The following is a 144,179-nucleotide window of genomic DNA, read 5'->3' on the forward strand; positions in this document are numbered from 1 at the left end:
TCAGCGCACACTCCGCTGCAGAGTGAAAATCTCATTCCAGTTTACTTACATTTTTTCCACAGTCTCGTTTTCGTTTGACTGGCAACAGACACACAGGGTATTTTAAAGTCTTCGCATAAAACGTATAGGGGTGACATTATGTCATGGAAGAAAAGTTTTGTTAGAGACAAAATGTTCATGGACGCTTCCGATCGACACTAGACGTGCTTTTGTATCAGTTAGGCCCCTGAGACACGGCAGAATGTAGACACTCTCTGGCGTGCATATGCCGTATGTGTTGTTTCCTGTAATCCAGACAGTGGCGTTTGGTAAGTATACATTCTGAGTGTTTACATATTTTTCTATTCAGGTAACTATGAGAGTGTGAAATTAGTTATGCTTAACAACGTGTTTATACAGCTTCAGCCGCGGTCAGTAATAATAATAATAATAATAATAATAATAATAAAATAATAATAATAATAATATACGTAACTTTTCAGAAAAAGAAAGTATTGTGTTTATGGAAATTTGTTATTTTGTACCTAATTAAGTATAGGTCTGGCAAGAACGAAATAATAGTTAAGCTTTCAGTGCACTCCGTTTCGCATTTTTGTGTAAGTGGGAGTTTTCGTGCTTTTTAATTTTTTTTTTGGGCAAATATCACGACAATTTACGCTTGTTAAATGTTCGCTTGTAGTCACACTTATTTGATTTCGTCACTTTCTCAGACCTCGGATCTGGTCTGGGAGGCCCTATTTCTTTTGTTGATAACTTTTCCTGGAAATTTTCTTTTCAGGCAACCCTTACAACTACGGCTAGCTGAAAAAAAGAGCGTTAGAGAGAAGTGATATAAACGTGTTTATGATAAATCTCTTCCCTCAAAAATATTTGTCTTCTTCATACCACCTGTGTGTTATCACAGATGACGTGTTACTTATATCATTTGTTCTAAGATTTCAGTGCACGCGAGGTGCCTTTGTACTTTCGCCGCCCTGAGCGGAATGGATTAGTTCTAATGAATGTTCACCAACCTGCAGTCGTGCCGTTAATCCGTGATCTTGATGCTGTAAGAAAATCTTAACGAGAAACTGTTATTTTAGAAATAATTCAATTTCCAATCAATTTGTTTGTATGGGATGCCACTCGCTTTTTATTAGCATAACACGAGAAACAGCACAGTTACAATCCACTTCAGAGACACAAATAATTTATATTCTTCAACGCATTAATGAACAGCGTATCTGCATAATTACTGTCACACTGTTCTCAATTATATGTACCAAATAACCATACATTGCTAATAAAGTCTTAACTAACACTGACCGCGGCAGACAACATGTCCGTCCTCCAACACTGCCGAACCAGCTCTAACCTTACAGCTGAACCACTTCGACCGCCATCCAAGTTAGTCGCGATCCGAAAATCACCGAAGTGCTTTGTCTGCCTTTTCGTTTAGCAGTTGTCTATTAACGATAATGACTGAAGCAGAAGAAATGGATTAAAATCTGTGTTGCGGCCGGGACATTTTTTGTATTGTTCTCATTTTGTTCTTTTTTGTTCGGTGCATTTGTTCGGTGCGGATGTCCCATGACAGTCGCTCAAGTTCAGTGTTGATCCGTTGACAGTTTTTTATTATAGACGGTAGCTAACCCTCTTACCGAACACGTTGAGCTACCGTGCCGGCAGGACTCTAAACCGGGTCTTCTTGCTTGCTAGGCAGAAATGCTAACCATTACACCACCACAGAACTGTGGCTGGTTATTAATACTTGTGAAATATCGTAGTGATAGCACGCTATTGAGAGATGCTTTAAATTGAAATGTAAGTAAATACGCTATTTAGTTCGTCTAATATTAATAATAGAAGACTGTCATTTTGGCGCGCAACTTCTGAATGCAGCAGCCAATCGCGCAGAACGACCACAATTTAGGCGGTCTTTCTGACGATACCCACACCTAACAAACCATCTTTCATCGGTACCTTATACCACATTACGTCATCTTGCCACTTCTGCCTTCTCAACTGCTCTAAGAAGAGCTTCTTGTAGCTGAATGTGATGGCTGCAAAGCCAGAAATATTACACAACAAATTCAACAGATCTCATGTTGACGCTGGAGTGCTGGACAGGGAATTCGATTTCTCCATAGTAAAAAACCAACTCCAAACACAAACTGCCGTTTACGGAAATGGTTAAATTAAGGTAGTACAATCTACCAACAATGTCATTAGCTAGAATACATAAGGGCCAAAAGAACGCTGTCTTCGAACCGCCATTTAAGTTAAAATCAGAGAAATGAGTGAGACAGCTTTTCGTGAATGTTCGTATATACGTACTGTGCGGGCGTACAATAAAATAGATTTTTCTGTCAGTATAACTGTAACATGTACTGATTTCCGATCTATTTTTACTATATAGAGAGTGAACTGACATATCTGCGGAGTGTGAGGGATTTATGCCTCGCGAACGGGGATAAAAGTCTGCTACAGCGTGCTGTCACCTGGTCGCATTGATATGAACTTGAAGATGAGTAGTAAGGGCTAACTCTGCTCGCCGTGAACCGTGCACTTTGTTTATAAAATCCATGTGTATTTCGCCTGTAAGGTAAATACGTTACGCCACAGTTACGCATGCACTTAAGTTCCTTGAAACGCGCGCAACTGAAACTGGGTTCGCTACCCTTAAGACAAGTTTCACCGAGACTTGAGAAGCAATGTAGCTTAGCGCGCTAGATGTAGTGCCGTATATTTCACATTACCGCAGTTACATTACGTTAAACAGCATTCAAAGAAAAAATAACCAATAAATCCACAAGGGTTGTAAGTAGGCTGTTTAGGTTTTTTTTATTGGTAACGCCGCCGCCACGTAGCGCTCTGTATGAAAATCACTGGTTGTGCCGTGTGCAGTCTGTGGCTGGTTGGTATTGTTGTAATACTCGCCATTGTAGTGTTGGGCAGCGGCAGCTGGATGCTAACAGCGCGTAGCGTTGCGCAGTTGGAGGTGAGCCGCCAGCAGTGGTGGACGTGGGGAGAGAGATGGCGAAGTTTTGTAATTTGTAAGACTGGATGTCATGAACTGCTATATATATTATGACTATTAAGGTAAATACATTGTTTGTTCTCTATCAAAATCTTTCATTCGCTAACTATGCCTGTCAGTAGTTAGTGCCTTCAGTAGTTTGAATCTTTTATTTAGCTGGCAGTAGTGGCGCTCGCTGCATTGCAGTAGTTCGAGTAACCAAGATTTTTGTGAGGTAAGCGAGTTGTGAAACGTATAAGTTAATGTTAGTCAGGGCCATTTTTTTGTAGAGATTTTTGAAAGTCAGATTACGTTGCGCTAAAAAAAATATTGTGTGTCAGTTTAAGCACAGTCTTGTATAATTTTTGTAAGGGGACGTTTCATATGTCGACCCTTAGCCGAGGATACCTCACTGGAATCTTCTGATTTTTTCCTTGTAGTTTATGTAATCAGTGTAGACTTCTTTTATTGCTAGCGCGTAATTGTAGAGAGAATCTCCTTTGTAGTTATAGTCTTTCATTGTTGTACAGTAAAACAGTTGTGGCATGGATGTGGATTTGCAGCAAATATTTCGCAGCTGCGCTTGCAATTAACTAGATATTATTTACAGTGCTATGTTTATGTGTTCTCTTATTGTTGCTCTTCAAATTGTGCTTTTATGTGTTATCGTGTGAAATATTGTGACAATAATGGCGTGTGAAAAACGTAATACTAGGCTCCAAAGTAAACTGAGAAATGACAGTGAAGACGAAAGCAGTGTGTTAGCGCCACCATGTAATGAATTAACTAATGTTCAAAGTAGTAATTTGGTAATTTTACATAGGGAAATGGAGCGGGCTGCAAATAATGGTGTAGGCAGTGAAACAATTAGTGAACAGGGAAGCATTATCGATCGATCGGTCGGCAACAGCTCGCCTCAGGATTCCGAAATGACAGGACACATTCTTGCAAATACTGTAGATTCAGGTTTTGCGTCCTCACTGTTTTCTCAAATAAGTCAAGACACATTTTCCGTTTTTCAAACTGCGAATATTGCCGGTTCAAATGCATTGCCGAATAGCACTAAGGAACATGTTTCAGACACCAGTGCATTGTTATTACAATTAATGCAACAAATGGGACAAAAGCTTCAAAGGTTAGACACAATAGAACAAAATCAGAGACAAACACAGCAAAAGCTTCAAAAGTTAGACACAATGGAACAACACCAGAGACAAACACAGCAACAGTTGGACACAATGGAACAAAATCTTCAAAAGTTAGACACAATGGAACAAAATCTTCGGAAGTTAGACACCACACTTGAACAAACACGTGAAGATTTAACTACTGAGTTACATAACATTGAATTGAAATGTCAAAAAATCTGTAATGACGTAAAAACACAAATTTGTGAGCATTTTCAACCTATTTTTTCGCGGCATGAAAACGGATTACAGAATCATGAAGCAGCCATAAAAGAATTGCAAACTATTGTTCGTGAAAATCACGACACCTTGCAAGCTAAAATTGATTCAGTTGCATCCACCGATTCGGTTACGCAACTTGCAAGAACTAAGGAAAACTTAAAGGACACAGTAGATTCGATTTCAACACAAATGGACACTCTGAAACTTGGTTCAGAAAAACCACTGAGGAAATGTGTTCACTATCGGAGAAAGTAGCCGAACTTTCGGATCAGTTCACTAATTTATCTGCAAAGGTAGATGATGATCTGAATGACACAAGACCTGTAGCCATCACTGACACAGAAGAGTATGAACAAATTAAGAAATTCAAACAAAATCAGAATCAAATTAATACGCAATACAAAAGAGAAATCCGGGAAGTAAAAGATCAGTTGAAGCAGGTAATACAAAAATTACATATTTCAGAGGACACTCGCGCTCCAACACGGGAAGAGGAACTTAGAAATACGGAAAAGCCACAAAATAATAACCCAGGACACTTTGGAAATCATGAAAGAAATTGGCCAAGGTGCACCGAATTTTGAGATGGAACCGCTGACACGACGTAACAATGACCGATATGCTACTCGCGGACACGATGATTTTGACTATAAGCTGTTCATTACTGCATGTAAATTCAAAACATTTAAGAATTCTGGCAACGACATTCATCCACAAGCATGGCTCCATCAATTCTCTCATTGTTTTCCTCCCAACTGGTCATTAGAGCACAGATTAGAATTTATTTGTTGCTACTTGGAGAATGAACCAGCTGTAAGAATGCGATCGGTCATTCACGATTGTCACAGTGAAGGAGAATTTTATCATGCCTTCCTCGCAGCATATTGGTCTCAAGCTACACAAGACCGAGTAAAACATAGCATCATGATGATGAAACACTTTGAACAATCTGAATTTTCCAGTCTCGTCAAATATTTTGAAGACATGTTACATAAGAATCAATATCTTTCAAACCCATATAGCCCTTCAGAACTCATCCGCATTTGCATAATGAAATTGCCTGAACATTTAAGGAATATTGTTTTGGCAGGGCGTTGCAAAGACGACATTAAAGCTTTTCAGGGACTCTTACAAGAATTAGAAATTGACACAGACAGTCGCGGGATGTGAAAACAGGAAAACAATCACTACAGTTCACATCCTTCACAATTCCGTGACGACAGAAACAATAACTGTACACGACAAGTCTATTCTTACAACGCAAATCGTGACCAAAACAGACACCACCCATATGACAACCACTGGCGGAGTAATAATAGTTACAGAGAAAGACGCATTTCCGTAGTAATGACTATCACAGAGACAATCAGAGAAACAGACAATATGGGAACCAAAATAATTATTATCAAGGGAGACAGAATAACTTTAGACGCAATGGTCCAGCGCGCAGTTACGATTCAGGGAGAAATTCTCCACCACGTGACCGACAAGAAAGAAACTTTGTAAACTACCGACATAACGACAGACCTGAATTGCATCAGAACTGGTGGGATTCAAACAGGGCAGGGCCTTTTCGTCAAGGTGAATTTGTAGAAGTTAGGTCTCCTAATACCAATAACGGCGCGCGCCAACAAAGAAACAGACAATGACTCGCACCGCAGGCAGCCGCGTGCGCCGGCTGGCTCACAGAAAAATAAGTTAGACGCTAACCTTGAGAAAAATTCCAGTATTCTTTACTGACGTACACCACATGATAATTGCGTTGAAGTTGAAACTCTGCGTACTAGGAAGAGTAAAGGTTTACACCACATTTCATATGTAAAACCGTTTATCGAAATATAATCTGCTTTTTAACTTTGTCTTTGTCATAAAACATTTCACTTTACATTAGTAGTATGCTTTGTCAGACTTAAGAAATTCTTAACATGCAACAATGTTTGAAGTTAAATATCCAGTCAAGAACCAAGTGAACTTATTTAAACAGAAATTACGAATGCATTGTTATAGTGAACAGGTGACACAGTGTTGTATTTGTACATTCTTGCTTGTTAGTTGCACGATTACGTAACGACTATCAGGCTTACATACTTAGGACATATACTGGTACTGCTAATGAGATTTTAATGCAACATTTTGGTTTACTTGAAGATACATTCTGGATTTGAAGTACTTTCTGTGAGATACCAGATGACACAGTGGTTAGTTTATGTGACAACTACACGCTTTTATCACGACGCTTTAATTTGGTACTTAAACCATTTATTTATCAAGATTGTTGAATTACAAAGAAAGTTTTTCGTGATTCATTTCATTCCATTGCTGTAATCTGTAACACCTGAGGGTATAATTACATTAATCCTCAGGGGGGTACACGCTTACTTTGTGTACCATGTGTCTGGCAAGCACAAGTAGCCCTAGCTAATATGATATTTGCTTATACAATTTTACACATCGGTACCATATTTCTCTAACACAGAATTACACAGCTATCTGATTATTTGACAGAGAAACAAACATCTTTTTACTACGTCAGTGAGACATGTTTACACAATTATGCAGGTGGATATCTTCACACTTACGAAATTGTATTTTGTCTATACTTTGTGAACTGTTCATATTTTTTGGAACCATTGTGATTCTATGAGAGCTTTGAATGACATATTTGGTATGAGATCATGATTTTTAAAGTACATTTGAGGTATATGACACTTTTGACATGAGCAGAGAATTTTCTTTAGGTTTTGAAATTATTGTAGAGAGCTATGACGTTTTTTAGATTTGACTGAGGTGTTATGATATTATGACGACGACGATGTGAATTATACTGCTGAGGTATGTTTAAGCTGATGCTGTATGAGTTATTTGGTTATGCTACGTATCTGTTATGATGAAATATTGAAGAAGTGTCGACGAATATGTATGTGTGCAATAAGGTAAGGAATAATGAGTAGTGGTTAGGGACTCTGGTTTGTGAAAAAGGATGTTGGAAACCGAGAATCGTACTTTAAGATTTATGAAATGTATGTAAATGCGTGAATGTATTACAATGCCGACGAAATTTTTTTGGACACTATTATATTTATAAGATTTTATTTTCTACATATTTGTAACACAAATTCTCAACCTGTGAAAATATTTTTATATAAGACTGTCACTGTAGCGAAAACTGCTGTCGTAAATATTTCGGTATGAAAGGTAAGTGACCGTGACGTAATGCGTTGTGTGCGTCCAGATGTGCCAGCCGCCTTGAGAAAAGTCATTAGTGTGTGTCTTTCAGAGGCACAGGTGGAGAAAAAAGGAGGCCATTAACCTCGTTGTTGACATTCCTTTGTAGAAAGCATCGCAAATACGACACGCCCAAACTTAAAAACATATGATTACACTGTGAAACTCTTAATTTATGGTATTTACTGGAATGAAATGATGAGAAACATTTTATATCTATTGTCTTTCTAGCTGGGAGATTGTGCTCATTTTGTTTAATATCCAGTTTTTATCTGCACTGCAGCATTGGTTAAAATAAAATTTAATAGATGTACTAATATCACTATTTTCTGTCTACAGACCCAGTAAAGAATCATTTTATGATGTACTTTCTTGGAAAAGAGAGCACAAATAGACATTTCCCTTCACAGGAATTGCAAAAATAATTTTTTTACGATTTGGTAACTCATCTGCTAGCGTATGTTCTTGTGATGCATCACTCTAGTGTTAAGATGTGACATAGGTATTAAACATTTTTACTGTAATATTTTTTCTGCTTCAGCTTTATCATGTTTAGATGTAAGTTATTACATTTACTGCTGCTTGATTTGCCAATTTCCATTTTTTTGTTATTGCTGTTTGTATTAATTGTTTTGTGCTGCTGCATTGCCTCGTCCCTTAGTTTAGCATTTGAGCTCAGTAGGTTTCAGTTAGCTTAAGAGGGTGAAGCAAAGCAAGCGCTGTATCATGTATAAGATACAGAGGCGAGCGAGTGCACGGGACTTACCCTAGTTCACTGCTAGTAGCGTCACGTCATCGTAACGCGCCTGCATATAGTATTGCACCACATTTAACATAAAAGTAAAAATTAAGATTTGTGTGTAAAACTTTGTTAAAGTATAGTTCTATGTAATAATGTTTCAGGTAACAAATCTTAATGTTATAAAATTAGTAGTTTACGTAAAATTCACGTTTTGAAAGAAAAATAGGAGGCGCTAAATAATGACGCTAGGAAGCCAAAATTTGGTGAGAAGGTGCAGTAAGAAGTCATTAATGAGTGGTGCTGGTTTCCAAAACCATAAAACTAAAATTGACTCCAGAATCCGCGTTTTTCGGAAAAATCAGAGGCGCGAAATAATAGAGCTACAATATTGAAAATTGGTAGGCTGCTTCAGTTCACCCTAATAATAATAATGGAAATACCACAATCAGTTACCTCTTCTAGTTTTTTAGTAATTTAGTAAAAACTACTTTTGTGAGTAAAATGTACATAAGCATTATAGATTAAGTACTTTAAATTTTAATGATAAAACAAATTCTTTAAGACCAATGATCAGATAGGACAATTAACAAAGCTACACCAAGTTTTAGTCTTGTAGCATAATTAACAGCTGATACAAGTCTTGATAAAGCTATGGTTCAGAGGTAACAATCTACCGTTAGTTCCATTGTAAAAATTCTAGAGAGTAAAGTTTTAATTTTAGCGGGCTGAGATTTTCTACGTGCTTCTGTACTGCTCAGATGTATGTATACAAAAATTGAGAAGTTTGTAAAGCTATTATTAAATGTGATATTTAAGATTATGTGCCTGAGATAGCGATCATTTGGAGGCTGCAGGGATCTGCATAGGAACGGAAAGAACAGATGCTCTCTTGGCGGTACGCGCCGGAGCTATATAAAAAGAGCGGCAGAGGCAGTAGTAAGCTCACTCCGCATTAGACCAACGCCTAGTCCACGCGAGCTTAACGTCCGATCGCGCCTCGCCTCGGGTGACGTCATAGCGGGCTGTGACATGCGCGTACTTAGCAATGTAAACGGACATTGAAAATCGCGAGGACTGTACACCGTCCTGGATCGTTTAGACTTCGGTAACAAACTGTTATTGTGCCATCCGTGTGAAGTATAATTCCGCGTGGCAAGTGGTGACTAACTCCACTTTTAAGGCGAGCATTAATTTTTTTTTTTAACATTATTGCGAACTATTAATAGAGCACCGTTAGTTAGAGTAATGAACTATTCGGGAGGAACTTGCTGTAGAAGTCGCCTCTGAACTATTAAACGATTGGCTGAATTAACAATATTTAATGTCTTTAGCATTTTCAGAAGTTTCGAGTAATTTGTGTGAGCCTTTAAGATAATAAAATCTTGTTTGGAACTTTAAATTTTATTGAAGCAGCCCTAATCCCGTGAAGAACTATGGATATTTTTCGTTTAGCTGGGCTGTACAGGAATGTGGCCGTGCAGACTGGGAACTAAGGTCAGTAAGTTTCCCTTCGCTTTCTGACTGGCCACCAAATTAGTTGCCAGGCTCGCGTGATTTAAGGTGGCAATGTTCAACTTTCATTCAACATTAAACAACGACTTCTTCGCCGTCCCACATATGTTGCATCGGCAATAGTCTGTTACGTGAAATGAACATTCAAACAACTCATTCGACAACTTCTTCGCCGCCCCACAAGGGGGTAGACTATATAAGAAACTAACTACGATCAATTGGAAGAAAAGCATTGAGAAGCTATAAGAAAATGGTTTGGCCAAAAAAGTAGTGTACAGTGGATAAAAACTATTTTTGAAATAGGATGTGAACAAAATACAGAAAGCATGCTTGGATAGGATATTTTTGGCGGAAACAAATGTTGAAATAAGACGAAAGATCTATGGACTGAAGTTTTGGGTTGGACTGCAGTACCAAATGTTACAGTGAAAACAAACCTTTCCTTGTGTTATCCCACTATGTGTTTGTGTATTTATGTTCTACCAGTCTTTATATGTTTATCTGATAAGACTTACGTTGCAGAATTTTTGTAATACTAAGCTACATTCACTCTGATGAGGAATACTGTTATCCTCAAATATAATTTGCATTAATAACATGTTATTTACTTTGTAAAGATGATTACACATTATTTATTCTGTTTTGTTCTAATGCTCATGTGTGAAGTTGATGTTTCAATAATTATTCTGATCTTTTATGTATTTACTTATGTCATAATTCCTGTAACACTGATGTGCATGTTTATTTCTATTCTTTTGTAAAACCTGTACTACTACAAATTTATCTGTATTGTTATGTTCTTTAAAGATGTATTTTGTACCTTTGTTATGGTATTCTTATGTTATAAAATTGTAATTGACACCAGTTCATCAAATTAAGTAACTTGTAAATTACATTTCACTGAACATGTTTTCTGTTGGTCATAGTATATGGACAATATGTGAGAAGTAGGGACTGATAGTGTTTGTACGTGTGTTAATAATTTAGTAAGGGACTGGATAACAGCATTGCTGGTTCTAAGGACATTTCAAAAACAATTTTTGTGAGTACATAAGTGGTGGTTATGGACTTGCTATATTATCCGCAAGACTTTTCAATGGTGATTGTGCGCCTGCACAGTCAAACAGATGGCTGCTGGCCATCTCTACAAGGACTACAGTGGGTCTATACCTTTGATGACCCACCAGTACCATTATTTCTACAAGGACTGCACTGGGTCTGCACCTCTGGTGGCCCACCAATACCGTAGTCTCTAGCAGGACTACAGTTGGTCTGCTCTGTGATGACCTACCTACCAATATTCTTCAAAACTTCGACTGACTCTGCTGTGGGTTTGCTCTGTTGTGGCCCATTACCTGTCAGCATGTCAAGAGTCAGCACTGTCTTTCCGTTGGTAGGACAACACTACTTCTTCAAGACTGCATGGAAATCCACTACTTCCATGTGCATTTTCTTTTACTACTCAGACTTTGAGAAAAACACTGCAATTTTACTTTGATGAATGATCAGGACTGTCTTTATGGAGTGTGAGAAAATTTTAGCTTTTGACCAACGTTGTATCAATAAGTGTGTGCATTTCATTTCTTTGTTATTGTAATTATGAAAAATTTTTTTCAAATCTGTATTGGCCACTGCCCAAAACAATTTGTAAATTTTTTTGTGGGGAGCATGGGGGCTATGTAAGTAGGCTGTTTAGGTTTTTTTATTGGTAACGCAGCCGCCACGTAGCGCTCTGTATGAAAATCACTGGCTATGCCATGTGCAGTCTGTGGCTGGTTGCTATTGTTGTAATACTCGCCATTGTAGTGTTGGGCAGCGGCAGCTGGATGCTAACAGCGCGTAGCGTCGCGCACTTGGAGGTGAGCCGCCAGCAGTGGTGGACGTGGGGAGAGAGTTAGCGGAATTTTGTAATTTGTAAGACTGGATGTCATGAACTGCTATATATATTATGACTATTAAGGTAAATAAATTGTTTGTTCTCTATCAAAATCTTTCATTTGCTAACTATGCCTGTCAGTAGTTAGTGCCTTCAGTAGTTTGAATCTTTTATTTAGCTGGCAGAAGTGGCGCTCGCTGTATTGCAGTAGTTCGAGTAACCAAGATTTTTGTGAGGTAAGCGATTTGTGAAACGTATAGGTTAATGTTAATCAGGGCCATTTTTTGTAGAGATTTTTGAAAGTCAGATTACGTTGCGCTAAAAAAATATTGTGTGTCAGTTTAACCACAGTCTTGTACAATTTTTCTAAGGGGCGTTTCAGGGTGTTCGTGTGCTCTTGTGCTCTTAGGCACTGGCACTCCTCAACGGGACCATCAGAATTAAAGTTCCTGGTTCGCTTCAAAAACATATTTCTCTGCTTATAGACACTAATTTTTAGCTTTTGTCGCAGAAAATTACCTACCGGTTTACTCGTTTAAGTTTCACACCTGGTTAGTAGGTGTTGCCAATACGATGAAATCTCGTCGTCCCAGGGCCGACGAGTACCAAAGGACGCTTAACGCCGCCGGGAAGCTTGAACGAACATTTCCTCTCTAACCAAAGTTATCTCTCCTGACGTGATCTATTACCTCTAGACGTTTAGTGCTCAGAGCCATTTAAACCATTTCAACCCAGATTTGGTTGAAATTTCCGACAGGCCTTGGCCAGAGTGCACCCTCTCATTGACACAGTTCAGAGTTCCGGTATCAAACACTTACTGACACCATGACCGGTACGGTTACGCTGCCGTATGTAGTGAAGCCGTTGGCGCGTCCATGAGGGGAGGTAGGCGCGCTGGCCCTCTATCGAATCCGCCTGATGGACTAGCAAGGTGCGCCAGTGGGTCGGTCAGCTGGTTGTGGGTTTTAGACGGTTTCCCCACATCCTACTATGTGAATACCGGCCTGATAACTGTGTCGCGCCTCAGTTCCACGATTCGAAAATGTTTCGGAGAACGTTCACACAGTATTTCACAGGATAGCATTAGACGCAGACAGATGGGATACACATATTTCCGTCTAGATTGGTATACGGACCTTCTGAAGGTATGGGATAAGGCCCGGTAGATGTAGGAGTGCTTAAGACGGAAACTGAGACAAACCTTCACCTGTGCCTTGCTTTCGCTCCGTCTCTGCCTGTAGTTCCAGGGCGGCGACACAGGAGTGGGTAAACGCGGCACGCGCGAGTAACTCCGAAGACCAGTGTCCGTCACAATTACTTTGCTCAGAAGCGAACAGTGGCCTTGTGGGTCGGCACTTCGGGCCGCATTTGTACCAGTCTTATTATTAGGTGGCAATTTATGTAGATGGCAGTGTTTGATTCCCCAGTAGACTAGCTATAGTGGGGCACGATATGTTGATCGCTGACTCCTAAGTACTGACCGTTAAAAGTCGGTACCATTCTGAACACTCCGTGTTGACTGTGGTCTGTTTCACATTGTGGCCAACTTTGAAACCTAACAATTGTAACGCTACAGTTGGGTGGCGAAATTATTTTGTTTTTACAATGTTTGCGAATGACTGATTAATAATAGCATCTTTACTTATAGTGAAATGGGGTATTGAATCTGAGACAATAGCACACAACTGCGATAAGTGATTTAAATGCCAGTTTCTTCTACTCACTGCAATGCATTAGAAAGGCCTTAGTTAATTTAATGATCCTAACTGTATAACGGCCCCCTGCCTTAATATGACGAAAATTCAGTTTTATGTTAGTAAATAAAATGTCACAGACTTTAGAAGAATATAACTTCTCATCAAAACCTTTCAAAGATGTTCGCAGGGTAGTCGTCACAATGCTGAATAATACTGTTTCAAAGATAAAATTTACGGGTCTTCACTTTTGTTGTCTAAGTATTATATATTTATAAGAGGTCCAGATGTAAAAAAAAAGGTAGGGCTGGAGATATCTAGTAGTTTTATAAAAGTCATCACTCGTTTTTATTCCTCTTTAAAAAACACGTGAAGTTTCCAAGGCGTCTCTGACAAAACAGTTACATCTTGTGCATTAACCTCTTTGGTTCTGCGATCCACACATATTTACATACAATGGAATTGGCCGGCACTAAAAACACTGACCGACGTGACTTTCACAACTACACTGAGCCAACTACCTGCTGGTCTTTGACAATGCTCGTATTTATAACCTTTCAAAGAGATCAACAAATTGTCTCTTGTTTTTAGAGTCAATTAAATTGTTATTAAATGAATTATTTACATGAAATAGTTACGAAACGGTTCTGGTGCTCAGGTGTTTAAATTAAAAATATAAATGGTGCATTTTACAAATAATTACAAGTGTCAACCAAGTGAAATAGCTGGATTACAAAGTGTTGAATATGACCTTTCTCATTCGCATAATATTGGGATTAAAAAGTGCAAATCTGTAAATTACGTGAGTATACAGTACAAAAGTATTACTAAACTTATTTGTTTTTCATACTAAGTGTAGTGAATAATGAGGTTTTCCTGGCTAAATTTTACAACGAGAAATTTCGTAGTCACATACGTTGACACTTTGAATTAGCCTATGTGAGCAAAACATAACAGTTACTAATGAAATATTCGTGTTAAAACAGTTTAAATAAATGTAAATTGCTTTTGCAATCTCTTTTGGATCGAAATATTATATATTAATGACATTGAAAAACATTGCATCATAATGGCACTCATACGAAATTTAACTATTCTGAGTTTACTTTACTGAAAAATCGTAATTTATCCTCAGTATCGTATACTTCCATACTTCTTTTCCCTCCTATCGGGATCATTACAACTGCAAATAAGTCCAACTTTTCAAGATGATCGCTTCTGTATTGCGCATTCACGAATGCCTGTTACTTCTGTGTCAAAACTTTTACCGTAGCAGTGTATCGCTTCGAGTCGCGCACCATCGTTAGTTGTCAGTACAATAAAACATTCCCCTTCTCACATTGTATAACGCCGTAGTGGCCGATCTACTTACCCCGTTGCCCCTGAGATAAGCGGGCAACTTTACTTAGCACACTGCTGAATTCATCAGTGTCAATTAACGTTAATCACAACCTAAAATGTTACTACCTTCAGAAGTATTTTTGTTTGTAACTGAGCAAGAAAACTATCGTCTTAGGAAGCTCTTAACATTAGTTGACGGTTTCTGCATTCGGCTGTAAGTCGCTAGATGCATATTATTATAACACAGGGTTGAGAACCGCAGGCCGCAAGAGTACTTGATTCAAGTCGCATCTGGCCAGCACTCCGCAGTTAGACGAACACTTGCCGTAGACCAGCAGCTTCTTTCTCTGCGCCGGTTAGTGTGCGAGTGGGGCCTTACACAAGGTGTTTAAAAACTGTCACACATTCCTATAAGGGGATAGAATAAGACAAAACAAAAGGAAAGTTGCTCTAATGACTAGTCCGGAAGCCAATACATGTTGAGAGGTGGGCCGTTGAAGATCCACAACTCACAGCCTGCATTTTATTTACAGGTGAGGTGAGATTCACGAGAGGTGTCGTAGTAAATTACCACAGTCCGTACGCGTGGGCAGATGAAGATCCTCGACCAGTCATGGAGGTGAGGCATTGGGATCGCTTCAGTATCAGAGTATGGCAGGAACAAAGTCATACCGCCATACACTTCACCAAATAGATTAACAGGCGCGTGCACCACCGATTTCCGCGCGATGAATTATCAGCGCTGGTGGAGAATGTTAACCTTACAGAAAGATATCGAATGTAGTTTATGCACGACAAAGCACCACCCCCTTTTCAGCGGACTGTGTGACAATTCATCAACGCAACATTTCATGATGGAGCGATTGATCGAGAACACCTAGTAACATGGCGTACCAGTTCATCGGACCTGTATCCGTGAGATTAACAGCTGTGAGGGCTTGAGGACAGGGAGGTATGCCTGATCCATCGAAAATATGTAGACTTTATAGGAAGGTGTGACCAATGCTTATGACCCAATTCGAATGGACCGGAGGTATTTGAAAGAGTGCATGTTTCAGAACGAAGAAGGGCTGAAGCATATGTTAGACTGTGCAGTAGGCACGTGAAGTACTGCCTGTAGTGTCTACATCTACATGACAGACAGTTGAGAATGTGAGGATAGGTTGGTCCCTTATATCAACAGCTATTGGTTTCCGGATTTTTCCTCCAGTTTTGATCAATACTACATTTACATTTTTTTATATACACCCTGTATAGCCCCATACCTGTTGGTCATGTTTACATTTCTTTCTACTTTTTTAACTTTTAATGGTAGGTCCAAACTGTGCTCCCAATATTTTGTTTAAATTGACTGTTATATACACTCCTGGAAATTGGAATAAGAACACCGTGAATTCATTGTCCCAGGAAGAGGAAACTTTATTGACACATTCCTGGGGTCAGATACATCACATGATCACACTGACAGAACCACAGGCACATAGACACAGGCAACAGAGCATGCACAATGTCGGCACTAGTACAGTGTATATCCACCTTTCGCAGCAATGCAGGCTGCTATTCTCCCATGGAGACGATCGTAGAGAGGCTGGATGTAGTCCTGTGGAACGGCTTGCCATGCCATTTCCACCTGGCCACTCAGTTGGACCAGCGTTCGTGCTGGACGTGCTGACCGCGTGAGACGACACTTCATCCAGTCCCAAACATGCTCAATGGGGGACAGATCTGGAGATCTTGCTGGCCAGGGTAGTTGACTTACACCTTCTAGAGCACGTTGGGTGGCACAGGATACATGCGGACGTGCATTGTCATGTTGGAACAGCAAGTTCCCTTGCCGGTCTAGGAATGGTAGAACGATGGGTTCGATGACGGTTTGGATGTACCGTGCACTATTCAGTGTCCCCTCGACGATCACCAGAGGTGTACGGCCAGTGTAGGAGCTCGCTCCCCACACCATGATGCCGGGTGTTGGCCCTGTGTGCCTCGGTCGTATGCAGTCCTGATTGTGACGCTCACCTGCACGGCGCCAAACACGCATACGACCATCATTGGCACCAAGGCAGAAGCGACTCTCATCGCTGAAGACGACACGTCTCCATTCGTCCCTCCATTCACGCCTGTCGCGACACCACTGGAGGCGGGCTGCACGATGTTGGGGCGTGAGCGGAAGACGGCCTAACGGTGTGCGGGACCGTAGCCCAGCTTCATGGTGACGGTTGCGAATGGTCCTCGCCGATACCCCAGGAGCAACAGTGTCCCTAATTTGCTGGGAAGTGGCGGTGCAGTCCCCTACGGCACTGCGTAGGATCCTACGGTCTTGGCGTGCATCCGTGCGTCGCTGGGGTTCGGTCCCAGGTCGACGGGCACGTGCACCTTCCGCCGACCACTGGCGACAACATCGATGTACTGTGGAGACCTCACGCCCCACGTGCTGAGCAATTCGGCGGTACGTCCACCCGGCCTCCCGCATGCCCACTATACGCCCTCGCTCAAAGTCCGTCAACTGCACATACGGTTCACGTCCACGCTGTCGCGGCATGCTACCAGTGTTAAAGACTGCGATGGAGCTCCGTATGCCACGGCAAACTGGCTGACATTGACGGCGGCGGTGCAGAAATGCTGCGCAGCTAGCGCCATTCGACGGCCAACACCGCGGTTCCTGGTGTGTCCACTGTGCCGTGATCATTGCTTGTACAACCCTCTCGCAGTGTCCGGAGCAAGTATGGTGGGTCTGACACACCCGTGTCAATGTGTTCTTTTTTCCATTTCCAGGAGTGTAGTTAACAAAGAACTGTTTCCGGACACAGTGTGGCTACATTCTTACCGCTGTGCTTTCTGTCAGAGTAGTTACCAGTTACTTTGTCGCCGAGTGTCCTACTTGGCGGCTCCATACAAACTTTCCGCTGCGCTAAACGCATTTTCAGTTGGCCATTTTCACCGTTTTGATTCGGCTTGTTTTGCCATATTACAAATGGTTCAAGTGGCTCTGAGCACTATGGGACATAACTTCTGACGTCATCAGTCCCCTAGAACATAGAACTACTTAAACCTAACTAACCTAAGGACTTCATACACATCCATGCCTGAGGCAGGATTCGAACCTGCGGCAGTAGTGGTCGCGCGGTCCCAGACTGTAGCGCCATATTACAAAATGAAACGCATAGCGCTCCATTTGACGCAATAAAATTGTTCTTTTCACAATGACAATAACTAAAATTTTTATAGGTCACATATTTTATTAACTACTCGGTCCAGACACATTAATGGGACCACTTTAACAATGTTACCAGTGGAGGGTATACAAAACGTTTCCAGGGGGGGGGGGGGGAGGAGCGGGGAGGAAAACTTGTACGTTTTTGTAGTAATGTGGGAACGGAGCGAGTTACCTGAAGTCCAAAGGGCATGATCATAGGCTATTGAACCAAGGGTGGAAGCATTTCGAAACGGCTAAGATTATAAATTTCTCGCATGCCACTGTGGTTAAAGTATGCCGTGCATGGCAATATGGCGCTATCCAAAACCGGCGTCGAGGCAACAATATAAAAAAATGGTTCAAATGGCTCTGAGCACTATGGGACTTAACATCTGAGGTTGTCAGTCCCCTAGACTCAGAACTACTTAAACCTAACTAACCTAAAGGCATCACACACACACATCCATGCTCGAGGCAGAGTTCGAACCTGCCACCGCTGCAGCAGCGCGGTTCCGGACTGAAACGCGTAGAACCGCTCGGCCGCAGCAACTGTGGTGGAGCACATGCCATAGATGAGAGGGGTGATCGACAGCTATGGACATGTGTATGAGCTTACAGACGTGCAGTTGTTGACCAACTGTCCGTCCAGATAAACCAAGGGACTGCCAACAGCGTCTAGTCAACGAGCGTTCAGCGAGCGTCCATTGCAGGCGCCTGGTTCATGCTCCATGATGACTGTTGTTCGTCGGCAACGGCGGTTGGAATTTGGTGCCGTTACCATAACTGGACGTCCACTGATTGGCCACAGGTGGCCTTTTTCGGTGAGTCACGTTGTAAGTATTGTGATACTATGAGAGGTTTGAATGATGTATTTGGTATGGGATCATGATTTTTAAAGTACGTTTGGGGCAGATGACACTTTTGACATGAGCAGAGAATTTTTTTTGAGGTTTTGAAATTATTGGAGGAAGCTACGACGATTTTGAGATTTGGCTGAGGTTTATGATGTTATGATGACGATGTGTATTACGCTGTTGCGGTACGTTTATGATCAATAAGCTGATGCTATATGAGGAATTTGATTATGCTACGTATTTATTATGATGAAATGTTGAAGAAGTGTCTACGAATATGTATATGTGTAATAAAGCAAGGAATAATGAGTAGTGGTTAGGGACTCTGGTTTGTGAAAAAGGTTGTTGTAAACCTAGAATCGTACTTTAAGAGTTATGAAATGTATGTAAATGCGTGAATGTATTACAATGCCGACGAAAATTTTTTGGACACTCTTATTTCAATAGGATTTTGTTTCTACAGATGAATAACGCAAATTCTTGACCTGTGAAATTTTTATATGACACTGGCACTATCGCGGAAACAGGTGTCGTGAATATTTGGGTAAGAAAGTTAAGTGACTACGTGCAGGTAATGCGTCGTGGGCACCCAGCTGCGCGACAGCCACCTGGAAACAAGCCATTAGTGTGTGCCTTTCAGAGGGACAAGAAAAAAAAAAGAGGCCATTATCCTCGCTATTGACATTCCTTTGTAGAAAGCATAGAAAAACCGACACGCTCATTACTTGGAAAAGATACTTATTTACATCTGCACAACTGATAATGACAAGCGTCTTTCTACGAGAGTTGAGAGAATTTGTACTAACTTATGAAATGTCACATGACTATTGAATGATATTTTTATGCTTTTCCTTTCATAGTTGCTTATTTCATTTGATATGAGGTTTCAGCTGTGTTACAGCATTGGTTTTATAAAATAAAATTAAATGCATTTGCTAATGTGAACACTTTCTATCAACAGATCTATTAAATAATCATTTTGTGATCCACGTTCTTCGAAAAAGGAGCACTTCGAAAGGAAAGAACAATAAGAAGGGATTAATAACGGTCACTGCGTACTTAATTTTCTTTTCAACTACTTGGTAATATCTTTTGTAGAATTAGTTTTGTGGTGCACCACTTTAATGACATATATATTAATATGTGAATAGACATTTCCCTTTTCTGCATTGTTGTCTTTACTGTAATATTTTTTCTGCTTGAGCTTTGTCATGTTTAGATATAAGTTATTGCATTTGCTGCTGCTGTTTGCCAGGCATAGCGCTACTAAATTTCACTATGTATTTCTCTGTTAAGCTAGTTTTACGACTGATTTATTTTTCTTGTTTGCTGCTCATTGCCTTATATTAGTTGTAATATTGCTGCTTGCTTTGACAACTTCCCTTTTTTTGATTGCCTTATATTAGTTGTAATATTGCTGCCTGCTTTGACAACTTCCATTTTTTTCATTGCTATTTGTATTAATTGTTTCCTGCTACTGCATTGCCTTGTCCCTTAGTTTAGCATCTGAGCTCAGTAGGTTTAAGTTAGCTTAAGAGGGGGTAGACTATATAAGAAACTAACTATGATCAATTGGAAGAAATGCATTGAGAAGTTATAAGAAAATGATTTGGCCAAAAAAGTAGTGTACAGTGGAGAAAAACTATTTTTGAAAGAGGATGTGAACAAAATACAGAAAGCATGCTTGGATAGGATATTTTTGGTGGAAACAAATGTTGAGATACGACGAAAGATCTACAGAATGAAGTTTTGGGTTGGTCTGCAGTACCAAATATCACACTGGAAACAAACCCTGTGCCGTATTTTGTGTTATTACGCTATGTGAATTTGTATTTTTTCCTGTCTTTGTGTGTTTAGCTGATACGAGTTACGTTGTAGAATTTTTCTGATAATATGTTATTTACTTTGTAAACACGTTTAGACATTATTTATCTGTTCTGTTTTATTTATTTATGCATTTATTTTACCTGGCAAGATTAGGGCCTTCAGGCCCTCTCTTACACCTAACCAGGCATACTCAGATTGAACGAGTTACCGTTTCTACATAACATTAAGGATATATAACGTATTATGCAGTACTGATGTTAAAGAAAAATAACAGAGATTATAAAAGCATGATAATTATAACAATAAAAATAATTATAACAATCAAGAATAATAATAATAATAATAATAATAATAATAATAATAATAATAATAATAATAATGACTATGTATGTGAAAGTAAACATACTTTTCTTTTGTGAACGTCAGTTCCATTGTTAGTTGGGAATTTTCTCGTTATATTCTTGCATCTTGTGAGTTATTCTCATCGAGCAGAGACATAAGACGATAGAATGGGGTGAAAGAGATATATAAGAGGTAGATAGGTTAGAGGAAGAGAAATAGAATAGTAAAATTCGAAGCTGTGATGGAGAGGAGAGAGAAAGAGATGGGAGGGGCACAACAATGGTGGCTATACCGTCCCTAATATGTAAGTTTGAGTTCCCTCTTGAATGTTGAGTAGTTCTGGATAAGATGCAGATCACATGGGAGTGAGTTCCATAGTCGTATGGCTGAGATGGAGAATGACAAGGAGAAAGATTTTGTGTTATGTAAAGGTACAGCCAAGGTGCTAGACGTATCCGATCTGGTATTGCGATTGTGGAATGATGATAGGTGTTTAATGTGAGAAGATAAGTATTGAGGGCACCAGTGGCTAAGAAATCGATGAAGTAAGCACATTGTGTGGAGATCGCGTGCCTTATGTGGGCGTATCCAACCTAGCTGGGAGTATGAAGGACTGATATGATCTTACAACCGAATATTGCACACTTATCTAACGCAAGCATTCATCACTATCTCGAGGCATCTAGAATTTTCACTATTTGTGCCATGTTGAACTACATCGCAGTAGTAAAGATTAGGCAAGACTAGTGATTGGACTAATTTTTGTTTAACATGGGTTGGAAATATTTTTCTAAATTTTTGAATTGCATGTAGGCAGGAGAGCGATTTCCGGCAAGCTGTGACTGTTTGTTCTTCCCAGTTTAGGTGTTCATCCAAGATTATTCCAAGGTCTTTTACTGTTTTTTGGTATGGTAGTTGGGTACCATTGAGGAGTATTGTAGGGACTGTTTCGCGAAAGTACCGGCTGATTAACTTTGGATGAGATATAAGTCTGACCTGGGAGAGAAACAGAGCAAAGATCTGCGTTCATACTCGCTACTGCGCCAGCAATGTTTTTGGGGCTTGCACTTATGTACAGTTGGATGTCGTCGGCATATAGATGGTAGGTGCAGGAGTGAATCACTGAAGAAATATCATTAATGTACAGTGAGAAGAGTAGTGGACCAAGGACGGAGCCTTAGGGAGCTCTAGAGAGCACACTTTTCCATGATGACTTGTTGACTTCTGTTTTTGAGGTAGCTGTCGAACCAGTGTATTGCGCTATTTGAGAAATTCAGCTGTTTCATTTTAATTAGTAATATATCGAAGTCAACTGTGTCAAAAGCCTTGCTAAAGTCAAGCAGTATTAGGATAGTAGCTTCACGTCTGTCCATAGCATGTTTAATGTCATCAGTTACTTTGATTAATGCAGTTGCTGTACTATGGTGCTTTCGAAAGCCTGACTGATATTCGTCATGGATGTTATGAGTTTTGAGGTAATCCGTCAGCTGTTCATGGACGATGTATTCTAGGGCTTTGGATATTGCAGGTAGTATGCTGATCGGCCTGTAGTCACCTGGCGACTTAGGGTTGTCAGTCTTGGGTATAGGCTGAATTAAACTTTGCTTCCACTCAGTAGGATATGTACTACTGACAAGAGACAGGTTGAAGATGTCTGTGATAACCGGAATAATAGTGTCTACGACGTTCTTAATCATGCCAATGCTCACTCCATCATTTCCTACTGCCTCGGAAGAGATTCTCATAATTGCCTTGTGTACTGTGCCGGTAGTGACATGTTTTAGGGAAAACTTGTCTCTCGAGAGATTGATATCTTGGGGCTGGTAATTTGTCGCTGGGTGGCAGTTTACAGCTGTTGAGAACAAATCGTTTAATTCTTCTGCAGATGCTTGATAAACAGCGTCAGATCTTCACTTCCCTATACCGGAACTGCGCAGCTTTTTCCACAGTGCAGCAGGTTTTGATATGCAGCATATGACAGAGCGGGCATGTCTGATTTTGGCATTCCTCACGCTTTGCTTGGTTCTGTTTCGGAGTTTCCTATAAGCTTCGTATGCCTCGGGAGTTGGGTTACGCTTGAAGGCCCTATGTGCAGCATCACGTTTATTCATTAACTAGCGTAATGCTGTGGTGAGCCACGGAGCGGGAGCTCTCTTTGCTTTGACAGTGCGTTGAGGAGCATGTTTATCATACAGTGCAATAATTTTGCGACATAATTGCCGAATTTTTCCGTCTAAAGTCGGTTCATTGCTTATATCATGCCAAGGGATGTCTGAGCAATCCTTTTGAAGAGCGTCATGGTTAACATTTTTTAAGTTTCTGTAGGTTACCAGGTGAGACTTTTATTTGGTAGTATGCATTGAGTAATTTAAGAATATCACGTCATGAGCAGAGAGTGCCGGAGCGGATGTGTTATTGGCGCGGATTATTTTATCTGGTCGCTTTGTTGCTATTATATCTATGAGTATGTGGCTGTGTGGCGTGCGATGAGTTGGTCCAGCGGTGTTAATCTCATATCACTGGAGTGGAACAGTCGCCTTAGTTTTTCGGCAGAGGGAGATTTTAACTGTAAGTCGATGTTTGTGTCGCCCATAATGATTATGTGTTCATACTGTGTCACGAATGAGGACAGGGCAGACTGAAAGGAGGACATGGCACCGACGTTTGGAGGTTTATAGATTACTCCAATTAGCAGCTTCTGATTTGATGTATTTATTTCGAAGAACAAGAACTCTGCTTCTCCTTCGCCCTTTGCATCCGATGTGTATAGTACAGTAGGTGTCAGATCAGACCGAACATAGGCACCCACACCACCCCCGCGTCGTGTTTCACGATCTGCCCTTAGGAGATCTGCCTTGTTGCTCATATGTGAAGTTGATGTTTCAAAAGTTATTCTGATCTTTATGTATGTACTTATGTCATAATTTTTGTAACACTGATGTGCATGTTTATTTCTATTCTTTTGTAAAGCCTGTTTTACTACAAATGTTATCTGTATTATTATGTTTTTAATGATGTATTTTGCACCTTTGTTATTGTATTCTTATGTTATAAAATTGTAATTGACACCAGTTCATCAAATTAAGTTACATTTCACTGCACACGTTTCTGTTGGCCGTAGTATATGGACAATATGCGAGAAGCAGGGACTGATAGTGTTTGCACGTGTGTTAATAATTCAGCAAGGGACTGGTTAACAGCATTGCTGGTTCTAAGGACATTTCAAACAAATTCAATGTGAGTGGACAAGTGGTGGTTTATGGACTTGCTATATTCTCCGCAAGACTCTTCGATGGTGATTGTGCTCCTGCACAGTCGCAACAGTTGGTTGCTGGCCCTTCTTTACATGGACTACAGTGGGTCTGCATCTTTGATGACCCACCAGTACCATTATTTCTACAAGGACTCCAGTGGATCTGCACCTCTGGTGGCCCACCAATACCACAATCTCTACCAGGACTCAATGGGTTTGCTCTGTGATGACCTACCTACCAATACTCTTCAAAACTTCGACTGACTCTGCGGTGGGTTTGCTCTGTTGTGGCCCATTACCTGTCAGCATGTCAAGAGTCAGCACTGTCTTTCCGTTGGTAGGACAACACTACCCCTTCAAGACTGCATGGAAATCCACTACTTCCGTGTGCATTTCCTTTTACTGCTCAGACATTGAGCAAAAACACTGCTATTTTACTGTGATGAATGATCAGGACTGTCTTTATGAACTGTGAGAAAATTTTAGCTTTTGACCAACATTGTACCGATAAGTGTGTGCATTTTATTTCTTTGTTATTGTAGTTATGAAAAATTTTTTCTAATCTGTATTGGCCACTGCCCAAAACAATTTGTAAAATTTTTTGTGGGGAGCATGGGGGCTATGTAAGTAGGCTGTTTAGGTTTTTTATATTGGTAACGCTACTTAGCGCACTGAAAATCACTGGCTGTGCTGTGTGCAGTCTGTGGCTGGTTTGCATTGTTGTCTGCCATTGTAGTGTTGGGCAGCGGCAGCTGCATGTTAACAGCGCGTAGCGTTGCGCAGTTGGAGGTGAGCCGCCAGCAGTGGGGAGAGAGATGGCGGAGTTTTGTAAATTGAAAGACTGGATGTCATGAACTGCTATATATGTTATGACTATTAAGGTAAATACATTGTTTGTTCTCTATCAAAATCTTTCATTTGCTATCTATGCCTATCAGTAGTTAGTGCCTTCAGTAGTTTGAATCTTTTAGTTAGCTGGCAGTAGTGGCGCTCGCTGTATTGCAGTAGCTTGAGTAACGGAGATTTTTGCGAGGTAAGTGATTTGTGATAAGTATAGGTTAATGTTAGTCAGGGCCATTCTTTCGTAGGGATTTTTGGAAGTCAGATTGCGTTGCGCTAAAAATATTGTGTGTCAGTTTAAGCACAGTCTTTTATAATTGTTCTAAGAGGACGTTTCAACGTCTTATGCTCCATCAGACGGATGGCCGTTGGCATGTATTGTGTGAAACGTCTGAAGGTAAACACCATGCAACAATAATCGGAACTGTACAGGCCGGAGGGCATTCCCTGAGTTACCTCGTCATTTTGGAAGTCACACTGGTTCAACACTAATATGGCTCTGTCCTTCGGGACCATATCTAACTCTACATGCAGTTTGAGTTTCCTCGGCACGATGGCATCCATCGGCAGGACAATGCAAGCTCGCAGTTTGAAGAGTACCAGAATGAGGTTTTCCGTACTCCCCCTGGCTATCAAACATCCAGGATTTAAATCCAAACGAGAATCTTTGGAATCACGTCGATCGGGCTGTTCGCGCCATGGATTCTCAACCGAAAAACGTAGCGCAACTGGTGACGGCATTGGAGTCTGCATGTCAGTACCTTCCAGAACATCTTTGACTCTGTTCCGGCACGTCTCGCGCAGCAAAAGGAGATTGTTCAGGCTTTTCACTGGTGGTCACATGAATGTAGTAGTTCCATTCGTTAAATATCAGAATTTTAATTGAACATGCTGGTGTTATATTAAAGTACAACAAGACAAATATAAGTAATTATGGCACTATTTCTTTGCGGCATAAGTCGATGATGCCACTATTTTGTGAATTCTGAATCCTTTTTTCTTCTGCAATTCGAAAATTACTTGCACTCTTCGTTAAGTGGAGGTTTACTATCTTTGGCCCGAAAAAAGCATGTTCTTTGATAATTTTTTTTCTCGGGATGTGTTATAGATGTCAATATCACATTTGGTCAAAATGTTTATTGATATTTCCTCTACAAACTGAAAGTTTTTCGACCGGAAATGCCGAAGAGCAAAGGCGGCAGTGCCGTCGGAACGAAACAAAGTTTTGGTGTAGACCTCCACACGCTGTATGTCACAGGTCAGCCGGCTCGTCTAAAATCAAAATTGAGTTGACGTTAGCGAAGTATATAAGATTCTTTAGAAGTTGTATCTCGCTTAAGTTATTAGAACCATAGGAAACAAAATGGTGGCCATTTGAAAAGAAATAGGTTTTTTCATCAATTTTTTAAATTCGTCGGCCAAGTAAAAATATTTATAGTTGGTGGATGGGAATAAAAGTGGAACAATTTAGTTAGCTTCGTCGCAAACAAAGAATCATGCCAATCGGTTCAGTATATTTGAAGTTACCATGGTGCGCGATAAAAAAAGTCATTTCGACAAAATCGCGTTTGAAGATTTGACTACATATAAATGCCATATTATGCAACTCATTTCAGTCTGTTATTCCGGATCCATACACTAGTCCTTCCTCTTCCTCATAGAGAGCGTTCTGCTCGACCTGAGCCATCCTGCGCTGCTCCAGAGCCACTCGTACGACAGGTGACAAGCGGTTTTCGCCCGCATGAATCCAGTGGTCGTCCGAATGCTTGGCGAAGTGCGTTGAACAGAGTCCCAGGGTGATGTCCATCGCTATCATGGTCTTCAGAATTGCTGGATACCCTTCGTTGAAGCTGCTCACTGCCAGGAAAGTCGTAAACTCCATAGTCTTTGCACCAGAATGCAAATGTTTGGGGGCTAACTTCCAAACAAACGCGTTCAAACTTTCATTTGAATTTTGTATGTTTCCTCCCAAGCACCGGTACAATAACTCGTCCTCCCAAAGAAAGAAGACTGGTGCGTGAAAAAGGCCGATTTCAGGCAGGTGTATTTTTTTGTTCAACCGCGAATAACAAACATTTCCGTTCCGTTTCTTAAAAACCGGTTCAGAGGTGGATTCTAAACACTTTTATGGATCCAAAAATGCAATTTTAAAAAAAATCGATTTTTTAACCCAAAGGATAGTTGTTGTTGTGGTCTTCAGTCCAGAGACTGGTTTGATGCAGCTCTCCATGCTACTCTATCCTGTGCAAGCTTCTTCATCTCCCAGTACCTACTGCAACCTACATCCTTCTGAATCTGCTTAGTATATTCATCTCTTGGTCTCCCTCTACGATTTTTGCCCTCCACACTGCCCTCCAATACTAAATTGGTGATACCTTGATGCCTCAGAACATGTCCTACCAACCGATCCCTTCTTCTGGTCAAGTTGTGCCACAAACTTCTCTTCTCCCCAACCCTGTTCAACACTTCCTCATTAGTTATGTGATCTATCCATCTAATCTTCAGCATTCTTCTGTAGCACCACATTTCGAAAGCTTCTATTCTCTTCTTGTCCAAACTATTTATCGTCCACGTTTCACTTCCATACATGGCTACACTCCATACAAATATTTTCAGAAATGACTTCCTGACACTTAAATCTATACTCGATGTTAACAAATTTCTCTTCTTCAGAAACTCTTTCCTTGCCACTACCAGTCTACATTTTATATCCTCCCTACTTCGACCATCATCAGTTATTTTGCTCCCCAAATAGCAAAACTCCTTTACGACTTTAAGTGTCTCATTTCCTAATCTAACTCCCTCAACATCACCCGACTTAATTCGACTACATTCCATTATCCTCGTTTTGCTTGTGTTGATGTTCGTGTTATATCCTCCTTTCAAGACACTGTCCATTCCATTCAACTGCTCTTCCAAGTCCTTTGCTGTCTCTGACAGAATTACAATGTCATCGGCGAACCTCAAAGTTTTTATTTCTTCTCCATGGATTTTAATACCTACTGCGAATTTTTCTTTTGTTTCCTTTACCGCTTGCTCAATATACAGATTGAATAACATCGGGGAGAGGCTACAACCCTGTCTCACTCCCTTCCCAACCACTGCTTCCCTTTCATGTCCCTCGACTCTAATAACTGCCATCTGGTTTCTGTACAGATTGTAAATAGCCTTTCGCTCCCTGTATTTTACCCCTGTCACCTTTAGAATTTGAAAGAGAGTATTTCAGTCAACATTGTCAAAAGCTTAAAAGATAGTTAGTTAAGCTCCCCTTAAGCGAATATTGTCGTCGCCACTTTAACGTTGCTCTCAGTACCCAAAAATTAATTACAGAAGAGTACAGCAAGCTGGAGCGATACCATAAATTAAGCCGTGGCCACCCACTTACTGTGACGACTGTTTACAGGACAGAGTGGGGAACAGCACAAACCACGTGACCCACCGTCAGCGACGCCGTGTAGAGCAGCCTGTAGCAGCGACATCGCCTGGAAGCTCTCCACCGAAACAACACCTTAAGGCGCTGATGACTATGACGAAGACGGGCCGCGCGGGATTAGCCGAGCGGTCCGAGGCGCTGCAGTCATGGACTGTGCGGCTGGTCCCGGCGGAGCTTCGAGTCCTCCCTCGGGCACGGGTGTGTGTGTTTGTCCTTTACGTTAAGTAGGGTGTACGCTTAGGGTCTGATGACCTTAGCGGTAAAGTCCCATAAGATTTCACACACATTTGAACATTTTTGTCGAAGACTGTTCGCCTTTTCCTCCTTCCCTTAACCGGACTGTAAGGGCGGTACCGGCCGCTTTTGTGGCCTAGCCGACGCTACACCAAGAGGCTGTGTTCAGAGTCTCTCTCGAAGGTTCTGATGATGTGTGTAACATGTGTACGTGCGTCTGTGCGTACATGGGGACAGGGGGGATCGGTAGGGGAAGAGGGGGGCATGTGATGCTGTTGCATGTATTCTGCTGCCATGCGGGTCCTATATCTCGATGTTAACCTGGGCCTCATCCAGATATCTTCAGCTCTCGCACGCCTGGCGCTCGTGTCTAAGCGAATAGGACTGGAGTGTGTAGCTATAGGCACAACCAGGTGATCACCATCGGTAACATCCGCATGACGGTGTTGGGAACCCCTGGACTCGGTAAGTTTCACATGTGGCCTTATGCACAGGAGTTTGAAGGTTAGTGTATTCTGAGTTAACTGGTCTGTAGTACTTTTACATACGAATAAATAAACTGATAAATTTCAGTTTCAAATTTACGACATTGTTCCATTTCACTGTTAGTGTAATCACGTAAAGCACCAGTTAGGTTCACAGAAATGTTTGTCCACAATATGAATTGCTTTAAAGTCTTGTTACACTGTTGATTCAGAACACACTAATGTAAATGAATCACTACCAGGATCTATCTACTTAAAGTTCACAAGCACTAATGATATCTGTATCAGTTGTTGCCAAAATAATCAAAGCAAAGTATATATTATATTACCTTCAGAAACAATATTAAATTTTGACGTTACTAAAACTTACCGAGAAGAACTACTAAAGAAACGCTGTTCATTAATAATATTAAATTTTGGCGTTACTAAAGAAATATAATACCATTGACCATTAAAACTGCTACACAACGAAAATGACGTGCTACAGACGCGAAATTTTAACCGACAGGAAGAAGATGCTCTGATATGCAAATGATTAGCTTTTCAGAGCATTCACACAAGGTTGGAACCGGTGGCGACACCAACAACGTGCCGACATGAGGAAAGTTTCCAACCAATTTCTCATACACAAACAGCAGTTGACCGCCGTTGCCTGGTCAAAAGTTGTTGTGATGCCTCGTGTAAGGAGGAGAAATGCGTACCATCACGTTTCCGACTTTGATAAAGGTCGGATTGTAGCCTATCGCGATTGCGGTTTATCGTATCGCGACATTGCTGCTCGCGTTGGTCGAGATCCAATGACTGTAAGCAGGATACGTAATCGGTGGGTTCAGGCGGGTAATACGGAACTCCGTGCTGGATCCCAACGGCCTCGTACCACTAGCAGTGGATATGACAGGCATCTTACTCGCATGACTGTAACGGATCGTGCAGCCACGTCTCGATCCCAGAGTCAGCAGATGGGGACGTTTGCAAGACAACCATCTGCACGAACAGTTCGACGACGTTTGCAGCAGCATGGATTATCAGTTCGGGGACCATGGCTGCGGTTACCCTTGACGATGCATCACAGACAGCAGCGCCTGCGATAGTGTACTCGACGACGAAAGTAGGTGCACGAATTGCCAAACGCCATTTTTTCGGATGTATCCAGGTTCTGTTTACAGTATCATGATGGTCGCATCCGTTTTTGGCGACATCGCGGTGAACGCACATTGGAAGCTGATTTCTCAGGATCTATGCACCCAAATTGCGTGAACATGTAGTCACATGTCAGTTCTGGTATAATATATTTGTCCAATGAATACCCGTTTATCATCTGCATTTCTTCTTGGTGTAGCAGTTTTAATGGCCAGTAGCGTGTATCTGCCAAGCTGACTTGTTAGAAATTGTGTGAGGAATTGCTTAAAATTTATAAAGACTCTTATTTGACTGCGGGTATTTAACGATATTTATAAATTGAACTTAGCGATATTGCACGATGACCCTGCGCCTTGACCTAACAGGCTGTGACTCGTGACGCCATAGGTGCGCAGAAAGAAAGAGAACACTACACTGACAGGATTTCTTTTGCTTCTGCATGTTTTATCAAAATTATTGTGGGTTGTGCTCACTGGCTGACCTGTAACGTGGTACAGTCCAAGTGATCTAGTGAACTGGAGAGCTTAAACGATGGACACTACCTCTGGGTTAAAGAGCAGCGTGTTCTCAGGGAGGGTGTTCTGACTGCAGATCAAGACGAAAGAAGGCGTCATGCATGCATGGCTGATCTGTCGATTTCCACTCGTCCGTGAATACTGTAATTGCATCTGGCCACTACAAGTACACAGTTGATTCGAACATGGTGTTAGTGTTTCAGGTTTCTCTTTTGGGAAGCAGATGGGTGTTGCATGAACTGAGCAAAAGTAATTTCAAATTGTTGATTATTTCGCTGAAGCTGGTGGTGAGGAAACGTCCCTGTGGAGTAAGGAATTTTTCCGATGAAATCCTTGCAGGACAGTTAATTTCTGAACAATGGGAGGAGGTGCTGGGGCGGGTTTGCCTACCAGGAACAGGCATCTTCGGTACGTTCAAGAGCACAGCTCCGACATAGATTCTAGTGCAAGAGTATTGTATTTAATTTGGTGAGCGCTAACTTGATGCCACTGTGGTAGAAGATCGCACCGTTACCTAATTTAGAGCGCATCAGCAACCGGTAAAGCGTAAGCATTGTGGCGGGATATAAGCTCCAGCAATATATTGAAAGTTGGCTACACTGAGTCACAGCGCCAGAGATTGCGCCAAAGAGTATTATTCCGCCGCCTCCATAGGCGCAGTAGTTGTGCAGAGAATGTCGAGGGTAGTAGTAGTTCAGACGTTGCCGTGGAGAGTGCTTGTTGAGAGGATGTCGAGAGCAGTACTAGTTGAGAAGATGTTGTGTGCAGTTATTGTTCTGTTGGGCGAGAGAATAGATGCTGTTCGGTTTGTGTAATGTATATATGGAAGATGTTGCAATGATCATAGTGTATTTGTCGTCAATATATACGGAGGTAACAAAAATTTTTTTATTTAAAATCTCTCTAATAGTAATGCATCTTGGTCACAGGTTCAGTCAACAAAGCATCTGGCTCGTGTTCATGTATTAGACTTGTAATTCTGGTTTCTATGTGCAATTATAGTATTTGTGGTTTTTCAATTAGTTCATTGTAAATGGTGTTTGAAATATCTTGTCGTATTGAGGAACAACCGTGCCAGATATATGTACGTTGAACCACACTATCACACACAGAACAGTTACACTTGTACTTTGTTGTTTCGTAGCTTTTATAGTTGCTGAGGACTTAATTTAATGAATTGTGTTAACGGAAGTTTCCTTTCATTCTTTATTGTTATTTTATGCAGTCAGATTGCGTGCTAATACTAGCCAGGGCCAACCGGTTACGAGACTTCGTAACCGGACACACAGCTAGTAAAATTATTGCATTCATTTTATAATTAACTCCCATGCAATATATAGGCAATATACGGAGGTCTTTTACCTCTTATTGTAGCCTTGGAGGTAGAGATGTGATATCTCAGGCTTTCTCGGCGTGATTGCTTAATACTGTGTTTCTGAGTGTTCTGCTGAGTTGATGGTTCATTTTATGCACAATGTTTCGATGATCGATGCAGCCGCCATCTTCAGTTGCATTCCAAGCAGCGAGTACACTTAACAGTAAAACACGCATCACCTGATGATGATGCGTGGGTCTGTCGTCAAACTATTGTGCATAAAATGGAAACAATCGGAAGTGCATCATCAGATATATGATATAGGTATACCACGGCATTAATGAAACGTAGATAAGTCGCAGGAATCGTGCAGACAAGATTACTGATATTGTATGGCCTCCCAACTTTATGTATGGAGTAAGATGTCACACTTGTTTGAGAGTAAACACCACTGCTTCTTCTGTACGATGATACAAAGGGTACTAGGAAAGTTCTGAAATAAAGTTTTATTTATTTAACTTCTTCTAAATAATTTCCGCAACGTTGAATGTTTTGTGTTGGCAGAAGAGCTAACATCGTGTTACGAGTGGAGGCCGAAATGCACGCGTTTTAGCTCACGCAGGCTAGCGTGAGGAGGGAAGAACTATACTGGCATTAGGGCTGGAACATGACAACGAATGAGAATTCAGAAAGAGGACGTAATTAGTTTGATACTTAACTTTAATTCGTTAATGATGAACGTCGCTCTTGACGGTACATGATTCACAATATTATCTGTTCAGAATACATTCTTGAAGTAATTATCGTAACTGAATATGGGGCCTTGCTAAGTCGGAGCAAATGACGTAGCTGAAGGCTATGCTAAACTGTCGTCTCTGCAATCACTGGTAGTGGCGACACGCGGGTCCGACGTATAATACCGGACCGCGGCCGATTTAAAGGCTACCACCTAGCAAGTGTGGTGTCTGGCAGTGACACCACGTTCCTCCCCCGCAAATCGTCGGACGGTTGTGGCATAAGGCCTCCGTCCGCCGTGGGGAGGACCCCATGTTGGCGAATGCGACGAGGTGGGGAGCCTAACAACAGGCGAGGCTGTGCCACCCGCACCCTGCCATTCGGACTGCGGGGAGCTAGGAAACGCTTGAAAACCTACTCCGGGGAGCACACCATCGTGCGGTGTATGCGCCCGTAGAGAGACAGGAGGGGTCGAAGGGTCGACCTCTATCGGGGCGAAGACGACATGTGGTCCGGAGCGGGCAAGAGTTCCATGTCGGAGGACAACTGGTCCCTGGGAGCGATCGGCGGCTTGGGGCCCATGATGACAACAGGCGGCTGCAGCGACGCGTCTACTGCGGGCGTCGCCGGCGGGAGAACAGGCGGCGGCGGCGGCGCGTCGCCATGGGGCAATATGGAAGGCAGCGTCGGTAACACCTGGTGTTGAGGCGAGCTAGTAGATGGGTCCCCAGGGCGCTGACCCGACGGGGCCGTCGCTGAAAGCAGACGGCGAGCGGCAGATCCAGTGCGACGACAGAGGCGCAGCTGATTGAGAGGCCGGCGCACCTCACCAGAGGCCCCGAAAACCAGATACATAGCGCGTCCGAGGCAGCGAAGAATGCGCCCTTCGAGCCAACGCTGTGAACCTCGATAGTGGCGGTAGTAGACAATGTCGCCTGGAGCAAAAGCAGGTGTCTGCAGCTGCACAGGAACCGGATGCGGCGGATGCAGCAAAGACATCAAGGTTCGGTAATGACGACCATGGAGCAACTCACCCGGCGAGCGACCATCTCGGGGCTGAGAGCGATACGAGGACAAAAAGAGCAATAACGCGTCCTCTCGAAAATGCAACTCTTTCAAATTGAACATCTGTGACTTGAAAGTCCTGACCAATCGTTCAGAGGCACCGTTTGACTGTGGTGAAAACGGTGCGGACGTCAGATGTTGAATACCAGTGGCCTTGCAGAATGACTGCAATTCTGCGGACATGAATTGTGGGCCATTGTCGGAAACAATAGTCTGTGGAAGACCTTCAATGCAAAATATAGCGGATAACGCTTGGTTGGTGGCAGATGACGTCATCCGGACAGCAAAAGGAAAATTACTGAATGAATCTATCACAACCAACCATCGAGCATTCCAGAATGGACCAGCAAAATCGATGTGTAAGCGTCGTCAAAGGAAAGTGGCTTTTGGCCATGCAAAGAATTTCCGCGGTGGTGCTGATTGTTGTTCGGCACACACCATGCAAGAAGAGCACATATTCGTAATCGCGGCATCGATTCCGAACCAAGTACAGTCCTGACGACCAAGTTGTTTCGTTCTCACTATACCCCAATGTCTTTGGTGGAGAAGCTTTAAGACAGGGGACTGTAATGAACGTGGGACCACGACCCTGGACTGATCGTTATCAGAACGCAAAAGCATAACACCACGTCGAACAAAAAGTCTCTCCTTGTGAGAATAAAATGGGCGAACCAACGGTTTCCCGATCCGTGACTTTGACAAGGGCCATTGCGTAGCAACAAAACGCAGAACGGTAACAAGGTCAGGGCCGTCAGTTGTGACTGTAGCTACACGACGAAAATCAATCGGAAACGATTCGACCACGTCATCGGTTTCCGAATCAATGAACATGCAAGCAAGTTCGGAGGAATTGAATGACCTATCCTCAGCAACAGGAAAACGGGACAACGCACCGGCGTTTCCGTGCTTAGCAGTGGACCGATACAAGATATCGTAGCGGTACTGCGAGAGGGAAATAGACCAGCGAATGAATTTCTGCGCTGTACGTGGAGGTACAGGCTTGTGTGGATGAACAAGCGATATCAAAGGTTTATGGTCTGTCATTATGGTAAAGTGACGGCCATACAGGAAGTCATGAAACTTTGTAACACCAAATACTAGAGCCAAAGTTTCTTTCTCGATCTGCGAATAATTTCTTTGCGCAGACGAGAGCAATTTGCACGCAAAGGCAATAGGGCGATCGTGCGATCCATCTTTTTACGCAACCACAGCACCGATCCTGAAATCCGACGTATCCACCATCAACAAAAGGGGCTTCCGAGGATCGAATGGCGTAAGGCAAGTACTGGAAAGCAACACCGATTTCAACCGGCGAAAGGCGCGTTCGCATTCCGTCGTACAGACGAACGGACCACCTTTACGGTGTAAGCGATGAAGCGGAGCTGAAATGGAAGAGGCATGCGGCACATATCGGTGATAGTAGTTGATTTTTCCCAGCGCACTCTATAGCTGCAAGTCTTTTATGGCACAGAGGTGCGTGGGACTGGGATGTATGCCTTGGGCATTGAGTTCATGTCCCAGGTATGGCAAGTCACGAGCAAAAAACACACATTTGTCCTTCCGTAAGCGAAGACCATTATGTTGCAAGACCTGAAATAATGTTCTGAGATTGGCTAAATGTTCTTCTTCCGTCTTTCCGGAGATCACAATATCGTACGCACAAACAGTTTGTAGATATTGCTGAAACAATGCCGGGGCGGATGCCCACCCGAATGACAGTCGTTTGAATTGATACAACCCAAGATGCGTGTTAACCACCAAAACGGCTGGGATTCTTCGTCCACCGGTATTTGCAAGTACGCAACTGCTAGGTCCAACTTCGAAAAATATTTGCCAGGGCACAGTTTGTCAAAAAGATCTTCTGGGCGGGGTAAAGGAAAACTTGCAATCACTAGTTGTGGATTCACTGTTACCTTGAAGTCCACACGAAGTCTCAATTTTCCGGAAGGTTTTGGCAAAATTACTAAGGGTGATGTTCAGAGAGAAGCCTGCACACGTTCAATTACACCTTGTGATTCCAAATCGTGTAATGGTTTTGCAACCTCATCACGCAATGCGTGAGGAACATTGCGCGCTCTGAAAAATTTCGGTTGCGTGTTTACTTTCAGTTCCAAATGTGCTTTATAGTTCTTAGCGCAACCGAGGCCCAGTGCAAAAATGTCTGCAAATTCTTCACATAGACGAGAAACACTGTCTGAAGACACTTAAAGTAGTAAAGGAGTTTTGCTATTTGGGGAGCAAAATAACAGATGATGGTCGAAGTAGAGAGGATATAAAATGTAGACTGGCAATGATAAGGAAAGCGTTTCTGAAGAAGAGAAATTTGTTAACATCGAATATAGATTTATGTATCAGGAAGACGTTTCTGAAAGTATTTGTTTGGAGTGTAGTCATGTATGGAAGTGAAACATGGACGATAACTAGTTTGGACAAGAAGAGAATAGAAGCTTTCGAAATGTGGTGCTACAGAAGAATGCTGAAGATAAGGTGGATAGATCACGTAACTAATGAGGAGGTATTGAATAGGATTGGGGAGAAGAGAAGTTTGTGGCACAACTTGACCAGAAGAAGGGATCGGTTGGTAGGACATGTTCTGAGGCATCAAGGGATCACCAATTTAGCTTTGGAGGGCAGCGTGGAGGGTAAAAATCGTAGAGGGAGACCAAGAGATGAATACACTAAGCAGATTCAGAAGGATGTAGGTTGCAGTAGGTACTGGGAGATGAAGAAGCTTGCACAGGATAGAGTAGCATGGACAGCTGCATCAAACCAGTCTCAGGACTGAAGACAACAACAACATATCCGAACATCAGATACGTTCTGTGCAATTGCATCACGTACCATAGTATCTGAAGCACAATCCCTAGTAAGGCCTTGCAAGGTTGCAACCCACTCCCGATTAGTCTGACCTGCCGTACTTTTTGTACGAAAGAAGGTATACCGTTTCGCGGCTACATTGACTGATTCTTTGAAATATGTGTCTAATGCAGACAAAATTTCTTCGTAGGACAGAGTTGCTACGTCGCGTCGGGGAAATAATTTGACTATTACACAGTGGGTTTGCACACCGACGGACGACAAAAGAAAAGGCTGTCGCTCGTTACCTTGAATTCTGTAGGCGGCGAGATGGAATCCAAATTGACGTGACCACTCCGTCCAGCTTTTCAGTGCAGCATCAAAAGGTCTGAAGGTCAGTGCAACTGCATGTTGTGGCTGCATTAGCGGTGGAGCGGCGGCTGCCGCATCGTTTTGCATTGCACGTTGACTCTGGACGAGTTGTCCAAGGGCATCCAGTAATGCCTGCGTCTGCTGATTCTGTAAGTGATAAAATTCGGACAGCACATCTGGAGATTGTGGCGAAGCCATTACACAATCAAATCAGGGCAGTCTCAACGACATATGTCAGTATAGTTAAGAGCACCATTTTTACTGCTCGTCGCCAATTTTGTGTTGGCAGAAGAGCCAACAACGTGTTACGAGTGGAGGCCGAAATGCACACGTTTAGGAGGGAAGAACTATACTGGCCTGAGGTCTGGAACATGACAAGGAATGAGAATTCAGAAATCGGTCTTAATTACTTTGATACTTAATTTTAATCCATTAATGATGAACGTCGCTCTTGACGGTACATGATTCACAATATTACCTGTTCAGAATGCATTCTTGAAGTAATTATAACTGAATATGGCTCCTTGCTAGGTCGCAGCAGATGACGTAGCTGAAGGCTATGCTAAGCTGTCGTCTCTGCAAATGAGAGAGTATGTAGACAGTGAACCATCGCTAGCAAAGTTGGCTGTACAACTAGGGCGAGTGCTAGGGAGTCTCTCTAGACTAGACCTGCCTTGTGGCGGCGCTCGGTCTGCAATCACTGATAGTGGCGACACGCGGGTCCGACGTATACTAACGGACCGCGGCCGATTTAAAGGCTACCACTAGCAAGTGTGGTGTCTGGCGGTGACACCACAGAATACACCTCTCCATTCTCTGAAAACAATCCCTAAACCAGTTCTCCCAGGTTTCTGTAGGGAGCAAGGCACACTCGTTGTCCCAGGCCCTCAGGAGGTCATCATCACTTGAAAACTGCACTCCTTTCAGCATCATTTTCACATGCGGGAACAGTGCAAAGCTCACAAGGAACAAGGCCTGGACTGTGAGGGGAGAGCTCAAGAAGTTTCGGACCTGTACGCCGCAAATATTCGGTACATGATTTGGCGCGGTGAGCTGGAGTGTTGTCGTGATGGAGGAACCAAGTGTCCATTCTTGACTTCGGTCGCAGGTTCTTGAAAGATTGAATGACTTGGGGTTGGCACTGCTTAGTGCTGTTATTTTCTTCTTTACTGATCGGAATTTTCTGATAGCAACGGATGTGTCGTCGTCTTCAAAGACGCAAACTTTGTTTTGAGTCTTAGTCGGCAGGTCATAATAGTACGCCCAAGTCTCGTATTCTGTCACGATGTTATTCACATACTGAGATTGTCCCTTAGAAAACTTCCTTAACATCTCCCGGAACCAAGTCACACGTCGTGTCATCTGTTCTTTCGTCAGTCTACGAGATTGCGGCACTGAGAGACAAAGTTTCTTTACTTGCACATTATTATGCGGAATCGGACGAACTGTTGGTGTATTTAGCCGTAAGATGTCCTCTACCTGCATATAGGTCACTCACCTGTCTTTGTCCAGCCTTTTTCTCACAGCGTCAGTGATTCCCTCCATAACTGAGGATCGTGGCCTTTCCGTCCTCTCAGCGTCCTCTAAGTGAAATTTCATCTTTTGAAGTCTCTGTACCATCTGAATATAGTTTTACGATGTGGATGCACATCACCGAATGGAAGAGTTATTTATGCAAAGCACTGGACTGTGTTTAAACCACGTGCGAAATTGTACTGCAAAATTGGCCGAATCTCACTTCGTTACCACGATGCTCTAGCAATCACTTCAAATTAACGCTGCTAGCGAACGACTGCGCCCACAAACTTGACACAGTGGCTACAAAGCAAGTATGAAATATTCTCTGAACACAGCAACAGTCAACTCCCTGCGACTTATTGTTGCGTCGTATTGCAAAACATTCCTACTGTATTGCTAAAACTTTTTTTATCAGCCTACCGTCAAGTAGCACGGCAACATGATCCAGACTGTTAAAGTTATGCTGGAGAGACATGGTCGCTACCTGTAAGCATGTATGGTCTGAATATTGTAATAGTTAAACAATCGGTGTAATATTGTACGTGGCATATAATTAGCCCGAGGACTGTTCCTTGAGAGGGGTCTTCCGACGTTCTGCATAGGCTCACCAGCCCATCAATCAACGAATATGTACCCAGCGAGAGTGGAGCAGCTCATAGATACTTGAGATGCAGGTATCGGCTATTCTAAGAGCGAGAAACTGACTTGTTAGTATAGGGCTTTTGCATTAGAATCTCCATAAGACAAGTCGACAGAGGAGGAAGCTGCATTAGACAAACGCGGCCTAGCTGTCACTAATTTATATTGCGTGATGGTAAAAACGTTCCCCTTTCTTTTCTGACGATATTCCGGTCTGAATGGTAATAATGTACCGCGCTGTCTGTCATTATTTGGACCGAAATGTCATTCTAATTCTATCCTTCACTGTTCCTAAGTTTCGGCTATGTAGCTGCTTTCAAGTGTCTGAAGGACAGACCAGATATAATGTCATTAAAATACTAATATAAAACAATTATTGATTGCTTAGTAGACAAAGTAAAAATTAAAGTAAGAGTAAAAATAAAACCAATTATACAGGATATTGAAAAAATAAGCATCACATGGTCCTATAGGAAGTAGTGTCGGTCAGAACTAGAGGGAAAGTTAAATTAAGTATCCGAAAACCAGTAGCTTTTGAGATAAGGGTCAGTGTCCTCTCCTTCGTACCTGTTAGTTACGTAGAAGTAGACATCATATGTAGCGCTACATGAGATTACCACGCATTTCCAAACGTCCTTCAGCCCTTCTTAGCGGTGAATCACGCACTTTTTCCAGATACGTTTGGTTGTATTCAGATTGCGTTATATACACTGGTCAGTCGCTACTGTAGCGTCTACACATCCTCGATGGGTTGGGTGTATACCAAGGCCTTTGAACGTCCTCATAGCCAGAAATGGAACGGATCCCGTGACGGGAAGCAATGGTACCGGACTTCCTCGACCAATCCATTGCTCATGAAACGTTGCGGTGACATACCTCGTCGTGCATAAATCCTAGGGGTTGTCTTTCTGCGAGGGTAACGTTCTCCAATAGCGCTGGTAATTCATGGCTCAAAAGTCGTTGATACACAGCACCTGTTAACTGTTTGGTGAGGTGTATCGCACACCGACCGTTCTGTCCATACACTGATTCTGAAGGGAGACCTGATACCTCACCACCACCACGTATGTATTGCGGTAATTTACTGTGTCATCTGTGCATACAATGCAGGCTGTGAACTGTGGATCTTCAGCAACGTGATATAGAAGCCACTGGCACAAATGTAATCGGGCAAGGTGGTTTGCAGGTCGAAGGATTTGTACATGTAGCATACGATAAGGATTAAAAAAACTTCTGGTACCACACGGATCATGCAGTAGTATGGTTGATTCCTCCAGCGACTTGTAACAGGCCATTACAGGGGGAAATTTATTTAATGAAGTTTATGATACCAGCTTTATATCAAACTTCAAATAACGAGCCTGATCGAGAAAGCTAAACTGTCAAATTACGTAAATTTAAAGTTTGTTTATGATGTTCGACAACCAAACATAAAGTCACAAGATAATAATGATCTTATTAATTATACACGAAAACAGTTTGAAAACATAATTTTAAAAAAACATTAACCAACCAAAAATACGTAATTTATTTTTAAGTTAATAATGTTTATTTTCAAAGAAAACCACGTGTAATTACGAATTTTATAATCTGTTCCTTAATATATCCAGCAACATTTTATTATTCATTAGTTAACATTTGTTCACCTGTTTGTAAAAATATACGTACCTTCACTCAAAATGTTGTCATAAGCATAAAAACTGCAATTTTGTGACAAGTAAACAAAACTTCAAACATTAATATTTTATACGCTTTTATTGTTATCCTGGTGTTATGTCAAACTTTAACCACCATGAAAATGGTTTACAGACATTTTAAGAACCAACAGTACATTTTGCTCATGTTTTCACTGTTTCTAATTACCAGATATTATGTATGTAAAGCAATTTGATAGCATTATTCGAGAATTTAGCAATTATTATTTAAAAATTATTCGAGAGTGTTCTAGAACAGTTCATTATACAAAGAAGCGCCGACGAAACTGATATAGGAATGCGTATTCAAATACAGAGACATGTAAACAAGCAGGATAAGGCGCTGCGGTCAGCAACGCCTGTGTAAGGCAACAAATATCTGGTGCAGTTGTTAGATCGGTTACTGCTGTTACAGTGGCAGCCTATCAAGATTTAAGTGAGTTAGAATGTGGTGTTACAGTCGGCACACGAGCGATGGGACACAGCATCTCCGAGGCAGCGATGAAGTGAGGAATCTCCCATACGACCGTTTTACGATGTACCGTGAATATCAGGAATCCGTAAAACATCAAATCTCCGACATCGCTGCTGCCGGAAAAAGATCCTCCAAGAACTGGACCAACGCTAACTGGAGAGAATCGTTCAACGTGACTGAAGTGCAACCCTTCCTCATATTGCTGCAGATTTGAATGCTGGGCCATCAACAAGTGTTAGTGTGCGAACCATTCAACGAAACATCATCGATATTGGCTTTCGTAGCCGAAGGTGCTGTCTTGTGCCCTTGACGACTGCACGACACAAATATTTACACCTCGCCTGGGCCCTTCAGCACCAATATTGGACTGTTGATGTCTGGAAACATGTTGCCTGGTCGGACGAGTCCCATATCAAGTTGTATCGATCGATCATGAATCCATGGACGCAGCATGTCAGCAGGGGACTGTTCAAGCTCTGTATTGGCGTCGGGCGTGTGCAGTATGAGTGGTAAGGGACCCTTGATAGAGTAGATACAACTCTGACATGTGACACGTACTAAGCACCAATTTATGTCCAATGTGCTATTCAACGGACTTGGTCAATTACAGCATGGCAGTGTGACACCCCACACATCCAGAATTGCTACAGAGTGGCTCCAGGAACACTCTCCTGAGTTTAAAAACTTCTGCTGGCCACCAAACTCCCCAAACGTGAACACTATTGAGCATATCTTGGTTGCCTTGCAACGTGCTGTTCAGAAGAGATCTCCACCCCATCGTACACTTACGGATTTACGGACAACACTGCAGGATTCATGGTGTCAATTTCCTACAGCACTATTTCAGACGTTAGCCGAGTCGATACCACGTCGTGTTGCGGCACTTCTTCATGCTCGCGGGGGCCCGGCACGATATTAGGCAATATAGTGTATAATATATACAATATACTATACTACTATACTAGCACATGGCGCCAGTGACAAGCAGACGTAATCTCTGACAGTCGTGATGTAGAACTCTGTTGTTCTTCATTTATCCGAGTGAAAGTATATGTTAAACTGTGTTGCCATACCGTCTTTGTCAGGCAATTGTTTTGCGGTTGAAATATTGTGGAAGTGCTTTGCGAAGGAAGCTATGGGAAATGGCGAGAGTGCTAGTATTGTGACTAAGTTTTCATCAGCATTTATGAATAAATTCTGAAGATGATCAAGTGTTAGTTTTCTCATTTGTTACAATTACCATCCGAGGATCTCGATAATCAGCATGAAGACGATTGCAACAAACGGACTCTAATAAGATGAGTATATTACTTTGTTCATTAGCATGGTGTTCTTTGCCGTATCAACAGATGCACAAGGTCTTAGATGCTATGTTGAGGAAGTGCATGATGAACAACAATTTAAACTTCCTGCATTTAATGACAGTTGGTAAAGTGAACATTTCAATCTCCAGTTTGTCGCACACTTGTTTCAGGATCATCTTGTACTTGTCGCAGCACCTGCTCCTGCATCTCTGGCGTTTGTGCGAGGTCTGCCGCGGTCCATTGTCCTTGCTGCAAAGGATCCAGGGCCTGCAAGTCACTTGAATAGCCTGCTGGACATTCCTGCAGCTGGAATAGCGCGTTGTGCATGTCGTTCGGCATAAAAGTTATGGGCCTGGCGCTTACTGCTGTCGACTAATCCACAACAGAACCGTAGGCCTCCGCTGTACTGTGTACAATACAGTTTGCCCACACTACACGGAATCATTACTCTTGTTCTGCTATCGTAGCGTGTCGGTAGCACAATCTCAACTGACTGATGTGCAGATCAAAATGGTTCAAATGGCTTTAAGCACTATGGGACTTAACATCTGAGTTAATCAGTCCCCTAGACTTAGTACTACTTAAACCTAACTAACCTAAGAACATCACACACACCCATGCCCGAGGCAGTATTCGAACCTGCGACCGTAGCAGCAGTGTGGTTCCGGACTAAAGGGCCTAGAACCGCTCGGCTTTAGCGGCCAGCGATGAGGTGCAGGTCGTCGCACAGTTATTAATGGTGTGAGCGACGCCATAAGCATCGTGCAAGTTACAGCCACTCAGACATGCGCAGTGAGCTTCAACAGTAAGGTGGCCCACACCACCAAATGCTAACACTTGTTACAAATAAAATGACTCATATCTTAACCAGCATGGGTTCCCGGACATATAGGAACTGTTCTTCTAATTTTAACATTTTTTTCAAAAAATGTTCAGATGTGTGTGAAATCTTATGGGACTTAATTGCTAAGGTCAATAGTCCCTAAGCTTACACACTACTTAACCTAAATTATCCTAAGGACAAACACACCCACCCATGCCCGAGGGAGGACTCGAACCTCCGCCGGGACCAGCCGCACAGTCCATGACTGAGCGCCTTAGGCCGCGTGGCTAATCCCGCGCAGCTTGACGATTACTACCTACTGTCGTTCTTTTATAAACACCCAGTCAGGCAGAGATATTAGGGTCATCGACAAAACGTACTTTAGTCATAAATTCTTGTAATGGACTAACGTGACAACATATGCAGTAAAATACAAAAAGAATTAAAAAACGATCGACATGAAATTTGACAGATTGTTGTCATTTAGAAAATTGTTTTAGTTGTGGACCTTGTTACTACCAAAATACTGCAGCAGTTTTTTTAGGAGCCAATTCCAGGGTTTTTCGTTGACACATAAGTTTAGCACAACTGGTCTATTGGATTCTGTTTTCCTTGCACTGAAGCACAATGGTTTGGATGACCCGCGGCTTTGGAAGCGACTTCTTAGGCCACATTTCATTGAGGGTGGGCAATCATCAGGTACCGATATTGTCAATCCTGGGAACAGTGTTAGAGATTTGCTTGATTGCCAGTTGAAATCCTCTCATCATAATAGGGGTGTGTCGACATGTCTCTGTCACCGCGAAATCAAATGAAATCGATTGCACGTACAAGAATTGTCCAGCTCGTGTTGCTGTCGACATCATGGGTCAAGGGTGCATTCCGATATTCCGTCCCTGAGTACTTTGTGGGTCTGATATCCGTGTGTGCTACTCGAATCAGTCTGCAATGACGAAATAATGAAAGTTGGCCAGATAAAGAGAAAAACCATCGAGATGTGAATGTTAGTGGGAGGTTTTGTAGCTTGCGTAGAGCCGTAGAGTGAAAGTAGTTCTCGTCAACCCATTAAGAGTTCAAACGTATTGGGAAAAGGCTGAGTTCACGCTCACGATTTGCGAGTTGGAGATATAAAGCGATGCAGTCATCTGTCATCTTTAAATCAACAAACTCGAACTCCAATATCGACGCTCTCAAACGCCAGGCGTTCCAGAGTCCAGTCGAACATCAGCAGCCTCGGATGAGCGAGCCTACAATAGATATTATGCAAGTGAGCAGTCAGAATCAGTCAACTTTGTGCTCTAGAAAGAATTTGCAGACATTTCCTGTACGTACCTGTAGGTTACGGTTATCGGTTTCCATCGTACATCTGTCTACATATACCTATGTCTGTATATTACTTGCATTGTGGCGGGTACGTGAACATAAAGGTACAATTAAAGCAATAGAATACGACACTTTCATGGGTCTTGGTCCGTAGTAGCACACTTTGCTGTGTACACCCGAATCATCACTTAGCTATAGGACAGGGTGGCCACTTGTTCAGGTAACTGATTGGAGAATCTACTGACATGTTGTTGTTGTGGTCTTCAGTACAGAGACTGGTTTGATGCAGCTCTCCATGCTACTCTGTCCTGTGCAAGCTTCTTCACCTCCAAGTACTTACTGCAGCCTACATCCTTCTGAATCTGCTTAGTATATTCATCTCTTCGTCTCCCTCTACGATTTTTGCCCTCCAATACTAAAATGGCGATCTCTTGATGCCTCAAGACATGTCTTATCAATCGATCCCTTCTCGTCGTCAGGTTGTGCCATAAACTCCTCTTCTCTCCAATTCTATTCAGTACCTCTTCATTTGCTTTTGTTGATGTTCATGATGTATCCTCCTTTCAAGACACTGTCCATTCCGTTAAACTGCTCTTCCATGTCCTTTGCTGTCTCTGACAGAATTAAATGTCATCGGCAAACCTCAGCGTTGTTATTTCTTCTCTGTGGATATTAATTCTTATTCAAATTTTTCTTTTCTTTTCTTTACTGCTTGCTCAATATACAGATTGAATAACATCTGGGATAGGCTGCACCCCTGTATCACTCCCTTCCCAACCACTGCTTCCCTTTCATGCCCCTCGGATCTTATAACTGCCATCTGGTTTCTTTACAAATTGCAAATAGCCTTTCGCTCCCTGTATTTTACACCTGCCACTTTCAGAATTTGAAAGAGAGTATTCCAATCAACATTGTCGAAAGCTTTCTCTAAGTCTACAAATGCTAGAAACGTAGGTTTGCCTTTCCTTAATCTATCTTCTAAGATAAGTCTTAGACTCATTATTGCCTCACGTGTTCCAACATTTCTACGGAATCCAAACTGATCTTCCCCGAGGTCGTCTTCTACCAGTTTTTCCATTCTTCTGTAAAGAATTCGTGTTAGTATTTTGCAGCCGTGTCTTATTAAACTGATAATTCGGTAATTTTCATACCCTTTAACACCTGCTTTCTCTGGTATTGGAATTATTATATTCTTCTAGATGTCTGAGGGTATTTGGCCTGTGCCGTACATGTTGCTCACCAGACGGTAGAGTTTTGTCCCAAGGTCATCAATAGTTCTAATGGAATGTCGTCTACTCCCGGAGCCTTGTTTCGACCTTGGTCTTTCTGTCAAACTCTTCACGCAGTATCATATCTCCCATTTCATCTTCATCTACGTGTTCTTCCATTTCCATGATACTGCTCTCAAGATCCCCTATATACTCCTTCCACCTTTCTCCTTTCGGTTCTTTGCTTAGGACTTGTTTTCCATCTGAGCTCTTTCTCCAAAGGCCTCTTTCATTTTCCTGTAGGCAGTACCCATCTTACCCTTAGTGATAGATGTCTCTACATCCTTACATTTGTCCTCTAGCCATCCCTGCTTAGCCATTTTGCACATCCTGCCAATCTCATTTTTGAGACGTTTGTATTTCTTTTTGCCTGCTTTATTTGCAGCATTTTTATATTTCCTCCAAACCTCACATACGTTTTTATAAACCAGTGTCTGTATTCTTCTGCATGCTCATTGCTAACATTTGGTGAAGTAATAAGAAAAGGCCAGAAAGCAAACCCAGTCTCATTTCACTGTCATCGCTACATCCACTCCTTTAGCGTGACATCCAAGGCTTTCTGTACTGTCTCCGAAAACAGAGACCTGACAAATCTCGGCTTGACCCTGTCGCCGTTTCACTCCTGTCCGCAGCTGTCCGTGTACCAAGAAACGGATGACCTCAAAGTCCCGCGTCGCCTTTGATCTGAGAGTGAGCTAAAGCAAGTATGTTGAGACACACGTTAGGTTACGACGGTTTCCATTTATTAGCGCTAACTAGTTTCCGTTCGAGCTTTCTCAAAAGGATTTGGTTTCCTGTCGAGAGTTCCCGACTCCGCCCTCGTTAAGTGGTTCTTCTCGCAAGCTCCTTGGCCGCCTCGTTATCTCCTCGGCACGACCTTCCTTTATATAGCAGAGCTCATTATTTTTTCCTTTGAGCCGTAACTCTCCTCGTGCCCACAATGCCTATTATATACTTGATCGTATATCCATTATGCTAATCAGAAGTACTTTCACCGTAGTTCTTCGTTTCATTTGTGTCTACAAAAGACCGAAGGAAATTACAGAGAAATGAAGACAGCGAAGGCGAAGCCCATTTTACGCGATGTTAAGTTTTTCGCTGACATTGTTTTCTATTTCACAACTTTCCGGAGAAATTTACAAGTTGTGCAAAAATGTATTTAAGAGACCGTTTCCACTGGTCTTTCCCGTAGGTACAAATACACTTTCTGTCCTATTACGGAAAACACTATTTTTTATCATGTTTCGCAATTAAGGGTAGGTAAAACAGTCCATAAATTGAGTGTGACAAACAGTTTCGTGTTTTCGAAGACTCTGACCGTCTTACAAATCACTGCCGCCTACATTCTCTGCCCAGCAACCTACAAACACAGATTCAAATGGGATAACAATACTTCATCGAAGCTAACAAATGCCAATGTCATCGTTCCGCACACTTGAGTAGTAATCAAGTATGGGTCTTAACGTTGACTATGCAATCTCTTTTGCACACAAACACCCATTTCTAGTGTACAAGCAACCAATAGTGGCCTGCCATTTGCTTTACTTGAAACGTTCCCTTAGAAAAATTATACATTACTGTGCTTAAACTGACACACAGTACTTTTAGCCCAAGGCAATCTGACTCAATAGTCCCTACAAGAGAATGGCCCTGACTAAATTAACCTATACGTTTCACAAATCACTTACCCCACAAAAATCATCGTTACTCGAACTACTGCAATACAGCGAGCACCACTACTGCCAGCTAAATAAAAGATTCAAACTACTGAAGGCACTAACTACTGATAGGCGTAGTTAGCAAAAGAAAGATTTTGATATGAGAACAAACAATGTATTTACCTTAAAAGTGTTCAAAAGTCATAAAATATATAGCAGTTTATGACATCCAATATTACAAATTTACTCTTTCTGATTGACACACGTCCGGATCGTCAGCTCTCAAAATTCCGCCATCTATCTCCCCACATCCACCACTGCTGGCGGCTCACCTCCAACTGCGCAACGCTACTCGCTGTTAACATCTAACTGCCCACTACTACAATAGCGAATATTACAACAACGCCACCTAGCCACAGACTGCACACAGCACAGCCAGTGATTTTCATACAGAGCGCTACGTGGCGTTACCAATATAAAAACCTAAACAGCCTACTTACATACTTACAACTGAGCGTATAGCATCGTTCCATTTCATGTCTCTGCACATTATTATTCTAAAAATCTGTATGACATGACCGACTCTAATTGTGACTCATACATCCCGTAGTCAAACGAGTTTATGTTTGTACGTTCTTGATGTCCACAACGTTGAGTATCTGTACAGTAAGGTTTAGTAACCAGTCATGGATCGGGATCGTATTTTGTCGACATCTATTAGGATACCCGTGGAATTTTTAAGGGATAAGATTTCCTCATAGGTAACTTCATCACTGCATCACTGCAAGAACAGTAACGGTCCTATTACACTCCCCTGGGACAGACTTGAACCGCTTAATAGTCTGTAGATCACTGTCAGCGAGGCGATTATTGTTGCAGTTTTCCTTGACGCCGCTGTAGAGAGGGGCGTGCCGCCTGTGAAGGGTAGCGGGCATAAATGTGACTCGTTATAGGGATGAATCCTCCTTAGAAGTCGTCGATCTGGCGATGAATTAAAATCTTTTATATAGTCTAGAAACTACCAGTCACATTGGTTTCCCGTTCTGTGACAGTGATGATATCATTTTGTGAAGGGCGAAAGCTGTGTTGGGCATAATCGTTGTATTGGGAACCCACGCTGACTTCTTCTTCTTGCGTTACGGCCTCTGTAGGACCACGGATAGCTCCTTTGTGGACTGCATTTTCCTCTTCTTCTCCCAGAACATCTTCATTCTTTCTCTTCTTCTCTCTCGCTCTTCTTCCGAGATCTTCAGTGTCCTTCTCTCCTGTCAGCTCCACTGGTGACATTCTAATCTTTTCCTGCATTCTTCTCTGTCGTTTATCTCCGGCATATTGGTTGGTGTATATTTGTTCCTCCAATTTTCCTTTCCTTCGACGTTGATCCCATCTTCCAACCAGTCCTTCCGAAGTTCAACAACCTACTTGGTTCCTGTCTTTCCCCTTGTCCTCCCTGTTGTTTCCCAGACTTTCTTCGTCCTTCTGCCCATGCTCATCATAACTACATGTCCAGTAAAACTTGCCCTTTTGAGTCTGACTTCCCCGGATATTGTTCTCATGTTCCGGTACAATTCTTCCCTAGGTCTTCGCATCCACCTCTCCCTACCTCTTTTGGGACCTAGTATTTTCCTCTCTTCTTTCTCTAGTTGTTATGTCCCATTTCTTCCTAGTGCCATCGTCTCAACAGCATAAAATACTGCATTCCTCACCGTTGCCTTGTAGTGGCTTATCTTTGCCTCTGTGGGTACATTATTTTTGTTGTATATCTCTCTCGTCATAAAGAAGGCTGACCTCATCTTCTTTAAGCTCTCTGTTATTCCCTCCTTGCCCCTGTTCCTTCCTGTTATAAATTCTCCCAGGTATTTAAATTTTCCACCATTTGCAGACTGCCTTCCTGTGTTTCCCAGTCTGCAGTGGTATTTAATGTCTTTGTCTTGTTATAGGTGATCTTCAGTCCCATCGTTCTGGCTACCTTACTTAAGTTGTCGAGTTGTGTCTTTGCGTCTTCTTCCGTCTCACTTACTATTGCTATGTCGTCTACAAAGGCTAGGCAGTCCACTTGAGCCCTGTTGTCCATTTTGTCCCCCACATGGGTCTTTGGTATTCCCATTTCCTCGTTTATCGCTCTCCACTGCCTGATCACTTCGTCCAGTGCTATAGTGAACAACAATGGTGACAACCCATCTCCCTGTTTAACACCAGTCTTGATCTTAAATTCTTCTGTCAGTTCTCCTCTGAATCTCTCCCTTGCTTTTGTGTCTGTCAGAATTTCTTTTATGAGTTCTTGTGTAGTTCTATCAAGTCCACTGTTCTTCAGGATCCTAACGAGAGTCTGTCTGTCGATAATATCATATGCCTTTGTGAAGTCCAGGAAGGTTATTGCTATCTTTTTGTTTTTAAGGCCCTTTGTTCTATCAGTTGCTTCAGGATAAATATCTGTTCTATACAACCTCTTCCCTTCCTGAATCCCGCTTGGTAGTCGCAACTGTACTATCTATCTGTTCTTCTACTCTCTTGAGCAATAGTTTCGACAGCACCTTGTATCCGACCTCTAGTAGCGATATTCCTCTGTAGTTGTTTGCATCTCTCTTGTCCCCCTTCTTATGTATTTTTACTACAATTGCACTCTTCCATCCTTCTGGCAACTTCTTTGTTCTCCAGATCTGGTGGATTATGTTGGTCACATTGTCTATTGCTTTGTTGCCTCCCACTTTATCATCTCGGCTGCTATACCATCTTCTCCAGTTGCCTTATTGTTCTTTAGATCGCTTAGGGCATGCGCAGCTTCATCCCTGGTTGGAGGGCGTGGCTCTCTCTCTCTTCTGTGTCAGTCACCAGTTCCAGTTCGTCTTCAGGTGGTTCACGGTTCAGCAGGTCGCCGAACTGTCGCTTACTTCAGTGGAGAAGGTTAATTTGTTCCACATATGTCATCTACATCTACATCTACATCTACATCTACATCTACATCTACATCTACATCCATACTCCGCAAGCCACCTGACGGTGTGTGGCGGAGGGTACCCTGAGTACCTGTAACGGTTCTCCCCTCTGTTCCAGTCTCGTATTGTTCGTGGAAAGAAGGATTGTCGGTACGCTTCTGTGTGGGCTCTAATCTCTCTGATTTTATCCTCATGGTCTCTTCGCGAGATATATGTAGGAGGGAGCAATATACTGCTTGACTCTTCGGTGAAGGTATGTTCTCGAAACTTTAACAAAAGCCCGTACCGGGCTACTGAGCGTCTCTCCTGCAGAGTCTTCCACTGGAGTTTGTCTATCATCTCCGTAACGCTTTCGCGATTACTAAATGATCCTGTAACGAACCGCGCAGCTCTCCGTTGGATCTTATCTCTCTCTTCTATCAACCCTATCTGATACGGATCCCACACTGCTGAGCAGTATTCAAGCAGTGGGCGAACAAGCGTACTGTAACCTACTTCCTTTGTTTTCGGATTGCATTTCCTTAGGATTCGTCCAATGAATCTCAGTCTGGCATCTGCTTTACCGACGATCAACATTATATGATCATTCCATTTTAAATCACTCCTAATGCGTAGTCCCAGATAATTAATGGAATTAACTGCTTCCAGTTGCTGACCTGCTATATTGTAGCTAAATGACAAGGGATCTATCTTTCTATGTATTCGCAGCACATTACACTTGTCTACATTAAGATTCAATTGCCATTCCGTGCACCATGCGTCAATTCGCTGCAGATCCTCCTGCATTTTAGTACAATTTTCCGTTCTTACAATATCTCTCGATACACTACAGCATCATCTGCAAAAAGCCTCAGTAAACTTCCGATGTCATCCACCAGGTCATTTATGTATATTGTGAATAGCAACGGTCCTATGACACTCCCCTGCGGCACACCTGAAATCACTCTTACTTCGGAAGACTTCTCTCCATTGAAAATGACATGCTGCGTTCTGTTATCTAGGAACTCCTCAATCCAATCCCACAATTGGTATGATAGTCCATATGCTCTTAATTTGTTTATTAAACGACATTTGAACTCATAATATGTCGTAGCAGTCTGCTAGAAGTAGTTAAGAGTGATGTATGACGGTAGTTGTATGGATTAATATTTAATTCCTTATACACTCTTAAGATGACACTGTAATTCTGTCAGAGACAGCAAAGGACTTGGAAGAGCAGTTGAACGGAATGGAGAGTGTCTTGAAAGGAGGATATAAGACGAACATCAACAAAAGCAAAACGAGGATAATGGAATGTAGTCAAATTAAATCGGGTGATGCTGAGGGAATTAGATTAGGAAATGAGACACTTAAAGTGGTAAAGGAGTTTTGCTATTTAGGGAGTAAAATAACTGATGATGGTCGAAGTAGAGAGGATATAAAATGTAGACTGGCAATGGCAAGGAAAGCGTTTCTGAAGAAGAGAAGTTTGTTAACATCGAGTATAGATTTAAGTGCCAGGAAGTCGTTTCTGAAAATATTTGTATGGAGTGTAGCCATGTATGGTAGTGAAACATGGATGATAAATAGTTTGGACAAGAAGAGAATAGAAGCTTTCGAAATGTGGTGCTACAGAAGAATTCTGAAGGTTAGATGGGCAGATCACATAACTAATGAGGAGGTTTTGAATAGAATTGGGGAGAAGAGGAGTTTGTGGCACAACTTGACAAAAAGAAGGGACTGGTTGGTAGGACACGTTTTGAGGCATCAAGGGATCACCAATTTAGCATTGGAGGGCAGCGTGGAGGGTAAAACTCGTAGAGGGAGATCAAGAGATGAATACACTAAGCAGATTCAGAAGGATGTAGGTTGCAGTAAGTACTGGAAGATGAAGAAGCTTGCACTGGATAGTGTAGCATGGAGAGCTGCATCAAACCAGTCTCAGAACTGAAGACCACAACAACAAAAACACTCTAAGATAAAGGAAAACTACGACCAAAATGGTTCAAATGGCTCTGACCACTATGGTACTTAACACCTGAGGTCATCAGTCCCATTGACTTAGAACTACTTAAACCTAACTAACCTAAGGACATCACACACATCCATGCCCGAGGCAAGATTCGAAGCTGCGACCGAAGCAGCAGCGCAGTTCCGGACTGAAGCCCCTACAATCACTCGGCTACCGAGGCCGGCAAACGACGAACGATGATGGAATTATTCGCATGGAGCGGATATCAGCAGATGTAATGTACATGTACAGACAAACAATTGATTAAAATTTTAAAAAATCAATGATTTATTTAAGAGAAAGAGCTTCACAAATTGAGGAACTCAGTAACGTTCTGGTCCATCTCTCGCTCCTAAGCAAGCAGTTACTCGACGTGGCACTGATTAATAGAGTAGGTGGGTGTCCTCCTGAGGGGTATGAAGCGAAATTTTGTCCAGTTGGTGTGTTAGATCCTCAAAATCCCAAGCTGTTGGAGGGCAATGCCCGTAATGCTACAAACGTTCTCAATTGACGAGAGATCTGCCGATCTTGCCGGCCAAGGCAGGGCCTGGCAAGCTCGAGTACAAGGGTAGAAACTCTCGCCGTGTGCGGTCAGGCATTATCTTGCTGAAACGTAATCCCAGGATGGCATGCCATGAAGGCAAAAAAACGGAGCGTAAAATATGTTCGACGTAACGCTGTGCTGTCAGGGTGCCTCGGATGACAACCAAAGGACTCCTAGTATGGAACCCAAACCTGCACTCGTGGTTGTCGGGCTGGCCTTCTACTCGAGAATGAAATTTTCGCCCTGCAGCGGAGTGTGCACTGATATGAAACTTTCTGGTAGATTAAAACTGTGTGTCGGACCAACCCTCGAACTCAGGACCTTTGCCTTTTGCGGGAAGTGCTCTACAGACTGCGATACCCATGCACTACTCACTACCTCTCCTCACAGCATTACTTCCGCCAGTACCTCGTCTCTTACTTTCTAAACTTCACAGAAGCTCTCCTGCGAAACTTGCAGCAACTTGGAAGGGGCGAGGTACTGCCTTAGTAGAGCTGTGAGGACGGGTCATGAGTGGTGCTTGGGTAGCTCAGTCGGTAGAGCACTTGCCCCTCGTAAAGCAAGGGACCTGAGTTCGAGTCTCGATCTGGCACACAGTTTTATCTACCAGGAAGTTCCAATTTTACTCTACTAAATAAATGTCGTTCCATTCAGATAATTCCTTTGTGGTGTGTCATTTCTTTGTCTTAGAGTGTATATATACAACAGGCAATTAAGACATTATATAGGCAGCATGCAACAGAAGTTGAACTGACATGAAGTGCTCTATAGACACTGACCAGCCACGATATTATGATCACTGAACGATAGCAGCATCATCTGACGACTTGTCGGGTGTTCTAGGAGCGCTATGGTGAGTGTCTTCAACGCGAGGCGAAACCAAGGTGAAAACACGTCCATACGTCACTGGGGTTGGGCGGCCGCCCCTCGTCACAGATGTCGGACGTCACAAGCTGGCCAATCTGGCAAAACGGGACGGGTGACGAACTGGGGCGGGACTAACATCAGGCTTTAATGCAAATGCAAAGTACAAGTGGGTCTGAACACACAGTGCACTGAACACTCCTAAGAATAGGCCTCCGCAGCCAACGGCCCATGCATGTGCCAATGTTAACACCACGACATCGGCAACAAACTCTGAAATAGACACGTGACCATCGGCACTGGGCGTTGGCGCAGTGGCAGAGCGTTGCATGGTCTTGATGAATCTCGGTACCTTCTTCAAAAAATGATTCAAATGGCTCCGAGCACTATGGAACTTAACTTCTGAGGTCATCAGTCCCCTAGAACTTAGAACAACTTAAACCTAACTAAGCTGAGGACATCACACACACCCATGCCCGAAGAAGGATTCGAACCTGCGACCGTAATGGTCGCGCGGTTCCAGACTGTAGCGACTAGAACCGCTCGGCCACCCCGGCCGGCGGTACCTTCTTCATCAAGCCAATGGGAGGGCGCGAATCCGTTGTCTTCGAGGGGAACACTTCCTTGACACCTGTTCTAAGGGACGGAGATAGACTGGCGGCGGCTCCATCATGCTCTGGGGAACATTCACGTGGGCATCAGTGGGTCCAGTGGTGCTCGTGCAAGACACCGAGACGGGCAAGGGGTATCGTACACAGCTTACAGACCACGTACATAGCCTTCTCACGATCATGTTTCCCGACGGCAGTGGCATTTTTCAGCAAGATAATGCGCCATGTCACAAGGCGTGGAGTGTGATGGAGTGGTTCGAGGAACACATTGGCGAGTTCCAAATGACTTGCTGACCCACCCGCCCCCCCCCCCCCAGCAACTTGCCAGATCTGAGCTTTATCGAACACATTTGGAATGTGATTGAACGTGGCGTCAGAGCTCATCGTCCACCTTCCATGAATTTACAGGAATTAGGGTGACATATGCGTGCAGATGTGGTGCCAGCTACCTCCAGCAACCTACCAAGGCCTCAATTGCTTCCATGCCACGACGTGTCGGCGCTGTTATCAGTGCCAAAGGTGGATAAACCGGCTATTAGGTAGGTGGTGATGATGTTCTAGCTGGTCAGTGTACTTGGATGCTCAAGTGATTACGGTTTAAGTCACCTTTCACAAAATAGGTAGCACTCCATCTACATTCCAAAGAAAGTTTACGCAGTGGGTTTTTCATCCATAAATCGCATTTCAATGTTGTTTTTTTTCTGAGAAGATCGTGTTACGTCTCGTGTGAAATCGAGAAACGTTTACCAGCTCATGAAAGCTGTCGATAGTGGCAGTATCAAAGCATGTCGAGACAGCAGTTTATCGTCCCGCGATGTTGTTGCTCGCGTTAGTTAGGATCCCACGACTGCTATTACGAAAATGGAATCGATGGGTTTAGGAGGGCCACACTTAACGCCATGAAGGGCCTTAGCGGCCCTGTGCTAACAGCGATCGGGAAGGCAGAGATATTGTTCGCTCCGCAGCAAGGCACGATTGTATTGTCAGAACCTGTACCTTGACTCAGGAAGTGGGCTAGGTTGCAGAACGCCACTTAGCGACAGGGAAGTGTGGCGATGTCTGGAGTACCGCGGACTGCCAGTACGGCGGCCGATGATACCGCTTCCATTCACGCAGCAGCCACTGGAGCGCCAAACAGCAACACTGTGGCACAACGTCGTGGTTTCAGAAGAGTCTCAGTTGTGCGTGCAGCATCTCAATGTGTGGAGGCTCCGAGGACAACGCGGTTGTCACGCGGGCCCAGTACTGGCGAGATTATATGGGACACCACTGGTTTCACAACGTGATCTGCCCTCGTCAGCACAGCTGGTAATTTGGACAGCAGGGATGAGCTTTCTGACGTGTTAAGGCTGACAGCACTGTCTTTGACGTCTCCGCGATGTTATCATACAAGGTAATTCAAGAAAATACAGGGCGTCCGAAAAGTCTTTCCCTGATTACATAAATTGATAACTCAGGCCAGAAGTAAGATACACATATGAAACTGGTGTCTAATTGTTTACAAACTATCAAAGTTTTTTCCACCCATCAGTAAACTTCCACATGAGCACCCTTGGTAGCAAGTAGCACATCTAGGCGATATTAAATTTCCGTCCACACATTAGCCAACATCACTGGAGGGATCGATTCAACGACTGTGGTTATCCGTTGCCGCAGGGTTTCCAGATCTGGTACACGTGTTCGGTAGGCCTCATCCTTGACATAACCCCATAAAATGAAATTTAATGGGGTTATGTGAGGAGAGCGTGGAGGCCAAACCGTTGGCCCATGACGACCAATACATCGCCTAGGAAAGGTCATATCGAGATAGGCACGGACGTCCAAACCCCAATGAGGCGGTGCACCGTCTTGCTGAAACAAGACATTGGGGTGATACTGAAGCAGCAGAAGAACACCATACAGTTGCAACATGTCCAGATACACTGCAGATGTTGTGGTAGCGTCAGCGACGAAGAATGGCCCGATAATTCGATCGTGCAATAGCGCGCACCAAACATTCACCTTTGGACTGCCTCTGGTGCACTCCATGACCTCGTCAGGGAGCTGTGAACCCCAAATGCGCACATCATGGCGATTCACTACTCCACTGACAAAAAAGGTCGCTTCGTCGGAAAAAGCAATTCGTCTGAGATATCCATCATCGTCCTCAATACGTGATAGCATTTCGACCGCAAAGTCATATCGACGTGTACTGTCACTGGACAACAAGGCCTGAACGATTTGCACTTTTTGGCTTTTTGGCGTCTGTAATTCACGTGAGGCCCTGCGCACCGATTTCTTCGGATTTTGCAGAAAAGACTGCCTTACGGCTTCCACCCTGTCTGCTAATGTTCTTGGTCGACCAGACCTCGGAAGGTCAGCAACCGATCCTATGTTCTTGAACTTCTCATACCAGGCTTTAATGCTCTTAACATCAGGTGGATTCCTTTTAAATGTTGTCTGGAAGTGTCTCTGCACTGTGGTTGGTGATCGTGTCTGATGGTCCACAGGACACACTGTGCCTTCTCCTGATTGGTTAACATGACTTCTTGGGCAGTGCACCTCATCCACGACTTACGTACTGCGAACCTAAAACATAAAAAAGACTTTGATAGTTGTAAACAATTCGACACAAGTTTCAGAATTGTATCTTACTTCTAGCCTGAGTTATCAATTTATGTAATCACGGACTTTTCCGACACCCTGTACGTTGAATTTGCTTTCCTTACCTACCTCGATACAGAAGGAGTTCCACTGTTGGTCCGTGCAGTACCTCCACATAGAAGCGATTCCACTGTTGGCCTGTCTAGAGCCTTCTTAAGATGTCGTAACTGTTGAAAACGTTTGGTTCTGGATTGCAGGGAGACTACGATTGGTAAAAGTTGTCACAGAATTGAAACACCATGGGATGGCGTACCCGGTCTGCTAATCAAGTCTCAGTCTAGAACCGCGCGACTGCTACGGTCGCTGGTTCGAATCCTGCCTCGGGCATGGGTGTGTGTGATGTCCTTTAGTCAGTTAGGTTTAAGTAGTTCTAAGTTCTATGGGATTGATGATCTCAGATGTTAAGACCCATGGTACTCAGAAACATTTGTCATTCAAGTCATTCAAGCTCAGTTCGACTCGACGTCCAGTCGGATAAGAACTACAGTTTCTGTGTGTTAAATTTCGCTCTCTATCCAACTCGAGATCAGCTACAGATTTAAGTTGTTTCCTTGCTTTAGTATACTATGAAGGGCGATCAAAAATTTCCGTTCGAAGGCCGTACATTCCAGAATCGGAATGCCAATCAGGCAAAATCGCCGTGAGCGTTCAGACAATCATCCCACCAACACACCAGGTTGACGTTACCCGTTTGGTAAAACACCGTGTCTTGCTGCGTCAAGAAGTCCGTAACCGCCGGCGGCACATACTAGTCCCACAGCAATCGTCGACCATTCAGCGCTGTTCTTAAGGGACCGAAGGCGTGATAATTTCATGGGAAGAGATCAGGGCTATAGGCCGGGTGCTAGAGTGCCTCCAACTTGATTTGGCGTAACATCTGCGTTATGATATTTGCGATGCGCGGACTTGCGTCTAGTTTCAAATCGCGACCATCAAGATACTTGGGGCACGACTCTACAACGGTGGTTTTGGATGACATGGTGCCCCCCACATTTATTTTCTTCATTCTCCGATGAATGTCTACCAGTGTTTGTCCTTCGGCAGCCAGGAAAAGAGCAACATGTTGATTCTGTTTGGTCACATTTGGTCATAACATCAAGTAACAATGCGGACGCGATCGTACCGCGGTATTGACCGTCTAGGCATGGTTGAACAACATACAACACGAGCCGTGTGCCTCTTTCCTGGTGGAATGACTGGAACTGATATGCTATCGGACCCCCTCCGTCTAATAGGCGCTGCTCATGCATGGTTGATTATATCTTTGGGCGGGTTTAGTGACATCTCCGAACAGTCAAAGGGACTATGTCTGTGATATAATATACACAGTCGACGTCTATCTTCAGCAGTTCTGGGAATGGGGGTGATGCAAAACTTTCTTTGATGTGTATTTGAAGCGCGTCATGGGACGAGGAAAACAGTGCAGTCATTGTAATGCGGAAACGGCCGTCCAAAAGAGGATGAATGTGTGTGAAATCTTATGGGACTTAACTGCTAAGGTCATCAGTCCCTAAGCTTACACACTACTTAACCTAAATTATCCTAAGGACAAACACACACACCCATGACCGAGGGAGGACTCGAACCTCTGCCGGAACCAGCCGCACAGTCCATGACTGCAGCGCCTAAGACTGCTCGGCTAATCCCGCGCCGCAAAAGAGCATAATCTTCGGCTTTCGGGCAAGGGTGGAATCTTTTCCGAAACGGCTATGTCTGTAAAGTGTATGCGTGTCGCCGTGGTTAAAGTATATCGTGCATGGCAAAAAGGCACTATCCAAAATCGGCGCTTAGTCAACTGTGGTGCACTATTGGAGATGGATGACAGGGGTGAATGACGATCTCGTATATGTGTACGGGCGAGTAGGCGTGCAACTGTTGAGCAACTGATCGCCAAGATAAACCAAGGGACTGCTTGCGTGGCCTCCTCAACAGCCGTTCACCGAACGTTGCTGAGTATGGGCCTTCATAGCGGGCGCCTGGTCCACGCACTCATGCTGACTGCTGCATCGGTGGCGAAGGCTGTAACTTTGCACGCCAGTACCGCGACTGGACGTCCACAGAGTGACGACAGGTGGCCTGTTCAGATCAATCATTTTTTATGCTCGATCGGCGCGAAACATCTCAAAGCAAACACCATGCGACAATCGTCGGAAGGTTCTGGGCGCTACAGTCTGGTCCTTTACAGTATTCATCAACTGCAACTTTGATTGCCGGTGGCCGAGCGGTTCTAGGCACTACAGTCCGCAACAGCGCGACTGCTACGGTCGCAGGTTCGAATCCTGCCTCGGGCACGGATGTGTGTCATGTTCTTAGATAAGTTAGGTTTAAGTAGTTCTAAGTTGTAGGGGACTGATGACCTCAGAAGTTAAGTCTCATAGTGCTCAGAGCCATTTGAACCAATCGTCGGAAGGGTCCAGGCCGGAGGGATCTGGGATACGTTTTCATGACATTCTCAAGGAGCCTCGTCATTCTGGAAGACACAGTGTATCAACACGTCTATCAGCAGGACAGTGCAACGTGTCACACATGTCGCAGTGAACGTTCGTGGTTCGGAGAGCACCAGGATACTCCCCTCGCCACCAGACTCCCCGGATTCAAATCCAGTCGAGAATCTGTGGAACCACTACGACAGGGTTGTGTGCACCACGGAACCCGTACCTGAAGCCCAAGCGCAACTGGCCACAGCACTGGAGACGGCAGGGCCCCACATGCCTTCCAGAAACTCATATTTCATTTCCTGTTCGTCTCGCACTGCAAAATAGTGGTTATAAAGACTTTTAACAAGTAGTCACATAAATGAGACTGGGCAGTGGATTTTGATTTCTGTCTCATTTACTAAATTTGTTCCGAAGAAATTAGCGTACGACTTAAATTTTTTCGCGTTTTCAGACGGGTCTCGTCTACAGATTTCGTTTCATCTACATCTACATGACTACTCTACAATTCAAAATTTAAGTGCTTGGCAGAGGGTTCATCGAAACATAATCATACTATCTCTCTACTATTCCACTCCCTAATAGCGCGAATGAAAAACGAACACAACCTTTCTGTTCGAGCTCTGATTTCTCTTATTTTATTTTGATGATCATTCCTACCTATATAGGTTGGGCTCAACAAAATATTTTCGCATTCGGAAGAGAAAGTTGGTGACTGAAATTTCGTAAAAATATCTCGCCGCGACGAAAAACGTCTTTGCTGTAATGACTTCCATCCCAATTCGCGTATAATATCTGCCACACTCTTTCCCCTATTACGGGATAATACAAAACGAGCTACCCTTTTTTGCACCCTTTCGATGTCCTCCGTCAATCCCACCTGGTAAGGATCCAACACCGCGCAGCAATATTCTAACAGACGACGAACGAGTGTAGTGTAAGCTGTCTCTTTAGTGGACTTGTTACATCTTCTTTAAGTGTCCTGCCAATGAAACGCAACCTTTAGCTCGCCTTCCCCACAATAGTGTCTATGTGGTCTTTCCAACTGAAGTTGTTTGTAATTTTAACACTCAGGTACTTAGTTGAATTGACAGCCTTGAGAATTGCACTATTTATCGAGTAATCGAATTCCAATGGATTTCTTTTGGAACTCATGTGGATCACCTCACACTTTTCGTTGTTTAGCGTCAACTGCCACCTGCCACACCATACAGCAATCTTTTCTAAATCGCTTTGCAACTGATGCTGGTCTTCGGATGACCTTACTAGACGGTAAATTACAGCATCATCTGCGAACAATCTAAGAGAACTGCTCAGATTGTCACCCAGGTCATTTATATAGATCAGGAACAGCAGAGGTCCCAGGACGCTTCCCTGGGGAACACCTGATATCACTTCAGTTTTACTCGATGATTTGCCGTCTATTACTACGAACTGCGACCTTCCTGACAGGAAATCACGAATCCAGTCGCACAACTGAGACGATACCCCATAGGCCCGCAGCTTGATTAGAAGTCGCTTGTGAGGAACGGTGTCAAAAGCTTTCCGGGAATCTAGAAATACGGAATCAACTTGAGATCCCCTGTCGATAGCGGCCATTACTTCGTGCGAATAAAGAGGTAGCTGCATTGCACAAGAGCGATGTTTTCTGAAGCCATGCTGATTACGTATCAATAGATCGTTCCCTTCGAGGTGATTCATAATATTTGAATACAGTATATGCTCCAAAACCCTACTGCAAACCGACGTCAATGATATAGGTCTGTAGTTAGATGGATTACTCCTACTACCCTTCTTAAACACTGGTGCGACCTGCGCAATTTTCCAATCTGTAGGTACAGATCTATCGGTGAGCGAGCGGTTGTATATGAGTGCTAAGTAGGGAGCTATTGTATCAGCGTGATCTGAAAGGAACCTAATCGGTATACAATCTGGACCTGGAGATTTTCCCGTATCAAGCGATTTGAGTTGCTTCGCAACCCCTAAGGTACCTACTTCTAAGAAACTCATGCTATCAGCTGTTCGTGTTTCAAATTCTGGAATATTCCATTCGTCTTCCCTGGTGAAGGAATTTCGGAAAACTGCGTTCAATAACTCCGCTTCAGCGGCACAGTCGTCGGTAACAGTACCATCAGCACTGCGCAGCGAAGGTATTGACTGCGTCTTGCCGCTTGTGTACTTTGCATGCGACCAGAATTTCTTCGGAATTTCTACCAAATTTCGAGACAATGTTTCGTTGTGGAACCTATTAAAGGCATTTCGGATCGAAGTCCGTGCCAAATTTCGCGCGTCTGTAAATTCTAGCCAATCTTTGGGATTTCGCGTTCTTCTGAACTTCGCATGCTTTTTCCGTTGCCTCTGCAACAGCGTTCGGACCTGTTTTGTGTACCACGGGGGATCCGTTCCATCTCTTACCAATTTATGAGGTATGAATCTCTCAATTGCTGTTGGTACTATATCTTTGAATTTGAGCCACACCTCGTCTACATTTGCACAGTCTGTTCGGAAGGAATGGAGATAGTCTTTTAGGAAGGCTCCTAGTGACAATTTATCCGCTTTTTTAAATAAAATTAATTTGCGTTTGTTTCTGATGGATTTGGAAGAAACGGTATTGAACCTAACTACAACGACCTTGTGATCACTAATCCCTATATCAGTCATGATGCTCTCTATCAGCTCTGGATTGTTTGTGGCAAGAGGTCAAGTGTGTTTTCGCAACCATTTACAATTCGCGTGGGTTCGTGGACTAACTGCTCGAAATAATCTTCGGAGAAAGCATTTAGTGCAATCTCGGAAGATGTTTTCTGCCTACCACCGGTTTTGAACAAGTATTTTTGCCAACATATCGAGGGAAGGTTGAAGTCCCCACCAACTATAACCGTATGAGTGGGGTGTTTATTTGCTACGAGACTCAAACTTTCTCTGAACTGTTCCGCAACTGTATCATCGGAGTGTGGGGGTCGGTAGAAGGAGCCAATTATTAACCTAGTTCGGCTGTTAAGTATAACCTCCACCCATACCAATTCGCACGGAGTATCTACTTCGACTTCATTACAAGATAAACCACTACTGACAGACACAAACACTCCACCACCAATTCTGCCTAATCTATCTTTCTTTATCTTAGTCGTTACGACTATTATTGATGGCTTCAAGCATTTCTCTGCTGACAGCCTGAGAGAGGCAGTAGCACCTGCCTTTCTGCAGGTTCAATTTTTTTATATATCTGTTATGTAGCGGACACTGTTTCTTAATAAGCTTTTCGACATTGGCTACGTATCAAGAGAGATGTTCATAATGTTTAATTTGATGCACAGTTCCTCTACTTATTCAATGCTTAAATAAAAGCATTCTATCTCCTATCTCAGAAATGTGGTAACTTTATTCTATCCAGTATTTCCTGAACAGATAGCTCTTTCTGCAAATTTTGTGAGTCCTTTTTACCTTGGTGTCCATTTTTGTTACAGTTGCATCGCTATTACTGATCCCAGACTCTACGTGAAGTAGGATCTCTTACACGTCAATAAACCTAGTATATTTTAACCATGATTAAGACGTCGAACAATTTTTAGTAGGTAATTTCTAGAGAAACTTTTTTTAGATTTAAATGAAAACTGGTCTCATTGTTTACATTTTAAAAGAAGACCTCGAATCGTGTCCAATAAATACATTTTGCAATTAGCTCAGTGGGAGTTTGCAGTAATAGAGCCGATAGGTGAGCCACGAATGTTATAACACAAGAGATTATCAACACTAACGCCATGACTACAAACACTGGTGGAGATGGGTGCGAAAACGGTTCCCTCCAGGCGTATTCATGCAGCTCTCTGGTGATCGAGAATGTGCTGACTGCACAGCGAGGTTTCTTTTCTCTTCTTTCATCTTTTACGAGGCGTGTTTTTTAAGTAAGTAACGTTTTGAAATTTAAAAAAAACGTGCTAAGATATCTCAATAATTTTATTTTTACACGAAAGACTGTACCTTAATCTACTTTTCTACATAATTTCCGTCAATACTGAGGCACTTGTCATAACGTTGTACCAGGTTTTGAATACCTTCCTCATAAAAGTCTGCCCCCCGACTTGTTAACCACTGCATCACCACTGTTTTGACTTCGGCAGCGTCTTGAAGAGGCTCACCGCCCAGGTATTTCTTCAAGTGCAGGAACAGATGGTAGTCACTGGGCGCAAAATCGGGGCTGTGCGGAGGACGATCTAGAGTTTCCCATCGAAAAGATGTGGCGAGATCTTTGGTCTGATTCGCCACATGCGGACGGGCACTGTCTTGCAGCAAAACGATGCCCTTGCTCAACTTCCATGGGCTGTTGCTCTGATTCTGGTGTGACGTAGGCCACCCATGTTTCATCGCCCGTAACAGTTTGCCTTAAGAAATCATCACTGTCGTTGGGGTACCGCTCAAGGAAAGTCAATGCACTGGCTAAACCTTTCGTTTTGTGGACATTCGTCAACATTTTCGGTACCCAACGTGCGCACAATTTTCGGTAATTCAAGTGCTCGGTAACAATCCCAAACAAAACACTAAGAGAAACATTAGGAAAGTCATCTCGGCGGTATCTTAAACACTCAGTAACAAAGTAAACAAGGAAGAATCAGACTGTAATGGCGTCAGTGGGTAGATTAAGGTACAGGCGTTCAATTAAAAATAAAATTATTAAGATATCTTAGCACGTTTTTTTTAAATTTCAAAATGGTACTTACTTAAAAACACGCTTCGTATTTTGTACCTAAGTGGGAGAGTAGAAGATTGTGGAAGTTCGTTCTTTACAACTGGAACTGAGCCAAAGGGATCTTAGATCGAGACATGTCGCCTGCAGTAGCATGCGAAGGAGGATGTTGATCTCTGAGGGAATCGACGTCTCGCATTTCATATACACCACCTATACCAGAGAGTTATCATTAGTCCTCTACGGTGGACTGTCATCATCTTTAGAACTTGAGTGCATTCTTCAGTCGGAATGTTGTTGTTTTTGTTGTTGTGTTCTCGAGTCCGAAGACTGGTTTGATGCAGCTCTCTATGCTAGTCTATCCTGTGCTAGCCTCGCCGTCCCCGAATGCACTCTCCCCCCTCCTACATACACGCCTCCCTCCGGTACTAAACTGGTGATCCCTTGATGTCTCAGAAATGTGTGCTATCAACAGATCCCTTCTTTTAGTCAAGTTGCGCAACAAATTTTTTGTCTCCTCAGTTCTATTCAATACCTCGACGCTAGGTACGCGTTATACCCTAACCTTCAGCATCCTTCTGTAGAAAAACATTTCAAAAGCTTCTAATCACTTCTTGTCTAACCTGTTTGCCGGCCGCGGTGGTCTCGCGGTTAAGGCGCTCAGTCCGGAACCGCGTGACTGCTACGGTCGCAGGTTCGAATCCTGCCTCGGGCATGGATGTGTGTGATGTCCTTAGGTTAGTTAGGTTTCAGTAGTCCTAAGTTCTAGGGGACTGATGACCACAGATGTTAAGTCACATAGTGCTCAGAGCCATTTGAACCATCTAACCTGTTTACTGTCCATGTTTTACTTTCGTACATGGCTACACACCAGCAAAGTACCTTAAGAAAAGACTTCCTAATTAATACTTCAACCTACATTCGGTGTAAACAAATTCCTCTTCTTCAGGAAAGCTTTTCCTATCACTGCCAGTCTAAATTTAACATCATCTCTATTTCAGCCATCATCAGTTATTTTTCCGCCAAACAACAAAACTCATCTACTACCCTAAGAGTATCGTTTCCTAATCTAATTTCCTCAACATCACTTGATTTAATTCGACTACATTCTAATGTACTTGCTTTGCTTTTGTTGATGTTAATCTTATACTCTCTTTTCAAGACACTGTCCATTCCATTCAACTGCTCTTTGAAGTCCTTTGCTGTCTCCGACAGAATTACATCGTCGTCGGAAAATTTCAAAGCTTTTATTTCTTCTCCCTAGACTTTAATTCTTGAATCAAATTTTTCTTTGGTTTTCTTTGCTGCTTGCTGATGTAAAGATTGAATAACATCGGGGATAGGCTACAGCCCTGTTTCACAGCCTTCCCAATCACTGCTTACTGTATAAGTTGTAAATAGCCTTTCGTCCCCCTTATTTTATCCCTGATAATTTCAAAATATTGTCAAAAGCTTTCTCTAAGTCCACAAATGCTGTAAGCGTCTTAACCTATCTTCTAAGAAGTCGTAGGGTCAGTATTGCATCTCGTGTTCCTACATTTCTCCGAAATCCAAATAGAGCTTCCCCGAGGTCGGCTTCCACGAGTTTTTCAATTCTTCTGTAAAGAATTCGTGTTAGTGTTTTGTAACCATAACTTCTTAAACTGAGAGTTCGGTAATATTCACATCTGTGAGTACCTTCTTTCCTTGGAATTATTACATTCTTCCCGCAGTTTTAGGGTATTTCGCCTGTCTCATACATCTTGCATGGTAAATCGTGACGAATCACAGCACATAACGTTTAATCTCTGTTTTACGGGTTTGTGAGGTAGCTTCATGGTTGCTTGGTTTGGTTGAATAGCTGCCTACGAATCGATGTGCTACACAGATGGTAACGTATGTGTGACATTGGAAGTCAACGAACTCCATTATGGATGCATTTCAACTGTCTTTACATTTTTTGAAGAAACGGGAAAAACGAACACTTTAATCTATCCGTACGAGCTCAGAATTCTATCATATTGTTACGATGATCACTTCTTCTCTAAGTAGATGCGCATCAAAAATGTATTTTTGCGTCAGGAGAAGAAAAATGGAGATTTAAATTTCGTGAACAGATATAGCCTCGTCGAAAAACGCCTTTGTTTTAATGATTGCCAACCCTCTCTATTCCGCAACACTAGAAACAAGATGACCTTGTTTGAACTTTTTAGTAGTCCTCCGTCAGTTCTATTTGGTTCGGATCACATACCGCATATCAGTACTCCAGGAAAGGACGGACAAGCGTAGTGTAGTCAGTGCCTTTAGTGAATCTGTTGTATCTTCGAAGTGATCTGCCGATAAAACGCAGTCTTTGATTCACCTACCACGCAACTCTATCTATGTGATGGTTTCAATTTACATTGCTCGTAATTGTTGTCCAGAAGTATTTAATTGAACTGACAGCCTTTAGACTTGTGGATTTGTTGTGGAACCGAAATTTAACGGATTCCTTTTAGTAGTCGCATACGGTAAATAATGTTAGAGGGCTGCTCAGACGGTCTCCTAAATCGTTCATGTAGATTAGGAACAGCAGAGAGGCGATTTGGGATGCCAGAAATCTCTTCTGTTTTTCTTTTCGATGACTTACCATCGATTACTACGTACTATGACCATTTTGAGAGGAAATCACGAATGTTGTCGCACAACTAAGAAGATATTCCATAGGCCCGCTTGTGAGGAACGGTATCAAAAACCATCTTGAAATCTAGAAATATGGACTCGGTTTCAGTTCCCCAGTCGTCAGCACTCATTATTTGCACCATCTCTTTCTGTAGTATCGGTTTTGTACAGGTAATAATATCACGTAAAGCATGAACTGCGCGCCAACGGTAATGTTTATATGTACTGACTACAACCAGATAGCTAGGAGGTCTCTGGATTGCGACGGCGTGTTATTCTGTGAACTTGCGATTTCACAAAGAAGAGAGAAAATTGGGAAACTCTTCTTCTAGGTTGATACGAGAACGGTTGGATGTGCTTTTTTCGTGTAACAACCAGCACTGTTGTAGCCACCACTAAATGAATTACGGTAATCTAAATGTAAAAGATACCGGTACGTCCATATGTGGACGAAATGTCAATTTCGGTTGACTTGAAAGGACAGGGATGGCTTATAAATAATACTGTAGAATATAATTATAATTTCAAGGTACGTATGTGATTGTTGTTTCAGCATCTTTTCCCTTGATGTCACCATGTAGTACCTGCAGTTTGTCGACCGGAGGGATACGTGTAGGATGCATGAGTAGTGCCAACGTACATCATGGTCAATGCCCTGTCTGAGGAAATTATATTGCCGGCCCGGGTGGCCGAGCGGTTCTATGCGCTACAGTCTGGAACCGCTCGACCAGTACGCTCGCAGGTTGGAATCCTGCCTCGGGCATGGATGTGTGTGACGTCCTTCGGTTAGTTAGGTTTAAGTAGTTCTAAGTTGTAGGGGACTGATGACCTCAGAAGTCAAGTGCCATAGTGCTCAGAGCCATTTGAACCATTTTTGAGGAAATTATTATTTAACTGTTTCTCATTTTTCATACTATACGACGGCTACCATCCATCCTCCACTTAAAGCGCTACACTGGCACACATGTGGACTCCCTGCTCCCCATGAATGTGAGAACTATTCAACGAACAAATTTTCAAAGTCAAAGGAATAACATTGTCTCTTTAAGTCGTTTCAGATACCTCGACATCTTTAATTCAGAGCACTTAAATCATTATTCATGGAATCCATAAGATCTATGCAAACTAAGAAACAGTGAATTTTTTCCCTCTTACCAAAACATGTAGTCCTGTTTTTTTGTGTACAATTATAATAAACAAAATCTTGTACATGGCTGCACTTTCAGAGACCGTAAATAGTTGCAATTGAAAGAAAATCAGCCCTCGGTCACTATTTTTAACAAATTAACCTGGTTTATACACTGCTAGGAGTGTCTTCCTCAGAATTTAAATCAAAGAATGGCCTATATTGTATAACATGATCACAGAATTATTACTAAAAACGTATGATAGAATATAAGTACGGAATCGTCGTGAAAGACTGGCAGTACTTATAAATCATTTATAAAATAATAAATATGCCAAAAGGGCATTAGTCACAAAGAAATTTAAGATATAGAAATCTGTGATGGCGAGCCACTAAGGGCTGCTCGTTACTTGCGCGGTGGAGGTTGCATTTTATAAATGACATATAAGTACTGCCAGTCTTTCACGACGATTCCGCACTTATATCTTATCATACGGTTTTAGTCATAATTCAGTGACCATGTTATGGAATATATAACATTCGTTGATTTAAATTCTGAGGAAGACACTCCTAGCAGTGTCGGAACCAGGTTAATTTGTTAAACATAGTGACCGAGGGCTGATTTTCTTTCAATTACAATTATAATACATAGATATTATAGAACTCCGTGAGAATAAAGAACAAGTATTTACTAGAAGAAAAGGCCGGACAACAGTTTCAACTTCTCTTTTTTTCTTAGAGTGAAAGAGGTGAAATACATAACATGTGGCGCCATTTCAGTTCTGCATGAAAAGACGCTGCCCTCGTATCTTTCGATGCAAAATGTCCTGCAGTACATTCGAAGCGCACTTTCGGAAGAATAAACGGACGATGCACTACAGAAGTTTTGCAGTTGTTTTAAAATTCAGCTTCGGAATAAACGCGAAACTTTAGTCAATACGTGTAGTAGAGCTGAACTGCGTTTAGAGAGTAGGAGGGTGAAGGGACGGGCGCAGGAGGGAAAGGGGAAGAGGAGATGATGTAGTTTGCGAAAGGCAGCCCTCATGCTAAGTGTATTAGCCAATACCACAGTGTTTGATATTTATGAATTCCATTTTCTTTCTTATCTCGCAAATCTCGAGGGGAGGGTTGAGACCTTCTCTGCTACGATGTAAACAGGCCAGCGGCACGGCTGAAGCGTCTCGCGACTATTTTGTAATGGAAGAACAGGCTGCAAGTCCGCTCCCTGCCTCTCGCTGCATGGCAATCACAGCGCCGGTTTCCCGCCCTGTCCCTACGCAGCCACTCCTGTTCCACAAGTTGGCCGGCGTGTGGAGGGAGAGACTTCCAGCCACCGTATATCACGAAGTTTGTTTTTCCATTCGGCCATCTCCATAAAAGAGGCGACCCGGGGCGCAGGCGGGCCGCGCGATCCGACGCACGCCGTGCCGCGCTGCAGCCGGCGGACGCGCTCTGCAAGCTGCGGCGACCGCCTACCTGAGGATGCCGGCACTCACTGCGCCCTCTTTGTCTCCGGCGAGCAAAGCGAAAGCACCTCTACTTTCGTACACTTGCGCCGTTTTCTTTCTCATGGCGAGCCACTTTCCTTACGTTTTCCTGTAGCGAGTGCTACTACATGTCTAATACAAACTGGCACTTCTCGTCTTACAGATCGGACGATATTCACTTGTTTCAACTCGGTGCTACGCTAAGTTCCCAAAAAATATTGTTCGGAGCACGGGGTACGAGAGGAGATCAAAAAATAACCAGAATTTGTGTTATATTGCATTTTCGTTCATCTACATCTACATTTACACTCCGCAAGCCACCCAACGGTGTGTGACGGAGGGCACTTTACGTGCCACTGTCATTACCTCTCTTTTCTGTTCCAGTCGCGTATGGTTCGCGAGAAGAACGACTGTCTGAAAGCCTCCGTGCGCGCTCGAATGTAAAATTACATTCGTGATCTCCTCGGGAGTTATAAGTAGTGGGAAGCAATATATTCGATACCTCATCCAGAAACGCACCCTCTCGAAACCTGGACAGGACGCTACACCGCGATGCAGAGCGCCTCTCTTGCAGAGTCTGCCACTTGAGCTTGCTAAACATCTCCGTAACGCTATCAAGCTTACCAAATAACCCTGTGACGAAACGCGCCGCTTTAGCTTTGGATCTTCTCTGTCTCCTCTGTCGACCCGACCTGGTACGGATCCCACACTGATGAGCAACACTCAAGTATAGGTCGGACGAGTGTTTTCTAAGCCACCTCCTTTGTTGAAGGGACTACATTTTCTGAGGACTCTTCCAATGAAATCCCGCGTCCGGCCATACTGATTTAGGTTTTCCGTGATTTCTCTAAATCGTTCCAGGCAAATGCCGGGATGGTTCCTTCGAAAGGGCACGGACGACTTCCTTCCCTGTCCTTCCCTTATTCGATGAGACCGATGACCTCGCTGTCTGGGATCCTTCTCCAAACAACCCAACCAACCCCAACCTCTCCCAATGAATCTCAACCTGGCACCCGCTTTACCAACAATTAATTTTATATGATCATTCCACTTCAAATCGTTTCGCACGCACACTCCCAGACATTTTTCAGAAGTAACTGCTACCAGTGTTTGTTCCGCTATCATATAATCATACAATTAAGGATCCTTCTTTCTATGTATTCGCAATACATTACATTTGTCTATGTTGAGGGTCAGTTCCACTCCTTGCATCAAGTGCCTATCCGCTGCAGATCTTCCTGCATTTCGCTGCAATTTTCTAATGCTGTAACTTCTCTGGATACTACAGCATCATCCGCGAAAAGCCGCATGGAACTTCCGACACTATCTACTAGGTCATTTATATATATATATTGTGAAAAACAGTGGTCCCATAACACTCGCCTGTGGTACGCCAGAGGTTACTTTAACGTCTGTAGACGTCTCTCCATTGAGAAAAACATGCTGTGTTCTGTTTGCTATAAACTCTTCAATCCAGCCACACAGCTGGTCTGATATTCCGTAGGCTCTTACTTTATCAGGCGACAGTGCGGAACTGTTTAACTCTACATTCACAGCACTTTTCTCCCCTTCAAAGTATTGTCCTTGTGCATTAACGCACTTGTCCCAACGCTTTTGCCACTGCTGAAAACAGTTCTGGAGCTCTTCAGGCAGGATACTGTTCGAAGACAGTAGCATGTTTTCTTTGATGTCCTCAGAATCACTGAAATGCTTTCCTTTCAGAGTTTGCTTCATCCATGAAAAAAAAAAAGGTCATACGGAGCCAGATTGTGTGAACATGGTGGATGAGGCGCAAGCACCATGTTGTTTTTTTACCATGCTCTGTCGGACCGTCGGATCTGCGTGGGCTGGAACATTGGCATGGTGTAGCAACCAGTTCCCATTTCTCCACATTTCTGGCCATTTTCGTTGTACCCTCTCTCGTAATTTTCGTAAGCATCCAGATAAAAATGTTGGTTTACTGTCTATCCTTGTGGACGATGCCATTGACATCAACAAAGCACATCAACACTGTTTTCATATTAGGTCACACTTGACGTGGGTTCTTCGGTTGTAGTAACGTTTGAGTTTTCCACTAGCTCGACGCCTGCTTTGACTGTGGATCTTACCCGCAGCATCGACTCTCATCCCGTAAACGTTTTAAGAAAATTTGGATCGTTCTGCACTTCATACTTCAAGTCGCGGAAACATTCACGTGATTTTCTCTTTGGTCATCTGTGAGCAAGCGAGGAATACATTTTTCAGACAAATCTTCGGTTAGAATTCGCTCGACCTTGCCTCACGACACTTTCGTTCATCAGAAATTTGGTCAGTGATCCTTCGACGATCTTCATCAAAAATGAAACTTCCTGGCAAATTAAAACTGTGTGCCCGACCGAGACTCGAACTCGGGACCGTTGCCTTTCGGGGGAAAGTGTTCTACCGTCTGAGCTACCGAAGCACGACTCAGGCCCGGTCCTCACAGCTTTACTTCTGCCAGTATATCGTCTCCTACCTTCCAAACTTTACAGAAGCTCTCCTGCGAAACTTGCAGAACTAGCACTCCTGAATGAAAGGATATTGCGGAGACATTGCTTAGCCACAGCCTGGGGGATGTTTCCAGAACAGTTTTAATCTGCCAGGAAGTTCCATATCAGCGCACACTCCGCTGCAGAGTGAAAATCCTATTCTGGAAACATCCCCCAGGCTGTGGCTAAGCCATGTCTCCGCAATATCCTTTCATTCAGAAGTGCTAGTTCTGCAAGTTTCGCAGGAAGGCTTCTGTAAAGTTTGGAAGGTAGGAGACGAGATACTGCCAGAAGTACAGCTGTGAGGAGCGAACGTGAGTCTTGCTTCGGTAGCTTAGAGACATTCTCGCTTCGCGCGTCGGGCGACTAGGTTGTGCTCTTAGTTCCGCCTCTACCGTAGCGCAGCGTGTTTTCCTCCTGTCAGTTTAGTGCCGTGTTGGTCTCCGTGCGCGTCGCATCGCTGGTTGTCGGCTGGTGTTTGGTGTTCGTGCGGCCCTTCCTGTCGCGGCGTCGTCTCTCGCCGTGATGTCCACCATGGTTCCCACGAAAGTTCCGCGTACAGGTACAGTCAGTTTTACCTTTGACAAATCCACGCGTCACGTCCAGCCCGGTTCTTTGGAGATACATGACTGGTTAGTCGATACAGTTAAGGTCACTACTGATCAGGTGCATACCGCATATTTCGACAGCGAATTATATGTGTTTTTTGTTAAGTTTCTTGACCCGCTCCAGGTTGATAGGCTACTTTCTCGTCATGGTTCTCAGGTACCCTTTACGCACCGTGATGGTTCCACTAGTATGGTTCTCTTGGCAAATGCAGAAGTGATATATACGAATGTTCGGGTATTTAACCTTCCGCCCGAGGTTGACGACTGTTTTCTGAAGTCCTTTTGCTTCCTTATGGGGACGTACGCCATATTCGAAAGGAACGCTGGTCTGCTCAGCACCGCTTACAGGTATATAGTGGTATTCGGTCGGTGGAAATGGTGGTCAAAAAACCTATTCCTTCTCACCTACAGGTATGTGGTTATAGGGTCCATATCACGTACAGTGGCCAGGAAGGAACATGTTATTATTGTAATGAAACTGGTCATTTCCGTACTAATTGTCCGCGGCGTGTGGTGGTATTAAAACCTACATACGAACAGCGTAAAAAATTGACTTTAGCTGATCTTCTCCCGCAAGGATCTCGGACTGAATCGCTCACTGTTACTGAGGGACGCAGTGATCCGTTGCCCGACAACGGCCGTGATTTTCCCCCGTTGTCCTTGAGTAGGGATGTTGCTGCCCTTAATTCCGATGTCCCCGCGCTGATTTCTCACAACAAGCGTCGGCGAACACAGGATGATGCGGCTGATGAATCTTCCTTATTGGCTCGCCCTTCCGATGGGCCTCCGGTAAAGGACTCTCTTTCTCAGTCGGAAATCGTGGATGAGGACGCCACAGGTGCTATCACGCCTTTGCAGAAGCTCCCTGACACCTTATCTGACGTTGTTCCTGCTGCCGCGGCAGCCTCTTCGGAGACGCCCGTGATGGAACCTGCTTCTGGTTGCCACGTGTCTTCTCCGGTTCTCTCTGACACTTCTCCTATTGACTCTGTTTCGCATCCCCCTTCTGGAATTTCTGTCGCCCCCTCTGGGTCACAGCCTCCTCCCATCTAACAACTGATTGATTCTCCAGAGCCAGTGGATCCCGTTGTTATTCACCAACTGTCCCACCGTGAACCCATGTCTGCGGACGAATGGGATGTAGAGGCCTCTCTCCCGCAATCTGACACGGAATGTCTACATGATGCTCCCACGCAGCCGAACGCTGCAGCGTCGGCACCGCGGAGCCGCAGTCGAATCCGTAAACAGCCACAGAGAGCCGCGTCACGGCCGAAGAAAAAGCAGTTGGAAGATGAGGGTTCTGTTTCGTAGTTTTTCTCTCTGTGGTTCAGCGCTTGTTTCTGGTATGATTACTTGTATGTTGCTCCGTCAGCTGACGGCTCTCTACCGATCTTTGTTCTTCTTTCTGGGCTGAAGTTCCATGCAAGCATATACATTTCTTACTCTGAATATTAACAGAATATGTTCTGAGCTTCGGCTCGCCGCTTTGCGACAGTTTATCTATCAGTCTGGGGCAGATGTTGTTCTTTTACAGGAAGTCCTATTCGACCAGTTTTCCATTCCTGAGTTCTCGACGTTTTTTAATGTCGCTTCCGAACTTTCTACGGGCACTGCCTTGTTTTATAGAGAAGGCATTCCGTTGATGAATTTCGAAGTACTCGACAGTGGAAGGGGGATCGGGTGCACGTTTTATGATCTCAGTTTACTCCTTCTTTATGCCCCTTCTGGTTCGGGTTGTACTACCGCACGTTGGAGTTTCTATAAAGAAGAAGTCATTTACCTGCTTCGTAAATCCCCGACAAAGATAATTTTAGGTGGGGACTTCAATTGTGTTCTACGGCCGGTAGATCAGTCTCCTAATTTTAATTTCAGTAAAGAACTCGACGACCTTGTGCGCTCCTTGCACCTGCGTGACGTGTGGGTTTCTCGCTATCCTACACTTGTGCGACATACCTACTTTACTCCCACGTCTAGCAGTCGCCTCGATCGCTTTTACCTTTCCGATTCCTTGTGTGGGCAACTTCTGGCTGTTGATGTGATACCAGCCTGTTTTACTGATCATTGCGCTGTAGCCGTTACGTTTAATTACGAGCGACGACCGGTAAAATTGTTTCGTCCTCCTTGGATGCTCAATATCGCGTATTTGCAAGATACCTCGCTTGGTGTCGTCCTGGAGGACATTTGGACTCGTTGTTCTCGTACTATGGACCGGTACCCGTCTATCGTGGCATGGTGGACACTGTATGCAAAACCACACATCCGTAGGGCTCTCATGCGTTTTGGGGCTGCGAAGGTGGCAGAAGATCGACGAACGCAAGAATTTTACTATTCTGTCTTACGTCAACTGTACGATAGTGCTACGCATGCTCCCCTACGGGTTACTGATATACAGCGCATCAAAGCCAAATTGCTGCAGCTCAAACGCATTCAAATGGAGGGCCTGCGGACGAAGTCTCAACCACGTTCCCTTCTACAAGAGGAACTGACGTCACTCTACCATCTAGTCCGTTTACGGTCGCGCCGGAAACGTGGGTGCCTTGCCTCCCTCACAACCGCTGACGGCCGCGTGTTCACCTATCACCGTGACATTTCTGACTTCGTTTACACCTATTTTACTGATCTGTACGATAATCATGTCCCGGCGGAAACCTCTCTTGACGACTTTACCTCCTTGCTGCCTCGCGTCGTCACTCCTCAATTAAACGACGCCTTTCTGCGTCCCTTTCAGAAGGATGACATATATGATGTTGTTGCAGGATCGCAGTCCCGCAAGTCGCCTGGATTAGATGGTATTCCTAAGGAGTTCGATGTTCAATTTTGGCCGCTCATTGGTGACACCTTAACGTCAATGGTAAATGAAGTGATGCGGGGAGTTTCACTTCCTGCTCCTTTTCAGGAAGGCAGAATGGTCCTCCTCCCGAAATCCACAGGTCGACCTGCAATTGATTCCCTCCGTCCTATTACTCTCCTTAACTTTGATTATAAACTTGTCGCTCGAGCAATTAATATCCGTCTCTCTAAGCTGCTCGATACCATTATTGCCGCCCACCAAAGCTGTGTGCCTGGACGCACGATACTGACTTCCGTTCTCGAATGTCGCGATGTAATCTCGGTGGCGGCTGCCGCTAATATCCCAGGGGCTTTGCTTTTTCTTGATTTCCAAAAAGCGTTCGATCGCGTCAGCCATGATTTTTTATCGAGAGTGCTCACCGCTGTCGGCTTTAATAATGATGCTCGACAAGTCTTAACTAATCTTTTTACCGGTATCAGTGTCTCGGTGATTGTGAACGGTCACCCTACCCCCCGGATATCGATCAGACGGGGGTTACCCCAGGGAAGCCCCTTATCCATGTCACTTTTTGTTGTATCCTTAGAGACCTTACTTCGCCATCTCACCATGCAATTACGTGGCTGGAATATATTGGGGGAAATTTTTGCAGTCCGTGCATACGCCGATGACGTCATGGTTTTAGTACGACATGCCGAGGACATACCGCGGCTTAAGGATACCTTGGATTCATTTTGTGGTCTTGCTGGTGCTCGCATTAATGATCGCAAATGCACGTTCCTGCCGTTGAGAGGCTTTGATCATGTCGTCATTCCTTGGGCGACGGTTGTCGATCGCCATAAGACCTTGGGGATCATAGTGGATCGTAATCCGATCAAAATGGCGGCACTAAATTGGCGTGAGGTTACGAGTCCTCCTTCACAAGGCACGGGTTTTAGAGACCTATGTCTTCAGTAAAATATACTACGTTGCGCAGGTCTTCCCGCTTCCCGCGATGATGGCCCGCAGGCTGAAACAGCTGTCTAGTCGATTTCTGTGGCGCCGCCATGTCTTCCGTGTCCGGTATGAAGTTGTGGCCAGGCCTCGGAAGCTTGGAGGATTGGGTCTTTCAGATATCAAAGTGAAGACGTCCATCTTATTTGCCCGCCGCAATGTTTTAACCTGTACGCGGGCTCCGCATTCAGTCACCTCTCGTTTACTTTCCCGCCTCCGGCCGGCCAGTCTGACCCCTCCTGTTGATGATGGACGGATTAATCCTAAATTGCGGCACATTCGTGAATACTTTGTACTTGTCGGTATTCTGGGTGCTGATATACTTTCTATGACGCATATTACTACCAACATGCTACAAATCCGTTGGGGTACAGCATGTTTCCCTTCTTCTGTTGAACTTGCTTCCCCGTCAACGTCATGGAAAACGGTCTGGTCTCATCTTAGTCTTCCCATTTTGCCGATGGAGATTGTTTCAACGTGGTATAAGGTCATTTACCGTCTGATACCTACTGGTGATCGTCTTTTTCGTATTGGCCTTCGTCCGACTGATCAGTGTGAGGAATGTCATCAACCTGACACCTTACTTCACAGGCTAGTTGCTTGCGGACGGGATCATTGGCTCTGGGTCCGCCGTCAATTAGCTTTTCTTACTAGAGGGCCTGAAACCGCATTCCCAGACGAGATCTTCTTACATCCGGACATCTCTTATTTTCCTCAGACGGAAACGAACACGATTGTCTGGCTCTTGGGTTACTATGTCCACTACGTCATTGAAGGCGGTAATGACCCAGATCCCCGCGTTTTTCACCATTTTTTGTCAACTGCGCATTGGAAATGGCAGCGGTTACCACAATACCGAACGCTTTTTGCGAATATGCTTTTTCTTGTGTTTAACCGTCAAGGTGTTGGTTAAGTTCCCCTGTGATTCCTGTTTCTTCCCTGAGCTTGAGTCCCCTCCCTTGTTGTATTTTTTCGTATTTTTTTTTTCTCTTTTGCATGTATATATATACACCCAAAATTCATACGGGTGGGATAACGGGTTGGTCTTCCCCTTCAGAAGAAATGTTTTATTTGTATTTCAACTAATTTGTTGATTTTCTTTTTGCAGCTAATATTAAATGATGATTTGACTATGGTTGTCTGAATTCTCGTGAAATATACCAAGTCAATCTGATAATAAGAAATAAAAAAAAAAAAGATGGTAGAGCACTTACCCGCGAAAGGCAAAGGTCCCGAGTTCGAGTCTCGGTCGGGCACACAGTTTTAATCTGCCAGGAAGTTTCATATTAGCGCTCACTCAACTGCAGAGTGAAAATCTCATTCTAGATTCATAAAAAATGGTTCAAATGGCTCTCAGCACTATGGGCCTTAACATCTGAGGTCGTCAGTCCCCTAGAACTTAGAACTACTTAAACCTAACTAACCTAAGGACATCGCACACATCCATGCCCAAGGCAGGATTCGAACCTGAAGGACATCGCACACATCCATGCCCAAGGCAGGATTCGAATCTGCGACCGTAGCGGTCGCGCGGTTCCAGACTGTAGCGCCTAGAACCGCTCGCCCACAACGGCCGGCGATCTTCATCAACTGAAACTTTGATTGTTGCAATGTTTTCCTCATCTCTTCCTGTTGAAGGACTACTGGAACGTGGCGTGCCTTCAGCTGACATGTTGCCAGATTTTTAAATCTGGAAACCACTCGTAGACCTGTAATTTCTTGAAAGCATCGTCATTAAAGTCTTGGCGTAGCATCCCAATGGTCTCTGATGCAGTTTATCTAACAGAAAACAAAATTTCACACAGATTCTTTGCTCCTGCTTGTCAGCCGTGACATTAATCGCCGAAGGATTGAAAAAGGAAAGTAAACAACGACGATCACAAAAAGCCACTTAACTCCTACAGACACCAGCTTACTGAGTAATATGGAAGACCACAAACTAACACAACCTAGCGACACAACGCGTAACTACAAATCGTATGCGCGAAACAGTTCGGTTACTGTTACTGTTGGGTTCCCCTTGCATAATGCTATTTTGTAATTTGTAGTCTGAAAAGTTTGCCATCGCTGAACACTGTCTTACTGAAGGGCATAATATGTCGTTTTAAAAAACCCAGATTATTGCTCCGTTCTCCTGTTACTGGGATTGCTTACTTTAAGAAATACATCGAAATACGATTATACAACCACATTATTAATAGAGGTAACGCTTTTCCTTTGAGCAAGATGTGGAATCATATTCTGTTTTGTAAAAAAGCAACAACCGTCTGGTTTTCGACTGTGTGCATCTTAATTTGCGATACATCCAGTTTGTTAGTTTCTACCGCCGGCAACGCTGCAATTCCCTTCGCAGAGGGCAGCCCTTCCGCTTCTCGCACACGCGCAGCGGCCTGTTCCCGGGGTTTTAAAGCAGCCGTCGTATCTGATGTTACCTCAGTCCCGTCATGATTGTGCACCTGGAGCTTCACCTGAAGATGGCGACCAGTTGGACCGTGGAAATATCGAGTCATCAGGACTACGAAATCCGGCTGCATACCCGTGAAGAGGATCAATATTTATTACACCGTGCCGGCCGGGGTGGCCGAGCGGTTCTAGGCGCTACAGTCTGGAACCGCGCGACCGCTACGGTCGCAGGTTCGAATCCTGCCTCGGGCATGGATGTGTGTGATGTCCTTAGGCTAGTTAGGTTTAAGTAGTTCTAAGTTCTAGGGGACTGATGACCTCAGAAGTTAAGTCCCATAGTGCTCAGGGCTATATGAACCATTTTTATTACACTGGGAAAGTCTATGTAATCACGATTGCTCTTGCTTCTAGGAACTGGCGTTCCAGTCATGTCATGTGGCTTATCTCGTTTAAATTCAGTAATGCCACCTCTGTTCTAGGTATCAGAGATACAAACCGCCTATCAGAGATACAAACCGCCTCCTGTAGGGATTAACTGAGCGAGGTGGCACAGTGGTTAGCACACTGGACTCGCATTCGGGAGGACGACGGTTCAATCCCGTCTCCGGCCATCCTGATTTAGGTTTTCCGTGATTTCACTAAATCGTTTCAGGCAAATTCCGGGATGATTCCTTTGAAAGGGCACGGCCGATTTCCTTCCCAATCCTTCCCTATCCCGAGCTTGTGCTCCGTCTCTAATGACCTCGTTGTCGACGGGACGTTAAACACTAACCACCACCACCACCACCACCACCACCATCCTGTAGGGATTGTCAGGTGCATTTTCTCCGCTGTTTCGGTAGGCATCTGCAGTTTCATTTTTGCAGTTGGTAGCTAGAGTAACTCCAAAAACAAATGCTGCTTATCACGTCTCTAATATGACGCCCAGTGTGGACCGAAAGCATTGCTGTATTTCCCGTTATGAACAAAATTATTTCAAACCGGAGTTCTATGTGGTAAAACGTTGGAGTAATCCCCTAATTAGTCTAGTGCAACCGATACGTATTAATCGAGACATTAAAAGACGAAGAATAGCCAGTATTCCAGCAGAACAAAGTGCAGCATACAATTTTAGATATTAACGCTCCACACCACTAATCCACCAATGTCAGCTATATACTAAATGAGACCTGAAGTGTAATAGAGACGTCCATCCAGTCCATTAAATGTACATCTCTAGTCATTTGTGAATTGTATAGGAAATTAACCAGAGTACTGTCTTTCCCTATACTCTTGCCATTAATAAATGTTCCAATAAAAGTACAATCTTCATGACACATAGCATATACATGACTCACTCTTGTCTTCATGGTTTTGAAGTGCGCTTTTCTTATTATCATCAGCACTTCTTATTCTGTAATCATCATAGCCCAATCCGGCAGTAGTCAATAGTGTACAACTCCATTGTTATTTTTCTTTGGTAGTAAACTCTCTTCAAACCCACGAAATTTGCAGGTTCCTATGACTTCCACACGACCACGACAGTGAAAAACCGCTATATAACACAAAAGTTCATTTGCACTCGATAGCAACTGATATACAGAACAGGATAGAGCGATAGGCTCTTACTCATTTATGTTTCAAAATGGTAACACTAATGTAGTGAGTAGAGATTTCTAATCACACTGGAGTATTATGACAAGCAGCATACATGTGTTTTGTAGGACGTGCAGCACCCTCGTCTCACCTTGCGATATGTGATAGAGGGTACATTCGACATTTAACTATCATTTCTGCTCGATTCCCTAGGAAGGAATCATTGTCCGCAGCTCGTGGTAGTGCGGTAGCGTTCTCACTTTCCACCCCCGGGTTCCCGTGTTCGATTCCCGGCGTGGTCAGGGATTTTCTCTGCCTCGTGATGACTGGGTGTTGTGGGATGTCCTTAGGTTAGTTAGGTTTAAGTAGTTCTAAGTTACAGAGGGACTGATGACCATAGATGTTAAGTCCCATAGTGCTCAGAGCCATTTTTTTTAAGCAATCATTGTACGCAAACATCTGCGTTAACTACAATTACTCGTTACGACCGTTTCACGACATGTGTGTAGGAGAAAGTAATATATTGGCTGCAATATACTCTCCACGATTTGCAACAGTGAGCTCTCTCAGTGATCCTCAACGCCTTTCTTATACCATGTACCACAGGAATCGCACCGACTAAACGAACGTGCACACGCAGCTCGTAGTTGAGTCTTCTACTAATCTTACCTAGTATAAGTTCCACACTGAGGAGCAGTATTAAAAAATCAGTCGAACAAGTGTTTTATATGTCACTTCTTCTTTTATGGATGATTTATATTTCGGTAAGATTCCTCCAAATGAATCAAACGCCTGTGACATACTCTTTTACTTTATGTAGTCATTCCACTATAGATCACTCTAGACAGTTACTTCTAGGTTTTATATGGCTGTTACTGTTTCTTCCAATATTGTAATCGAGCAGTTGAGGATTTATTCTCCTATGTACGTTCAGTATGTTAAATTTATATGCGTCCAGGTCTATATACCAATCATTTATCCTCTGCAGGTCTTCGTTACTGTCTTCCGGCATTACGGTCTTCTTCTTATCGACAGCTGCATCATATGCAATCCTCTTACACCTACATCTAAATGCTCGTTGAGCGAGCCAATGTACAATACTTGGATGAGGGTATACTCTAATAGTCGCCACTCGCATCATGCAATGGTGCTGCTGCTTGCAGTGTGGTTTCAGTTGCCTTGCTTGCACACCGACAATGACCTGATTTTTTCGAGTAACTGTCTGTAGTTTTCCTTTGTAACAACTGTTTTCGGCAAATGCCCCAGTTTATCATTTTTTACGTCCATCTACATTAACTGCATTTAAAGTAGTACCTTATTTAATACAGACGTGGTTAAGCCTACTGAGTACATTTTCTTAAGACCTGTGGAATAACAGTATTTGTGGGAATAGTAGCAGTTACTGTATGAAACGTCCCCTGGGAAAAATTATACAAGACTGTGCTTAAACTGACACACAATATTTTTAGCGCAACACAATCTGACTTTCAGTAATCCCTACAAAAGAATGGCCCTGACTAACATTAATCTATACCTTTCACAAATCACTTTCCTCACCAAAAATCTTCGTTACTCGAACTACTGCAATACAGCGAGCGCCACTACTGTCAGCTAAATAAAAGATTCAAACTACGGAAGTCAGTAACTACTGATAGGCACAGTTAGCAAATGAAAGATTTTGATAGAGAACAAAGAATGTATTTACCTTAATAATCATAATATATATAGCAGTTCATGACATCCAGTCTTACAAATTTCAAAACTCCGCCATCTCTCTCCCCACATCCAGCACTGCTGGCGGCTTGCCTCCAACTGCGCAACGCTACGCGCCGTTAACAGCGAGCTGCCGCTGCCCAACACTACAATGGCAGACAACAATGCAAACCAGCCACAGATTGCACACGGCACAGCCAGTGATTTTCATACAGAGCGCTACGTGGCGGCGGCGTTACCAATAAAAAAAACCTAAACAGCCTACTTACAACTGATGCGTTTTTCTTAAGATCCATGGAATAACAAGATACTCCATGTCCAGTCCACCACACGCTGATACAGTGTAAACCTTTGTTTTTTAACCCGAGCTAAACTGCACTAGAACTTTAAATACCTTCCATATATTCCTTAATCTAGTTGTAAACACGCTCTATTCTATAAGCTTTTTGGAAATTCACCAATACCCGGCCACTCTCCATTAGTATTAGTAATAAATGCAGGTATCCTGTACCCCAATTTGTATCTGTTTTTTTCCAAAATCTGTATGTAAATGAATATTCAGTGTTAATAACGATTTTTGTGCACGAATCGCTGTATTCTTATTCGAGTATCCTACTACGTCTCTTTAGAATACAACAGTGTCTCATATTCCGTCATCCAGCCAGACTATCTACAATTACATTAGGCGTCGCATGAAGGACGCGATGAACAGTAATTATTTGAGCTGACTCCAGCTGCAAATAGCAAAAATTAAACTGCAAGCATCTATCAAGACACCAAAGAAAATGTAGGTGACGGCTCGTACGAGGGATAGCCCTGAATCACTGGTAGCTAGCCGCGCGGTGTAGCCCCGTGGTCTCAGGCGCCCTGACTCGGTCCGTGCAGCTCCCACCGTCGGAGGTTCGAGTCCTCCCTCGGGCATGGGTGTGTGCGTGTTGTCCTTAGAGTAAGTTAATTTAAGTTAGATTATGTAGTGTGTAAACCTAGGGACCGATGACCTCAGGAGTTTGGTCCCATAGCAACTTACCACAAAAAAAAAAAAAAAAACTTTGTCAATGCAAAACATGGCGTGTAGGCAAAAAATACCATTTATCCTACGTAAGAAAATGCGACAGCGAAAGGAATACTGGGAAGCCCTGGAAACTCCTCCGAGGGTTTGTAGAAACCCTGTTAGAGTAGAAAAAAAATTGGTATGCGTCTGCGAATTAACAAACGAGCTGGGAGCGCTGGTTGGAGAATCTAAGCTCACGTGTTACATGATACTGTGTCTAAACAAAGTGTAGACATCCTCTTTATGTACATACACCCTAAAACGTGAGCGGCACGTGAGAGCCTGTGATCGTCCTGTCATCGTAGAAAGACGAGTTATAGTACATAGTACTCCCAATGTAAAAATTGTTACTCTACAGATCATGCAACGGAAAAATATTTCAGGGTGACGGAATGTTAATAACGTCTCATTTCCGGAAATATCAGGCGAGTTATAAAATTACTAGAGAGTGTTTAAGACCTGTGGGAGGCTACCTACATAAAGTGGCCGGGCAGTCGCTCCCTGCACACATGTCCAGCTCTGTGGCGTGCTTGCGTCATAGACAAGTAAGCAACCTTTGTGCAATGAATCGACTGTTTTTACGTCTGCATTGACCTACTGCTACAGTTCGTGTAAGGAGGGGTGGGTGGGGGGACTAACTCTGTTATTTCATGTGTGATAGCTGCTGGCGAGGCATGTGACTAACCATTGGCTGATGTGTTGTTTCATCGTCCTGGGCACAACACAGTGGAGCGCGGTGCGACACTCCTGTATTATACCAGGAGTGGTGGTGCTGATAGTAGCACAAGCGGGCAAGTGTTAAGTGCGCGTAATTTAGCACTGTTTTGTGTGTGACCTGCAGTGATTTTTAACATAGATAAACGCCTGTAAAAACGTTCCTACTTGGATTTTTTAAATTTTTTCAGCCATTTTAGAAATCCACTATAACCTTGCATTACCAGGCAACCACGTTTTGATAGTGGTGTTCAAATGGTCCAAATGGCTCTTAGCACTATGGGACTTAACATCTGAGGTCATCAGTCCCCTAGAACTTAGAACTACTTAAACCTAACTAACCTAAGGACATCACACACATCCATGCCCGAGGCAGGATTCGAACCTGCGACCGTAGCAGCAGCACGATTCCGGACTGAAGAATAGTGTGTCATAAATTATAGTAATTATGATAAGGGTGACATAAACCGTTAAATATCTTTTACTACAGTGCTGCTGCATGTCTGTAGAAAGATACCTGCATATTTCCTGGTGTGGGGAAAGGAATCTCAGGTCGACATGTCATACTGAATAATAAATTACGCTAACAAAATACATGCAGTGACCAATTTTTGGGTCACAAATTACAGAAATACGATAACTGTGTGCAGAAGCCTCTAGAGTTATGCTTCTATGAATTTACCGTCATTTTAAACCGTTGACTGGACTGTGAAAGTGTCTGGGCTGCCTTCACGTCGTTTTCGGAGTCATAAATTATGCTACTGAAATTAATTCCGCGCGACCCGCCACATGCAGATTATCCAACTGGAACAGAAGAGTGGGGGAATGGAGGGGAGGGAGGGGGTGTAGCCATTTTCAGTCATAAATCAGAGTGCTCTGTGAGAACGTAAGGCGCCACTAGTAATTACGGAAGTTATATCATGAGGTGTATGCAGAAGAATCATATATACACTTTACAGCATAATTACAGGAAAACTCTTCCGAAGCCCTCTAACTGTCTCCCATTACGACGCAGAAGTTTAAAATTTCTCACAAATATTCCTACAACTTTCCTCTGTAACGGTGCAAAAGCGTAGAGCCACGAGACGTCGCCCTCGGTCTCCACGACGCTTCAGACGACAAGGTGTCGGCCTTGTGAGGAAAAAAAATGCTAGAACTCAGAAGTCGATGTGGCGTGTAAGATGGATTAATAATGTAACAATGGCGCCATATTTCCCCACAATTCTAAGCAGCGCCACCGTGGACATGTCCCACGATGGGAAGGTCGTAACATCCTCTCTTACCCACAGTTCGCGCCTTCTCTTGACGCTTCTGCGAATGGAGGTCAGAACTGCGACGCTCTTTTCATTTGGATGGCCGAGAAAAAAACATTACAGACACACCGCCGCTCACAACTAGCACGGAAAGGCCTTCGAGGGGTAGCATAAAGGGCGTCAATTAAAGTATCCCATTCGTAGGAGCGCTGCTTCCCACACATTTCGCAGTCAAAAACAGCAATTGACAGTGCGATGGGAAATAGATCTTCACAGCCTTTGACGCTGCTAAACACCGCCCCCCCCTCTCCCCCCACCGCGCGATGGACTTTTCAACCCTTCTCGTAGGACATAAGGAAGCAACGAAGATTGCTTTTGCGTTTGGGCCCTTCTGTAGCGCCGTTGCGAGGGGCCGGGACAAGCAGTGTATTTAAATTCTTCTAGAATTTTCATACGGAAATGATGCTCTAAGCCCCGCCTTTTCTATCTCCGACTTTTGCTGTTGCACATGGGTTAAGAAGAAACGCGAACTGACTGTAATCGACCCTGCAAGTGGAGTAGAAAAGAGTTTGGCACCTGTAATAATTTAATTTAATAGAAATTAATTCGAAAAAGGAAAGTTTCATTAACGTAGTGAGAAATGAAAGGGTTGCTCTACCGATTGACAGAATGAAAGTTCTGTCCAAAATAACAATTTGATTTATTATGACTAAACTCAAAATAATAAACAAAACACATGAAACATTTACAATACGTCAAATTGGATACTCAAATAAATGCTGTGAAGGTGAAGTTGTCCATAAACTAGATTGCGACATTTATGACCAAGTGGTATGTGGAGCCAATTCCTTGCAACTCAAATCTTAAGAGAAACACACAGCCAACCCAACATTAATTGCTGCTACAGTAGTGAGAATTCAGACAATGAACACCCAAGACAGAACCACGTTAGAAAAGACGGGAACAGGGGCGCTCTGCTGAGCTCTGATTGTCACATAGCAAAATTCCCTAATCTGCCAGTGCTGCGAACATGCATTACCAGGCTGTCTTCTTAACTGCAACACGATCTGACGTACCGGAGGCGATGGCTGGATGCTTCGACGTCCCGTCGTGGTGATGATAATGTCGCGAGTATAGCCCGAAACAAATTATCCTGGTCTGAATGTCGCGAGTATAGCCCGAAACAAATTATCCTGGTCTGGTTGTTCCAGACTAAAGACTTCGTAGCAATACAAATGCACCTCTCAGGGAGAAGAAGAAGGCTCGCCACACAATCAAGGACGGTACAGCGATTGATTTTAACAAGCGAAGTGACACTGTAACTCCGATACAGTCAACTTTAGCCAAACTGCTCAAGACAGACAAAATAGACCGCTTGTACACAGAACGCTCAATTGCCAACTGTACTTGGAAAGTTACGTTGAAGTCGAAACTTCAGAAACTTCATCAAACAGTTACAATTAAATGAAAGTATATTAGACAGCCAACGGAAGGCAGGTTGTCCAGAGCACCGAGAGCTCAGTCTTGCAACCTACTCCGAGCACAAGGCGAGACTCCACTCCCAACAGCACCTGTGCAAGCCGAACAGAGAACATTACCGCCCTCACCGCAGTGGCCGTGGTTAAACGTGCCAATCAGCAACTCGAAAACAAGTGGAAAATTCCACTCTATTGCCGAAGCACTACTATTCCACTAATTGAGATACTTGGTGCCAATTACTGGGCCGATTTTGCTACGTCACGGAGCTGTCCTTTGATCAAGCCAATCACAGTTATGATTTTGCACAAAACACGGGAATTTGCCCGCCAAGACTGCCTGGGAATACAAGTCATTCCCACGCTTCGCTCCTACCTTGTTAGAAAGCGTTTTCACTAAGTTTCTGCAAAGTAACGGTATCTCTAACCCCAGCCGCTCCTTCAGGCCCCTGTGGGCGTGTCGCCCCCGCTCTTATGACAATGTCGGCGTCTGGACAGCATCCACCCATCTGTGTAACCCTTTCAAGATCAGCAGAACCCGCCTGTCACTGGACCACCCGGGTGACGAGAGACACTGCAAGGGAAATCCACGTGTGAAGGAATACCAACTTTTGTCCGCATGCAATTAGAGAGGAAAATATTCATATCTTCTGAGTTCTCCATACTAGTCTCGTAATGACCATTCTCGGCTGTACTTCCACTAATCGAATTACTCAGAGTGAGATATAAATACGAGAGGGGGCAAGTCACTGTGTGCATCGTAAAGGCATGCCACCTCTCACGATCATGGAGGTGGGGTGAGTCATTTACAAATACGTGAATAAAACGGCAAAGCTAAGATCCCCGCCAGTTCAGCAACACACTCAGAGGAAACTGCCCACTTTCATTGAGACTTTTAAAAATGTGTCATTACAGAGATAACCTGCAAAGTAGTCCTGGGTGCATACTGGCAGGCATCTGGAAAAAAAGAGTGTCAACAGCTTGGCTGCCTGCAGACGTCTATTACTACTTCGCAGGTTGTCTCCGTAGAAGCACATTTCTAAAATTCTCAGTAAAGGTGAGCGGTTTCCTCTGAGGCTGTTGCTGAACCAAGGAGTGCGTGTCTTCCGTTTGCCGTTCATTCACGATGACCACGCTACAGGAGGGCTTGAAACAGGAGCGTTGGAAACTCGTAAGCACTCTTTGCTTCTTAGGATCAAGTTCAACTTTCGTCGAATGGTTTTGTACGGCCCCGTAGTGGATCCATCCAGTACTCGAGACCAAAAATTGCGGTTGCGTTGCACAGCAGAGTGAAACGATCACATTCATTCGGGATGCAGGCCCGCAACGCTCTTAGAGAAGGATTGAAACGTCGACCTGTTGTTCATCGAACTGCGAACTATCGTTTTTGATGGCGAAATGTATGGGAATCAACTCCCTAAGGAAAATATTATTTTCATTGACACTCTTTATGCCATTCCCGGAGGCCCCTTCGTGCCAGTTGTGAGTGGGGGAATGACTGAAATATTTTCCTCGGCCACCCATGATTTCCGTCACTGGGTATGTGACAACCTTCCCGTTGTGGGACACTTCCACAGCAGCGACGGATAGGATTGTGGCGAAATTTAGTAGCAATGTTACATCATTAACGCACCTTACAAGTCACACGTGCTTCTGAGCTCTGGTCTTTTTCTCAGACGTGTCGACATCTTGCAGTTTGAAGCGTGGTCGAGCCCGTGGGTGACGTCGCAGGGTGCCATACTTTTGCACTGTATTTCACCCCTGCTTTCTTCAGAATTTCAAAGAGATAATTCCAGTCAACGTTGTCAAAAGCTTTCTCTAATTTGACAAACCTGTCTTCTAAGAGAAGTCGTAGTGTCAGTATTGCTTCGCGTGTTCTTACATTTCTGTAGAGTCCAACTCCGATGTTAGCTTCTCCCACTTTTTCCATTCTTCTGTAAAAAATTCATGTTAGTACATTGCACCCAAGACTTATAAAACTGATAGTTCAGCAATTTTCACACCTGTCAGTATGTGCGTTCATTGGAATTTGAGGTATTACATTTTCCTTGAAGTTTGATGTTATGTCGCTTTTCTCGTACATCTTGCACACCGGATGGAAGAGTTTTGTCATGGCTTGCTCTCACACTCCTGGGGACTTGTTTGGACTTAGATCTTTCAGTGCTATGTCAAATTCTTCTCGAAGTATAGTATCTCCCATCTCAACTTCTCCTACGTGCACTTCCTTTTTTTATAATATTGCATTCAATTTCATATCCCTTGTACGCTACAGGCCATTAAAATTGCTACACCACGATGATGACGTGCTGCAGACGCGACATTTAACCGACAGGAAGAAGATGCTGTGATATGCAAATGATTAGTTTTTCAGAGCATTCACACAAGGTCGGCGCCGATGGCGACGTCTACAACGTGCTGACATACGGAAAGTTTCCAGCCGATTTCTCATACACAAACAGCAGTTGGCCGGGGTTGCCTGGTGAAACGTTGTTGGGATGCCTCGAGTAAGGAGGAGAAATGCGTACCATAACGTTTCCGACTTTGATAAATGTCGGATTGTAGGGACAGAAAGTTGGCTGAAACCATATGTGAACAGTAATGAAATTCTAAACTCAGATTGGAATGTATACCGCAGAGACAGGCTGTTCAGTGAAGGGGAGGCGTGTTTATAGCGATAAGAAGCACTGACGGAGATCCGAAATGTGAAATAATTTGGGTGACGGTCACGGTTAAAGCAGGCTCAGACATGGTAATTGGATGTCTCTATAGGCCCCCTGGCTCAGCAGCTGTTGTGGCTGAGCACCTGAAGGATAATTTGGAAAATATTTCGAGTAGATTTCCTCACCATGTTATAGTTCTGGGTGGAGATTTTAATTTGCCGGATATAGACTGGGGGACTCAAACGTTCATAACGGATGGCAGGGGCAAAGAATCCAGTGAAATTTTTTAAAGTGCTTTATCTGAAAATTACCTTGAGCAGTTAAACAGAGGACCCACTCGTGACGACAACATATTAGACCTTCTTGTGACAAACAGACTCGAACTATTTGAAACAGTTAACGCAGAACAGGAACTCAGCGATCATAAAGCGGTTACTGCATCGATGATTTCAGCCGTAAATAGAAATATTAATAAAGGTAGGAAGATTTTTCTACTTAGCAAAACTGACAAAAAGCAGATTTTAGCGTACCTGATGGCTCAACACAAAAGTTTTGTCTCAAGTACAGATAGTGTTGAGGATCAGTGGACAAAGTTCAAAACCATCGTACAATATGTGTTAGATGAGTATGTGCCAAGCAAGATCGTAAGAGATGAAAAAGAGCCACCGTGGTACGACAACCGAGTTAGAAAACTGCTGCGGAAGCAAAGGGAACTTTACAGCAAACATAAACATAGCTAAAACCTTGCAGACAAACAAAAATTACGTGAAGCGAAATGTAGTGTGAGGAGGGCTATGCGAGAGGCGTTCAATGAATTCGAAAGTAAAGGTCTTTGTACTGACTTGGCAGAAAATCCTAAGAAATTTTGGTCTTATGTCAAAGCGGTAGGTGGATCAAAACAAAATGTCCAGACACTCTGTGACCAAAATGGTACTGAAACAGAGGATGACAGATTAAAGGCCGAAATACTAAATGTCTTTTTCCAAAGCTGTTTCGCAGAGGAAGACTGCACTGTAGTTCCTTCTCTAGATTGTCGCACAAATGACAAAATGGTAGATATCGAAATAGACGACAGAGGGATAGAGAATCAACTAAAATCGCTCAAAAGAGGAAATGCCGCTGGACCTGATGGGATACCAGTTCGATTTTACACAGAGCACGCGAAGGAACTTGCCCCCCTTCTTGCGGCGGTGTACCGTAGGTCTCTAGAAGAGCGTAACGTTCCAAAGGATTGTAAAAGGGCGCAGATCATCCCAGTTTTCAAGAAAGGACGTCGAATAGATGTGCAGAACTATAGACCTATATCTCTAACGGTTATCAGTTGTAGAATTTTGGAACACGTATTATGTTCGAGTATAATGACATTTCAGGAGACTAGAAAGCTACTCTGCAGGAATCAACATGGGTTTCGACAAAGACGGTCGTGTGAAACCCAGCTCGCGCTATTCATCCACGAGACTCGGAAGGCTATAGACACGGGTTCCCAGGTAGATGCCGTGTTTCTTGACTTCCGCAAGGCGTTCGATACAGTTCCCCACAGTCGTTTAATGAACAAAGTAAGAGTATATGGACTATCAGACCAACTTTGTGATTGGATTGAAGAGTTCCTAGATAACAGAAAGCAGCATGTCATCCTCAATGGAGAGAAGTCTTCCGAAGTGCGAGTGATTTCAGGTATGCCACAGGGGAGTGTCGTAGGACCGTTACTATTCACAATATACATAAATGACCTTGTGGATGACATCGGGAGAACACGGAGGCTTTTTGCGGATGGTGCTGTGGTACATCGAGAGGTTGTAACTATGGAAAATTGTACTGAAATGCAGGAGGATCTGCAGCGAACTGACGCATGGTGCAGGGAATGGCAATTGAATCTCAATGTAGACAAGTGTAATGTGCTGCGAGTACATAGAAAGAAAGATCCCTTATTATTTAGCTACAATATAGCACGTCAGCAACGGGAAGCAGTTAATTCAATAAATTATCTGCGAGTACGTATTAGGAGTGATTTAAAATGGAATGATCATATAAAGTTGATCGTCGGTAAAGCAGATGCCAGACTGAGATTCATTGGAAGAAGCCTAAGGAAATGCAATCCGAAAGCAAAGGAAGTAGGTTCCAGTACGCTTGTTCGGCCACTGCTTGAATACAGCTCAGCAGTGTGGGATCCGTACCAGAGAGGGTTGATAGAAGAGATAGAGAAGATCCAACTGAGAGCAGCGCGCTTCGTTACAGGATCATTTAGTAATCGCGAAAGCGTTACGGAAATGATTGATAAACTCCAGTGGAAGACTCTGCAGGAGAGACGTTCAGCAGCTCGGTACGGGCTTTTGTTGAAGTTTCGAGAACATACCTTCACCGAAGAGTCAAGCAGTATATTGCTCCCTCCTACGTATATCTCGCGAAGAGACCATGAGTATAAAATCAGAGAGATTAGAGCCCACACAGAGGCATAACGACAATCCTTCTTTCCACGAACAATAAGAGACTGGAATAGAAGGGAGAACCGATAGAGGTACTCAGGGTACCCTCCGCCACACACCGTCAGGTGGCTTGCGGAGTATGGATGTAGATGTATCGGGATTGCGGTTTATCGTATCGCGACATTGCTGCTCGCGTTGGTCGAGATCCAATGACTGTTAGCAGCATATGGAATCGGTGGGTTCAGGAGGGTAATACGGAGCGCCGTGCTGAATCCCAACGGCCTCGTATCACTAGCAGTCTAGATGTCAGGCATCTTATCTGCATGGCTGTAACGGATCCTGCAGCCACGTCTCGATCCTTGAGTCAACAGATGGGGTTGTTTGCAAGACAACAACCATTTGCACGAACACTTCGACTACGTCTGGAGCAGCATGGACTATCATCACGGAGACCATGGCTGCGGTTACCCTTGGCTCTGCATCACAGACAGGAGAACCTGCGATGATGTACTCAACGACGAACCTGGGTGCACGAATGGCAAAACGTCATTTTTTCGGATGAATCCAGATTCTGTTTACAGCATCACGATGGTCGCATCCGTGTTTGGCGACATCGCGGTGGACGCACATTCAAAGCGTGTATTCGTCATCACCATACTGGCGCATCACCCGGCGTGATGGTATGGGGTGCCATTGGTTACACGTCTCGGTTACCTCTTGTTCGCATTGACTGCACGTTGAACAGTGGACGTCACATTTCAGATGTGTTACGACCCGTGGCTCTACCCTACATTCGATCCCTGCGAAACCCTACATTTCAGCATGATAATGCACGGCCGCTTGTTGCAGGTCCTGTACGGGCCTTTATGGATGCAGAAAATGTCTGACTGCTGCCCTGACCAGCACACTCTGCAGATCTCTGACCAAATGAAAACGTCTGATCAATGGTGGCCGAGCAACTGGCTCGTCACAATACGCCAGTCACTACTCTTGATGTATTGTGTTATCGTGTTGAAGCTGCATGGGAAGCTGTACCTGTACACGCCATCCAAGCTCTGTTTGACTCAATGCCCAGGCGTATCAAAGCCGCTATTACGGCCAGAGATGGTTGTTCTGGGTACTGATTTCTCAGGATCTATGCACCCAAATTGCGTGGAAATGTAATCACATGTCAGTTCTAGTATAATATACCTGTCCAGTGAATACCCGTTTATGATCTGTATTTCTTCTTGGTGTAGCAATTGTAAGCGCCAGCAGTGTACATACTATCAATATACTTTTTCTACCTTTCAGCTTTCCCTTCTTTGTTTAGGACTTGTTTTCCAACTAAACTCTTGGTATTCATACAGTCCTTATGTTTGTACACTAGAAATTACTACTTAGGATATTTTACGCTTCCTGTCAGTCTGATTTTTTAAACTTTCGTATTTCCTTTCGCCTGCGCCATTTGCTGCATTTTTATATTTTCTCCATTCTTCGAGTGAATTCAGTGTCTCTTGTATTATCCAAGGTTTTCTACTAGGCCTTGTCTTTTTAGCTACTTGATTCCCTGCTATCTTCTCAAATGAGTCTCTTAAAGCTATCCATTCCTCTTCTGCTGTATTTCTTTCCACTGTTTCTAGTCCACGGTTGCCTTATACTCCCTCTGTAACTGTACATATAGATCTACATAGACTCCGCAAGCCACCGCACTATGCGTGGCGGAGCGTACTGTAGACCACTAGTACTGTATACCACCACTTCTCATTTCCTTTCCTTTTCCACTCGCATATATGCCGAGAGAAAGACGAGTGTCGCCTCCGCATTAGCCCTCATTTCTCGTAACTTATCTTCGTGCTCCTTACGCGCAGTGTATGTTGGCGGCAGTAGAATCGTTAGGCAGTCAGCTTCAAAGGCGGTTCTCTAAATTTTTCTCAATAGCGTTTCTCGGAAAGAGCCCACCTTCCCTCCAGGGATTCCCATATGAGTTCCCGTAACACTTACGTGTTGTTCAAATCTACCATTAACAGGTCTAGCAGCCCTCTCCTGAGTTGCTTCGATGTCTGTTGCTGAATGGTTGATGATCCGCCACGAATTCGTCTCCTGTGCCAACCTCTTCATCTCAGAGCAGCAATTGCAACCTGAATTCTCAATTTTTTGCTGGATGTATTCCAATCTGTGCCTTCATCTACAGTTTTGCCCTCTACAGCTCCCTCTAGTACCATGGAAGTCATTCCTTGATGTATTAACAGATGTTCTATCGTCCTGTCCCTTCTCCTTGTCAGTGTTTTCCACATATTCATTTCCTCTCCGATTTTGCGCGGAACCTCCTCATTCCTTACCTTATCAGTCCCCCTATTTTCAACATTCGTCTGTAGCACCACATTTCAAATGCTTCGATTCCATAGACCATGTTTCACTACGATACAACGCCGTGCACCAAACTACATTCTCAGAAATTTCTTCTTCAAATTGAGTTCTTTGTTTGGTGCTAGAAGACTTCTCTTGGCCAGGAACGCCCTTTTCCGCACTGCTCTTCTATTTTTGATGACCTCCTTGCTCCGTCCGTCGCTGGTTATTTTGCTGCCCGGGTAGTAGAATTCCTTAACTTCATCTGCTTCGTGACAATCAATCATGATGTTAAAATTCTCGCTGTTCGCATTTCTGCTGCTTCTCACTACTTTCTTCTTTCTTCCATTTACTCTTAGTCCGTATTCTGTACTCATTAGACTGTCCATTCCATTCAGCAGATCTTGTAATTCTTCTTCCCTTTTACTAAGGATGGCAATGTCATCAATGAAACGTATGACTGATATCCTTTCACGTTGAAGTTTAAATTCCATTGCTGGACTTTTCTTTTATTCCCATCATTGCTTCTTTGATGCACAGATTGAACAGTAGGGGCGTAAGACTACCTCTCCTTTTAACACGTTTTTTAATCTGAGCACTTCGTTCTTGCTGGTGCACTCGTGGCTCTTGTATAAACTGTATATTACGCGTTTCTCCCTGCAGCTTACCCATATCTTTCTCAGAATTTCGAACATCTTGCACCATTTTACATTGTCGAACGCTTTTTCCAGGTCCACAAATCCTATGAACGTGTCTTGATTTCTCTTTAGTCTTGCTTCCATGATCAATCGCAACGTCAGAATTGCCTCTCTGGTGCCATTAACTCCTCTAAAGCCAAACTGATCGTCATCTAACATATCCTCACTTTCCTTTTTCATTCTTCGGTATGTTATTCTTGCCAGAAGCTTGAGTGCATGAGTTGCTAAGTTGATTATGCGATAATTCTCGCACTTGTCAGCTCTTGCAGTCTTGGGAATGCGTGGACGATATTTTTCCGCAAGTCTGATGATACATTCTACACATCAACATGAATAGTCGTTTTGTTGCCATTTCCTCCAATGATTTTAGAAATTCTGATGGGATGTTATCTACTCTTTCTGCCTTATTTGATCATAAGTCCTCCAAAGCTCTCTTAAATACCGATTCAATAATTGATTCCCTACCTCTTCTAAATCTACTGTTTCTCCTTCTATCACATCAGACAAATCTTTCCCCTCATAGAGGTCTTTAACATACTTTTTCCATCTATCCGCTCTCTGTTCTGCATTTAACAGCGGAATTCCCGTTGCACTCTTAATGTTACCATCCTTTCTTTTAATGTCACTGAAGGTTGTTTTGACTTTCCTATATGCTAAGTCTGTCCTTCCGACAATCATTTCTTTTTCTGTTTCTTCACATTTTTCGCGCAACCATTTCATCTTAGCTTCCCTATACTTCTATTTATTTCATACCTCGGCAACTTGTATTTCTGTATTCCTGAGTTTTCCGGAACATTTTTGTGCTTCCTTCTTTCATCGATCAACTGAAGTAGTTCTTCGGTTACGCGTGGTTTCTTCGCAGTTACATTCTTTGTACCTATGTTTCTCGTTCCAACTCGTGTGATGGGCCTTTTTAGATGTCCATTCCTCTTTAACTGTACTGCCTACTGAGCTATTAGTTATTGCTGTATCTATAGCCTTAGAGAACTTCAAGCGTATCTCGCCATTCCTTAGTACTTCTGCATCCCACTTCTTTGCGTATTGATTCATCCTGATTGATCTCTTTAAAATTGAGCTTACTCTTCATCACTACTATGCTGTGATCTGAGTCTCTATCTGCTCCTGGGTACGCCTTACAATCCAGTATCTGATTTCGAAATCTCTGCCTGACAATGACGTAATCTAACTGAAATCTTCCCGTATCACCCGGTCTTTTCCAAGTATACCTGCTCCTCTTACGATTCTTGAACAGAGTATTCGCTAATACTAGCTGAAATTCATTACAGAGCTCAAATAGTCTTTATCCTTTCCCATTCCTTGTCCCAAACCCATATTCTTCTGTAACCTTCTCTTCTACTCCTTCCTCTACAGCTGCGTTACAGTCCTCGATGACTATTAGATTTGACTCTACCTTTACATACTGTATTACCCTTTGAATATTCTCATATACTTTCTCTATCTCTTCATCTTCAGCTTGCGACGTCGGCATCTATACCCGAACTACCGTTGTCGGTGTTGGTTTGCTGATACGAACAACCCTATCACTGAACTGTTCACAGTAACACATTCGCTGCCTTCCTAGTCATAACGAATCCTACTCCTGTTATAACACTTTCTGCTGCTGTTGATATTACTCTATAGTCATCTGACCAGAAATCCTTCTTTCCATTTCATTCCACTGACTCCTACTATATCTAGATTGAGCCTCTCCATTCCCTTTTCAGATTTTCTCGCTTCCCTACCAGGTTCAAACTTCTGACATTGCACGCCTCGACTCGTAGAGCCTTATCCTTTCGCTGATATTCAGTCTTTTTCTCATGGTTACTTTCCCCTTGCCAATCCCCTCCCGAATACCCGGATGGGGGACTATTCTGGAATCTTTTTGACAATGGAGAGATCATCATGACACTTTTCCAATTACGGGCCACATGTCCTGTGGATACACAAAAAATGTGTCTTTAATGCAGTTGTTTCCTTTGCCTTCTGCATCCTCATGCTGTATATTTTCCGCCTTTTAGGGGAAGTTTCCTACCCTAAGGACAAGACAGTGCCTTGAACCTCTGTCCGTTCCTCCGACCTCTTTGACAAGGCCGTTGATAGAATGAGGGTGACTTCTTATCCCCAAAGTCTTCGGCCACGAATGCTGATTATTAATGAAAACTTAAGCAGTGGTGGGTTTTGTAACTGGCACTGAGGATGTTTTGATTACTAGCCAAATACGCCACCCCTAGACCACAGAGTTTCGTTTTTCCAACTTCGTACGGCTCCTAAATGCTCGAGCGGTGATCAAGAATAGGTCGCACCAGTGTCCAATATGCGGCCTCTTTTACAGGTGAACCACTCTTTACTAAAGTTCTCCCAATAAATCGAAGTCGACCACTCACCTGTCCTACACTGTTCTCAGATGCTCGATCCACCTAATATCACTTTGCAACGTAATGCCCAGACATTTAAACGACTTGACTCTGTTAAGCAGGGCACTAGTAATACTGTATCCAAACGTTACTGGTTTGATCTTCCTGCTCATTCGCAATAATTTACGTTTTTCCACATTTAGGGATAGCAGCCAGTCATCACACAAAGTGAAAATTTTGTCTAAGTCGTCTTGTAACTTCCTAGGATCGCTCAATCTCGCCCCCTTACTGTACACCACGGTATCATCAGCAAAAACTGCAGATTGCTGCCCACCATGTCAGCCAAATCATTTATGTATATAGAGAACAGCGGCGGTCCTGTCACTCTTCCCTCGAGCACTCCTAACGATTCCCTTGTCTCTGATGAACACCCGCCGTTAGGACAGCATACTGGGTTCTATTATTTAAGAGGTCTTCGAGCCATTCACATACCTGTGAACTTTTTCCTTATGCTTGTACCTTTGTTAGCTGCCTGCAAATGGGCTCCATGTCAAATGCTTTTCGGAAATCTGTAAATATGGAATAAGCCTGTTGGCATTCATCCATAGTTCTCAGTATATCATAAGAGAAAGGGGCAAGCTGTGTTTCGCACTAGCGAAGCTTTCTAAAACCACGCTGATTTGTGTACATAAGCTTAATCAGTCTCAATAAAGTTTATTGTATTCGAGACGACCGGTGTGGATCAGCGGTTCTAGGCGCCTCAGTCTGGAACAGCGCGCCGCTACGGTCGCAGGTTCGAATCCAGCCTCGGGCACGGATGTCCGTGATGTCCTTAGTTAAGTTAGGTCTAAGTAGTTCTATGTTCTAGGGGACTAATGACCTCAGATGTTAAGTCCCACAGCGCTCAGAGCCATTTGAACCATTATATTCGAACCGAGAATGTGGTCAAGGATTCTGCACCAAACAGAAGTTAGGGATAATGCCCTGTAATTTTGCTGGTCCGTTCATTTACCTTTCTTATCTACTGGAGTCAGCTGCACTTTTTTCCAGTCGCTTGGGACTCTGCGCTGGGCGGAGATTCGCAATAAACGCATGCAAGGTAAGGGCCAATGCCGTACAGTGCTCTTTGTAAAATCGAACTGGGATCCCACCCAAGCCTCGTGACTTATTTGCTTTCAACTCTTCCAGTTGTTTCTCTGCGCCACGTTTGCTTATTACTATGTCGTCCATACGGGAGTCCATCCGATGGTCAAATGACGGTATGTTTGTACGATTTTACCGTGTGAACGATTTCTTGAACGTGAAATGTAAAACTTCAGCTTTGTTTTGCTATCTTCAACTGCCACACCATTCTGGTCAGCAAGCTACTGAATGAGAGCCTTAGACACGCTTAGCGATTTTACATACGACCAGAATTTTCCCTGGTTCTCTGCCAGACCTTTTGCTAACCCATGGGAGGTCTTTTCCATCCTTTATCCACGTACTAGGCACATAACTTTCGAGACCACGATTTACAATCTGCTTAAACTTTGCCCATAATTCCTCTGCATCGGCCTTACTGGAACTGATACTAATCCACTGTCTAAGTGAGATGTTAGTGAATGCTTGTCTGCCTTATCTAGCAAAAATACTCTCCTAGCCTTCTTGACTGATTTATTGACTTTCGTAATCATAGTTTCTGCAATGGTATTGTGATCTGTAATTCCCGTTTCTAGACTGACATTGTCGATAAGGTCTAAGATATTTGCATTGCGTGTGAGCTGCCGAGCTAGCTGCTCAAGACAATTTTCAGAAAACGTCTTCAAAAGTATTTTGCAAGACTGTCTGTCTGTATTCCCAGCAATGAAACCGTAGACATCTCAGTCTATAATCGGCAAGTTAAAGTTGCCTCCAACCAGTACCGCATGATCTGAGTATTTACGCACTACTGACCATAGACTTTCTTTGAATACTCTGAAAGTGACACAGCAGAATCGGGTGTCTGGTGAAAACATCCAGCAGTTAACTTAGTTTCACCTAGACCTGTTATACGCGAGCAGATGACTTCACTGTCACACTAAACTTCGACATCAATAGAGACAGTATTTTTGTCCACTGCTATACGCTCCAATCTATCTTTGCGATATACGTCCCACGAGTCTCTAAATATCTCAGAGTTTTCCACTTCGGGATTGAGCTCTCGGTCCCATGTATAACCTGAGCGCGAGAACTTTCCTGGAGGACAGCAAATTCTGGATCTTTATGACGAATACTTCGATACTTCACTGGTAAAATTGTGACAGTGAAGTGTCTTTATTCTGAACTCTGTTTGACTGCCCTTGCTACAGATTGACTGGCGAGTGTTTATCGGAGCAAGTCAAGCTACTGTCCAGCCTAAAAAAGAAAAAAAAAAACACCTCTTGTGGATTCCACAGTAGTCTGCTATCCGAGTAGGTGCTTTCTTTGTGTAGTGCACAACTGAGGAGTGCTACAAATCCCTACGTGATAACTCAGGTCTAGAAATATGCAGCCGAGACCGTCACAGAGTCGACGAAGCCTTTGCCTGAGACCCTCCACTCGGCTCCAAACCACAGGAACCCGGTAAACTTTGGGAACGATGCAGCAAATTGCGAGCTCTGATTCTTTTGGCCCTAGTCCATGTTCACCTACTATTTTTCCTATTCGTGTGTATCCTGGCTACGATAATGCGTTCTCTCTGTTCTTCATAACAGCTTACCCGCATTCCTGTTTTCTTATTCGTTATTAAACGCACTCTTGCATTACCCCTATTTGATCTTATATTTATAGCCCTGTATTCACCTGACCTGAAGTCATGTTCTTCCTGCCACCGGCCTTCGCTAATTCCCACTATATCTAACTTCACCTAACAATATCTAACTTCAACCTATCTATTTCCCTTTTTAAATTCTTTAACCGATTAAAGGATCTAACATTCCACGCTCCGACCCGTAGAACGCCAGTTTTAATTCTTCTGATGACGACGTCCTCGTGAGTAGTTCCCCACGCGGCGATCCGAATGCCGCCTCTCTTACCTCCAGCATATTTTACCCAAGGGGACACCATCATTATGTAGTCATACAGTAGCGCTTCAGGCCCTCGGGAAGAAATTACGGCTGTAGTTTGTCCTTGCACAGCCGTTCGTAGTGCCAGTACAGCAAGGCCGTTTTCATTGGGGTTGAAAAATGGTTCAAATGGCTCTAAGCGCCATGGGACTTAACATCTGAGATCATCAGTCCCTTAGACTTAGACATACTTAAACCTAACTAACCTAAGGACATTACACACGTCCGTACCCGAGGCAGGATTCGAATCTGTGACCGTAGCAGCAGAGCGGTTCCGCACTGAAGCGCCTAGAGCCGCTCAGCCGCAGCGGCTGGCGGTTGATGTTACACGGCTAACTCAGTCCAGCACCCAGACTGTTGCCCCTGCAACTGTTGAAATGGATGCTGCCCCTCCACAGGAACCATACGTTTGTCTAGCCACGCAGAAGATATCCCTCCGCTGTGGTTACTCCTACGATACGGCTACCTGTATCGCTGAGGCATGCAAGCTTCCCCACCGAAGCCAGGATCCATGGTTAAACAGATAACCTGAGAATTCATTCATTGAACTGGTATCTAACTTTTATGTGGTCGTTCCAGTTTAAATTGCTCTGTACACTACTTTCATATATTTGATGGTTGACAGTCGTGTAAGCATAGAATTAGAGTTATTTCCATCTTTTTATGTGCAATACGTTACATTTGTTTATTTTGGTGGTCAGCTGTCCATTCCTGCACCAAATGTTGATTCTCTGCATGTTTTACTTCATTTCGCTACGGTTTTCTTCTTTTTTAAAAATGTTGTGACTTCTCTATATACACAAATCAATTTTTTTTTTTTTTTTTTTTTTTTTTTTTTTTGTATCACCTTGGTTCCCAGAACTGGAGACAGACGTTGACTGTGGATATTGTATCACAGACACAGTCTCTTTGACTCTTCAGAGATGTCACTAAACCCGCCCAAAGATGTAAACAACCATGCATGAGTAGCGCCTATTAACGGATCGACTCCGACAGTCGATCAGTTCCATTCATTCCACCATTAAGGAGGTACACGGATCGTGTTGTCTGTAGTTCAACCATGCCTAGACGGTCAATACCGTGGTTCGATCGAGTCCGCATTGTCACGTTGTGCCAGGAACGGCTCTAAACAAGTGCTCGAGAAGCACATGATGGTAGCAAACTTGGACTTCAGAACCGATGCCGGAGTGAACCAAAGTGATGTTGTTTGGACACGGAGGAGATACAGAGAGACAGGAACTGTCGTTGACAGGCCTCGCTCAGGCCGCCCAAGGGCTACAACTGCAGTGGATGACCGCTACCTGCGGATTATATCTCAAAGGAACCCCGACAGCAAAGCCACCATGTTGAATAATGGTTTTCGTGCCGCCACAGGACGTCGTGTTACGACTCAAACTGTGCGCAATAGGCTGCATGATGCGCAAACTTCACTCCCGACGTCCATGGCGAGGTCCATCCTTGCAACCACGACACCATGCAGCGCGGTACAGATGGGCCAACAACCTACCAAATGGACCGCTCAGGATTGGCATCACGTACTCTTTACCGATGAGTGTCGCATATGTATTCAACCAGAGAATCGTCGGAGACGTGTTTGGAGGAAACCTGGTCAGGCTGAACGTCTTAGACACATTGTCCAGTGAGTGCAGCAAGATGGAGGTTCCCTGCTCTTTTGTGGTGGCATTATGTGGGGCCGACGTACGCCGCTGGTGGTCATGGGGGGAACTGAACGGCTGTACGATACGTGAATGCCATGCCGACCGACAGTGCAACCATATCGGCAGCACATTGGCGGGGAATTCGTCTGAATGGATGACAATTCGCTCTCCCATCATGCACAACTTGTGAATGACTTTCTTCAGGATAACGATATCGCTCGACTAGAATAGAATGTTCTCCAGACATGAACCCCATCGAACATGCCTGGGATAGATTGAAAACGGCTGTTTATGTGCGACGTGACCCACCAACCACTGAGGGATCTACGCTGAATCGCCGTTGAGGAGTGGGACAATCTGCAGCAACAGTGCCTTGATTAACATGTAGATAGTATGCCACGACGAATACAGGCATGCATCAATGCAAGATGACGTGCTACTGGGTATTAGAGGTTCCTGTGTGTATAGCAATCTGGACCAACACCTCTGAAGGTCTCGCTGTATGGTGGTACAACATGCAGTGTATGGTTTTCATGAGCAATAAAAAGGGCGGAAATGATGTTTATGTTGCCGGCCGCGGTGGTCTCGCGGTTCTAGGCGCGCAGTCCGGAACCGTGGGACTGCTACGGTCGCAGGTTCGAGTCCTGCCTCGGGCATGGATGTGTGTGATGTCCTTAGGTTAGTTAGGTTCAAGTAGTTCTAAGTTCTAGGGGACTAATGACCACAGCAGTTGAGTCCCATAGTGCTCAGAGCCATTTTTTTTATGTTTATGTTGATCTCTATTCCAATTTTCTGTACAGGTTCCGGAACTCTCGGAACCGAGGTGATCAAAAACTTCTTTTGATGTGTGTACAACAGCAGCATGTTCGAATAGCTACATGGAGCTTAAGACTGTATGCAGCAGCTCGTTAATATGTGTTGTAAACAGCTTTATATGGAAATGATACGTAAACGATAAAAGTTCATACAAGAAGAGAATAGAAGCTTTCGGAATGTACTGCTACGGAAGAGTATCCAAAAACAAAATTTTTGGTACAACTTGGGTAAAAGGAGGCATCGACTGGCAGGAATCAAGGAATCGTCAGTTTGGTAATGGGGGCAAGTGTGGAGGGTAACAACTGCAGAAGTTCGAATGCTGTAAGCAATTTCAAACGGATGTAGGTGTATGTGGCTCTGCACATATGAAGTCACTCGCTCAGGATAGCCTATCATGGAGAGCGGCATGAAATCACTCATGGGACTGAAGACCAAAACGAGAAAAACCGACGACTCATGGGCCTAGTTTTATAAAACGTTTCTCGATGAAATGATCTTCTGCATGTGATCTTTATATACGACGTGGTAAATATATAATCCACAAGAGATAAATTTATAAATGTTGTTAATGCGTAGACACACTGCAAAAAAATACGAAAGGTTGAAAATCTATTCCACATCAACACAGAAGTTAATGGTACATAAGGTAAGATCCAGTTGCTACATATGCTTTATAGCGGTTTAACGCCTTCTCTTAAAAGGACAGAGGGACGGAAGAAAGGAATATTAAGATTTTATGTTCGTCGAGGACGAAGATATTAGTGAGAAAGTACCTCTTATGCTTTACTATCAAAGTCTTAAAGTCCAGAGAGTTTAATACGAAAAAAAATTATCTGCTCGTGAGAGCACAGACTGCTGGAAAAGCAACTGTGGATTACGCCAGGCGTACACTCTTATTTAGATAGAGCAATAAATAAAAAAGCGAATGTAAATTCTGAAAAATGGTTAGCGATCGGAAGATGAGTTTCGACTCAACTTTTAAGTAAAATGCTGAAACAGCTGTGCGCAACGTCGCAGTTATATTTTTTTAAGTGCCAGTTTATAGTCCTCTAACGATCAGTGTGTCTGTGATCTCAATTAATGCGTCGTGTTAAGCCAAGGCACGTTATTGCGAGTGAACAGTATTTTTTACAAACGTTTGACTTCAAGATGGTGAATTTCTTAGAACCTGTTTTCTCTTCTTTGGCGTGAATATGTCCATCGTAAGAAATAAAATGACGTCAAATTACATAACGCAGTAATTTTCAAAATGGAGAACTGCTGTCATGTGAGTCTCAAACTGTGTCTAGGTCAGTTACTTCCACTTAATCGTGAGTATATTTCAGTGACAATTGATAATAAAAATTCTAATTTAAGTGACACGATCGTCGTACGTAATCAGTCTTCCGCTCTTACCACAACAAACCAAAGAATGAATGGCATTTTCAAGACTGCAACAGTAGACATAGCTTTCTGCTAACACAACCGTAGTGTTTCTTAATCGTTCCACTAAGCGACTTCTGGTGCGCTCATGATTCTTCTTTGAAAATCGTCAACTGTTACCATTTTCATTCACAATGGATCAGCGAAGCTAATACGCGAGCACAGAATGTGTGGAATCTTGTTCTATTTCTAATTGAAGGCAGACATGAAAGTATTTACTCGCTTATTATCATTCTTGCACTCACGAATCACTTGTCGAGAGCTCTACAGTATACAGGAAATAGTTATCTACAAATGTATTACTTTTTTAGTTGAAGTGAAGTCTGTAGCAGCACTGAAATTTCCTATGGCCGTCGTTCCTGTTTCAGCTGTCCCCTCAAATTGCAACACGAGGCTTCGAACCGCCCTCAACAAAAGGTTCCTAGGAGTGCGGTACTTAGCTCGTCCAAAGACAGCACCCAATTTTATTGTGTTGCGTTCTTTTCTACACAGTCATACAGTTCGACTGCCAGAAAAAACATTTGGAGGAAGGAAGAGTTCTCGAGCATGGGAGGTTTTACGCAATGTGACAAACAGAAGCGTACATCCCTGTCACAGAACGTCAGAGTCTATACATAACTTTCATTATAAACTTTTACCTATGCTTGAAGGTTATATAAAATACGTCTTTACTATGACTTCTCATGACGCTTGTATTGTACAAGGGGCAGTGAAATGAAAACGAGACAGAAGGAAAAATAAAAAAAAACAACATACATCTACCTACATCTACATTTACACTCCGCAAGCCACCTAACGGTGTGTGGCAGAGGGCACCTTACAAGCCACTGTCATTACCTCCCTTTTCTATTCCAGTCGCGTATGGTTCGCGAGAAGAACGATTGCCGGAAACCCTCCGTGCGCCCTCGAATCTCTCTAATTTTACATTCGTGATCTCCTCGTGATCTCCCCCTACTAGGGGGAAGCAGTATATTCGATACCTCATCCAGAAACGCACACTCTCGAAACCAGGACAGCAAGCTACACCGCGATGCAGACCGCCTCTCTTGCAGAGTCTGCCACTTGAGTTTGCTAAACATCTCCGTAACGCTACCACGCTTTCCAAATAACCCTGTCACTAAACGAGCCGCTCTTCTTTGGATTTTCTCTATGTCCTCTGTCAACCCGACCTGGCACGGATCCCACACTGATGAGCAGTACTCAAGTATAGGTAGAACGAGTGTTTTGTAAGCCACCTCCTTTGATGATGGACTACATTTTCTAAGGACTCTCCCAATGAATCTCAACCAGGTACCCGCCTTACCAACAATTAATTTTATATGATCATTCCACTTCAAATCGTCCCGTACGCATACTCCCAGATATTTTACAGAAGTAATTGCTACCAGTGTTTGTTCCGCTATCACCTAATCATACAATAAAGGATCCTTCTTTCTACGTATTCGCAATACATTACATTTGTCTATGTTAAGGGTCAGTTGCCACTCCATACACCAAGTGCCTATCCGCTGCAGATCTTCCCGCATTTCGCTACAATTTTATAATGCTGCAACTTCTCTGTATACTAAAGCATCATCCGCGAAAAGGCGCATGGAACTTCCGACACTATCTACTAGGTCATTTATATATATTGTGAAAAGCAATGGCCCCATAACACTCCCCTGTGGCACGCCAGACGTCTCTCCATTGAGAACAACATGCTATGTTCTGATTGCTAAAAACTCTTCAATCCAGCCACACAGCTGGTCTGATATTCCGTATACTCTGTTTATCAGGCGACAGTGCGGAACTGTATCGAACGCCTTCCGGAAGTCAAGGTAAATGGCATCTACGTGGGAGCCTGTATCTAATACTTTCTGCGTCTCATGAACAAATAAAGTGAGTCGGGTCTCACATGATCGCTGTTTCCGGAATCCATGTTGATTGCTACAGAGTAGATTCTGGGTTTCCAGAAATGACATGATACGCGAGCAAAAAACATGTTCTAAGATTCTACAACAGATCGATGTCAGAGATATAGGCCTATAGTTTTGCGCATCTGCTCGACGACCCTTCTTAAAAACTGGAACTACCTGTGCATTCCTCTAGAGACTTGCGGTACACGGCTGTTAGAAGGGGGGGCAAGTGCTTTCGCGCACTCTGTGTAGAATCGAATTTTTATCCTCTGTTGAGTGATTTCAGTTGCTTTTCTGTTCCTTGGGCACTTATTTCGATGTCAGCCATTTTTTCGTTCGTGCGAGGATTTAGAGAAAGAACTGCATTGCGGCCTTCCTCTGTGGAACAGCTTTGGAAGAAGGTGTTTAGTATTTTAGCATTACGCGTGTCACCCTCTGTTTCAATGCCATTATCATCCCAGAGTGTATGGATATTCTGTTTCGATCCACTTACTGATTTAACGTAAGACCAGAACTTCCTAGGATTTTCTGTCAAGTCGGTACATAGAATTTTACTTTCGAATTCACTGAACGCTTCACGCATAGCCCTCCTTACGCTAACTTTGACATCGTTTAGCTTCTGTTTGTCTGAGAGGTTTTGGCTGCGTTTAAATTTGCAGTGAAGCTCTCTTTCCTTTCGCAGTAGTTTCCTAACTTCGTTGTTGAACCACGGTGGGTTTTTCTTATCCCTCACAGCTTTACTCGGCACGTACCTGTCCAAAACGCATTTTACGATTGCCTTGAACTTTTTCCATAAACACTCAATTTCGTCCGCGTCCGAACAGAAAATTTCGTTTTGATTTGTTAGGTAGTCTGAAATCTGCCTCCTGTTACTGTTGCTAAACAGATAAACCTTCCTGCCTTTTTTATATTCCTATTTATTTCCATATTCAGGAATGCTTTATGATCACTGATTCCCTGTTCTGCACTTACAGAGTCAAAAAGTTCGGGTCTGTTTGTCGAGTTCTCTGTTTAATTGCTCGAGGTAATTTTCGGATAGTGCACTCAGTATAATGTCACTCGGTGCTCTTTCCCTACCACCCGTTCTAAACATCTGAGTGTCCCAGTCTATATCTGGTAAATTGAAATCTCCACCTAAGACTACAACATGCTGAGGCAATTTGTGTGAAATGTATTCCAGATTTTCTCTCATTTGTTCTGCCACTAAAGCTGCTGCTTTGGGAGGTCTGTAAAAGGAGCCAATTTTTAACCTAGCTCGGTTGTTGAGTATAACCTCCACCCATAATAATTCATAGGAACTATCTAATTCTATGTCACTACAAGATAAACTACTACTAACAGCGAAAAACACGCCAACACCTGTTGCCTGCAATCTATCCTTTCTAAACACCGTCTGTGCCTTTGTAAAAATTTCGGCAGAATTTATCTCTGGATTCAGCCAGCTTTCGGTACTTATAACGATTTCAGCTTCTGTGCTTTCTATCAGCGCTTGAAGTTCCGGTACTTTACCAAAGCAGCTTCGACAGTTTACAATTACAATACCGATTGCTGCTTGGTCCCCGCATGTCCTGACTTTGGCCCGCACCCTTTGAGACTGTTGCCCTTTCTGTACTTGCCCGAGGCCATCTAACCTAAAAAACCACCCAGTCCACGCCACAGAACCACTGCTACCCGTGTAGTCGTCTGCTGTGTGTAGTGGTCTCCTGACCTATCCAGAGGAACCCGAAACCCCATCACCCTATGGCGCAAGTCGAGGAATCTGGAGCCCGTTTATTATTTCTACGGTAATGGCGTAACTGTCAATATATTTATCTTACTCTGCAACAAGCTGGTCAGTGTCTACACGCAAAAATGATTGTGGTTGCCTACGGAACAGCTTCGCCAGGTACCCAGATTTACGCGAAACTGTCACGAATTTCCAGCTGAAAACACGACTTCCGGTTATACTAGGTCGGGATGGGTAAAAATTAGGATCACACAAAAAAGATAATTTGTATACACTGCACAGTCATATTACTGTGACCACCCGTCGAAAGCCTGAATACCCACCTTTTACAGCGCGGACCGTTGCGAGACATTCATGAAGAGAGACAACGAGAGTCTGGAATGTACAGACAGGCATGTGGAGCGGCGAAAGCTACTGCCTTCGCCAGCTGCGATAGATTTCTCCATCGAGGCGGTCCAACAGATTCTCGACTGGGTTTAAATCTACGGAGTTTGGTGGCCAGTGGAATACGGTAAACTCATCCTCCTGCTCTTCGAACGACGCACGTACACTGCAAGCTGTGTGACATGTTGGATTGTCTTCCTAGGAGATGCCATTGTGCCGAGGAAATACAGACTGCACGTAGGGGTGGGTGTGGTCCCCAAGGAAAATCGCGTCTTTGTTTTGACCAATCGTGCCTTCCGGAATGACGAGATCATCCAGGGAACGCCGCGAGAACATCCCCCAGTCCATAGCGCTCCCTCCTGGTTGCAGGGTGTTTGCTTTCAGACGTTTCCTGCCATAGGTGCCAACGGCCATCTGTCCGATGGAGTATAAAACGTGATTCGTATGAAAAGGGTGCCAGTCGCCACTCAGTGGAAGCGGTATTGGAGTGCAAATTCCAGCCTTCCTCTCCGATTGACAGGAGTCAGCAGGGGTCATGACCCAGGCGGCTGCTGCGGAATCCCATACGCAACACCGTTGGCTGAACGGCCGTTCCGACGCTCACCCCTATCGTCTTTGGCCCATGGCGCACCACAGTTGTCTAGGCACCGATTCGGTTAGAGTTATTTTACCAAGCGCGGTATACACTGAGGTGATAAGAGTGATGGGATACCACCTACCTTTCGCCCGCGTAAGATAGCAACTCGACGTGGCATGGACTCAACAGGTCGTTGGAAACCCCCTGCAGAAATATTGAGCCATGCTGCCATCCATTAATTGCGAAACTGTTCCCGGTGCAGGATTTTGTGCACCAACTGATCTCCCGATTATGTCCAATAAATTTTCGCTAGGATTCGTTTCTGACGATCTGGGCGGCTGACGCTCGAATTGTCCAGAATGTGATATGGCTAATTGTCATCGATAAACATTTCATTGTTTGAATGGTTACAGATGGTCTCCATATAGCTGCTGACAGGTAAGGTTGGACTAGAAGACCCAGTCCATTTCATGTAAACGCAGCTCTCACCATTATGAACCATCACCAGCGTGGAAAGTACGAAAGTACCTTGCCGACAATTTGGGTCCTTTGCTTACTGGGGTCTGCACCACACTCGAATCCTACCACAGGTTCTTACCAACTGAAATAGGGACTCATACAACAAGGTCACGGTTTTCCAGTCGTCTCAGAGTCCAAACGATATGGTCACGAGCCCAGGACAGGCGCTGCAGGCCACATCGTGCTGTTAGCAAAAGGCACTCGCGTCGATCGTCTGCTGCTATAGCCTTTAACCCAAATTTTGATGCACTACCGTAGCGGATACGTTTGTTCCACGTCCCACATTAATTTCTGCCGGTATTTCATGCACTGTTGCTTGTCTGTTACCGCTGACAACTCTACGCAAAAGCCTCTGCTCCCTGTCGTTAAGTGAAGGTTGTCGGATACTGCGTTACCCGTGTTGAGAGGTAATGCCTGAAATTTGGTATTCTCGACACACCTTGCGATACTGAACGATTTCCGAAATGCTGCAACTACCATTCTGCGATCGAAGTATAATTGCCGTTGTGCGAACATAATCCCAACGGGAACCTTTCCACGTGAATCACCTCAGTACAAATGACAGTTTCGCCAATGCACTGTGTTTTGTACGCCATACTGCTACCATTTGAGATGTGCTTATCGCTGTCCCACGACTTTTGTCACTTCAATGCACTTTAAATACGGTGCCACGTTAACAGTTTAGAAACTTAGCCCTTTCGTAAATGCTTTCATCCTTGGCCCGAAAGCCAATGATCGTGCTCTCTTGGACTTCAAATAGATCACTCCGTTTCCACATTACGATAACGACACTGCTTGCTATTTGCCACGTTCTGTTAAAAGCGTAAACTAAACGAATTTTTTGCTTGGGCGAGCACTGAATGGCAGAAGTTCTTAAAACACGCTCCGATAATCTGGCTCCCTCTCATTCCGGCAGTTGAACGAGTAGTGAAAAACTTTGAACCTATCAAATCGTACTTCTTCTCTCTCCTAGGAATACACACAAAAAATACTCGGAGATTTTCTCGAAGTTGAATTATCTTTGGCATACCTGGACTTAATAACGAACATTGGTAGTTATTTCGCGTCATTACATACAGAGCTTCAATCTGATCATGCACTCATAACAGGCTTACGTAAACGTATGAACCATTTTAGAACCCCTCTGAAACAAAGAAAGAAAGATCAGTTTCAATGGCTCCGTGGTATCGTCGTTCGTTTTGAAGTCAGCAAATGATGATGGTGCCAATACATTCAATAGAGAAGTAGCCGAATACATGCAGCGTAGTATAGACTATTTGAAAACGATTTGACCTTAAAAAGAACGTGTAGAAACCTTTCAAACCATTTTCATTAACAGGGAAACAGTGCTCAATTTTAGAATCTTATAAGTAATTTCTCGGCATGAACTTCGTATGGACGAGGATTTGACGTTCGAAATGTATGCTATTAAACACTTTTCTCATGGAAGCAAAGGGAAACTTTTTAAGCTGTTGCCTGATGAAATGTGGATAAAATTTGGTTGTTGTTATGAAAACTGAAAACATGTTCGAAGTTGTCCGTCTAGTGTTTTCTATACGTCATGTTGTGGTTGGCAGGAGAGCCAACACCATGTTACTAGAGGAGGCCGAAAGGCACGCCATTTAGCTCGCGCAGGCTGGCGTGAGGTCTGGAACAGGGCAAGGGAATTAGAATTTAGAAAAAAGGGACGTAGCTGGTGGAATACTTAACTTTAATCCATTAATGACGAACGTCGGTATTGACGGTACATAATTCACTATATCAATAGCAACTGATAAGGGCGCCTTGCTAAGTCGTAGCAAATGACGTAGCTGAAGGCTATGCTAAACTATCTTCTCGGCAAATGAGAACGTAAGTAGGCAGTGAACCGTCTCTAGCAAAGTCGGCTGTACAACTGGGGCGAGTGCTAGGAAGTCTCTGTAGACCTGCCGTGTGGCGGCGCTCGGTCTGCAATCACTGATAGTGGCGACAGGCGGGTCCGACGTATACTACCGGACCGCGGCCGATTTAAAGGCTACCACCTAGCAAGTGTGGTGTCTGGCGGTGACACCACACATCATTACAATGCTGCTACAAAAAAAAAAAAAAAAAAAAAATTCAGCGTCATGAGGAACACTTGACGAGCTAAGGAGAAACCGTCTATCAATAGTCGCATTAGAAAATAAATTAATGGTGAAGATGAATTAGCGATTCACGTGGCTGCACAAGAAAATATTCTACCAAGGAGGTTGAAAAGCGAGCAGAAATATTAATAACGTAAAATGCAGTGATTAATTGTGTCGTATTTTGAATTTTAGAGTATGTGTTTTTTGTCTAAGTTTCGTAAAAAAACCGATTTACTTCAGAAAAAAAATTTGGCCACCGTTCTACGGAACCATGGCTATACTCAGGCGTGCGAGTCCGTCCACTTGTTGGCAATGTTTTTCCGAGTACGCTGCAGACGTTTTGCTGGGAAACCTTTACGCATTTTCTATACAGTCTCGATGTCTCCCCATGCGATATACATATTTTTGGAACCCTGAAGAAAGACATTCTGGTCGATTTGTTTCGGACGAGGAGGTGCACGCCAGGGTACAATCATGGTCCCGCCGGCAACAGCGAACATTTTTACAAGAAGGCACTGACCAGTTTGTCTTACGGTGGGATAAATGTGTTAACAGTTATGGCGATTACATTTAAAGTAATAAACAGTTTACTCACTTTTTCCAAGTAAATCCTTTTCATTTGACTGCCCATTATAGCATATTTATTTTAAAATTGTTTAATTCTGTTTCAATAACTGAACTTATATTTTCCATTTTTACACTTACATTGGTAATTTTTTGTTTTTCCGTAGGGTTTGGATCAAAACGGATCAAGGTACGATATGCGAATTCGTTGTCTCTGTGTTTTTCGGTCCTGTACCATGTCGAGAGGATGTACACTGACGGGAAAAAAAAATCTGCCACCAAGAAGGATCCGTGCGATATGAACGAAAGTTGTGTGTGTGTGTGTGTGTGTGTGTGTGTGTGTGTGTGTGTTTATTCCTAAGGGACCAAACTGCTGATGTCATCAGTCCCTTGACTTACACACTACTTAAAATAACTTACGCTAAGGACGACACACACACCCATGCCCGAGGGAGGACTCGAACCCCCAGCTGGAGGGGCCGCGCTATTCGTGACATGGCGCCTCTATCCGCGTGGCCACTCCGCGCGGAAAGTTGGCAGGCTTGTTTCTACTTCTGAGAGGATGTCTGTTCAGATTTAGCGCCATTCGCATAAGATTGGCGGTATTGGCTCCACTATGAGCAGATCAGGTTTGATTTAAATAAACGCTGTAACGGTCGTGAGCGTTCGTTGCCTTTCAGATTGGACGTCGTGAGTTGATGGTAGTCAAGGATGCCTTGACGGCGACAAATACCGCCACTATCAACATCTCACTGATTCTGAACTTGGTGATGTAACAGGGCTACGAGAAACTGGGTGTTCCTTCAGCGATATTGCAGAAAGACTTGGCAGAAATATAGGCACTGTACATCATTGCTGGCCAGCAGTGGTCACGAGAATGTTTGGTAACGAGAATACCGGACTCCGGACGGCCACGTGGCACTGCCGAATGGGAAGCCCCGTCACGTTCGGCGTGTGACTCTGGCTCACCGTATTGCGTCTGTTACGGATCGGTTTCTTCGAGGACGGGTCCGAACCAGTCGGTGCGTAGAGTGCGTTCTAATCAGCGCAAGCCGTTGCCATTTGCGACGTCACTGGTGTCAAGCGAGAGCTCACTGGATTGCATTGTTGTTTTTTTTCTGATGAAAGCTAGTCCTCAATAATGGGACTTAACTTCTGAGGTCATCAGTCCCCTAGAACTTAGAACTACTTAAACCCAACTAACCTAAGGGCATCACACACATCCATGCCCGAAGCAGGATTCGAACATGTGACCGTAGCGGTTGCGTGGTTCCAAACTGAAGCGCCTAGAACCACTCGGCCATTTCGGCCGCCAAAGCTGATTCTGCCTCGGTGTCAGTGATCGCCGTGTGCCGGTTAAAAGGAGGCCAGTTGAGGGTCTGCAACCAACTTGTCTGCGTGCTAGACACACTGGACCTACAACTGGAGTTATGGTCTGGGGTGCGATTTATGACAGCAGGAGAACTCTAGTGGCTATTCCACGCAACCTGAATGCAAATTTGTACTCGACTCGACATGTTGTGCTGTCATTCATGAACAGCATTCAACGGAGCGTTTTCCAACAGCATAACGCTCGCCCACATACCGCTGTTGTCATCCAACATGTCCTACATAGTGTCCACATGTTGCTCTTGCCTGCTCGATCACCAGATCTGCCTCCAATTGTAATTATGTAATAGGCGTATTTAAACTGTTTTAGCATGTAATTATCTGAACTGTTTCTTATTTAAATTGTTTTGTTAATTAAATTGCATTGTGTATTATTGAGAAAGAGCGGGAAACCGCGCATGGATACATTTTGAGAAAGAGCGGGAAACAGCGCGCAGTAATACATCTGTAATGGTAGCAGGGATTGTCTGCACCAGGAACCATTGTTGGCGGCGAGACCGCACTTTTGTAGCATTGAGCGTTGGAAGCGAGCAGTTGCGAGTAAGATGTGAGACGAGGCAGTCGTAGCTAGCGAGACATGAGAGGAGGTCGCTGTAAGCGAGGTATGAATTAACACTTTGAAAGAAGCGGTGTGCTCGCCAGCCACTCGCTATATGTAGCGCAATGCTAGTTTTTAAGAATTTTTGTAAAGAACTATGCCCCTTGTAATTGTTTGTCAAGATCGTTCTCAGAATATAGTTATGTAATTTTGATGGAAAATTAGGTATGTAGCGCAACGCTACTTTTTAAGAATTTTTGTAAAGAACTATACCCCTTGTAATTGTTTGTCAAGATCGTTCTCAGAATATAGTTATGTAATTTTGATGGAAAATTAGGTATGTAGCGCAACGCTACTTTTTAAGAATTTTTGTAAAGAACTATACCCCTTGTAATTGTTTGTCAAGATCGTTCTCAGAATATACTGTGGATATGAATATACTGACTTTGATAATAGTGTGAATAAGTTACTGTTAAGTGGCGCAACGCATATACTAAAGTGTATAACTTTTATTCACAGGTCATCGGCAATTCTGTTTGCTTTATTGATTCGGCGTTGAAAAGTGTTTGTTCAGTGTTGAATCCGCTTTGAACAGTGATATATTTTGTTGCGTGTGATGATTATAGACAATGTCCCGCAGAATAATTACTCGTTCTCAAACTGATAAAACTGTACAAAATACTGACGAGAGATTCTTTTCTGGAATAGGCAGTAATAATACGTGTGAAAACCCTGATTCTGAAACGTTAGGTGAACAGACATTTAATAACTGTAACAATATGGAAGCGTTTAACGAACAAGTAACTTCAGAAATGCCCACAGACAATGAAACGGTAGTGCAAAATAATTTGGCATTAAATGCAACAGACGGTACACAGTCACAAATTCCGCATAGTAGACATAACAGTTTCAGTAACGAAACCACTACAATGCAGTCAGACAGAGAGACTCCATTAAACACTGATTTAGATTCAAACGGTACACAGCTACACAACCTGCGTAGCAGATCCAACAGTTCTCATGACCAAAATTCCGAAATTACGGAAAACGTGACGCTGTCACAATCATCTGAGGATGTTCAAATGAACACAGATCTACAGCCTTTAACAACGAATACAAATACACACAGAAGTCAATCCGAAACGGATCCAATAATGGCATTTTTGCTACAAATGAGACAAGACATGAATCAAAACTTTAACAGAGGGTCACAAGAATTAGAAAAAAAGGTCACAAGATCTAAAAAACGAAATTAAGGCAGAACACGCACACACAGATCAGAAATTAGACAACATGTACCAAAATCTAAAACACGAAATCAAAGTAGAAATTCAAACAGTCGCTGAAAAATGTTCACAATCAACACAAGAATTACGCGACAAAATTCAAGAAATATCCGATAACCAAGCAACATTTGCAGTTAGTATACGGGAAACAATGACAGAAAACTTTGCTAAACAAAACGCTCAGATTGATGAACGTTTTAACAATCACACAGAAAACTGTTTGATACGTCACCGTAAACTGGTGCGATCGCAGGATAAAGAACGAAAAGAATTACTACGAACAATCACTAAACAGCGTCAGGACGACAAAAAGAAAGTGTTTGCCCAGGGCAAAACATATGTAGACAATCACATACAGTCGATCTCGGAAGAAATCGAAACGGTCAAAGAAACAAATAATCAAATACAAGACAGGCTTACAGAAATCCAAACACAGACAATCGATGTGAAAACTTCTACAGACACTGAAATCGAGAATGTTAAAGATAAATTAACAGAGGACGTTCAGACACTAACTGACAAAATAGAACACATAGAAATTAACCATGACACAGAAAATTTAAAGGCAGATTTTAAGAAAGTCACCAAAAGCAACCGTAAATTACGAAACGAACTGACAGAAAAGATCAATGAACTCACTACAAGAATAGATCTTTTAGATACTAACAATGACGAGAGATCAGACGACACTGCACCAGTCCCAGTGCAACAGAACTCTAATAGTAATAACATGCCATTGACAAATATACAACAAACTATCACAGATCTAAAATCGCGTAATGATTCATTGCACCAGCAAATAAATTCTCTACAGCAAGAGATAGCGGACGCACAAGAAACCGCCGCACATAATCATTTTCAACAGAACACACACCGTTACCAAATGCCTCAGATCCATAATACATATAATGTTGGTAGACTTCAGAGAGTAAGAGATTTTACCCAGGAAGAAAGACACCCGAATCCATATTCAAGACAATACGACAACACTTACACACACAGACATGACAGTTTTGATCACAAACATTTTCTTTCAGTTAGAAAGTTTAAAACATTTAAAAACGACAGGGCGCAAATACATCCGTTGGATTTTATCCAACAGTTCAGGGGAGCACTTCCACCATCATGGCCAGTACAACATAAGTTAGAATTTATTGTCAGTTTTCTTGAAGGAGAACCAGCACGACGAATGCGACCAATTGCTAGACAATGTTTTTCCGTAGAAGCATTTGAGGAAGCATTTTTATCAGCATATTGGTCTGACACTACACAAAACAGCATCAAAGATCGGCTACTTAGTTTGCCAAACTTTGAAAATTCTACCTTTCCAACAATCACACAATTTTTCGAGTACACGGTGGAACAGAACCAGTACCTCAACGAGCCATACAGTCAATCGGCATTAATACAGCTTTGCATTTCAAAACTGCCCAGAGCTTTGAAAGTGTCATTACTGACAGGGCAACAAAAGGACAATGTATCCGCTTTTAGAGACATCTTACAACTATTAGAAGCACACCAGGCAGACTACGCATTTGTTAACAAAAATTTTTCACGACAGAACGGAAAACAAACAAACTCAGCTACTTTTGAACAAACACGATTTGGTAATAACAATCCGAGTAAACGCTTTCGCAGCGAAAATGACAACGAAAACAGGAGTAATGAAAAACATTATACTGACACGGTAAATTTATATTCAGGACAGCAACAGAATCCGAGACTTAACACGCAACCGAATAGGTCAAATTTCCATATGAATCATCGCTCAGATAATGCGACCGGGGAAGGCCATTACGCGGGTCGACCGCAAAATGAACAAAAACAAACGTTTCTACGGGGTGCAGGTGGGCTGCCGTACAGTCACAGTTATAACGACAGGAGAAAAGAAAACGAACACAGACCGCCGAGGACGTTCCACAATGACAATTTTAACGGAAACTACAACAGGGCCCAACAGCTGCGTTACCGTATGAATGTACCAGACACCAGATTTCATCCACCAGACACTGCTAATAATCAAAACGGCAGAACTGTACAGTTGATAGAACACATACCAAACTCCCAAGCTGAAAATCACATATCGGAAGAATTATGACTAGAGAAAACCTGCAATGAATCTCTTAATGTCGATACTATGAAATCACACAGAGAAAACATAACGACCGAAAATGCCGTTACATTTGACGACGTGAGAGAGACATTGTTACAGGAAAAACCAATCCTACAGAAAACAATATATCACCCAATAATAGAGATAAATTTACAGTCGCACAATATTTTAGCGATAATTGATTCAGGTTCACCTATGTGCGTAATTAACGAAGACACATTTAACAGATGCAATAGCAATAATGATTACCCAGTATTTCCTTTAAACAGAACGAAGGTCAAGGGAGCTTTTGCAGGAAAAGGCATTGAAGTTAAAAGACGGACACAATTAACATTTGTTTTTGCAGGGGAAACGTTCCACAGTGATTGTTGGATAGTTCCGAATTTAACAACAGACATGATATTAGGAATAAATTTTCTTGTTCAGTACGATGCGAAGATTGACTTCAAATCGTCATACCTCACACTACAAAAGGAAAACAGGGAAGTGATCGTAAGATTTCAAAACACAGTATCCTCCGAAGAACAAAATATGCACAGGATCGAGATTATTACTGATTCTCAAGATAACGATTGTTATATCGCACTATACACGAACACACTTAATAATGACTTGGTAGAGGAACAGGAGTACAATATGTTCGAGACAATTACACGCAAGGTAGGCAATAGTGTAGCAAAATGCGACGCAGAACGCACAGAACTTGAAAATATTCTGGTACAACACAAAGCAGTTTTTGCCAATGTTCCAGGAACAATGACAGGATTTATGTACGAATTTCAGGTGAAACCACACGAGACTTTCAAAGCAAAGCATTATCCAATCCCACACATACACACAGAAGCAGTTAAGAAAGAATTACGAGCAATGATCGATCAAGGAATAATAGAACCAGCAGCCAGCCAATATATAAATCCACTACACATTGTTGAAAAGAAGGATGGATCACTACGTTTAGTTTTAGATTCACGTCAAGTTAATAAAATAATCATTACAGAAACCGACCGACCACAGACGTTAGAAGAGTTACTGCAAAAATTTCATGGCACCTCCATTTATACTACACTCGACCTCAAATCAGGGTTTTGGCAAATCCAACTACACCCAAATTGCCGAAAATATACGGCATTCCTTTGCTTTGGGGAATGCTATCAATTTTGTAAACTTCCCTTTGGACTAACGATTTCGTCTGCCGCCTTTATACGAGGCATGAATACTATTCTACCACAAGATCTGAAAAACAAAATTACTACATATGTCGATGACATTTTAATTGCAGCAGAAAACTGGGAACAACACAATCATACTCTTCAACAATTACTGAATACATTCGAGCAGAATGGTATAACTATAAACTTGCGTAAATCTGAATTTGGTAAAGCGTCAATAAAATTTCTAGGGCACATTATCTCACAAACAGGTATCGCACCAGACCCTGACAAATTGCAAGCACTGAAAGACATCGACGTGCCAACAAACAAAAAGGAACTTCGGAGCTTTTTAGGTCTTATCAATTATTTTAGAAAATTTATCCACTACAAAGCATTAGACACGCCCTTGCTATACCAGCTTACAAGTAAAAACACACTTTGGTCATGGAATGAAGACGTTGAAGCTGAATTCGAGAACTTGAAAGAAGCATTATTAAAAGCACCTTTGTTATCACACCCTGACCCAACACAAAACTTTTCCGTTGCAACAGATAGTTCAACCACAGCACTAGGAGTACATATTTTCCAAGAAATAAAGGAAGAAGATAAGACAGTCGTGAAACACATTGCTTTTGCAAGCAGGATACTTTCTCCAGCAGAGCGCAATTATTCTGTAACAGAATTAGAGACACTATGTGTAATTTACGCTTTTAAGCGATTCCGTCATTTTCTATATGGCCGACATACAACAATGTATACCGATCACCGAGCAATCCAGTTTTTATTGTCAGCAAAACTTACGCACGATAGATTAAGCCGCTGGAAATTATACTTACAAGAGTTTGATTTTACCATTATACACATTCCAGGCACGCAGAATACTGTTGCCGACGCATTGTCGAGGTCCATTCACAATAAACGCATGGAGAAAGAAAATACCTTTTGCTACAACAACCATAGTATTATGTATATTAAACAAGTAGCTTTCGAAAACTTTATATCAACAGCATTACAGGATATAGAGAGAGAACAGCAGAAAGATGAAACACTGAAAGAGATTGTAACGCTTTGGAAAGACAGAAGTAACGCTAAAGTCAGACTTCATTACACTGTACATCAAAATATACTCTTTATTCGATCATACCGAGACGGTAATAATTGGCTTTTATGCATTCCGGAAGGGATCGTAAATAAACTGATATGGTATACACATCTAAGTTATGGACACTACGGAGCGAGGAAATGCTTTCTGATTCTGCGACAAAATTGCCACTTTAATAACATGGAAAAACACATAAGAAAAGTAATAGCATCATGCAAGATATGTCAAAAAGCTAAATCATCAACAGTGTCACACATTCCACCATTGTATCCCATCATACCGGTTAAGTTAAGACACATGGCAGCAGTGGATCTTTTCGGTCCAATCCCCAGAACAAATAATGGTTATAGTTATATTTTTGTAGCTGTAGAACTAACATCCAAATTTGTAACATTTTCTCCACTAAGGAAACCAACAGCAAGAACAGTATCAAGAGCGTTTGTAAGAGATTTTCTATCAGTAGTAGGACGTGTACAGAAGGTTATTTCGGATAACGGTCCGCAGTTTAGGTCAGACGTATGGAAGAAAATGTTAGAAAGTAAGAACATAACACCTATTTACATATCAAGATATCACAGTTCTTCCAACCCATCAGAAAGAATAATGAAAGAGATCGGGAAGTTATGCAGAATTTATTGTCATAAAAGACATACAACATGGGATAAATATATTTTACAGTTTCAAGAAGTGATAAATGCAATACCCAATGAATCTACGATGCTATCACCAACCGTAATACTGACAAATAAAGACCCACCGAACAAAATTACCGAACTAATTACTTTTCCTAAGACGCGTAGGCTTCGACATTGTGAAATAATAGACACAGAATTAGCAAACACTAAAAGAGCTGCAGATCGGCGGAAGAAACAACAGAAGCAGGTAAGTCGACTACAGAAGTACGAGATTGGCGACAAAGTACTGATTCGCACTCATTTTCTTTCCAACAAAGGTAAGCACAGATGCCGTAAATTCGAACTTCTGTATGCAGGCCCTTACAGAGTTCGTAATATTCCACACGCTAATGTAGTGCATGTGGAAACGCTACGTAAGAAGAAATCATTGGGGAATCATCATGTATCCAACGTGAAACATTTCTTGACTTAAATTTTTGCATTTCAGCTGACGAAAGGACGGCGTGACACGTAAGTATGCAACAATGGTAGTTTCAGCGCGCTTCAGTAACAAACAAAGCAGCGACACGCAGCGGGCCGCTAATATTTCACCGTACCTTAAAGAACACAGCAGTACTTAATGATGCTACGCCAGCCAAGACAAATAAAAACACGAGAAACATTTCCTAACTTAAAGAGAACATGCAGACAACGACACGACGTATGAATTTGTGCACTGAGAGCTCATAAATGAAAGAAATTTTTTTTATAACGTGACATAATTACTTAAGAAAATGTCGATTTTTGCAATAGCTAAACTGATAATATAGATCGTTCATTAATCAATTATTTTAGTGGTAACATTAACATGTACTCTTTATTCCAGAATGCAGCATTGTTGTCACACGTCATCAAAATGAAACGTAGTTTTAGTTAGAATAAGGATGTGAATCTTTAGGTCACGCAGATAGCTGACGCTAATTGTCATTACAGAAATTTTATAGGTCATGCCGGGAGCTGACGTGATTTTGCAGCAGTTAATATTATGATAAAGTGTTTTATAGGTCATGCCAGGAGCGGACGAGAAGTACCAGAAGATGTTTATTGAAGTCATGCTGTGCACTGACGATAATCAATACTGAATGTTTTATAATAAGTCATGCCGTGCGCTGACGTTAATTAATGCTGAATGTTTATAACAGGTTATGCAGAGAGTTAACACAGATGCAGAAGAAGAATGTGTATGTTATGTTAGTATATAAGAAATGTATAATGTTAAGAAATAATTTTGCTAGCATGTGACACATTGCAACACTATGGATGGGGACCACACATTACAATGTCTAACCAGAATAATGTTTACCTTAATTTTCAGCTGCAAAAGAATACTTTAAATAATTTTATGACAGTAATTTTATTGTATATTATGACCTGACATTTGACGACTCATAACTGACGACTACACCCCTGAATGGAAGATAAAATTTTAGGACAGTAAGTCAAGAAATGCATTGTCAACAAAATTTATAATTAATGATGTAAGAAACTAAGATATGTAAATACAGAATAAGTAATAATGTACTTGTCTATAACAAATCTGTATACTATCAAATACTGAATAAGTAGGAACTTTTATGTCTTTTATATATGGGAATAATTTTCTGGAAGAATTCTTAAATTAAAACTACATATTTTTACAAATTACGACACAACATATTTTGTCATAGGGAAAATTATTTGGTAGTCAAATTATGGTACCAACAATGTCCGTGAACCCATTGCCAAAACAATTTTACCCGTACCTTAATTCCTGTGCATCCCCATGGTTATTGAGCACAGAATCAGTGAATTGTGAAACACGTGACTTCAACCAATGATGTTCTCGACGAGGTGTTTGCATACCTAGATGCACACCACAGCCCGATGTATGTCAATTGGTGCCTGCATACCTAGATACACACCACAGTATGATGTACGACAATAGGTGTTTGCATACCAAGATGCACACCACCAACCTTAATGGACCATTGGAGATGGAACTTAATCCTGATGTGGCTGCGGCAACTCAGGCTATTCGACGACGTACTTAGTGTTTGGGTACACTAAAACTATGGAGCAAGGCGATGATGGAACCACATGGCGAAACCTGGTGTTGTGCTATGTGAGGGAAAGGAACAGACTTTTGAGTGCATTCACAGACAGTTGCCAGTGCTTTGACCATGCTATCCAATTCCTTTTGTACCTTCCTTAATTGTGGTACTAAGAGATGCCAATTTGAATTAAATGTTTCATAATGTAAACTTTCAATTGCTTCATATGATCTGTATATTGATTTTCACATTTACTCTTATTCTTGTTGTTAAATTTAAGGGAACCAAATTTTACTTGATGTACAATTCCTACTAAAACCCTTTCTATTTACATATTCTCTTTATTAGAGATAGACAAATCATTTCGTATGACAGCATTTGTGTATACACTTTGTTCAAACTATTTTCTATAATCAAATTTTATACTTATGTTGAGTCCATATGACTCAACAACGTAGTAAAATTTTAAGAAAGCCGAGTAGCGGCATATGTAATTATGTAATAGGCGTATTTAAACTGTTTTAGCATGTAATTATCTGAACTGTTTCTTATTTAAATTGTTTTGTTAATTAAATTGCATTGTGTATTATTGAGAAAGAGCGGGAAACCGCGCATGGATACATTTTGAGAAAGAGCGGGAAACAGCGCGCAGTAATACATCTGTAATGGTAGCAAGGATTGTCTGCACCAGGAACCATTGTTGGCGGCGAGACCGCACTTTTGTAGCATTGAGCGTTGGAAGCGAGCAGTTGCGAGTAAGATGTGAGACGAGGCAGTTGTAGCTAGCGAGACATGAGAGGAGGTCGCTGTAAGCGAGGTATGAATTAACACTTTGAAAGAAGCGGTGTGCTCGCCAGCCACTCGCTATATGTAGCGCAATGCTAGTTTTTAAGAATTTTTGTAAAGAACTATGCCCCTTGTAAATGTTTGTCAAGATCGTTCTCAGAATATAGTTATGTAATTTTGATGGAAAATTAGGTATGTAGCGCAACGCTACTTTTTAAGAATTTTTGTAAAGAACTATACCCCTTGTAATTGTTTGTCAAGATCGTTCTCAGAATATAGTTAACTTCTACCAGATTAAATGCATTAAGAATTTTCTATCCCAAAATCATTCACGTAAATGCTTTACGGAATTTATTGTTATCTTAAAAGAAAAGTCTAAACTGAGCTTCAGCTTTTATCAAATCTAAATTAACTTCAACTTAAAGAATTCCAGTCACAAAGTATTATGAAACTCCACCAGCAGCTTATAATTACGTTAAAGAGAAGTAAGTATATTCATTCCACAGTTTGCTGTAGCAGTCAGATGGCGATCCAGTATAAATAATTAAAGGTAAGAATCAGTCTTAATAATTTCAGGTAACGACTGAGGGCCACGGCGACAACACATTTTATGTTTCGTCGTAATAATCAGCAGGTAGTCTTGACAGAGCAGCAGTTAAAAGATTTTAAGAGACGCAGCGTTCAGTCAGCAAGCAAACGTTCATCCAATATTAGACGGGAAGGTTTCACAATTTAGCACGTATGTCAGATCATCGGACGTTAACTCCGGCGTCATCCACAAACAGCATTAACCGTCCCAGTATTGACAGACCAAGTGCAACAGGCATGGAATGCCATTCCAAAAGCTGACATCCGGCATATGTACAACACAGCGCATATCCGTCTGCATGCTTCAACATACTTCCGGTTACACCGGTTATTAATGTACCAACATTTCACATTTGCAATGGCTGATCTAGCGCTTACATTAACCTGTGAATTGCAATTTTATTCACTTAAATATTTTATCATAACAAATTATTTCCCGAAATTTCATTGCTCTAGTTATTTTGTTGCTGCGATTTTTTTGTCGTGAGTGTAGTTTACACCCATTAGGTAACGCTGTGTAGTATGTATGCTATCACTGTCTGAGTCAATCTCCGAGACTTTTTATTGGACTTGATTTTGTATTTAAGCTCACAGGGTGAAATGTTGGTCACCACCTTAGAAGAGAAAACTGGATCGCTGTAGGTGGAGTCGAACTGCTACTTTGGCTCTGAGCACTATGCGACTTAACTTCTGAGGTCATCAGTCGCCTAGAACGTAGAAGTAATTAACCCAACTAACCTAAGGACATCACACACATCCATGACCGTGGCAGGATTCGAACCTGCGAGCGTAGCGGCCGCTCGGCTCCAGATTGTAGCGCCTAGAACCGCACGGCTACTCCGGCCGGCGGAACTGCTACTACGAAGTCGTGTGGTCCTTCATGGCGTAAGCCACGGCGGTCAAGTAGTCTGCAAGTGGCAACCGGTTCGACAGGGTCAGTGCATTAAGGTGAGTCGGCGGTAGCATATGACCGAATAGCAGATAAAACATGTAATACTTGTGTATCAACGCGAGCTGTACAACGCGTCTACAGAGACTGGTATTCGTGTGAAATAAGGAAAGTTACTTTTTCCTTATGGTATTGTTATTACGTACATCATTGTTCCTTTTTTAACTGCAGTGCGTCTAGAGCAACTTTGGAAACTTAAATAAGAACATTCCATTTTTATTGGAGAATTGGATTCTACGGGAAAAAAACGTAACTTTTGTATGTAACACTTTTGCTGTTCCGCATTAGATGGTGCTGTAAACGACGAAAAACAACTGAGTTTCAAAACGGTATTATCTTGAGAAAAATCCACTGGATCAAAAACAGAAAAACAGATGCGTCTGGCAAAAGACTTAGTGTTTTATAGATTTCTCCGTCTAGCTGTTTTGAATCATTCATTCATTAATCTTTTGACTTGATCTTATTGCGTGCTGGTAGTCCGTTATTTCTTAATTACACTACTCGCATTAAAATTGCTACACCACGAAGATGACGTGCTACAGACGCGAAATTTAACCGAGAGGAAGAAGATGCTGTGAAATGCTAATGACTAGCTTTTCAGAGCATTCACACAAGGCTGGCGCCGGTGGCGACACCTAAAACGTGCTGACATGAGAAAATTCCAACAGATTTCTCACACACAAACAGCAGTTGACCGGCATAGCCTGGTGAAACGTTGTTGTGATGCCTCGTGTAAGGAGGAGAAATGCGTACCATCTCGTTTCCGACTTTGATAAAGGTCGGATTGTTGCCTATCGCTATTGCGGTTTATCGTGTTGCGACATTTCTGCGTGCGTTGCTCGAGACCCAATGATTGTTAGCAGAATATGGAATCGGTGGGTTCAGGAGGGTAATACGGAACGCCGTGCTGGATCCCAACGGCCTCGTATCACTAGCAGTCGAGATGACAGGCATCTTATCCGCATGGCTGTAACGGATCCTGCAGCGACGTCTGGATCCATGTGTCAACAGATGGGGACGTTATAAAAACAACAACCATCTGCACGAACAGTTAGACGACGTTTGCAGCAGCATGGACTATCAGCTCAGAGACCATGGCTGCAGTTACCCTTGACGCTGCATCACAGACAGGAGCGCCTGCGGTGGTGTTTTCAACGACGAACCTGGGAGCACGAATGGCAAAACGTCATTTTTTTTTGGATGAATCCAGGTTTTGTTTACAGCATCATGATGGTCGCATCCGTGTTTGGCGACATCGCGGTGAACGCACATTAGAAGCGTGTATTCGTCATCGCCATACTGGCGTATCACCCGGCGTGATGGTATGGGGCGCTGTTGGTTACACGTTTCGGTCACGTCTTGTTCGAACTGACGGCACTTTGAACAGTAGACGTTACATTTCTGATGTGTTATGACCCGTGGCTTACCCTTCATTCGATCCCTGCGAAACACTACATTTCAGCAGGATAATGCACGACCGAATGTTGCAGGTCCTGTACAGCCTTTCTGGATACAGAAAATGTTCGACTGCTGCCCTGGCCAGCACATTCTCCAGATCTCTCACCTACTGAAAACGTCTGGTCAATGGTGGCCGAGCAACTGGCTCGCCACAATACGGCAGTCACTAGTCTTGATGAACTGTGGTACCGTGTAGAAGCTACATGGGCAGCTGTACCTGTACACGCCATCCAAGCTCTGTCTCAGCCAATACCCAGGCGTATCAAGGCCGTTATTCCGGCCAGAGGTGGTTGTTCTGGTTACTGATTCTTCAGGGTCTGTGCATCCAAATTGCGTGGAAATGTAATCACGTCAGTTCTAGTATAATATATTTGTCCAATGATCTGCATTTCTTCTTGGTGTAGCAATTTTAATGGCCAGTAGTGTACGTTCCCTAACAACCTTACTCGGTTATTATTTAGAATGCAGGATATTACGAAAGAAGAGAAAAGTGAGATGGTTTATAATGTATGTATGGAGAAAGTGGAAGGAATGTCGGTAATACTGTGACACTTTATCGTCCACGTTTTCCAGACAGACGATCCTCTTTTTATCGGGCTATTTGAGAGTTCTTCACCTAGTGAACTGTACGACCACGAAGAAGAACCGTCGAAGAACAGTTGCTGGAGATAATGATGAAACTGTGGTATTAACCGTAGTGAATCATAACCCTCATATCAGCATTCAGCAATTAAGTCGTGTATCGGCAATTAGTCTAATGTCTGCCAAATTTTGAAACGTGGAAAATATCATCCGTTTCATATTTCCCTCCATCAGGAACTTCATGCCAATCATTTCAAGCACTGAGTAACACTTTGCCATTGGGCGCTTCAGTAAATACAGAGAGACGCCAATTTCTTTGCTCGAGTGTCAGCCGCTGTGGGCGAGCGGTTCTAGGCGCTTCAGTATGGAACCGCGCGATCGCTACGGTCGCTGGTTCGAATCCTGCCTCGGGCATGGATGTGTGTGATGTCCTTAGCTTAGTTAGGTATAAGTAGTTCTAAGTTCTAGGAGACTGATGACCCCAGATGTTAAGTCCCATAGTGCTGAGAGCCATTTGCTCTAGTATTGTTCTCCAACGAGTCGGCCTTCACGAACCACATTACGACTGATCGACACAACACGAGTAACTGGAATGTGGAAAACCACATTGGTCATGCCAAGATGAATATCGTTGTCATGAAATGTGAACGTTTGAATTGGTGGAAAACTCACTGGTCCGTTCTTTATCGACGCCATCTTAAGTGATGATAAATACCGAAGATTCTTCGAGGACAAACTTCCAGTGGTGCTTACTGTCTTTCCCTTGAACTTGAGATAAACAATGTAGTTTCACCATCACGGTTGTCCAACTAATTATTCCGTATCAGCAGGGGAAGTACCAGATCGCGTGTACAGTCGTCGCTGTATCGTAAGAGGCGGTCCTTTGTCCTGCCTGCAAGATTGCCAAATCCTACTTCACCTGACCTACTTTGTGGGATTAATTTAAAAGTTTTTTTTGTGAAATTACTTGAAGAGAAGTTTATAATGAATTGCGATCGACGTGCGATAATATGATTAAGCCTGCCGCCAATGCCTGTCAGCAGATCATAGCGGAAACACTTCTCATTTGTGTCGAATCACGGCATGTGTGGATAAATAAGTGAACATAAGTGGGCGGCGACGTTTTTAAGCATATACAGTGAAATAATTCTTGCAAACAGGTGCTCAGTTGGTGAGAGGTGAGAGGGCACAACTCAAACTAGCTCTTTTCACAATGATTGCATTTTTATCGAGATAATACCTTTTGAGAACTCAATTCTCTTATTTGTTGGTTGTGGCGCCATCTATCGTGCAACGATAAACGTTTTACATACAAAAGTTGCGTATTTTTTCCGTAGAATTTGGTTCTCCTATAAGAGTGCAATATTTCTATTTAAGATTTCAAAGTTGCCTCTCCCCCTCCCCCCAATCGCCCCACACCTGGTTGTTGTACAGAGGTTCAACAGTGGAATCGCCGAATAACATTTTTAAAAATACTCAACACCAGTTTTTCCGTTTTTTAATCTACTTCGTTGTATCAAGATAAAAAACTCAGCCTGTATTTGAGACAACTGAGAACAGCTGATGAAATGTAGCGAGCATGAACCCCATCGTTTGGTAGGTCTACGGGACGTGATCAAGAGCGTGTGACTTCCCTTTTCGTATTTGTCATAAATAAATAAGCTTGGGGACTCTCTTCGTAGCCGAATCGAAGCCGTTATCAGAGTTAGAGGTGGTGTTACAGGGTGTTAGTATGATTGCTCCTGTGTTTCACGAATTTTTTTGTCTAGTGTGCTCATTTGTTAGTCTGTCATTGCTCCAAGTTACGCATGCCCAAACCAACTCGGACAGTAGTTTTAGGTCTGTTTCGTCCATTGGCAAAATTTCGATGTGTCTCTTAAAGCAGGTAATGGAAATGTGATTCGTCTAAAAATCTTTGTTTCCATGTCGATGCTTATCTCCATGGCCATGGAACGAGCCGTAATCATGAATTAGTTTATTTTTTTAATTTTTCGATGACTTCCTCGACAGAATAGAAGGAGTGAGTCATAAGGAAATTCTTCGGTTTAGACTTGAAAGTGCGTGCGTTGCTGCTAAGATTTTTCAATACTTGCAGCAGCTTAACGAAAATGGATGCAGCAGAATACTTTATGCCTTTCTGAACAAGAGTCAATGAGGTGCGTTCCAAATGGAGATTGGATTTATACCTAGTGTTATCTGAGTGAGAGTGCTAACTATTGAGAACAAACTGGTATGGTTAACATCAAACGATGTTGAAGAAACTGTGTGCGTATTTATGATGTATTTCCGAAGCTTCCATATTGACAGCAACAGTATCGCCTATTGGTTGGTGTTTCTTTTCTCTTTAGCGTTGCCGTTTTCCGCACAGATTTGGGCCTCACAGACGAGGCATTACGATAGATGGCAGAGCGGACGCACAGCAGGTGCCGTCCCGGTGCGACGCTGTTAACCGCCAGTTAATTTAGCTGAAATGGAGGCCCCGGCTTTGCGGCCTTGTTGTAATATGTGGCGTAGGCCGCCGCAGGGACGGGCGCGCTCGCTGCAACTGCGCCGTTAATTCCGACGGCAAATCTGACACTAATTTGCCCTGGTTACCGCTCATCCACTAAATGACGTCACGCATCACCAACTGCGTCATCATCATAACGAACGAGGCCGGGGCAACTGTCGAGGGCGCCAGTGGGCAATCAGTGACTGTTGCGGCATCCTTTTCGCTTCCAGATACTGAGCTCAGTAGAACCACTTTGGTGGAACAGCGACAGTACAAATAAGTTCTACTTTTGTACCGAGTGAACATTCATTTTTTCATGAAACTGATGATTCCTTACGAAGTGCAAGTCCTAAACAAGGTCTTCGATATTTTGTGATGCTCATTTCAGACACCACTGAATTGACTTGCAAGCCAGCTATATTTACAAACAAGCAGCATTTCATAAAATCTTTAAAAGTTTGCTTCGGGGCTTCGATATGCTGTGTGAAAGATATTTTTATTTCACAGAAAACTGTTACTGTAGAGGACGTTTAAAAAGGACCTGATAATAACAGCAGGGTAGGGGACCTCGAATAAAGCAAAATTTAAAAAAAGCCATAGGTAAAAAATACCGTTCTGGAGCCGTGGCGACGAAACGATAGCCAGAGACGAGTAACTGGAAGCCTATGATTTCTAACGAACTTTCGCAAGCTAATAGCTGACATGCTAAAAGCGCAATTATTAAATAAATTAGCTGAATATTCAGCTGAACAGTCAAAACTAGGCAAACCTGAAATTCTATACGTGACGAGTTTCGTTAGATGCGAAGTTTCTGTTCAAAAATGGTTAAAATGGCTCTGAGCACTATGGGACTTAAGATCTGAGGTTATCAGTTACCTATAACTTAGAACTATTTAACTAACTAACCTAAGGACATCACACACATCTATGCCCGAGGCAGGATTCGAACCTGCGAGTGTAGGTAGCAGTCGCGAGGTTCCAGACTGTAGCGCATAGAAACGCTCGACCAGACGGCCGGCGAAATTTCTGTGATATTTACTGTGGTAAGCTATAGTAATAAACCAACTACGTTGGTAGTATTGCACAAGACCCTTAATTTGTGAGGATCACAAGCTCTACTACAATACAAGCTCTTATAAGTGAATATATCAGTTTGATCTAAGCCGTTACTGTTACACTCCTACAGCAGTTGCTGACGTGAAGTACGACTTTCTTTTGTAAATAACACAGGCACGATTCATTACTGTCTTTTGCCACTTCTGCTTTGACTTTCTCTCTTCGGCAGCTTAGTATGTAAGCACCACAGTAATTACATTTACGGATTTAGGTAATAATAATAATAATAATAATAATAATAATAATAATAATAATAATAATAACAGTAATTATAGTTATTGTAATCTAAACCTATGACCATGTTTCATTTAATGAGCACTGTTGTTGCCCTTTGTCACTAATCATACGCAGAAGAATTTCAGTGTAATTGGAGTTGGAAGGAGATCAGTTTGGTGACGTGTCGATTTGGGTACCAACCACACGTCTCTAAGAGCAAATATGGACACCACAGAAAAGTAAAACCTTTGTAATCCGGATTTCCTACACGATGCCTGATTTATCTTATTCAGCATAACGCAAAACTATGTTTTGCTTTGTATTTAAATACTAGCAGGGACCGCCATCAGCAAAGTCGCCAACAGTAGATCGGAATCTGACAACTATGAAAGCAGATAACAAAATTAATTAGCCTATAACAGACCAATCGCAGTAAAAGTGATAATACGTTGATATCGCTCGATTGAATAAAGATTGTAGTGTTTAATTCTTGCAACGGCAATAGACTCACCAGACTTTCGAATAATTAAGATTCGGAAGAATGCTACACCAGCAATTTTCTCAGATAAAAACGTTTCGATTTCCACCTCTGAATCTCTTTTTTTCGTTTGCGAAGCTTACATACTGCAGCAAGATGTCGAGCCTTGCCGGCTAGCCGCGCGGTCTAACGAGCTGCTTCCCTAGGAAGGAAGGCGTGCCGCTGCCCAGCACGAATCCGCCCGGTGGATTAGTGTCGAGGTCTGGTGTGCCGGCCAGCCTGTGGGTGGTTTTTAAGGCGGTTTTCTATCTGCCACAGCGAATGCGGACTCGTTCACCTTATTCCGCCTCAGTTACACTGTCGGCGATTGCTGTGCAAACACCATTTTCACGTACGTATGCACCATAATTACTCTCCCACGTAAACATTTGGGGTTAAACTCGTCTGGTATGAGACGTTCCTGTGGAGGTCCACTGGGGGCCGAACCGCACAATAACCCTGGGTTCAGTGTGGGGCGGCGGTTGGATGGATGGACTGTTGTTGGGTTGTGAACCACTGAGGGCTACGGCGGGACGAAGCCTCTCCGTCGTTTATAGGTCCCCAGTTTAATAGACACTTACATACATACAAGATATTAGACATGTGGTACTGTAAGGTGGCATGTTATTATTAATGAGATCTAAACGCTACATGTTTTTATTTTTGCTATTGCAGAGAGATCATTAATGAGTTTTTATTTTAACAAGTATAGCAGAAAAAAGTGTGAAGTAATTAATGGTGCCAAAATGAAAAGAAACAAAATTTTAAAACGTCTTTCTTTCTCAAATTTTTGTACAGGGCTTGCTTTCAATTCCTGCCTCCAGCACCGCTACAGCACACAGCAACCAGTGCATTGGAGCACACCAGCCACAACAGAAGTCAGCAACAGCTTTGTCACTCAAAACTGCTATGCTACACATATCCAAGCAGGTTTGCTTACCAAACAAAAATCGACGCTCTCGCGCTTGAATAGCTGTCTCTTTATGTCCGTTATGTCCACAGCAGTGTATTCCTGACCTGTGGCTGCCTGGAAAATGTTGCTCGACTCGATGCTCCCTACCATCCCGTGACATTATCAGGCTGATTTTCCTCTGCCCAGTTAGGGCTTTACGCTATTGTTGTTGCTGCCGTGAACAGCTTTACTACATTTTACAAAAGAACCGTTTAATGACAGTTACCATAGTTATCGGAACTATTCGAAAGGAATTTGACTTACCAGCAACCAACATTAATTCTGCTCATATTTAACAAAGTCTTCACTTTTTTACAGTTTGGCCAAATCTTCTGCAGAACAATCTTGCCATGACTCGGAGATACTTGTGATAAACTCTTGAACTGGCTATAACGCAGTAAAACTTCTGGTTCGAGACGAGTTTAGAAGAAAGTACCCCACGAAGGTTGGAGCACAAGTTCGGATTAGACAAGGTCGAGAAATGAAATCTGGTTACTTATAGCTGACTGGAATAATATTGAGAATATTACACGACGATGCGCTGAGATTAGTGAAATATCAAGGTACAATAATATTTATTCGTGGTAATTTTGGACTCACAGCACGTCAATACTAGTGTGAATGGGGGAAAGCTGTTCGGGATTCTTGAGCAAAGCTGTAAATACACTCCTGGAAATGGAAAAAAGAACACATTGACACCGGTGTGTCAGACCCACTATACTTGCTCCGGACACTGCGAGAGGGCTGTACAAGCAATGATCACACGCACGTCACAGCGGACACACCAGGAACCGCGGTGTTGGCCGTCGAATGGCGCTAGCTGCGCAGCATTTGTGCACCGCCGCCGTCAGTGTCAGCCAGTTTGTCGTGGCATACGGAGCTCCATCGCAGTCTTTAACACTGGTAGCATGCCGCGACAGCGTGGACGTGAACCGTATGTGCAGTTGACGGACTTTGAGCGAGGGCGTATAGTGGGCATGCGGGAGGCCGGGTGGACGTACCGCCGAATTGCTCAACACGTGGGGCGTGAGGTCTCCACAGTACGACCGAGGCACACAGGGCCAACACCCGGCATCATGGTGTGGGGAGCGATCTCCTACAGTGGCCTTACACCTCTGGTGATCGTCGAGGGGACACTGAATAGTGCACGGTACATCCAAACCGTCATCGAACCCATCGTTCTACCATTCCTAGACCGACAAGGGAACTTGCTGTTCCAACAGGACAATGCACGTCCGCGTGTATCCCGTGCCACCCAACGTGCTCTAGAAGGTGTAAGTCAACTACCCTGGCCAGCAAGATCTCCGGATCTGTCCCCCATTGAGCATGTTTGGGACTGGATGAAGCGTCGTCTCATGCGGTCTGCACGTCCAGCACGAACGCTGGTCCAACTGAGGCGCCAGGTGGAAATGGCATGGCAAGCCGTTCCACAGGACTACATCCAGCATCTCTACGAACGTCTCCATGGGAGAATAGCAGCCTGCATTGCTGCGAAAGGTGGATATACACTGTACTAGTGCCGCCATTGTGCATGCTCTGTTGCCTGTGTCTATGAGCCTGTGGTTCTGTCAGTGTGATCATGTGATGTATCTGACCCCAGGAATGAGTCAATAAAGTTTCCCCTTCCTGGGACAATGAATTCATGGTGTTCTTATTTCAATTTCACCGAGTGTAGAAGCAAGAGAGAATCATAACAAGTGTATAGGAAGTAAGAAAGTAAAAAATTAAGAAAGAGTAAGTAATGTCAAGAGGATGTATCAAAATACAGGACTCTGTTTCCAGCGTTGCTTCAACTGATCGTTGAAGAATGTTCGAATGATGTGAATAAAATTTCATGGTGATGTGATTCTTATGCTGAGATTTGAAGATGACGTTTATTCTTTGTTCAAATGAAGCCACTTGCGCCATTCCAACTCTTTCTTGTAGCATCTTTAAAATACTCAAATGGCTTTCGTTTGATTCCTGCCTCGTCAAATTCTTCCAACGTAACCACATAATCTTCGTTTCAGCACTTCCGGTATGTTTTTACAGCATCTTCTTTTTAAGCGGAAATGTTCATCACTGAGTAGACTTTTAAGCTGAACTAAAATAAGAATGGAAACATATTCAAAGTAATCTGTGTTACCGTGTTTTAATGCGGTAACTCGTGCGTGGGCTGATCAACGTCATCCGAACGGGTGTGTTAAACAGGACGACATGGAAAGTGGTGTGTGTGTGGGGGGGGGGGGGGGGGGGCATTCCACACATTTAACGACCGTTTCAGTGTAATGAAGTATGTTGTTGTTGTTGTGGTCTTCAGTCCAGAGACTGGCTTGATGCAGCTGTCCATGCTATTCTATCTATGCAAGCTTCTTCATCTCCCAGTACCTACTGAAACCTAGATCCTCCTGAATCTGCTTAGTGTCTTCATCTCTTAGTCTCCCTCTACGATTTTTACCATCCACGCTGCCCTCCAATACTAAATTGGTGATCCCTTGAAGCCTCAGAACATGTCCTACCAACCGATCCCTTCTTTATAGTCAAGTTATGCCACAAACTCCTCTTTTCTCCAATTCTATTCGATACCTCCGCATTAGTTATGTGATCTATCCATCTAATCTTCAGCATTCGTCTGCAGCTCCACATTTCTAAGGCGTCTATTTTCTTCTTGTCCAAACTGTTTATCGTCCATGTTTCACTACATACAAATACTTTCAGAAACGACTACCTGACACTTAAATCTACACTCGATGTTAACAAATTTCTCTTCTTCAGAAACGTTTTCCTTGCCATTGCCAGTCTACATTTTATATCCTCTCTACTTCGTCCATCATCAGTTATTTTGCTTCCCAAATAGCAAAACTCCTTTACTACTTTAAGTGTCTCATTTCCTAATCTAATTCCCTCAGCATCGCCCGACTTAATTCAACTACATTCCATTATCCTCGTTTTGCTTTTGTTGATGTTCATCTTTTATCCTCCGTTCAAGACACTGCCCATTCCGTTCAGTTCCTCTTCCAAGTCCTTTGCTGTCTCTGACAGAATTACAATGTCACAGGCGAACCTCAAAGTTTTTATTTCTTCTCCATTTCTCTACTCCGATTTTTATTTAGTTTCCTTTACTGCTTGCTGAAAATACAGGTTGAATAACATCGGGGATAGGCTACAACCCTGTCTCACTCCCTTCCCAACCACTGCTTCCTTTTCATGTCCCTCGACTCTTACAAGTGTCTTCTGGTTTCAGTACAAATTGTAAATAGCCTTTCGCTCCCTGTATTTTACCCCCCCACCTTCAGAATTTGAAAGAGGGTATTCCAGTCAACATTGTCAAAAGCTTCCTCTAAATCTACAAATGCTAGAAACATAGGTTTCCCTTTCCTTAATCTATCTTCTAAGATAAGTCGTAGGGTCAGTATTGCCTCACGTGTTCCAATATTTCCACGGAATCCAAACTGATTTTCCCCGGGGTCAGCTTCTACCACTTTTTCCATTCGTCTGTAAAGAATTCGCGTTGGTATTTTGCAGCTGTGACTTAATAAACTGACAGTTTTGTAATTTTCACATCTGTCAACACCTGCTTTCTTCGGGATTGGAATTATTATATTCTTCTTGAGGTCTGAGGTTATTTCGCCTGTCTCATACATCTTGCTCACCAGATGGTAGAGTTTTGTCAGGACTGGCTCTCCCAAGGCCGTCAGTAGTTCAATGGAATGTTTTCTACTCCCGGGGCCTTGTTTCGACTTAGGCCTTTCAGTGCTCTGTCAAACTCTTCACGCAGTATCGTATCTCCCATTTCATTTTTATCTACATCCTCTTCCATTTCCACAATATTGTCCTCAAGTACATCACCCTTGTATAGACACTCTATATACTCCCTCTACCCTTCTGCTTTCCCCTCTTTGCTTAAAATTGGGTTTCCATATGAGCTCTTGATATTCGTACAAGTCGTTCTCTTTTCTCCAAAGGTCTCTTTAATTTTCCTGTAGGCAGTATCTATCTTAGCGCTAGTGATACATGCCTCTACATCCTTACATTTGTCCTCTAGCCATCCCTGCTTAGCCATTTTGCACTTGCTGTCGATCTCATTTTGTAATAACGAAATGGGCAACAGGTGTTTCGCAACATAGTACGTTCGATATTAAATATGTTCTCCGCAGTCGGCAGCACAGGTCTGTATTCTCGCATGGAAACGACACATGACAATTGAGACGAGCCGTCCACGGTATGTTGCACCTGTTGTTGCGGTGCAGCGTGGATGTTGCTGGGTGTTGGTAGGTGGTCAGTTGCTATCCCGCTTCCGTATAGACATTTGTTGCGTGAGTGGCTTGGTGAACTCGCTGACCCGCATGGCAATAATGCAACGCAGGGATTACTTTGCTTTTCAACATGTGCAAGCAAAAGCTCGTTAGCTTCTTGTCGTAGGACAGGGAGCAGCACGGACTTTGGTTTCCAATCGTCATTTAGCCACCTAAAACGTAAATAACTGACATACAGGACAAAAAATAAATCGATGACATAATTTCTGAATGTACAGCCTACTGTTAACTGACACGCATATAAAATACCAGCAGAAAAATGCACCTGTCGGAGTCCAAAACTGGTGAATATACTTCTGTTTATTAAAAGACCCTGACTGAAATGTAGTGAACTAGATATTTCATTCTGCCTTCCTCAGCACCTTTAAAATTTTCTCAAAAATTTTGGCATGCGAACGTATTAGCGCTCTTTTCAACATGCAACTCACCTGTCACTCCCATAAGCTTACCTAACTGTAACACGCTCACTCCCACTTGTGCTCCGCTGTCAGTCACTCCAACTTGCCCATTTTCTCACTCATTCAGTCCACCTCATTGCCATTATCTCTTTGTGTCTCTCTGTCATTGTCCCCTGTCTCACAGCCACAGTCTCCTTCGTTCTGAGCTACTGTCTCCTCTCTTCGTCACCGTCTCCCTCTTGTCTTCATTTCTTCCCGCTGCTGCTATCTCTTCTCACTGTCTCTCTCTCTCTTACTCGTTCTCATTGTCACAGACTCTGTCTCTCAATATCACTGGGTCTCACCAGCTTTCACTTTCTCCTCTCCCACTGGCACTGCCTCCTTCACACTTTTCCTTCAACTGTAACGGAGACACTTTACGGCATGTTTCTCCATGCTACCTCACATTATAAACTATACACCGGATTTTACGTGCTTATTTTCCATGTACATGTAGGGTAAGCTCTGTACCTAGAAAACAGATAAAGATATCAAGCAAATTTTCACGGTTGTTCGAGATCAGGATCTTACGAATTTACCGTAAAAATTACAGTTATTTTCTCTCCGTATCCGTCTTGGAATCCCGGCTCGGTTTGTGAACCCTAAATCATGTTTTTTGGATGTTTCTCGGTAACGGATAAAGATTTTTGAAATCGGAACGATGGCAGTTCTAGGTAAATAGCCAGCGAATATGCCGTTAAAATTCGAGCAGTCTGAAACGTTTATTAATTATTTCGATGTTGCGTTACTCCGGATTTTACCCGCGTATTTGACTTGCACAGATAGGGTAAATTTGAACCTCTGTAGGTCGGAAACAGATAAAATACCAAGAACATTTTCGTTGTTGTTCGAGACTCTGATCATAGGAATACATCGTAAAAATGCCAGCCATTTTCTAAGCATGCCGTCTCGGATTGCGCGGCTTGGTTTAGGTACCCAAAAACCACGTTTTCTTTCTGAAGAACGGCTGCTTAACGCGCACCGTCGACCACGTCTAATGCGAAAAGATCCGACCGATTTTCTCAGTTTGTATAAGTTCAAGGAAGTGCTGTAGGACAGTTATAGTAGGACGATTCTACTGTTGGTTATACAGATAGGCAGTCCAAGGGATATCCAAAACTCTTGACCCTACCTTTCTATCACCAACAGCACCCGTGGTATGCTGTCGCATGAGAACCGATTGCACAGCAGGTTTGGGCTACTTAAAGGAAAAGTTAGACAGACGGTGTAAATGTATTAACCGTTAACAAAGCTTTGTGTCACAACTATAAATATACAAAAACATGTTTAACAGAGGTGTGTGGCACACTGTGTATAATTTTACAGGGTACTCTAACAAAGGTAGATGTTCTGGAAACACCAACGTAATAAATAAATAAAAAAATAGCAACAATAACTACACAAATATTCAATGTCTAAGTTGAAATAACTGCACACCTAAATTGTACATTACTGGCCATTAAAAATGCTACACCAAGATGAAATGCAGATCATAAACGGGTATTCATTGGACAAATATATTATACTAGAACTGACATGTGTTTACATTTTCACGCAATTTGGGTGCATAGATCCTCAGAAATCATTACCCAGAACAACCACCTCTGGCCGTATTAACGGCCTTGATACGCCTCGGCATTGAGACAAACAGAGCTTGGATGGCGTGTACAGGTACAGCTGCCCGTGCAGCTTAAGCACGATACCACAGTTCATCAAGAGTAGTGAGTGCCTTATTGTGATGAGCCAGTTGCTCGGCCACCATTGACCAGACGTTTTCAGTAGGTGAGAGATCTGGAGAATGTGCTGGCCACGGCAGCATTCGAACATTTTCTGCATCCAGAAAGGCCCGTACAGGACCTGCAACATGCGGTCGTGCATTATCCAGCTGAAATGTAGTGTTTCGCAGGGATCGAATGAACGGTAGCGCCACGGGTCTAACACATCTGAAATGTAACGTCCACTGTTCAGAGTGCCGCCAATGCGTACAAGAGGTGACCGAGACATGTAACCAATGGCACCACATACCATCACGCCGGTTGATATGAAAGTATGGCGATGACGAATACACGCTTCCAATGTGCGTTCACCGCGATGTCGCCAAACACGGATGCGACCATCATGATGCTGTAAACAGAATCTGGATTCATTAGAAAAAATGACGTTTTGCCATTTGTGCACCCAGGTTCATCTTTGAGTACACCATCGCAGGCGCTCGTGTCTGTGATGCAGAGTCAAGGGTAACCGCAGCCATGGTCTCAGAGCTGATAGTCCATGCTGCTGCGAACGTCGTCTACTGTTCGTGCAGATGGTTATTGTCTTGCAAACGTCCCCATCTGTTGGCTCAGAGACCGAGACGTGGCTGCAGGATCCGTTACAGCCATGCGGATAAGATGCCTGTCATCCCGACTGCTACTGATACGAGGCCGTTGGGATCCAGCACGGCGTTCCGTATTACCCTCCTGAACCCACCGATTCCGTATTCTGCTAACAGTCATTGGATCTCGACAAACGCGAGTAGCAATGTCGCGATACGATAAACCGCAATCACGATAGGTTACAATCCGACCTTTATCAAGTCGGAAACGTGATGGTACGCATTTCTCCCCCTTACACGAGGCATCACAACAATGTTTCACTAGGCAACGCCGATCAACTGCTGTTTGTGTATGAGAAAGCGGTTGGAAACTTTCCTCATGTCAGCACGCTGTAGGTGTCGCCACCGGCACCAACCTTGTGTGAATGCTCTGAAAAGCTAATCATTTGCATATCACAGCATCTTCTTCCTGTCGGTTAAATTTTGCGTCTGTAGCATGTCATCTTCGTGGTGTAGCAAATTTAATGGCCAGTAGTGTATTAACCATTAACGAAGTTTTGTGTCACAAACATAAATGTACAAAAACATGTTTAACAGAGGTATGTGGCACGCTGTGTGTAATTTTACAGGGTAGTCTGACAAAGATAGTTGTTCTGGAAACACAAATGTAAAAAAAATAAAATAAGAATAGCAACAATAACTACACAAATATTCAATGTTGAAATAACTGCACACATAAAATGTAAATTAATATGAAACTTGCTAACATAACTCTGTGCTGCGTTATTACTACAAAGCTATCTTTTCAGCCTCTAAAAATTAAAAAGTTTTTTATTGTATGTATGATTACTCAAAGAAAGTAGAGTGATGGTTCTCGTAGGAAACTCTGCTTTCAGATGAAGTAATTGTTGCAAAAACGATTTTCTGTTCCCCTCCCATTTTGTACATGCAAAGAGAGCGTGATTAAAGTCATTTTCTGTACCGACAGCGCAGTCACAGGACGTGGTTGGATTAATTTCAGTGTGCTGAGGGTGCAAGCATATCTAGTTCGCACTGTTTGATATTTCCACTATAAACACAAAAGCGACCATCACATACAATTAACAGATGCCAGTTAAACGGAGCCGAGAGCTAATCCTTCTTTTGTCATGGTCGATGCATTCTCGATGATGAACTCATCTGGTCAAAGCGCACTCGACCACCTTTGCATACAGAGAAGATACTGTCATTGATGCAAACAACCGAGTGCAATCCCATATTCCAAGCAATCCTTCCGCAACAGCAGAAGTGCTGTGCGCGACGTGTTGCAATATTGGAGGTAACCGGCATACGGTTCTCAGTGGTTGGTACTGACACTGCAGCTGTTGCATGTGGCACGATCTTATATCTGGCTGCCGTAACAACGGCCACTGCTACCCGTTAAATTTACTTCTACACACATAGTCTGCATGCTAGGGTGAATTGCATGGCATACATGAACTGTCTCAAACGGCGCTAACTGCGCTTAAATTAATTATTGATTCGCTGTAGGCTCCGGATATTACGTAAAATTCTGTATATGTAACTATTCAGTGATATTTAAAGTCGGAAGAATCTTTAAAAGAGTGATAACTCACTTTGTCTTAGATAATTTCCTAATCGGCGAAAATACATCTTTCCTTTAAGTTACAGTTCGCTGGAAAATGTCGTTGGTTGCTCGTAGATAAAGCTGCAAGTTCTTGGCGAAATCTGAAATCATATTGCATATAATTACTCCCTCGCTATAGACCGACCAGAATCCTTCGATGTGCTACGACAGCGTTCTTAATGAAAAATGGATGGTAGGTTCGTAAGTAGTATTTCATCAAGACCTTTTAAAAGAAAAATAATCTTGTAATTTCTTACACTTTACCGGCGATTCGGCGTCATCTCGTAGAATCGAGTATACTGCCGGTGGTCTGCGTCTTTCCAACACAATATTTCGACGTCGTAACTCGAAGACTTCATTAGGTGTTTCCTGCTTGTCGACAAGTAGCAGGAAATACCTAATGAAAATGCCGAGATATGACGCCGAAATATCGTGTTGAGAAGACGTAGACCACCGGCAGTACACCCAATTCCACGAGATGACAACAATAATCTTCTTTGAAATAAACCTGAGAGTGTGTGTAGGTTCGTACCACCAATCTAGTTTGCATCAGGCCTAATCCAAACGATACATGGGACACCGTAGTACTTCGTATTATTCATTGTGAGTTTATTTCTCATCAAAATTAATCACGAACATATACCTTTTAATTATATAACAATTTGTAGTTCCCAGACTAGAAGCTTTGAGGGCTATCAACACTGACTGAAAGGTAGGCCTCGGCGCTTGTTGGTGACGTCACGTCATCTAGGCACGGCGAACGACAGGTCTGTTGCAGGCAGAAACGCCTGGGCGTGCTTATCACTATAAATCTCTTATTTTTGGACAAAATGTTTGGTATTGTTTTGGATTCTGCAGTTTTATTTAGACGAAAGATTTTCTTACTATCGTAAAGCTGCAAATGAAGATCATAGTTCTGTATTACTGAATCCTGTCGAAACAAACGTACATCAATATGAGAAGACGCTATGCCCCATTGCAAGCTTCGGAAATTTTACATTCAAGTAACTATATTTACTTGATCCATTTTGCTATCGAAACTTACCCCAACGCCCTTACAATGAACTCGTTTCTTTTATTTATTTTCGTTTGACGTCGTCACTGGAAATGTGAACTAATTTACTTGTGTAAATGTCCAACTGTTGCCAGTCGTTAGATTAGTCGTTTTCAACGAAAGGAATTCTAAACAGGAAGCAAAATTAGCTTCATACATCGAAAATACTGCTGAGCTTAAACTTTTTAAACATGCACATTAGAAAAGATAAATATTCCCCTCTTGCAACTGAAAGGAGAAACTTTATAAGATAAAAAATTTTATTTGATAAAACAAGTATCTCTCTTTTGCCTCTTCTTCTGTCCCCCACCCCCTCCCACAACGAGTACAATCGCAAGATATTTCATTAACATTCAGTGCTCCTCACCCCATAGTCAACCAAGAAACCTAAAGAAGAGCAGTATGTTCACAGTTTCTTGTAAAAGCAACCCAGTACAAACGTAACTTCCTCAGATTTACAAATAAGGTAAAGAAGCAAGAATTCTGTTGCTGCTGGACCATGAAGTTATTTTTGTATGTCAGTCCTTAAAACAGGTGGAAATTTAAGTTCTTGAGTACACTATTTGTTAAGAAGTGTAATGAATTGCACAATTATTTGACTGCAGAAATCTCTCAGAACAATGTGTGTTGGTCAACTACCGACAATAGTTTCACATTTTCCTGTGTCAGGGAGGGAGACACCACCATTATGAGTGTGCCTGCAACAGACCTGGCGTTCGCCGTGCCTAGCTGACGCAACGTCACGAACAAGCGCTGAGGCCTTCCATTGAGTCGGTGTTGGGGCTATGCAGTCAAAACCTGCCGCAAGGCAGACAATACAACGATGATGAGATTATACTTTCCCTACAAAATTCTGAACAGTTCCAACGACATTTCTGGAGTCTTAGTGACTTAAACTCCTATTACATCAGAAATTCCGCAATGCCGGCTTGTATCAATGCTATGAATTGACAAAGATTCTCTTTCTCACAAATCAACTGCTTTCCTTAACCTTCTTAATACCGGGAGGGGGGTGAGGGGTGGGGGGATGTGACATTGAAATTAAGTTAATCTAGTCTGGCACTTGATATTATAAAATTTTGAAAAAAAATTATTGTTTTTAATGTTCTCATAGATTCCTTAACTGTTTTAGATTTTTTTTGTAAAACTTATCCCCAAATTTAAGTCCTAGTTGTGAATTTCATTCATATTTTCAGGTTCAGGGTCCTTCTTACACGTCTACATAACTTTATGAGGTATATTGTGAATGAAAATCGCCGACAGTTAATGAAATTTGTATTTATTTTTGTAGGGGTCATAAAGTACTCTCTACTCGGTGCAAACGTTACCTACGAAAAATGCGTTGGTGTTGCTAAGATTGTGCTAAAAGATATTTTGAGGTTCCTTACCCTACTTACACATCGATAAATGTTTAAAAGTATGTTGTTAATAACATTTAACGGAATTTGTTTCTTTTTTAGGATTTTGGTGGTGTGCACAAAATATTCCCCTCTTTCCCTTTGTATTACACGTTATGGAATTGTGTGATTGGATTGAGGAGTTCCTAGATAACAGAACGCAGCACGTCATTCTCAATGGAGAGAAGTCTTCCGAAGTAAGAGTGATTTCAGGTGTGCCGCAGGGGAGTGTCATAGGACCGTTGCTATTCACAATATACATAAATGACCTGGTGGATGACATCGGAAGTTCACTGAGGCTTTTTGCAGATGATGCTGTGGTGTATCGAGAGGTTGCAACAATGGAAAATTGTACTGAAATTTAGGAGGATCTGCAGCGAATTGACGCATGGTGCACGGAATGGCAATTGAATCTCAATGTAGCGAAGTGTAATGTGATGCGAATACATAGAAAGATAGGTCCCCTATCATTTAGCTACAAAATAGCAGGTCAGCAACTGGAAGCAGTTAATTCCATAAATTATCTGGGAGTACGCATTAGGAGTGATTTAAAATGGAATGATCATATAAAGTTGATCGTCGGTAAAGCAGATGCCAGACTGAGATTCATTGGAAGAATCCTAAGGAAATGCAATCCGACAACAAAGGAAGTAGGTTACAGTACGCTTGTTCGCCCAATGCTTGAATACTGCTCAGCAGTGTGGGATCCGCACCAGGTGGGGTTGATAGAAGAGATAGAGAAGATCCAACGGAGAGCAGCGCGCTTCGTTACAGGATCATTTAGTAATTGCGAAAGCGTTACGGAGATGATAGATAAACTCCAGTGGAAGACTCTGCAGGAGAGACGCTCAGTAGCTCGGTACGGGCTTTTGTTGAAGTTTCGAGAACATACCTTCACCGAAGAGTCAAGCAGTATATTGCTCCCTCCTACGTATATCTCGCGAAGAGACCATGAGGATAAAATCAGAGAGATTAGAGCCCACACAGA

The sequence above is a fragment of the Schistocerca gregaria genome, chromosome 2 (genome assembly GCF_023897955.1).
Source record: "Schistocerca gregaria isolate iqSchGreg1 chromosome 2, iqSchGreg1.2, whole genome shotgun sequence".
In the NCBI taxonomy this organism is placed as follows: domain Eukaryota; kingdom Metazoa; phylum Arthropoda; class Insecta; order Orthoptera; family Acrididae; genus Schistocerca; species Schistocerca gregaria.